This window comes from Chlorocebus sabaeus, chromosome 17 (genome assembly GCF_047675955.1).
Source record: "Chlorocebus sabaeus isolate Y175 chromosome 17, mChlSab1.0.hap1, whole genome shotgun sequence".
Taxonomy (NCBI): Eukaryota; Metazoa; Chordata; class Mammalia; order Primates; family Cercopithecidae; genus Chlorocebus; species Chlorocebus sabaeus.
Genome location: NC_132920.1, coordinates 58148477 through 58284180, shown reverse-complemented (window position 1 = coordinate 58284180; position 135704 = coordinate 58148477). Strand labels below are relative to the sequence as shown.

The 135704-nt window shown below is 35.2% G+C and overlaps 1 protein-coding gene across 2 annotated transcripts; it reads right to left on the bottom strand.

The window, feature by feature from the left end:
• Window positions 1-15857: 15857 nt before the first annotated feature.
• HCRTR2 (hypocretin receptor 2) lies at window positions 15858-134525 on the bottom strand. 2 transcript variants are annotated; one of them, XM_037987149.2, is made up of 8 exons: window positions 134230-134515; window positions 54943-55121; window positions 48408-48651; window positions 40139-40254; window positions 24421-24641; window positions 21629-21750; window positions 19623-19848; window positions 15858-17494 (listed from the first exon to the last, which is right to left on the bottom strand). In XM_037987149.2, the coding sequence occupies exons 1-8, from the start codon at window positions 134450-134452 to the stop codon at window positions 17440-17442; spliced, it is 1386 nt and encodes a 461-aa protein (XP_037843077.1). In that variant the 5' UTR covers window positions 134453-134515; the 3' UTR covers window positions 15858-17439. The 2 variants fall into 2 exon arrangements, with proteins under 2 accessions (XP_037843077.1, XP_008011863.1); XM_008013672.3 differs by lacking the exon at window positions 15858-17494 and having other exon boundaries at window positions 19443-19848; window positions 134230-134525.
• Between the last annotated feature and the right edge of the window lie 1179 nt (window positions 134526-135704).

Sequence of the window (135704 nt, the reverse complement as noted above, 5' to 3'; positions counted from 1 at the left end):
GAATTGGGAGGCCTTGAACCTCTGAGACCCCTTGAACATAATCTTAATGTCTATGTAATTTCTCCACTTGATCTACCTAGTAGATAAACTTTAGGATAGCTGAGCTTCTTGCAAATAAGCTCAGGGTTTCCATGGTACATGTTCCAAGAAAGAGTCAAATGAAAGCCATTATTTACTTGTGTGTATTAGCCTTTGAAATCATCCAGTATCACTCCTACTGCAATCTGTTGATCGAGGCAATTACAAAGTTTCATTTGGTTTCAAGGGAGGGGACGTCGACCTCACCTCCAGATGGAGGAGTGTCAATATAGCATGGTAAAAACAGCTTGTGGAATTAGATATATATTGGTGTAGCCGTCTTTGAAAGATACAATCTGCCACACCACTCAAGCACCAATCTCCTTCTTCCTTGATTCATGTTTCTCACTTTAATTATGCTCTTATACTTCAACATAATCTCCAGTCTCCTATGATTTTCTTATTCTCTAATCATCTCCTGACTTTACTTCCTTGCCTTCTAGTCTGACCCTCTGTCTAGGAATTTCTTCCCACTCTTCAGTACCCTCAGATGCGTATCCCTTGTGATCCTTAAGTACTCGAAATATAGTCTGCCCTCAGTAAATGTGGGCTCTGTATCCACAGATTCAGCCAACTGTGGATCAAAAACAATTTTTTTAAAAAAAGGCATCTGTTACTGAGCATGTACATGTATTTTTTATTGTCATTATTCCCTAAATCATACAACTGTTTCCACAGGCGTTGGGTATTATAAATACTTTAGAGATGACTTAAATTAAAAAGAGGGGGTTATATGCAAATATTATGCCATTTTATATAAGGCACCTGAGCGTTTGTGAATTTAGGTATCCATAGGGAGTCCTGGAACTAATTCCTCACAGATGCCAAGGGGCAACTGTATGTCAATTTCCAAGTTTAATTATCTCTCCTTCTGCAGTACTGAATCATACTGAAAAAAAATTGCATTAGTGAGTTTTTTGGCTTTATTATTAGCATTATTTTAAATTCTGTTCTTAATCACTGTATTGACACTGCCCAACAGTACTTCCTCAACTAGTTACAAATATTCTCTGTTCCTAGGATGGCTATTACAAACACTTTGCCATGTTTATGAAATCATCTTTTCACAATTCTCTGTTATTAGCAGAAAATTCAGCTGCTGCTAACAGAAATTTCTCTTATTATCTGACCTAATCCTTCCAACATTTAATTTTTAAAATTCTGTGTTTTAGTTCATTTATTTTTATAATTTTAAAAAACATTAAGAACATATAATACTCCACATTTTTGTCTTTTATTGATATAGCTGCCTTCCATCCATTGTGTTTAAAGTCTTCTCTTTTTTTGTTATTTTTAAGTTAGTAATGTTACTTCAGTTTTGATTTTATTCTAAATCTGTTATTATTTAAGATCACAGTCTTAACTTTTTAGGTTGACATTGATTTATACTGACATTATTTATACATACTATATGTCAACAATGGATCTAAGTGTTTAATACATATGAGTCATTTATTCCTAAAAACAACACTGATGATGTAGAAACTATTATTTTCCTAATATTACTGAAAATTAAGCTGAGGTAGAGAGAAGATAACTAACTTTCCCAGATCACAAAACTAGGATAACTAGAGTTCATGTTCACAACCACAATATGATACTTCTTCAGTTTTTACACAATGTTATTAAATTATTATTAAGTTGGCTTATAATATCTCTACTTTCCTGGCTTTACCAAGGTTTTCTGAGTGGCCAAATTATTAATTATTATAAATGTATAACAGTTTAAGAAGAAATTGTATATTCTTATTTTGTAGGCTACGAAGTATAGTATATATGTGATAGATACACATACATTCTTATTTTAGTTTGATATATTACTTTCTGCAATAACTATATTCTTGTTACCTGATAATTTGCATTTTATCAAGGTATTTTAGTTTTATATTGTTTGTGTTTTGTTAATATGATTTTAAGTTTATAAAAGTTTGTCACCATGGATTGTACATTTATCCTTATTTAATGTCCCTCTTTGTCATGTTTTCACCTTAAATTTTACTTTGTCTAATGACAGTAATATCTGACTTTATTTTTGCTTTCACTTCCCTGGGACATCTTTGTGCTTAATTTTAGTTTTTTTTTTTCCTAATCACCTTAAATACACTTTTTATAAACAATGTATGGTTGGAATTTATTTTATTAGGGTTATTCAATCCATGTATTTTTACTCTAATAAAATATAGTTGCTTTTATGCTTTCGTAGTAATTTTATGATGACATTTTTCTTACTCTTGAATGCCTTGTTCAGATTCTCTTTTTCTCCCCAATTCTCTACCAATTTTCAGATTTTTGTCTCAAATCTTTTAAAGTTTTTAGTCCCCGGCTGCTAAGAAGTTTTTCTTCAACTATCACTCCTTGTTTTCAAGGATCTTAACATTTATTTTCCAGAAATGTAATCATTATTGCAGAAGGTACTGTTAGTTTCCTATCAGATATCTGTTATTATTTTCCCCCTAATTTTATCTGAAGGTCAATGAGCGCAAATAAAACACTTTATATCCTGGTCTCCTTGACAGCCATCATTTCTATGATTGGTTGGGGAGGAAAGCTTCTTAAAAAGGGAAAATGCAGATTTCATGTGCCTTTCTGTTCCTTCTTTCTTACTATAATTTGGGCATAAATAAAAATGCAACTTTGGTAGTCACCTTGCACATAAGGCAATCTTGAGGAGGAAAGCCTCCCTCTAAGGATATGGGGCAGGAACACACATGTCTGGCACCTTGAGAATGGGAAACCCACAAACCTATCTTCCCCCCAACTGCCCAGATTGCATTTAAATGAAAGACGAGTAAATTTAGCTTTTTAAAGCCAGTCATTTGAACTTTCTGTTTTCTGTAGCCGAAGTTAATCCTATCTAATAAAAAAAATCAACTTTTCACTTGAATCTGTTAATGTATATGCATATATGAATATTTATGTCATGAGAGGCAGCTTAGCTTAATTCTTGTCAAGTTCATTTTTCCTGTTTTGAGATCTCAGTTCAATTGTATTTTAGTTTAGATCCTTCAAAAAAAAATTTCCTGGGAAACAGTCCCTGACTTATTGAATGTCCCAAAATGTCACCCTTTGGTTTGACACATTCTGGATTCAGAATCCACAGACCTCTGATTCTGCTGCTGCCAAAGCACAGACTTCAAGATGTGAGGGACTGCACGGTTGGAGTACTGTAGTGGGTTGTTAAAATCTCAACTGACAGCAAGGTAGCCCTTGAAAAGTAACAACCCAAGTGTAGTCTGTGCCAGTAAAGAGCTTCTAAGGCTTGGACTTAGGACAGGTTTTGATATGAGACACTCCGGGAAATGTATAACATGAGCGGAGAAAATGTGGCCTGCTTTCTTCTCGTTACAGAAGACACACACACTCACAAACACACACTCAAAGAAAGGGGGAGAGAACAGAACCCTCAAAACCTACACTTGTACATCAAGGCCAGCATTGGCAGGAGAGCAGCTAGCAGAGCAGGCTGAGGTGGGCCAGGTGGTGGCAGATCTTTGGCTCTAAGACCAGCAGATTGGCAGTAGTGTTAGGGTTTTGAGGCAACATATGCCAGAAGGAAGATGGGGGGGTCATTGTTTTGGGGAAAAGAGAAAGAAGGCCTTTCAAAGACTGAATTTCTATGTGTGATCATAATTCTGTCTCCCCCATCAACCTACACACAGACAGTAAAAAAGCACATTAACGAGAGGAGGACAACTTCACAAACGTATCTAAAGCACCCAGTCCTCTTAGCTACTGGAAAAACACCTCTGTGTTAAAGCGGATGGTGGCTGGGATCCACTGTAAATAGAATTAAACATTAATGTGGCCTCTCTTATTCCCCAAATCTTCATCTAGATATAAAATCTAGTGTTTATTTTCCAGCCCCATTGCCACTGCCTTGGTTTAGTTCCAAATCATGTTTCCTGAGGATGAATACTGCTGTAAAAACCTATTTGAGATCTAAACTTTTGAGACCCAGCTTTCAAATTCACCAGCTGTAAGGCTATTATGCTCCCCAGAACACAAATCTAACCTTGTCACTCCTCAGTATAGAATTTTTAAATTGTTCCTTATTGTATAACACAAGTTTCAAATTTCCTTTAATATTATTAAATGCTTTTTACTATCCTTTTCCTCCTGTTCAATTCCATTTTCTGCCATGGGCTCCCATTTTCCTTTTAAATTATGTGTAATTTCCTGAAGGGTTCATGCTGTTTCATACCCCATCCCATTGTGGATCTGCCCTTGTGCCCAGAGTGGCCTTCCCCACCTCTGCCTTTAAACTACAGTGAAGCCTCTCCCAAAGCCACTTAACTCCAAGCAGAGCCAGAAGATTTTGTCCTGTCTAATCTCTAGCACCTAAAAAAAATGCATTTTTGACTTTGTTTACGTTCTTCTTTACAAAAGAGTTAGCTTAATATGGGCAGAGATTTAATCCTTTTGATCTGTATATCCCTTCTTAGTACAGTGTTAAGGTAAGTAGTAAATACTATTTTTTTCTTCATTAACAAGGTCTCCACTTGTTCTTAGCACTTTTAACAATTGATTGAAATAGGCTGGGCACGGTGGCTCATGCCTGTAATCCCAGCAGTTTGGGAGGCAGAGGCGGGTGGATCACGAGGTCAGGAGATTGAGACCATCTCGGCTAACACAGGTGAAGCCCCGTCTCTACTAACAATACAAAAAATTAGCCGGGTGTGGTAGCGGGCGCTTGTAGTCCCAGCTACTTGGGAGACTGAGGCAGGAGAATGGCGTGAACCCAGGAGGCAGAGATTGCAGTGAGCCGAGATCGCACCTCTGCACTCCAGCCTGGGCCACTGAGTCAGACTCCTTCAAAAAAAAAAAAAAAAAAAAAAAAAGAGTGATAGGGCTTCTTTATTTATTAACCTATTCAACAAAAGTTTATTGAGGGTCTACATCTTATGAGGCACTGTGCTAAGCCCAGGACATGGCTCACACATTTCTCAAATATAACGTGGTTCTTGTCTACAAATGCAGGTCCTAAAAAACTCAGGTCCTAATAACTTAAGGCCTAATAGGGGTAAAAAATGCCCCAATTTAAAGGCTAAGATCTACAATTAATTGATAAGAAAACTAGTACTACAAGATTCTAAAATGATATCTAGCAGGTTATTGAATTAAATTAAAATTCAATTGAATTAAAATTTTGAGAAAGGACAATTTTATGTATATATAGAAAAAATATGTACTTTTTCAATCTTAAGAAAATTCTGAGACGTTCATCAAGACCTGAAATCCATCAATTGGAAAAGGATTTTAAATGTAGTTGACATTTCCAAGGACCAAACTAAGAAGGCAATTCCATTTATAATAGCTACAAAAAGATGAGGTAAAGTAAAATGCCTAGGAGTACATTTGACCAAAGAGGTAAAAGATATCTATAAGGAGAACTACAAAACACTGATGAAAGAAACCCTAGATGACAAAAACAAATGGAAAAACATCCCTGGCTCATGGATTGGGAGATTCAATATTATTAAAGTGACCATGCTGTCTAAAACAATATACAGATTCAACACAATCTCTATCAAATTACCAATGTCATTTTTCATAGAATTAGAAAAAAATCCTAAAATTCATATAAAACCAAAAAAAGAGTCCAAAAAGCCAAAGCAATTTTAAACAAAAAGAACAGAGTCGTTGGCATCATATTATCTGACTTCAAATTATACTACAAAGCTATAGTAACCAAAACAACATGGTACTAATATAAAAATGTACACACTGATGAATAGAACAGCATGGAAAACCCAGAAATAAAACCACACACCTATAACCAACTGATTTTTAACAAAACCAACTAAAATATTTAATAAGTAAATGACTCCCTATTCAATAAATGGTGCTGGGAATATTGGATAGCCGTATGCAGAAGATTGAAACTGGACACCTACCTCTCACCAGCTACAAAAATTAACTCAAGAAAGATTAAAGACCTGAACATAAGACCTGAAACTATAAAAATACTAGAAGAAAGCCTGGAAAAAAATCTTCAGGTCATTCAACTGGGCAAAAAAAATTATGACCAAGACCTCAAAAGCAAATGCAGCAAAAACAAAAGTAGACAAATGGGACTTAAACTAAAAAGCTTCTGGACCAAAAAATAAACAACAGAGTGAACAGACAAACTACAGAATAGGGAAAAAAATTTCAAACTATGCATCTGTCAAAGGAATAATTTTCGGAATCTACAAGGAACTTAAACAACTCAGCAAGAAAAGAAACAACCCCATTAATATGTGGGCAAAGAACATGAAACTTTTTTCAAAAGAAGACATACACACCACTGGCATAGTGATGTCGAGAAAATGCTCAACATCACTAATCATTACAGAAATTCAAATTAAAATCACAATAAAATATCATCTCACACTAGTCAGAATGACTATTACTAAAAAGTCAATAAACAATGGATGTTTGTGAGGATGCAGAGAAAAGGGAATGCTTATATACTTTTGGTGGAAATGTAAATTAGTACAACCTTTATGGATGAGGGTATGGAGATTTCTCAAAGAACTAAAAATAGAGCTGTCATTAGATCCAGAAATTCCACTACTTGGTATATATCCAAAGGGAAAGAAATCGTTATATTAAAAAGATACCTGCACTCACATGTTTATCACAATAGCAAAAATGTGGACTCAGTCTAAGTGTCCATCAACAGAGGATTTGATAAAGAAAATGTGTGATACACGCACACACACACACACACACACACAATGCAATACTAAGACATAAAAAGGAATAAAATTGTAACTTTTACAGCAATGTAGATGGAACTGGAGGCCATTGTTGTAAGTCTGGAGGCCATTATCCTAAGTAAAATAACTCAGAAACAGAAAGTATGCTGCATATGCTCACTTATAAGTGGAAGCTAAACAATAGGTACATGGGTATACAGAGTGGGATAATAGACCTTGGGTACTACAAAAGATGGGAGAGTGGGGAGATGAGAGTTGGAAAATTACCTATTTGGTACAAGGTTCACTGTTCAGGTTATGAGTACACTAAAAGCCCAGACTCCACCACTGTGCAATATATACATGTAAGAAATCCACACTCATATACCATAAATATATAAACATAAAAAAATTAAAGTATCTGGCATCTCAAAAATCTTTTCTAAGAGACTTTTGTGAATACAAATTATTAATGTGATATGTTATGGTATAGAGGGCTACCAAATTTCATTTGGGAGGTTTTGATATATATAAAGTGGAGATATTCACTCTTCAGCTCTGACACAGGCAGAAACAACTTGTTCAATCATCTATGGAATTTAGAGCCAGTACAATCTCTTCCACAGAAGCCACGGTCTGGGAGACTGGGACCTCAAATCTGCATTTGCACCTTAACCATATTTTCAAGTTCAAGTCCACTCTCTGTGATACAGGTTAGAAATTTTTTTAAATAAATAACTTGCTAAAATGATATAAACTTAAATGTATCTGCAGCTAGTTTGCAGTTTTGCATAATATTTAACTCTTTAACCTTTTCCAAGTACTTTTATTTTTGTGCTTTCTTTATTATTATTATTATACTTTAAGTTCTGGGATACATGTGCAGACTGTGCAGGTTTGTTACATAGGTATACACGTGCCATGGTGGTTTGCTTCACCCATCAACCCATCATCTACATTAGGTATTTCTTCTAATGCTATCCCTGCCCTAGCCCCCCACCCCCCAACAGGTCCCAGTGTGTAATGTTCCTCTCCCTTTGTCCATGTGTTCTCATTGTTCAACTCCCACTTATGAGAGAGAACATGTAGTGTTTGGTTTTCTGTTCCTGTGTTAATTTGCTGAGAATGATGGTTTCCAGCTTCATCCATGTTCCCGCAAAGGCATGAACTCATCTTTTTTTATGGCTGCATAGTGTTCTATGCTGTATATTATATGTGCCACATTTTCTTTATCCAGTCTACCATTGATGGGCATTTGGGTTGGTTCCAAGTCTTTGCTATTGTGAATACTGCTGCAATAAACATACGTGTTTATGTGTCTTTATAGTAGAATGATTTATAATCCTTTGGGTATGTACCCAATAATGGGATTGCTGGATCAAATGGTATTTCTGGTTCTAGATCTTTGAGGAATTGCCACACTGCCTTCCACACTGGTTGAACTAATTGACACTTCCACCAACAATATAAAAGCATTCCTATTTCTCCACATCCTCTCCAGCATCTGTTGTTTCCTGACTTTTTAATGATCACCATTCTAACTGGCATGAGATGATATATCATTGCGGTTTTGATTTACATTTCTCTAAAGACCAGTGATGATGAGCTTTTTTTCATATGTTTGTTGGCTTTGCTGTTCATTTTTGTGCTTTGTATTGGACTTTATGTATTTATGTATTTATTTATTTATTTATTTTTTGAGACAGAGTCTCACTCTGTCACCCAGGCTGGAGTATAGTGGTTCACTGCAAGCTCCACTTCCCGGGTTCACACCAATCTCCCGCCTCAGTCTCCCAAGTAGCTGAGACTACAGGCACCCGCCACCACTCCTGGCTAATTTTTTTCATATTTTTAGTAGAGATGGGGTTTCACTGTGTTAGCCAGGATGGTCTCGATCTCCTGACCTTGTGATCCGCCTGCCTCAGTATCCCAAAGTGCTGATATTACAGGTGTGAGCCACTGTGCCCAGCCTCTAACAGACTTTATTTATTTCTTCCAAAATCATTTAAGTAAAAAATACAATTTTGAAACATTAAAATGCCAGGAAATGGAGGCAGATATGAATATAAAGTGAAACCAGATAGAATTAACACATACAATGTTTGTCATGATATCCTGTATATAAAGATGGGATTGAGCATGTTACAGATCTGCCTCTAATCCTTCCAGCAGGTAATTTGAACAGCAAGCACAATTTTAAAAAATACTCTATTGTGCAGTGTTCTTAAGAAGAAAGCAAGAAAAGTACAAGTAGTACAAGTATTCCTGACACTAAGTCCAGGCAGAAATTTCTTTTTATATATTCTTTTGTATGAGCAATGTCCTCAATACATTTTTTTTTTTTCTTGAGACTGAATCTCTCTCTGTCACCCAGCCTGGAGTGCAGTGGCGCCACCTCGGCTCACTGCAACCTCCACCTCCAGGATTGAAGTGATTCTGCCTCAACCTCCTGAGTAGCTAGGATTACAGATGCGTGCCATCATGCCTGGCTAATTTTTGTATTTTTTAGTAGAGACAGGGTTTTACCATGTTAGTCAGGCTGGTCTCTAACTCCTGACCTTGTAATCTGCCCTCCTTGGCCTCACACAGTGCTGGGACTACAGGCGTGAGCCACCGCACCTGGCCTTATACTTTTAAGTAAACATAATAACATGTTCTTATATTCTTTTTGGAAAACTTCTCAATGAAGGTGTACTATCATTACACCTATGTGATGGGATACACACACACACACACACTCATATATAGTGCAATAACAGGACACAACTCCACCAAGGGTTAATATAAGGATATACTTTAAATAAGCTGGAGGAAAAGAAAGGCGGTCTAATCTTACAGAATATTCTCCACAAATACTATTTTCTGTCATAGCTTTTGACATGCAAAGAACAGTTGTGAGTTCCATAAGTTTTTCTAAGTACCTGCAGTTGGTTTCTGAAAAACCATTTGGAAATCCATTTATAGGTAAGTCCAAAGTAATGTCATCTGGTGGTGGTAGAAAGAGTTTTGCTTTGGCTTAGAACTTTTTTGTGATCAGACAGTGTTAGTTACAAATTTGAAACTGGGAGAATATCTGAATCTTGATAAGAGCCTGGAATACAGTTATGTTACCAGTCAAAAATCAAGTCATATAATTTAGCTCTTAGAAAACTGAGGTTGTGTTAATATATTCTGAACATTAAGAAGCCAAACAAGGACAGTGGCTTGAATGAAACTCTGCCTGATCCAGTCAGAATCAGGCAACAAGGCCCCAATCAGAAGTGGACAGAGAAGCCCAGACTACAAACATTCTCCTCAATTGTAATGGCGTCTGCTCTAAAACATATAAGTGGTTGACTTCCTAGAATCCCAGATGATAAATCAATGGTCAAATGCTAGTCTAGATCAATTAAATCAGAATCCTTCAGTCTCATCTCAGACTAAATAGTGTATTGGGGGTGGAATCAAAGAATCTGCATTTTTAACAAGAATCTCCGGGGAGTTTGAAACAGAAATGGCTTGGTAGTCTTTGCCAGAAAATCCTGATGATATAGTTTGGATAGTCGTCCCTTCCAAATCTCATGTTGAAATGAGATCTCTAGTGTTGGAGGTTGGGCCTAGTGGGAGGTATTCGGTCATGAGGGCAAATCCTTCATGAATGGCTTGGTGCCATCCCCCTAGTATTGAGTTATCACTCTGTTAGTTCATGTGAGAGCTGGTTGTTCAAAAAGTGCCCGGCACCTCTCCTCTCTCTCATGCTTCCTCCCTCTCTTGCCATGTGGCACTCTGGCTCCCCTTGCCTTCTGGCAGGAGTAAAAGCTTCCTGAGGGCATTACCAGAAGCAGACGCTGGTGCCATGCTCTTTGTACAGCCTGCAGAACCATAATCCAAATAAATCTCTTTTCTTTATAAATGATCCAGCATCAGGTAGTCCTATATAGCAGCTAAAAACAGACTAATACACCTGGTCAAAATATTTTTAGCTTGGAAACAAGGTATAAGCAAACATCCCAGTAAATCATGCACATAAAGCCCAGCTTTAAGTATTATTAGTTTGTTATAAGCTCTGAGATCAGCTGGTTGAATAATAAACACAACATGATTGGAAAAAGTGTCTCATTAAATAGGAGGCTTTGATTTATACTAGCTAAAATCTTAGAGTGGGGGCATCAAATTGTACAAATATTGGTTGATGGTTTTATCGAGGTATAGCTATAGAAAATGTTATTTAATTAAAATATGTTATTTAAAGTCCTTTTTGATAGTAGTAGCTAGAAGGCTGTTTCAGTGGTCTATTCTGGACACTCCTAGTAGCAACATGACCTTGCAATATGTATGTAAAATATTAACTATTATTCTGTGCTCTGTAACAGGAAAAGAGATCCTAAATTCATCAGATTTAAACCTTGTAATAAACCAAAATTTTCAAAAAAGAAAACTCATTAATGGTCACCCCATTGAAAAATCTTGTTAAGGGAACATCTTTACAGTCTCTGGCTCTTAAGAAAGTACCGAACTTCTGAAGCGATATAAACGTTCGTACGGAGCAGGACTTACCCACACTCTCTGAGAAATAAAGAGCTAGGAAGATGGCTCCAGTTACCTGAACAAGTTGTATTCCAGGCTGTTCTTTGTTTGTTTGTTTGTTTTTATTATTATACTTTAAGTTCTAGGGTACATGTGCACAACGTGCACGTTTGTTATGTATGTATACATGTGCCATGTTGGTGTGCTGCACCCATTAACTTGTCATTTACATTAGGTATTTCTCCTAATGCTATCCCTCCCCACTCCCCCCACCCCACAACAGGCCCTGGTGTGTGATGTTCCCCACCCTGTATCCAAGTGTTCTCATTGTTCAATTCCCACCTGTGAGTGAGAACATGCAGAGTTTGGTTTTCTGTCCTTGAGATAGTTTACTCAGAATGATGGTTTCCAGCATCATAGTGTCGCTGCAAAGGACACGAACTCATCCTTTTTATGGCTGCATAGTATTCCGTGGTGTATATGTGCTACATTTTCTTAATCCAATCTATCATTGAGGGACATTTGGGTTGGTTCCAAGTCTTTGCCCTTGTGAATAGTGCCACAGTAAACATACATGTGCATGTGTTTTTATAGGAGTATGATTTATAATCCTTTGGTTATATACCCAGTAATGGAATCACCAGGTCAAATGGTATTTCTAGTTCTAGATCCTTGAGGAATCACCATGTTGTCTTCCATAATAGTTGAACTAGTTTACAGTCCCACCAACAGTGTAAAAGTGTTCCTATTTCTCCACATCCTCTCTAACACCTGTTGTTTCCTGACTTTTTAATGACCGCCATTCTAACTGGTGTGAGATGGTATGTCATTGTGGTTTCAATTAGCATTTCTCTGATGGTGAGTGATGATGAGCATTTTTTCAGGATTGGTTTTGACCTGCATGTAAGTTGATCAGTGATAAGCATGAAAGAATCTCCTACAAGAATACATAGAATGTTGTTAACTTTTGAATCACAGATTACTGCAAATGGAATGAGGGAAGTATTTTTCTTTCTCAATCCTCTAATTCTATGATCTCACTCCATTCTGGTTATGTGCAAAGTAAATTATAAGAAGAACGCAATTTAAGGACAAGAAGGTAGGAAAGAGATGAGTTCTTTCAGCAACAGGAATGTAACAATCATGAGGTAGCATTTGAAGTTGAATATTCACAGTCTATTGGAAACAAAACAAAACAAGCAAACAAATGAAACATGGTTGATAGATACTTCCTTGTAATAATACATTCTAAAGGCCTAGACTACATTTTCGCATAAAGAAACCATGCTTTTAGAATTGATAGACTATACAGATGCAAAAAAATACACTTTGTAAAGAGAAATATAATTTTCTAATAAAAGTATTTTCATTAAATAAGTCAACTTTTTTTGTTTGTCTGTTTGTGTGTGTGTGTGTTTTTCCTTTTTTTTTTTTTTTTTTTTTTTTTTTGAGACAGAGTCTTGCTTGTTGTCCAGGCTGGAGTGCTTTTCTCTGAGTAGAGAAGAAAGGACGTCCAGGATGGCACTGATAGGCTGGGATAAAATAAAAGGGTAAAGAATCCAGTAGTCACTTTGGGGTTGAGAAGGGAAGTTGTAATGGGAAGAAATGTATAGGAGGAAAGAATGGAGAAGCAGTTGTTGGATGAACAGAGAGTTTTGCATTTCAGTGGAGGATGTGTTGTTATAGGAGATAATAAGCACGCGGTGCAGCATGTGATCTGCTGTGCAAAACTGTCAGAGTGGTTTGATGAAGAAATGTAGAAATAAAATCAGTCATATCAGAGAGACCAAAGAAGAGTTAAGCTGGATTCCTGGATGCATTACCCACATTGACCCAAGGCTAGAGAGTATGACTTCAAGTCAGTTTCCAATGTGTATAAGTAAGGGGAGGAGAGCCCAAGAGGCTGAAAATATCAGTAACAAAGAGAGGTTTACCATGATAAATCCTCTTACATGTGCCAGGTTTTATTCATGAAAGAAAGAGTAGATGTCTGGGTATAAAATTGGTGAGCAAAAAAAATACTGGTGCTACCTGCCAGTTTGATGAAGGTTAGAGATTAGGATTTGGTGTTCTCAAGGTATAGTTTAATTTTAGTAAAAGAAATATGTGCTATGTAGACACTGAGAATATAGAGTGTTTTGTTCACATGAAAAGATAGTTCCATAGACACACTGAGGTAATTGTGAGAAAATGAAGCAAAATGATGAATTGGGAAAAGAATTGTCATGCAGTTATTATTAATTCATTAATTGAAGAGATATTTATCAAACAACCTTTGCGTGCCAGGCATTATTCTAGGGAACCAATGAAACAACAGCCAGCAACACTAATGAGAAGGTCTTCGATATCAAGGAACTTTATATTCTTAAGGATTATTGGCAATGAATTTCCAAGAAGATAGGCAGTTTACAGATCTCTCCTTTCCACTTGTCTCAAATTGTTATAACCGTATGAATGTTAGTTAAAAACAAACAAAAATAAAGAGAAAGAAAGAAAAAGAAAAATATATTCTTGAGGGAAAAAGCTCTCTAGAAAAGCGGAAATATAGAACCTGGATATTTGTAAAGGAATGAGGAAAACTAGACACCAAGGAGTGAATTAAACGAAGAAGAGACACTAAAGAGCTGAGATATGAAACTAATATACATTGCGGGACATATTCAGACTAATTAACTGAATGTTGTATGTGGAGAGACATACATAGACATACACACACACACATTTGCATTTAGAAATCATGTAAAAATTTTTGGATATATTGACGATACTCTAAAATTGCAATTTTCCCACTTTATAATGGTTATGTTATATGATCTAGACTCAGCTTTATAGGCAAGTCCTTCACTTAGTCTACCAAAACCATATAAACAGAGCTTTTAAATCTATGCCCCTGTTTTAAGGAACATGGCTTTTCTGAAGATGTTCTCGTTATCTCATCTATAATAAGTTTCATGTTGCCATGCACTGTTGAGGATTTTCCAGTTCCACAACATTTTGTCTGTACCATTCTTCCTCGGTAATTAAAATATTACCTTAAATATTTTGAAATTAATCAGAAATTGATCACCTAATAAACAACAGTTTAAAAAAAATAAGTATGATCTTTTTGCTATTGCTCAGGGCTTGGGCCTATGAAAAGTAACACAATAGCTGTTTTGTTTCTGAAGGTGTCACAAGCAGTACCTCCTCAGATATATCTCCCCTCTGACCTGCCATGGCCTTAACATAAGATTCTCAAAACTGGGATTCCTTCTGGCTTGAGGCAAGAAGCTTAGCTGGGGCTTGAAAAGAGAGTTGTCACAAATTCAGAAGACCACTGATAAACATAAATGTTCAGGGAAGAAAATGAATGGGTTTTAAAAAAATGTACAATTATGAAATTTTGGATATGAAAAAATAAATGTTTTACTTTTTCCTTCAGCTCTGCTTCATTTGTTCTCAAATTAGCTGCTTGCCTCTTGTTCATCTCACGAGACAACAAGAGCCTAGGCCATTGGATGGGGTTGGGCTAAAAGAAGGACCAGGAGTTGTATAGGACAAGGCATGCTGTGGAGGGAGGTCTGCTGATACTTAGCTTGGCGCTAAAACTGGTGGTGACATTACAAGTGAAGAGGGACAAAACGGTGAAAGGAGAACAAGAACAAAGAGGTGCTTCGAAAATTTTGCTACCCAACTTCTCATGCATGGCCATTGGCCTGGATAACAATGAAGATGCTGTGACCACTCTCCAGGGCTGGCTCCAGAAGGAAGAGGAGAGGCCAAGTAGCTAGTCTTTGCTAATGGATTACTTAGAGCAACACATTCTCACCACTGAATAATTTGTTTTTCTTGTAATTTCACCACGAAAAAGTTCACTTTCTCTTGAGACCCCTACTAAAATCACATTTTCCTAGGAGTCAAGTACTTACCTTGAAATGTTACTTTGGCTTCATTTTATATAAAAGTTAGAATAAAGAGTGCTGAATAAAAATTGATTTTTAAATTAATATTCTTAGTGTCTGACTCTGTAATTTCTCAGAATTATTTCAATAAAATTTGAAAAGCTGAAAATATACATTTTAAAATTTATCAGTGGACATAAAATAGTCCTAAATGTCTTCCACAAAATGGCGCAGAAAAAAATTAATTATGTAAATGTCACTTACTAGTCTGATAATAAATTGAAAATCACGATTTCATCATTTCATCTCAATGTAGACTAAATCTCTCAACTCAGATAAAAGCTCCAGAATTTAATGCTGTATTTATCTGGTTTTCATAACTTTTATGAAATATTTCTGTACCAGTGTTAACCTTCTTTGTTACAGTACCTGCTCTTAAAAACAACATTAAAAACCTTTTATATCATGATTATCTTTGGTTATATAAACCTATTGGAAAAAATGTTTTGATCATTAGGTACTGCACCAGAGGGCTTAATTCAATCCTTAACTGCAGAGATTGGACATTAACTATGAGTGAATACACAACTCATCTAATCAACAACAACAAGATTTTTCATACAATAGAGAGGGCAGTGTAAATGTGATTATAGAATTCTCAATATAGCTTTTACTTAAAAACTACATAATGCACATCCTTTACAGCAGTGTGTAATCACATTGGATTTGATAAGAAATTTCTTCATGAAGACACAGTACAATCAGGCATAAAGAATTTCAAGATATAAGATAATTGTTAAACACCTGACATAATGTTACACACATGAAATATAATAATTCTAGAAATACATTTCATGAAAAACATAAAAGACATTTAACTCCAAAGATTACAAAGAAAACTCAAGAGAATAAAAATACGTGGCAAGTGGAGGGGGTTGGTGCACCCTCGTTAGTAGCAGTAGTTGTGTAGAAAACAATTCCCTTTGAACTTTGGGAAATAATAGTGTTTTCATGCCTTTGTACTTTAGTTTTTCTGGTACGTAAGGTAATAGAGTAGACTTTTACAATATTTTCTCTATATATTGTCTCTAAAAAATCTATTTTTTGCTTCATGCAGTTTGAAAACTAATTGAATAAAACTTAGTGGAATTTACTTTTTTTGACTTGTAACTTGTAGAAAGTAGAAAAGGCATTTGTTGTAAAACTGACACTGAAAAGCTGTCTAAATTGTAATGACTAGCGAAATTTTTTTTGAAATGCAGTTGATGGCTATTGCAATTTACATCAAGTGCATTCTATTATTACACTAGTATTAAAATAATAGCCCTCCTCACAAATTGGGTCCATAAACAGTTTTGGGGTTTTTTGCCATTCTGATATTTCAGGTTTAAGCGTAGCCAGACTAAATGTTAGAAACATATTTACCTTAATCTTCATTAAAACAATGTGTCTTGGGAGTGAAATTCAATATCATTTTGTCTGCTACTTGCAATTAACTCATCAATAATTTATAACAGGTGTTTAATATCCTATAAATTCTCCAAGCTTTGGAAATTCAGAAGTAAATTTCCTCACAAACTGGGAGTAATCTTTAGCCAACAATAAACAAATTCAAGTATGAAGATTTTTGTGGTTTTATAGAAATTCAGAAATAACAAAGTTAAAATGGATTCAATGTTAGATAAATTTATATCATCCCTATTGATAAAAGCTCAATGACATTGACAACTTACATTAAATCTTTGAAATATAGCAAAAAAAAGAGAGATACATATTCAAGGTATAGCATAAAACAGTCCCAACACATTCCTTTCAAAAGATGTCTTTGCATTTGTGTCATTAGCAAATAATGAGGTAAACAGTTGACTCTTTGTTTCATAAGATTGGCAGGGTTTGGGAACACCTGTTTCTTTACCATTTGTCCTATTAAGGTAACCATACTAAATCCAGACCTCTTAGAAAGATTCCTGGATTCACATGTTGAGTGCTATGTACATGGTCTATTACATTCCCAGAGTTTAAGTACTGGTTTATTTCATTTTATATCTCTTTCCATGAAATTACCATTCTTAGAAACTATCTGCCTCTGCAAAACAAACTTTAGTAAGTATAAATAAGATAGGGATTTTAAAGTTTTACTTAAAATCTCAAGTCATCCAGGTGGACATAAAGCACACAAGTGCCTTAAAACCAGTCTTTCACACTGCACTTATCAATAGCGATTGTTTTGTAAACTGCATTTTTTTAATAAGATGACATGAGTGAGAGTCAACATTGATACTCAGCTTCTTCTTTCAGACATCCAGCCACACTGACTGTAGCGATGATGGTGGCCCCTGTTGTAGACACCTGTGCAGTAAAAGACTTTATTTCACACAGGCTGATAAATTTATGTCAGATGGTATCACTTAAAGCAGTGGGATCTCAAATCTTAAAGTGCTTCAGAATCACCTGTAGGGCTTAACACACAGCTTCTGGGCTATCACTCCTAAAGTTTCTGGTTAAGTAGGTGTGGGATAGGGTGGAAATTAGCATGTCCAGTAAGTTCCCAGATGATGCTGATGCTGACGGTATAGAAACCACATTTTGAGAATCACTGATTTAGAGCAAAGGAATTCTGACTTCCCATCCATCACATAACTGCTGCTCTCAGAGTCAGTTTTTTCCTTTCTCTCCCCCTTTCCCTCCCAATCTCTCTCCCTTTTCTCTCTTTTAAATTATAAATAGGTATATTTGGGTCTAAGGAATTTACTCTTCCTCTGAGCTATTACTTGACTATTAAGGCATATTATCAACGTTATTTGAAGTCATCCTCAAACTTTTTAAAGTGCTATCATCACAATCCAAAAATTACAACTCTCCTTTCATGCAGCATAAATAAGAAAAGAAGTTCTGAAATATACAAAGGGGAGAAAGGAGAGAGTTAAAATACTTTGCTTTCACTGATATAGTGCTTATATTTTACAACATGATCTCAATAAACCTTGTATAAGAAGATAGTTTTTGCTTTGAGTCATAAAAGGCACGAGGTAACAGAATCCCAAATTCCAAGATTTGAAAACAAATTGTGGATAATTAGGCTGTATTACTTTTCTCTGAGAGTAATGGAAAATGAACAAAATAACAAAAATTAATTTTCCATGAAAGTTTTTCTTAAACACTGTGCCCCATATCTTTGTTTCAATACAATCAGAACACCTGTTACCATAATATGAGATGAAAATCATCTTTCATAAACACTTACTTTTAATTTTCAAGTAAATATTTGAATCAGAAGAATTTTTCAGGGGAATAAGTTTGAATATTCAGTGCTTTGACCCCTAAATCTTACATTTTCTACAAAATATACGATAGTCTATTCATTTATGTGTGAGTTAAGAGCAAGCCCCTCTGTTTTTTAACCACCTGGTACTCAGCTCCAGGCCCAAATGGAATCCACTGACATCAACTGTCATTGTAAGTAAATTGAAAAAAAAAAAAATGCCACTGTGCTACAAACTTTCTGGTGAAGACCACTGTCCTTGGTAGCTTCACTGCTCTGCCATGACCAAGAATTGTCCCCCAGATTGTTTGCTGCCTTGCACTCTGTCAACATGTCTCCCTCACTAGACTGAAGCTCTTTTGTAGGCATGTTTGCATTGACCCCACCTCATTCCCTAGCACCTAGCACAGTGGTGCATTTTTTATTTAATCCAGCAAGACTGACAGTGTCATTTTTTTTGTTTTTGTTGTTAAAAGAACATAATGATGTGATTTAGCTTATTCTTAAATGTTAAAGTCTTTCAACAGAGATGGAAATTATGTTAAAACTTTTACTGTAATAGAGTCTTACTGGCCATATATTGAGACAAGAAATGTTAGTAATGGTCAATTTGCAAACCTGAGAAAATTGTGTAAATGAGTGAGTATATAGTTTTGTAAGACAGTTTTGAATTACCTAACACAATATGCTATTTTATATATAAATATTTTCTCAGATATCACATTATAACAACAGTCTTGAGATTTTTTCAGAAAAAAAACTATTAAGTCAACTATCATGTCTATTGTTAATTCAGAATTAGTAATTGCTACTTCTTTTAGTAGCAAAAAAAATCATTGGATAGATTCTCATAATTTTAGGAACCAATTTGAATGTGAGAGATTAAAATAACAAGGGATTATAAAAAGAATTAGAAATGTTTAAACAGTTAATTAACACACATTATAATACATGAAACTAAAAGTGAAATAGCCTGAAATAAGTTCAGTTGAAAGTTAAACTTCTAACCTATTTAAATCAAAAGTTGAGAAATCATTTTAAACTGACTTTTTTTTTATTTCCAAAGAGCAATAGATTAAAAAAAAAAAAAAAAAAAAAAAAGATCCACAAGTAATTTTAGCTTCACATCAATAGGATAATAGAATTTTTGTTCCCAGTGATTTTAAAAAGGATAGTTTTACTCAGGTATCCTTGTCATATGAACCAATATTCTACCAGTTTTGAAGTGGTCCTGCTCCATTGGCTGCTGGAAGTGTGCTTATGCTAGTGAGCACGACTTGCTCGGAAAGTTTTGATATGTTATCAAAGTTGCTGATCTGAGTGGTCAAGGACTTCCGGCTCTCTGTGCTAGTTCGTCCCCTGGTGAGCCGATCCTCCTGGCGATGGTGAACTCCAAGGCAACAGCAAGAAAATGCAGCTTTAAATTCCTCTCGAAATTTTCCTGGCAAACAGAGAGAATGAAAGGAAAAGGAATTATGCATAAATGCTTCAACAAGTTGTGAATAGGGTACAACTGAGTTGCTCCCTTGAGCCAAACTAACAATGAGGTGTAATATTTTGCAAAGACGGGGAAAATAGAAAAAGGAAATTGAGTTTATTGGAAGCTTGGTAGACTCTTGAAACAATGAAGTATTTTCATAAAATAATGAGGCTGCCTTTCATGTATGGTGCTTGGAATTTATTTCATTCCTTTATAGTCAAACCTCACATATTTACACATATTGGTATATTTTATCTAAATAACTATAACGGAAGTGGTCATCAGTAGAAGAATGCTCAGAGATATTTAATAATTAAACACAGTGAAACTTATGTCATACAAAGCCAAAATTATACAAAAATTACTCCTGCATTTTACTCTAAATAACTGATATTGAAACAATTAAATCCACAAAATACTTAGAAAATATCACTCAAATATCCAGAAAATTTCCAGTTTCATAATCTATGTAAGAAAGAACAAAGACTGAAGGGGGAAAACTACTGTAGAAGGTATTCCTTGTCTTTAAATTATGGAGACATTGGAGAACTATGTAAATGAATCAGTCACTTTTATTAGTGTGAATGGCAGTATTGGGAATCATTTCTTCTCTCTTAGCCTCAGCTACCCACTGAGTTATTAGTGATTAAATGAGAAGATGAATGTTCACGGGCCCAGCACAATAGCAGTCACATAATGAGTTATCAGTGATTATCAGTTGCCTCCTCTAACTCACTTTTATCCTTCATACTAGGATTTGACCTGGTTCTGTGACTTCTGCTTCAAACACTTCTCATTACAACTTCCTTAGAGCATTTACCTGCTTAGTGCGAGGTTCAGAGCTTTAGTCATTGTGCTAGATTTTTTTTAAAAAATACAACAAAATTGTTCTCAACAATCTAATTGGTTGCCTTTTTTTCAACCTATGCAACCAGAAGGCCAAAGATCAAGTTGAAAGATGCACATGCTTTATTAAACATGCCACAAAATGAATTTCTGTTCTTCCATATAAAATCATCATGCAGTTGAAGATAGAAATAACAAAGAAATCACCAATGAGTTGGAGAGTAAGGCAATGTAAAAATGTAGCTAATTAAAACATAATTCTAAAAGTCAGTCAGGCAAAATGTGAATAAACAATAGTGATTTAAATGATTTTTATAATTATATTGATTCCATAAACAGATATAAATTGTATAAGTTACACATATATCTATGTGTGTATCATTTAACTTATGTGTTATTTTGGAGTACTACTACTTTTGGTAGTCAGTGGGAAATATTGAGATAAATCCAAGAGGTGATACACACAAGAGAAACGTTAATATAGCAAAATATCTAAAAGTGAATATATCCCAATTCTGTCTCAATTAGGGTACACATTTTGGCAAAGGAATAATATAGCAAGGCAAAACAGAACGAAGTATTTTATATTTTTGTAAATCAAGAGTTTAAAGTATGTCATGTAAGATTTTGTGTTATTGATTTCTCAGAATGTTTACTTTTCTATTATAACATTTCTTATAAGTTTTACATGGAAAAAAATCACTTAGTTCTTTTTCTCTGATGAGTCCAGTAACAAATATTTTGCCTCAAAAAAGAAGAAACTCAAGACAAATCAGGTCAGGGAAAAAGAAAAATCTCACATAGCAACTAAACTCTTCATGTAATTGAAGAGTGTTCATTGATTCCTCATCCTTGGTTAGAACTGTGGCTTATGGAAGAAAAGTTGAAAACTCACCACTGAGAAAATTATAAATAATTGGATTCGCAGCACTATTGGCATATACAAGCCAGTGTGAAAAGGTAAACCAGGCATACACAGTCTCTCTGTCCTCGGTGTGGGTAAACATCCCAAATACTCTGCAGGAAAAGAAACAACAGAAAAGTATCTTTTAAATAATTAAATTCAAAGGTGAACGAGGCTATTGGTAGAGGTTGGTCTGACCCCTGTCCTCCTTGGTTGCAGGAATTGACCGCAGATTGGTTTCTGACCCTATAATTGGTTTAGAATAACTTCAGTGCCTGAACAGAACCTCCAGAGCACAATCAATAAATCAAAAGCCAAATCAGGTCAGAGAAGGGTCTCTCCCTTTCACAAATAGCAGATGCAGTATTTCTTGTAAATAAGAACACAGAAGTTGAATATATCTTCTTTATTTCATTTTCTTTCTAAATACAATTGAATAAGGTTGTATTAATATTCCATTATGTGTATCATTTAAAAATCACTCCTAAATGATAGTCTTCAAGTACTTTTTCCTACTTTCATTTATGTATTGATCAAAGTATCATATGCCTTCAACTCCAGTCTTCCTGGACTATCTGAAACTTGCCTTCTGGGACTCCTTAATACCCAGAGTAGAAACAGTTCTCAATGGGCAGAATTTTGGTAATTTTTAAAATTAATGAGTGTTAATTTTTCATGTATTATTTTAAACTTTAAAAAATGTTTTATTATGCTATCCTTAAAGACGATTTAAAAATTTCCTCCATACTTAGAAATATTCCATCTATTAAATTCTAATCGCTAACCTACAACAGATAACTTACAGCTACTCCATAAGATTATAGGTCAAAAATCATATATATTTCCTGCTAAAGTCTCCATCTTTGTCTGTATCTGTGTGTGTGTGTGTGTGTGTGTGTGTGTGTGTGTGTGTGTGTGTTTTACAACAAGAAGGCATGATAACAATGCATTTCTGGTATAAGGTTATTCTCTAAAAAGTACTAGAGTTTTACAAAAATATTGCATAGAGTGAAACAATATGGACAACAGAAATTTGTACTATGTTATGACCCTTTACCTCAAAATGTCTTTGAAATCTTGGACAAATCTGAACTGTTGTAAAGAAATTGGTTTTGACTAATCTGGCAAAAAGTTAAGTTTTAAGGAGAAGAAGCTAAGAATGGTTTTTGTGGGAGAAAGAAAAAACAAATTTCATATGCAAGGACAAACAAATACATAAGCATTTGAAAAAAAAATGTGTGTGGTAACAAGAAAAACAATCTTCAAGTTCTTGTTTTCAAAAGTTTTTATGTTGTGGAAAAGAGTAGAATGCCCAAAAACTTGAAATATTTTGAATTTAACATGGCCTTGCTCCTTTGACAGTTATTTGTTTTCCTTAGAAAGGAAGGGATTTGAGTCGGAAGAATAAGACAAATATTATTGACAAAAAAGTATTTGGAAATAAAAGGAAAGAGCAAGTTCTGAGATACAGGAAATCCAAATACGGAACCCAGAGAGAGGTAAATCCAATTTTCATTGAATTTAGACTGAAAGAAGATTAAAAAGAGAAAGAATAAAACCCATCTAGTAACATGTTTATAAAGTTTTTAAAAGCAGAAGACAGTATCTAGAGGTGGCCATAATAAATGTATATTAAATTTCTGTTAGCAAAAAAATGATAATAATAATAAGAGGCGAAGCACAAAAAGATATGGAGGGCAAAATAATTTCTATTTTGTGAGCTGGCATATGTCTGAAGGACCCAGGCCACAAAAAATCATATATCTTTAAGGCTGTGACTGTAGTAAGTAGTATTACTGAACAAACGTTTGTTCTCCATTTCTTCTCCATCGAAAAAGCCATTAAACAATCAAAAACAGGGGCCAAAGAGAATGAGAACCCATTGCAGCTGGTTATACCACCTTTCTTCTGACTCCAGCCAAAGCTGCTGCTCTTCAGAGTTCCCAGCTGTGAGGAATATGATATTGATTCTGAATCAGGGAAAAGTGAGAGGAGCAATTCTAGCTTAAGTTCGAAGCCTGTTGTAAACAGAATTGGTATTGCCTTGGGACCAGTCTATGTGGAACAGTTTTGATAATTCCCAATAAAGTTAGCTGGCCATGAAGTTTAGTGTGTACCGCTGCCTCTGCATCTGCTGTTCATGTCATGGGTCAATATTTTTAACTTAATACTTGTGCCTGCAGTGTAACAAATAACACACTTTCCCTCACTGATTTTTATTAATATTTGTCCTGAGCTTGATTCAGTGACTTCAGGAAATGAATTCTTCTGTTTAGACATTTGACATACATAGCTGCCTTGATTGCCTTTTTTGTAAAGTGCTCACCAATGCACTTTTAAGTATAATTAGAAAACTAACATAAGATTCTTATCTCTTTTTATCCTTAAGAGATAATGCTCCCACAATTGCCTATGTTTTTGAAAACGAAGTTTTGAAAAACCCATTTGTTCTCATCAAGAAAGAACTGCAAGCTGTAAATTAGTTGTTACGCATTAGAACTTTGTCTGCATCTAAGGTTTAGCAACTAGCTTGAAGAGATTGGAGAAACATCTGTTTTATGTCTGCCGTGCAACTGAGAATACGCATGGACAAAAGCACATGTCTGAGCACTCTTAAAGGCTGTTCGCCTTACCTGCTGGTAACAACATAACTGAGTCATCTGGCCTGACAAGGTATCTAGGCAGAAAGTTTAGGTTTTTCTCTGGCTAGTAAAAAAAAAAATGTTAATTAAGAATCAAGAAATGGCAGGCTATTTCATTTTCAAATAACAGGTAAGTTTTACCTCTTTAGCACATTGAGGATGCTAATTGGTAGATAGCAAATTGCAAATACCAAAAGCACAACCATCAACATCCGGGCTGTTTTCCTTCTGGCTCGGATCTGCTTTATTTCAGCCGCCACAGCGCTTATCCGGGACTTTGTCGGCTGTCCTGGCCCTCGAGGCTGTGAAACAGGCTGCAGGGGCTTCCATTTTCTCTGAACTACAGACGATGTTCCAGGAATCTGAAAGGAGAGGAGACAGACCCTTATTGCAATTTGACTTAGGATAACTTCCACTTTGGGGAAATAATTAGAAAACACAGTCCGGAAAGGCTTCCAGACACCTGAGGTGTGGGAGGTTTGAGCGCCTGTTTCTCCGGAACATTTGCTGAGCTTAGTATGTGCTTGGCATTAATTCAGTCGAATGCCAAATAGGAGTTTGGGTGGGAAAAAAAGTTAAAACATCAAAATTTTGTCGATGTTTAAAAGAAAGCTGCAAGTGGAAAAGATATTTCCTTGTAAAAAGAACAAAGCCTGGGAAAGGAGAATGATAAAGGGATGACAGCCATATTATCTTGTTAGGAATTTTTGTTCAGCTCAGATACCAAAGTTTAAAGCAAAGGAAAAACCCAGCAAGTAACGCCAAGCAACCTGTATGGATTTTTCACGCATCAATACTGCCATCTGCTGCCAGACAGAGAGATAGGACTTAACTACCTGTAACTTTTTAGGTTTTCTGCTTCTCAAGTTCGGACAAAGCAAACTTTTTGAATGAAAGGATATTTTTAAAAATCAAGTATTTTTTGTTGTTCGCTATTTGTAGTTATGAAATTGTTTGAAATCAATTTTGTGGTCCAGCCCTTTAAAATGCACACAAAACCATTGAGGATTTTTGTGATCTTACATTAATATTTCAAATAGCTGGAATTTGTAACAATAATTACACAATTTGTACTTTTCCATTTCTTTTTCTTTTCAGAGTTATTTAATAATAGCAGGGAGTCCCTCCAAGTATAATATTTTCTTAATTGTAAGCTCACGAAGATTGATAGGGTGTAGTGAACAGAACAATAAAATTCAGCATGCATAATTTTTTAAAGAGGAAAACGTGCCAACAAGCACAAGAAAAGGCCACCTTAGTTCTAATAAGATTATTCAGCTTTGGTTTTTGTTTCTGTGCTGCAAACCAGTACTGTCCAATGTGTCCCTGTGGCCTCTCAGAATAGATGTTCAATGGATTTTATTGCTTTTTACACCACAAGATCGAAGTCTGTTCGATAATCTTTGAGAACAGAATTTTACCTATATGTCCACACAGATAAATTAATATGAGATTTCCTTTGACCATCTTCTCTCTTGAAGAGGCAAATGATGTTAACTAAAACCTGCCCTTAAATGGAAAATATTGGATAAATTATTTGTCTTCTCACTCTGTATGTCTTGTCGTGTAGACAACCCTTTTTACATAGTAGTGGTTCAACTCAATCTTTTAACCCATTAGTTGGGGAGAGATAGGAACTTTCTCTTCTGTGACTCTCATTTTAAATAGCAATTTTAAAAAATAACTGATGAGAATGAGCAACGGATGCTGGAAAGTTCCAGGAGACTTCTATCATGAAAAGCCTGTATGTGTCTGCTAAATGATCCTGAATTGTTTTCTAAATGATCTCTGAAAGATCAATTAAACTTTAGTGATTCTATCACTAACTGTTCCCCTGAAGAAGAGAATCAGCATTCTGCATCTGATGACTTCTGCAACCATTAGAAACAGTTCTCGATCACCTGAGGTTGGGAGTTTGAGATCAGCCTGACCAACATGGAGAAACCCCATCTCTAGTAAAAATATAAAATTAGCTGGGCATGGTGGCGCATGCCTGTAATCCCAGCTACTCAGGAGGCTGAGGCAGGAGAATCACTTGAACCCAGGAGGCGGAGGTTGCAATGAGCTGATGAGATCACACAATTATACTCCAGCCTGAGTAACAACAGCAAAACTTCATCTCAAAAAAAAAAAAAAGAAAAAAAAAAAGTTTTTCATAAAGAGAAACAGCTGTGGTCCCTGACATCAGGAAAAAAATGTAGTGATGCCCTTTTTAACAATCATCTAAATAAGGATAGAAGATGCTGAATCCTGCACTCATTTTGAGGACACATAAATTTCTCCATTGATAAGCTGTCTAGAGACACTGAGAATCCAGAGAAACTCAGTATAAAATTCAGAGGAATAACTGACATTACTGAGCTCCAGGAACTATGCATTAGTAATCCTGGTACATTATTGTAAATCTCATAGATTTCTTTTTTTTTTTTTTTTTTTTTTTTTTGAGACGGAGTCTCGCTCAGTCGCCCAGGCTGGAGTGCAGTGGCGCGATCTCAGCTCACTGCAAGCTCCGCCTCCCGGGTTCACACCATTCTCCTGCCTCAGCCTCCCGGGTAGCCGGGACTACAGGCGCCCGCCACCTCGCCCGGCTAATTTTTTGCATTTTTAGTAGAGACGGGGTTTCACCATGTTAGCCAGGATGGTCTCGATCTGCTGACCTCGTGATCCGCCCGCCTCGGCCTCCCAAAGTGCTGGGATTACAGGCGTGAGCCACCGCGCCCGGCTAATCTCATAGATTTCAATCAAGCAGGCACTGAAAAGGATTAAGTAGAATACATGCACCCCACTTTTACTTCATGATTATAAATAAACTTTATAAATCATATTTAACACAAAAATACACCCTGAAAAATGTATTATCACAGTTATGAATTGGAAATAGCATGTACATGATGGACCTTAAAACCTACTCTGTCTTAAGAAGTGTTTGTGACCAGGATAAAGTTATGAGGAAGAGGCACACATGCTACAAACATTAAAAATATCATGAGTAAACAATGAATTTGCCAACTTACATGAAATGGACACAGCCCTTGAAAGACAAAGATGACCAAAACTGACACTGTACTTACAAACCTTGCTACAAAAAAATCTCCAGGCCCAGATAGGTCCATTAATGAATTCAATCAAACAGTAAAGGATAAGTAATGCCTATCTTGTTCAGACTTTTAATGAAATGTACAGAAAATATAATATTTTTCAACAAATTTCATGAGGCCACATTTATCTTAACAATCAAAGATATGATAACAAAAGACAGTTAACAACTAAATATCCTTCATGAACAGAGATAGAAAGCACTTTAAAAATATGTTATCAAATCAAAGCCTGCAATATATAAATAGGATAATACCTTTTGCTCAATCAGATTTATTCTAGCAATGCAGTGTTGGCTTACCACTCAAAAAATCAAGTCTTCTGTCACCACTTGTACTCAACATTGTACTGGACTTTGAGCCAATACAAGAAGAAAAGAAAAATAAATAAATAAATAAATAAAATGCATACAGGTTGGTTCTATTGAGAAGAAATTATTGCTTACAAAGATCATCCTAAAGAATCTACAAAAAACCCACTAGAACTTATAAAAGAATTTAGCAAAAGGAGCAGGACACTAAATCAATAAACAAAAAAATAAATTATACTTCTATATACTAGCAATAAATGGAAAATAAAATTTTAAAGGTTTCAATATCAAAAGAATGTGTTTTAGGCACACATTTCATAAAATATATATAAGTATATATATTTATTACATATATACTTATATATTAAATATATAAATATATATTTGTTATTAAATATATACTTATAGATATTTAATAAAATATATATTTTATTTTATTAAATATCTATATGTATATATTTAATAACAAATATATATACTGAAAATGATGAAACATTGCAGAGATATAATAAAGAACTCCTAAATAAATAGATTCATTGTGTTCATGCATTAAAAGGCTTAGTATTGTTAATATGGCAATTCTCCCCAAATTGATCTATAGATTTAATGCAATTAATCACATTCAATACCACAACAGTCTTTTTTGTAGAAATGAAAGTACTGATTTTAATTTTTTATAAAAGTGCAAAAGGCCTGGAATAGCCAAAACGATTTAAAAACAGAATTTATTCTTTTTTAAACTTTAGTTGTAGGACTTATAAAAACTCATTTCAAGATTTATAATAAGGGTACAATGAGTGTTTAAATGTATTTGTGATTGTGTGTATCCCAGAGGACTCGTCTGATGTATATATTTACTGGTCGGGAAAGGAAAGGTAAATATTCAAAGCAAAACGTATTCAATTCAAAGCAGGAAGAAAGTATATGAGCAATGAAACCACGAACAACATTGCTTAATGCTGCCAAAAGATCAAGAAATAAATTTTAAATATATATATTCTTTAGAAATCATTGGTGATTTTTGTGTAAGCTGTTTCACTGTAGTGATGAAAGTTGACACTACCTTGAAGTGGGCTGAGACATCAGTGGAGGTGGCCATGAGTGACAAAAAGATGACAAACGGAAATAAGACAAGAATTTTATCTGGGAGGAGGAGGAACAAAGAGTTAAGTTTGTGGCTGGATGAGTCTGAGAGTTTGGATGATGATTTTTCTTAATGCATAACAAATGCCTGCTCCATTTGCTAAGTGCTAAAAAACTTGTAGGACAGGTCTCCTTTCTCCTTACCCTATTCGGTAACCCATTACCCATTTCATCATAATGGAGTACAACAGATATTTGGTAGGCACTGGCTGTCTTATATGCAGCAATAATCTCCTTACATTTCCCTGTTCAGCAGGGACCGTGAACATTTTTCTTGCCCCTTACATTCCCCACCATATGAAGATGACTGTGTTCCAACTCCGAGGGAGTTTTCACATTAAATTCCATGACTTCCTGACACTTTTTGTTTACCTCGGTACTGCTCTGATAAAAATTAAGATTTACATGCTAAATTTTTATCATGAGGGCTATAATTTTATTTGTTGCTTTTCTTAACATCATTCTCACTATGAATAGCTCCGCTTTCAGAGTGTACAGATGGCCCTTATCAACTGCAATACCTGATCTTCTCACTATGCCTCCTGCCCCTTGGCCAACTCCAGATCTGTTGTCTCGCAACATTATTCTGTCACACAGCCTATAACTTCTTCTTTGCAAAAAAAAAAAAAAAAGGTTTTCCCTCTGCTCTCTGGGAATTGATATATGGTTTCATGGAATACGTTCTCTCATTTTTTGCACGCCTATGGACCATTTTAAAGTCCATAGAAGTACAGAAAAAAACTTTAGTCCAAAAGTACAGAAAAAACAACCTGGGATAGATCCTATTATAGTCTCTCATTACATTAACATGTCAAATTTTGTGTTTAACCTTTTTTGCTTCCCTGTGGTTTCAGCAGCAGAATTTTCTTAAAAAAAAAAATAAATAAAAACAAACAAAACAAAACAAAACAAAAAAACTTCCGTTTTAAAAATTTTTAAATATCCATAATTTTTGTTCTTTTTTTTTTTTTTTTTTTTTTTTTTAGAAAAAGACATTTTATTGAGATACAATTCACATACCATAAACCTCACTACTTTAAGGGGTTCAAAAATGATTTTTAGAATATTCACAGTTGTGCAACCATCACATCATCACTATCTAATCGAGAACATTTTCATCACCTCCAAATGAGGCTCCAAATCCATTAGCAGTCACTTCTCATTGTCCTATTCTGCCGGTCGCTGCCAAGGACAAATTATTTTGGCTCTCTATATATTTGCCTGTTCTCAACATTTCATGCAAAGACTTCTTTCACTTAGTATGTTTTCAAGATTCATCAGTCTTGTGGCACATATCAGTGCTTCATTTCTTTTAATAGCTGAATAATATTATATTGCTTGCATATAGAACAGTTAGTTAATCCATTTGTTCATTGATAACATTTGGGTTGTTTCCCCTTTTTGGCTACTATGAATTTTATATTGTTATGAACATTCATGTGTAAGTTTTTGTGTAAACATGCCTTCAGTTCTCTGGGTATATAGCTAGAGATTGAATTGCTGGGTCATGTGGTAATTCTCTAAGATTTTGAGGAACTATCAAACTGTTTTCCAAAGCAGTTGCATCATTTTGCATTTCCACCAGCAATGCAGGAGGATTCCAATTACTCCACAACCTTACCAATAATGATTACTGGCTTTTAAAAAAAATCTATTCTGTTGTGTGTGAATAGGTGTCTCATGGTTTTGATTAATATTTCTCTAATGAGTAATGTGTGTTAAGCACCTTCTTATGTGCTTATTGACCATCTGTATATCCTCTTGCAGAATTGTTTATTCAAATCTTTGCCTACTTGTAATTGTTTTTTAAATTATTAATTCATAAGAGTTCTTTAGATATTCTGGATACAAATTCCTTACCACAAAAATGATTTGCAAATATTTTCTGCCATTATATGGGCTGACTTTTAACTTTTCTAATGGTGCAGTTTGAAGCACAAAAGTTTTGTTTTCATAATGTCCAGTGTATCTATGTTTTCATTTGTTGCTTGTGGTTTGGTGCCATATTTAAGAACCTATTGGTTAAGCCAAGGTCATGATGATTTGCTTCTGTGTTTTCTTCTAAGAGATTAGCACTTACATATAAATCTGTGATTCATTTTGAGTTAAGTTTTGAATATGGTATGAAGTGAGGTTCAACTCCATTCTTTTGCATGTGGATATACAATTGCCTTAACACCATTTGTTGTCAGGATTATGATTTTTCCCATTGAACTGTGTTAAAACCTTTATCAATACTCAATTAATCATAAATATGAGAGTATTTGTGGACCATGGATTCTATTCCATTGATTTATGTGACTAACTGTATGCAAGTACCACAGTGTCTTAGTTACTTTGGCTTTTTATTAAGATTTGACATTAGGAAGTAAGTTTTCCAATTTGTTTTTCTTTTTCAAGATAATTTTGGCTATTCTCTCTTCCTTGCATTTCTACATTAATTTTAGGATCAGTTCATCAATTTGTGTCCAAAATGCAAAGCCATCTGGGATTTTAATAGGAATTGTATTGAATTCATAGATTAATTTGAAGATTATTTCTATTTTAACAAGACTGAATCTTCCAATCCATAAACACAGAATATCTTTTCATTTATGTAGTCCTTCTTTAAGTTTTTTCAAATGATATTTTGTAATTGTATGTGTACTCTTCGTGTACAGATTGAATCCCTTATCTGAAATTCTTGAGACCAAAAGTGTTTTGAGATTTTTTTGAATTTTGGATTATTTTCATATACGTAATAAGATATCTTCTAGATGGGACTTAAGTCTAAACCCAAAACGTACTTATGTTTTATAAACACCCAATACAATAGTCTTGAAATAAATTTTAATAATTTTGGGCATGAAACAAAGTTTTGGTTGACTTTTGATGTGACCTGTCACATGAGGTAGCGGGGGAATTTTCCACTTCTGGCATCATGTTAGCTCTCAAAAGTTTGGGATTTTAGAGTAGCTAGAATTTTAGGTTTTGGGATTAGAAATGCTTAACCTGTACTACATGTGATTCAAGGACTGTGTTGGTAACCTTTCTGAGACTGAATATGGTGATGAAGAACAAAATGTTACAGAAATGGACTATTTGATGCTTAAATGGAAATAGCTGACTCGAGAAACTTGTATAACGGTGGACTACTCATTGAAGTTGCTAATAATTGTGATTGTAAATGATATTCATGTATAGGACTTGAAAATATTGAAGGAATATTATTTAATTGATTTGATCAACATATTATTTATTTTTAATAATCCAGAGCCATTTCCTTTTCACTATTTTTGTTGCCTATATAGAGAGGAGAACCACATCATTTAGCAGACGCACCTTTTTAAATACAAAAATAGGCTAATTTTCTCCCTGGATCTTTAGTGGTTATGTTAGAATCCTCAGCAATACAGTGAATTCATAATTCTCTTTTTAGGGAATTATAACTGCTACATGGAATCCATGTTTCTATAATTTCTGAACATTCCCTAAATATACATGTTTATGCTGAAGACCTTTTTTTTTTTTTTTTTGACAAGAGTCTAACTCTGCCACCCAGGCTGAAGTGCAGTGGTGCAATCTTGGCTCACTGCAGCCTCCGCCTCGAAGGCTCAAGTGATTCTCATGCCTCAACTTCCCGAGTAGCTGGGATTTATAGCTGGGATTATAGTCTTGCTCTGCACCACCATGCTTGGCTCATTTTTGTATTTTTAGTAGGAACGTGATTTCGCCACGTTGAACATGCTGGTCTTGATCTCCTGGCCTCATGTGATCCTCCCGCCTAGGTCTCCCAAAGTGTTGAGATTACAGGCATAAGCAATCGAGTCTGGACAAAGTCTCTTATTAAGCTTCTTTTATTAAATTTATTTCTAGGTATTTGATTAATTTTGTTGCTATTTAAATGATTTTTGTTAATTTCATTTTAGATTTTTCTTTGCTAATGCAAAAAATGAAATTGATTTTTGTATATTAATCTTTCATCCTGAAAACTAGCTGAACTCATTTATTTGTTCTAATGTATTTGTTTTGCAAAATAATTTGTTAGGATTTGCTATATAAAGTACCACATAACCTACAAGCAGAAATAATTTACCTCTTATTTTGTGATCTTCATGCCTTTTAATTTTTTATTATTGTTAATATTATATCTTGCCTGTTTGCCCTGTAAAGAATCAGTTCTATTCAATATTGAATGAAAATGGTTGTAGCAGACATACTTGTCTTGTTTCTGACTTTATTAGGGAAATATTCAGTCTTTCACCATTAAGTATGCTGTCAACTGTGAAGTTTTCATAGATGACCTTTGTCAAATTGAGGAAGTCCCATTCATTCCCAGATGATTGAGTATTTTTTATCATGAAAGCATATTGTATTTTCTTCAAGTGCCTTTACTGCATCTATTAAGATGATCATGTGGTTTTAGACATTTATTTCATTAATATGATGCATTACGTTGATTGATTTTCATGTGTTAAACGCACCTTGCAATGGTGGGCTAATTCAGTTGATCATTGTGTATAATTATTTTTATATATTGTTGAATTTTATTTGATAGCATTTTGTTGAATACTTTCACATCTATATTTATAACTATATTAGTGTGTAGTTTTATTTTATTATAATGTCTGTGGTTTTAGTATCAGGGAAATTCTGACCTCATGGAAGGAAATGAGAGTGTTTCCTCTTTTTGTGTTTTTTGGAAAAAGTTGTGAAGGACTGGCACTAATACTCGTTTAAATGTTAAGTAGAATTCAATGGTGAAGCCACTTGGGCTTCTCTCTGTAGGAAGTTTCCTGATTACTGATTCAATCTCTATTCAGATTTCCTAATTCTCTTTGAGTAGGGTACAGTAGTTTCTGTCTTTCTATGAAATTGTCCATTTCATCTAGGCTATTTGTTGGCATACATTTTTTCATACTGTCCTCTTATTCTCTTCTTATCTCTGTAATGACAGTAGTGATAGATTAAGCAAAAGCAAATCAAATTGGGAAGATAACTTCTGATGATAGTGATTTTTGTTTTCTCTCTTTTTTCTTGGTTAGCTTAGGAAAAGGTTTGTCCTTTTCTCTGATCTTTTCTGAGTTCCAACTTCCTGTTTTATAGATTTTTTCTATTGTTTTTCTATGCCTCATTTATTCCCTTTCTAATCTTTATTATTTCCCTCCTACTGTTTGCTTTGGTTTTGATTTTTTTCTTTTTTTTCTTTTTTAGTTTCTTTTGGTGCAATATTAGGGTTTTCTATTTAAAATCTTTCTTCTGTTTTAATATAAATGTTTATACCTATCAGTTTCCCTCTCAGCACTTATTTTGCTGAATTTTGTATATGTATATATGTTGTGTTTTCACTTTCATTGATCTAAAAACATTTTCTAAATTCCCTTATGATTTCCTCTTTTACTTATTGATTATTTAAAAGTATGATGTTTAATTTTCATAGAATTGTGAATTTCAAAAATTTATTTCTATAATTAATTTCTAATTAATACAATTATAATTCTATCATGGTAGGAAAATGTATTTTTTATTATTTTAATTGTTTTAAATGTATTGAGGCTTGCCTTAGAGCATATCTTATGATGTAACCTGGAAAATGTTCTATGTGCACATGGGATAAACATGCATTCTTCTGTTTTTGGTGGAGTGTTCTTTAAATATCTGTTAAGTCCAGTGGTTTCATAGTTCTGTTTAAATATTTTATTTCCTTGTTGCTATTCTGCCTGTTTTTTCTATCCATTACTGCAAGTGAGTATTAACATTTTGAACTATAATTGTCTAGCTGCCTACTTGTCTCCTTAATTCTACTAGTTTTTGCTTGGTATATTTTGGGTTTCAGTTGTTAAATGCATCTATGTTTACAACTTCTATATCTTCTTGAGGGATCAACTCCATCATCATTATGAAATGTCCTTCTCTATGTATAGCAATATTTTGTTAAAATTTATTTTGTATAATTTTAGAATAAGCACATTAACTACTTTTTTTGTAATTATTTTAGTACTTCTGTTATTTTACATTTAACCTATTTGTATATCTGAATACAAGGTATGTCTCTTGTAGACAGCATAAAGTTGGATCATGGGTTTTTTTTATTATTATTATTGGTTGGTTTTTATCTATTATGTCAATCTGTGCTCTTTGAAGTATTGTATCCATTTATATTTAATTTAATTATTAAGAAAATATAATTTATATCTGCTATTTTACTATTTGTGACTTATATATATTGTATCTCATGTTCTTCTATTTCCTCACTACTGCTTTATTTTGTGTTAAATATTTTCTGTATACTATTTTAATTCTTTTGTTGCTTTACCTATATTTCTACATTTTTCAGAAAATTATTTTCTTACTGGTTACACTGGGGATTAAAATTAGCAACTTAATCTAAACAATCTGCTTAGATTATGCCAATGTAATTTCAATAGTATAAAACAAATTTGCTGCAATATAGCTCCATTTCCTCCTCCTTTTTGAATTACATCTGTATACATTATAAAGTGAATCTTCACAATTTTATAGCTATTGTTTTATGCAGTTATTCTTTAAATCAGATAACGGAAGATAAATATGTTTATTCTGTCTACTGTATTTACCTATGTAGTTACCTTTACTGGTGCTCTTTATTTTTTTGTATGGACTCCAGTTACTGCCTTCCTGATTCTGCCTCTGCAATTGTAATTTGTTTGCTATTTTCTCACACTAGACTGATTTGTCACCATCAACTATTATTTATCTTAAGTTTTCTTTGAAGAATGCTGAATAAAGAGCAGCAGAAAACTTTGTGATAAGAGCTGGGAAGGAGAAGGTCCTTCAAAGCCCTTGAAAAGCTGAACTATAGTTTCAGACCCAAGTATCTATTACAGTCCATTCTCAGTACCTCACACCATACCTGACACAGAGTATGTGCTGAATAAATGTGAAATAAATTAAAACAAGCACATGATGATTAAGATTTAGTGTTGAATTATATGAAAGATCTGAACTAGGAAAAATGCTGACAGATAAATGAAAGGGTCAAGCAAGCTAACTTCTTTAAAAAAAATAAGCTTTAGAAAATAATCTGTAGAATTTCCTGAGTACTCTGAGTCAAATTGCCAAAAAGAGAGAAACAGAGAAAGAGAGAGAGAGAGAGAGAGAGAGAGAATTTAAGTAGTTCACAGCAATGTATTAGCTAATTCTTTTAATGAGGCTTAAACTCCTTGAGAAAGTCAGACAAGGACACACAATTTGCTCACTAATAATTTTACACTTACTAATTCAAAAGCACACAACAGATTTCATGCATCTCTGTAATTTTTAGCAATAGGACAAGCTCTTCATTTGATGGCTCACTTAATGTAGCCTATGGCACACATAATACCTTACAACTTTGTTTATAGACACTGACAGTTGGAAATTGAGAGTTGCTCAAGCAGAATTCTATGTAATCACCCATTTGAGGTTAATTCACTTTATTGTGGCTGCTAAAGTGAGTTCAGCTGAACTTGGCATTTTCCATTCCAATCTGTTTTGTAAACGATTTTAGTTTCACAGCCCAAACATTTTACTGCAAATCTTCTGAATCGTGTGGCTTGCACTAATCAGCATAGTTCATGAAAAGAATGTGGATTATTTCTGAGTCTGTGATGCAATTTATTTTAAACTTTATTTCAGAGTTTGGGAAATTTCAAACTCTATGTTTAAATGGTGGAAAATTAAATTGTTTGGATTTTGGTGTCACTCATTTATTTAACAAACTTTTTTAAACATTTTCTGTGGCTGGGCGTGGTGGCTCACACCTGTAATCCCAGCACTTTGGGAGGCCAAGGTGGGCGGATCATGAGGTCAGGAGAGCGAGACCATCCTGGCTAGCATGGTAAAACCCTGTCTCTACTAAAAAAATACAAAAAATTAGCCGGGCGTGGTGGTGGACACCTGTAGTCCCAGCTGCTCAGGAGGCTGAGGTGAGAGAATGGCGTGAACCAAGGAGGTGGAGCTTGCAGTGAGCCGAGGTCGCGCCACTGCACTCCAGCCTGGGTGACAGAATGAGACTCTGTCTCAAAGAAAAAAAAAATTTTTCTCTGATGGTACCATGTAAACTTTAGGGTAACCATGGTATCATGGTAAAGTTTTACCATGTTAAAGTAACAAGGCAGATACATTACAACCTTTAAAGAGTTTTAAATGTGTGCCAATTTGTAAATAAATGAATAAGAAATTATAAGCATATATTTTATACAATGCACACTAACTAGTAAAAATAAGGAAATAGGGCATAATCTTAACACTGAACATTCCCCAACAAAATCTCAATCCAAATCTAAAACATCTTTATTTCCACATGCTATTAATTGCTTTTTCCCCTTCAAGAAATTCTAATGCATTTCTACAAACGTTTATCAGAGTAACTGGGCAATAGATTCTCTATGTCCTCTTTTATCTAAATTTCCCCAGCACTTTCTCCTATTCTACTTGCTTTTTCCTTATGAAAAAAGCAACTGATGTGTGCTGAGCACGTGCTATTTCTAGGGGTACAAAGACGACAGCGAGACAATCTTTATCTTAGTAGAGTTGACAGACAAATAAGAAGCACTATATTGGTATTTCCATGTGCATTTAAAAAAACAAAAACAGTCACATACACCAATTCAATGCATGCTCGTTATTTTAGAAATATAAGTACAATTAGTTGAGACGCCATTATTAAACAACATCTATTAAGATATTTTGTTTAATGAGCACTTTCTATATTTAGGCACTGGAGTTAATTCATCTAAGCAAGCTTATCCAACCCACCTAATATTTTGTTGTTGCAGTTCTGTTTTGGTGGTTTTTTTTTTTTTTTTTTTTTTTTTTTTTTAGGCTTTTAGCAGCCTGAAGCCATGGTTTTTTGTTTCTGTCTCTAGTAATAAGCAGAAAATAGGGATGAGGAATGAGTTTTACTGGCCCAACCAGAAATAGAAACTAAGAACCCACAACTGTGTTCTCTCCCTTGGACACCCCTGAATACATGTAACAAACCTATGAGGAAGATGGTATGTGACCCCATTTTAAAGTTAATAAAGGGAGTCACAGAAATTTAAGTCATTTACAAAATTCATGTAACTACTAAGTGGTGGAGTGAGGATTTAAATTCATGCATTCTGGCCCTTGTGTTTTTGACTTCTCTGTAGTGTGTCATTCCGGATCATTCGTCCCCACCTTGTAGGAAGCGCCCCATTGCCCTGTGATGTGTGGTGTCTTTCTGTCAGAGAAGAATGCTTCCCCTCTTCATAGTCAAGTTTAACCACATGACTTGTTCTAGCCAATGAAAAGTGAGATGTAACACATGCCAGTTCATAAAAGACATTAAGAGAAAATATACTTTTCTTCCAGTTTTCTTTTTCTCTCAGTCTCAGAATGGCATGTGCCAGAAAGCACCATTTCTTCAGACTAGGTTCTGGAATAAGAAAACATACGGAGCACAGTGCCCCAGCCAATCCTCACCACTGACCTGTAATATGAGTGAAACAGAACTGTTGTTGCAAACCACATCTTGTAATAGAAGAATAACCTAGCAAAACATGACAGATACAATAATAGGTACTAGGAAACAGGATGCTGTAGTAACAAACACCCTAAGCTTCACAGGGAAGTGGAGAGTGCTGAGAAAACTATCACCAACATCTAGAAAAATCACCACCCATGTGTCACAATGGTCCGCATTTGTTTTTATAGTAACAAATGATGGGAAACAAAATTTTAATAAATGTGGCTACTGGTTGCACTTGTAAGGTCATAAAAGAAATGACTTCTTTGTAAAAGTAGAGGAAAGGAGAACATTTGAAATTATGAGCCATGTAGTGTTGAAAAATATGAGTGTTGCTCATATCCAGTCAGTGACAGATAATCTTGAAAAATGCTTTGAATAACAAGGGTTGATTTAAAAAACAAAGACACATCCTCAAAGACCAAATAAAGTGTTAGTGAAATTTTTTTTTTTTTTTTTTTTTCTTTTTCTTTTTTTTTTTTTTTTGAGACGGAGTCTTGCTCTGTCACCCAGGCTGGAGTGCAGTGGCCAGATCTCGGCTCACTGCAAGCTCCGCCTCCCGGGTTCACGCCATTCTCCTGCCTCAGCCTCCCGAGTAGCTGGGACTACAGGCGCCCGCCACCTCGCCCGGCTAGTTTTTTGTAATTTTTAGTAGAGACGGGGTTTCACCGTGTTAGCCAGGATGGTCTCGATCTCCTGACCTCGTGATCCGCCCGTCTCCGCCTCCCAAAGTGCTGGGATTACAGGCTTGAGCCACCGCGCCCGGCCCATTTTTAATGAATTAAGGTGACTCCAGTAAATCTTTTCAGTTGGATAAAATGTGTCAGAGAAAACTGACTAATGGCATGGCTTTCCACGAGCCTGATATACTAAATATTGACGATAAGTTTAAAGAAGGAGGGAAATAGATCTCTGAGAATTATGGCATTTTAAGATACATTTTACCAAATGTGACAGACGGAGCCACATCGTTTTTATCTCTATCTTACAAACCACTAAATGTGTTTGTTGGTGATTTGCTTTGCATCATCAAGGTTTAACTTAAATGTTACCTTCCCTGGATTAGATACCCTTTTAGTACATTTTGCTCTGATTCTCTGTGCTTATATTTAAAGAAATTTTCACCCTGCATCTGACTATGAATTCCTCGATGGCAAAAAGTAGAATTTTTAGCTTTTTTTGTGAGACGTGTATGTGAAAGGTTCATGATATATATTTGAGGAATGAATAACTGAGTGAGTGAATACAAACATTCACTGATACAGCAGAATTATCTAACAAAGTGTAGTAACCCCAAATCAGCATTATACAGTTTCTAGAATTATACATTCTGCCTGAGTCATAATCTTCTAAAGAATGAGATATTTGAAGTTGGAAATTTAACCCATATGTTCAAATGTATTAAATAAATCTGATTAAAAATATAACCTTTTAGACTTACAGTCTCAAAAACTCTAAAGGAATTTTTATTTGCTATTTCTCAGAGAAAGCAAAATTAATGTTATGCCTAGACGAAAGTTAATCAATCACAGATGTTAAATTTTGTTTAAAATGTAAAGCACTTTATCAGGTTATAAAATACATTTGCTAAATATTACTCTAAAAATACCTAGACATATTTCTATGTCTAGGTTCTCATTATTTTAGAAGAACACACAATATAATACTTTTCTGAACATGTTATGTTGGTTCAATGTATTCTTCAATTTTGTTTATATATGCATCCTAAAAAAAAACACAGGCAAATTATTTGGAAGGAATAGCAAATAACAAATTATGTGTGGAGGAATAACACACACAAATTATTTGAAACTACATACCTGTCGACACCAGAGTTTACGAAATATTTGCAGATAAGCCAACACCATAAGACACAGTGGTGCCATATATGTCACCAGAAAGAAACAGATGTGGTACATCTTGGGATAAATTTCACCTGGGATGAAAATCAAAACAACAAAAGCTTACATTATAATTGATGGACTTTTAAAAAAGATACATGTCAATGCTTTTCTTCAAAGTATATATTTACCTTTTATTTGATGTCATTGTCATATTATATATGCAAAGGGGAAAATAATTCATAATATTTAACAACTTACCTTTACTCAGTATATGTGTATACACAAACCAAATGTAAAGTCTTAATTTCACTTAGTGTACTCAGATAAATAACAATTAGTTATTTCTTAATTTGTGCTACCCAAAGTCAAGTGTTCACTTATTTAAAGGCCCTTTATTTGACTTGATTACATCTGGCTAATTAACAACATTAATTTGGGTTGTTCTAAACTTTAATTTACAAAAAGGGACATGACTCAATTAAAACCTAATAACTAATGCTTTGGTTAAAATCGGAAGAAAATATAAACTCAATTGATTCTTCCTTATTAGAATGTAAGTTCCCTGAGAAATGGGAGGCTATTCCCAGTTGTATCTCCAAATACAAATGTGAAAAAAATTTTGAAAACTAAATACGATAAAAATTTGACAATGATTCTTTTTGTTGACTTATTGGAACCTATACAAAATTCCTTCTTAAGCATAGTATGTCTGTGGTGTGTGTATGCTTTTATTAAAAATACATGTATGCACTTTTAATAACAAGAATTTTAAGGCTTTATAACATTAATTTTCTCCAATCCAATATGAATATTTTCTCACTTGTTAAGCATAAGCACCTCTAGGACTGCAGTAATTTTTTGATTTATCATTAATCCTATGTACACAGATGATACACATCACAGATTAGCCACTTATGAACAAGTCAATTAATGACTTCATGGCATTGTGGTTTAATATTTTAGCTTTTGTAAATTATATTGATTACTAACCTTGTAAATACTTTAGAAGATATATATATATATATATATTCCCTACCTATTACATATTATATGTTCCCTACCTATTTTATATATAATATATAATTATATATTATATATAGGGAATCTGAATTTATTTATTTATTTTTAAAAATTTTTTATTCCAATAGGTTTTGGAGGAACAGGTGGTGTTTGTTTTTATTTTGATAGGTTTTAAGGGAACAGGTGGTGTTTGGTTTTACTTCAATAGGTTTTGAGGAAACAGGTGATATTTGGTTACGTGAATCTTCAGTGGTGATTTCTGAGATTTTGGTGCATCCATCACCCATGCAGTGTACACTTTACCCAGTCTGTAGTCTTTTATCCTTCACCCCCTCTCTTACACTTTCCCCTGAGTCACTGAAGTCCATTTTATCATTCTTATGCCTTTGCATCCTCCCACTTATGAGTGAGAACATATGTTGTTTGGTTTTCCATTCCTGAATTACTTCAATTAGAATAATGGTCTCCAAATCCATCCAGGTTGCTGGGAATGCCATTATTTCATTCCTTTTTATGGCTGAGTAGTATTCCATGGTATATACATACCACATTTTCTTTATTCACTCATTGATTGATGGGCATTTGGGCTGGTTCTATATTTTTCCATTTGCGAATTGTGCTACTGTAAACATGTGTGTGCAAGTATCTTTTTAGTATAATGACTTATTTTCCTCTGGGTAGCTACCCAATAGGGAGATTGCTGGATCAAATGGTAGATCTACTTTTAGTTCTTCAAAGAATCGCCACACTGTTTTCCATTGTTGTTATACTAGCTTACATTCCCACCAGCAGTGTAAAAGTGTTCCCTCTCCACCACATTCATGCCAATGTCTTATTTTTTGGCTTTTTGATTATTTGATTATGGCCATTTTTGTAAGAGTGAGGTGGTATTGGCCAGGCGCAGTAATTACAGGCATGAGCCAATACCACCTTACTCTTACAAGTGTTATTCCAATACCACCTTACTATTACATAAGTGTTATTAGTAATAACACTTGTACGAGTAAGGTGGTATTGGCTCATGCCTGTAATCCCAGCATTTTGGGAGACTGAGGCAGGAGAACCTCCTGCAGGAGGTTGCAGAGAGCCGAGATAGAACCACTGCACTCCAGCCTGGGTGACAGTGAGAGGCTCCGTCAAAAAAAAAAGTAAAGTGCTATTGCATTGTGGTTTTGATTTGCATTTCCCTAATTATTAGTGATATTGAACATTTTTTCATATGTTTGTTGGTCATTTGTGTATCTTCTTTTGAGAATTGTCTATTCATGTCCTTAGCCAACTTTTGATAGGACTGTTTGCTCTTTTCTTCCTGATTTGTTTGAGTTCTCTGTAGATTTTAGAAGATATTTTTATACTAGCTAGTATTCGAATATATCACAATGGTCTATCTAGTTTTACTGCAGTGTAAAAGAGGAAACAATATATCCTGCATAGATTCCATAGATAGACATTAAATGTAATAACTCATTATAATTCTAATTGAATGCTAACACAACAGAAGTGTTTTGTTTTTCTTCTAAAAATTACATACTTTATTTTGACTTTTCTATTGGCAAGGAGATTTATCCCATATTATTATGGAGGAATAATGCTATTACCTCTATGCATTCTATTCTTTCCATTACGTCTTAAAAGGGATGTCGAAGCACGAAAGCTTGGTTACGTGATTAAATTTGTGATAAGGGCAGTTTATAGTCAGGAATAATCAATAATAATAAGCATGATGATTGTGATAATAATAGATGATATTTATTGAACAATCATGATTTGATTCTTGCTGAATATATTTTAACATATTTATGAGTGTAATATCCTCCACAATCTTATTTCTATAGCCTGTCTTTCAGATGCAGTTGAGTTTGAGTCTAATGTCCTCCATATTCATCCTAAACCCATCTTCTCTTTCGGTTTAGATGTCTTTATCTGCTGCAGTCTTCAGGGGGGTCAGCAGGATGCATGTGTTGGCAGGTCTAAGAGACCAATTTGAGGTGTCATTTGTAGCTTCTCTCTGGCCCAGGTAGCACTCACCTACCTCATCAGTTTCTAACTTCCTTTAAAGTTGATCCTGTAAAACAGGCCAGTTACATAAAAAGTGATAACATTCAAGCATTTCTGACTGGAGGAATAACAAACAGTCTTTCGCTTTGAAGTGCCACAGCCTACACAGCATTTGTTGGGCCAATTTCAAAGGAATCTGCAAGTGACCTCGGCACTTCCCAGGCACCTCAGAGGCTTTGAACTTTTATTTGTTTTGAAGAAGCGTCACATGAGCTTTCCACATTAAAAAATCTATATAACTTTGAAGCTTACGTACCTGTGGAGCCCTGATGTCTGCGTAAGACAAATCGAGTGGATAGAGGAAAGCAGATTTGACAGGTAACATTTTTCCACTGCAGCTATGGATAGCATCACTGTGATAACAGTTTGGTGTTTTGAATAGATGGTAGCAAAAGCTCCTTATGTGGTTGGTATATTTATGAATAATTAGGAAAAAAAACCATGTAATTGACTGCTAAATGCACATTATGATAATGAACACTGATATGGAAAAAAGATCAAGCAAAATTATACTTCCAGGGTAGGATAGATTGTTTTAATAAGGAGATTATAATAGATAATTGGGGAAACATGATAGTCTTAAATTCCTCATTTCACACTTAGAGTCTAAGCTGATTAAAAAATCAGATATGCCATTGAAATTTTAAATTATGTGTGATGAAAATAAAGTATTTCTGCACTTCATAAGCAATGTCTTCAATGTATTTAAGACATTTGTATATAACCTAGAATATAGCTACACAAACTTTGTTCCATATATGCATTACTTTAATTTTTAAAAAGTATTTTAAATATTGATAATCATTAAAAATTACTGTTTTTACTCAACTGATGAATAAGCACAATCTAAATAAATGTGTATATATATATATATATATATATATGAAACTAACTAATAAGGAACAAATGTGGATCTTTAGTCTTTGAAATCAGAGATTAAAGAGTCATATCATATATTTGACAGGCAAAACTTAATTTCTGTCAGATGAGTTAAGGTTCGTTATTCAGCCAGCATGTTATCTTAATTATCTAGAAACTACAAACATTCCTCTTTCATGGTACACGTATCAGGAATTCAGTGAACAAGTAAATTAAATATAATTTCCCAATATTCAACTTGACTGTCTTTTCAAAGTTTAGGGGTGCATTAAATTTACCTGAATGTTTAATATGTTTTAATATCTTCTCCCTAACAAATAGGTTTAATAAATCTTCCCATTAATAGATATATACACATATTTATATGCTTTCAAACCTCATAACAGGCCAGATGCCATAATTACTTTGACTGTAAAAAGGGTTCCAGTTTTTTAGCCCACCAAAGAACAATTTCTCAGTAATATTCAAAAAGAGAGATATTGCTAATCTCCAGTGTTCAGAACAACTGACCAATAGTACATGATAATTAAACTCTGAATGAATGATAGTGAAGACATTATAACTTTGATTGAGTGTATAAAAAGAGTTATTTTCTTTCCTTTTGGAGACAGGGTCTTGCTCTGTCACTCAGGCTGGAGTGCAGTGTCGTGATCTCGGCTCACTGCAACCTCCTCCTTTCGGTTTCAAGCTATTCTGCCTCAGCCTCCTGAGTAGCTGGAATTACAGGCACCTGCCACCACACCGGGCTAATTTTTGTATTTTCAGTAGAGACAAGGTTTCACCATGTTGGCCAGACTGGTTTCGAACTCCTGACGTCATGATCCACCCGTCTCGGCCTCCCAAAGTGCTGGGATTACAGGTGTGAGCCACCGCACCTGGCAAAGAGTTTCTTTCTATAGGCTCTTTCCTGTAGAACTATGCATTTACAAACCAAGCAATCAAGAATTGTGGGTTAATTTAAAAATTTTAAAAGTATGAAATGATGAGACTGATGCAAAAGTGAACACATACAAATGTATGTTTTAAAGATTATTAAAATAAGTATTAACATTCCTTATATGTTCCTGAGTGTTGTGTGTGTCTGCCAGAAATCATGGCTTATGGTTCTTTTCAGGAAGAAGTAATGGGCAATAATGAATACAATTAGTTTTAGAAATCATTTATCCATACATAATTACATATTTCTGGTAAATATTTTAGTTAGACAGAGTTCTCAGTTATTTTGCACCACGAGTAAAACAGCATTTACAGAACTTTTCCAAAAGTTATTTGATAGATATGTATCAACTGACCAAATTGCTTTTCTGAATTTTTTTCCACTGCAATATTGGTTGTAGGATAATTATGATATCACTCTCTATTTTTATAACTACATTGTTGATTTAACTTAGAATAAAGATAAGAAACACAGATTATGAATTAATCTCAAATAGAAGGTATTTTACAATAGTTTTTAAAAGCAGGCTAAATGACAGTTGGCTTTTAAAAATGTTTGAATTTAGAGAGCCAACACTGTAAAATATACTTTCCTATAGTTTTTTAAGTTGTGACAATCACACATATGCAAAGGTTTAATATTATAAGTTGAACATGGACTTATGAATAGTTTACATGAACAATGATTTTACATGCTATGTAAAAATCATCATAATAAATGTCTAATAAAAAAGACAAAAATCTGCTTTGAATTATTTTGTGTCTCTTAAAAACGTGAAGTTATTAGCAATTTCATTTAATATTTAAATGACTGTAGAGCTTTTATTAAGTTGGATTTTGTAGATAATCACTTCAATCCAATAATACTTAACTTTTGTGTTTATAAGCATTTAATTATAGGCTATTATAAAATCGCCTTCAAATAGCGTTCTTAAATGACTTCTGTAGGCTAAGTTTAGATTTTTAAGTATTCACCAATCATTTTCTTTTTTTTTATGAAAATGTCCATACTAGAGTTATGTAATAAAATATCAGAGTAGAAATGAGTTTTATGTATTTATATTTACCACTCAGAGGTAATTTAAACATCATACATCTGTTTACTTAGTCATAATAGCTGAACAGGATTCCATGGCATTGCAATCTTTTTGTTAATGGAGGTTACCATTACTTGATTATTCAGGGAAATATTAAAAAAAAAGAAAAGCTTATGAAAGCAACCCATAAACATATAAGTGAAACTAATTGACAGAATATTAGAGAAAATACTGCTGACACATATTGAAAAATATTTTTATATTTTATCTAATTGCAATATCTATAAAACTTAAGGAATCCCAACTTACAAGTTGAAAACTTTAGGTTTAAATGTACCTATTTGCTTCATAATCTTGAAAAAATAATATAATCTTTCTAGGGCTAAATTTACTCCTGAATTTAGTACAGGATTCTGAGAAAGACCTTTTTAAGCTTTCTAAATATAAATCAGTGTAAAAGAGTTATATAAGAGACACGTCACAGTCAGTCCCCAACCCATCTTCTTTCAAAGCTCAATTATTTAGACTACCTGCCCCGATGTTCCAGAAACTACAAGTTCTGACTCACTTTCTCTCTTCTTTGTAATGTAGTATCCATGATGTGGATTTTCTTGCTTTCTGGACATCATTTTCCCTCCTCTCAGTCTCGATAATTTTTGCTTATCTTTAATGTTTTGCTGGAATGTTAGCAACTCCTCCGTAAACTTTTGTTCAAATGGCCAGAACTGAGTGTGTTCTCTCATTTGTGTTCCCAGCACTTTGTGTATAAATACATTAAAATACTGATTATCCTATGAAAATTTGTTTATTGGTCTTTGAGCCTTATTATATAGAGTGTGTTCCCTTAAGCAGAGTCTGTTTCTCTCCAGGTGGACACAATGCCTGACATGTACTAAGTTCTCAAGGTGTTGTTTGAGCGTTAAATAAATGGCACATAAGACAATGAATATTGCTACCATTTTGAAAATTTCCATTTATTTTGCTTTTATCTGCACTATTAATTGGGAAAATTGGAAAAAACGAAAAATGATCCAGACAAAAATACAGCAAAAAAAAGTTGCAATGTTAAAAAGGAAAAATAAATCCCAATAAAAGAGAAATATTTGATGTTTGGTGTAAAAGATAAAGTAAATTGTAAAATTTTAGTTATTATAGGTCTTACAACAATATATGAAATAATCTCAACCACTCTTAAATATTATCTTACTGTAGATATATCCTGTAGTATATGCCTAATACATCAGTGATTGACTTTTTTTCCTTGTGGTGTTCTAATACAAACACCAAGGTAGGAAATAACAGAACTTCAAAGATTACAGTATTTAAGAATATTATCCATAATCAATCCCTGGTGTGCACTGCTTGTTTTGATAAATCTTTCTAATAAAAAACAATTTTAATGTATGAATTCCCTAAATATGAGCCATTTTAGTATACCTATCTAGAAGAGGTCAGATTGTGTTTTTTTTTTTTTTTTCAGATGACGTGTGATATATTGGAATCAGTGCATGCTATACTGAAATGCAGTTATTTTATTCTGTCATTCTTTCCTGTGCCCGGATTTGTGCTAGCACCAGGTGTTGATAGCAGTGTTCTCACTGTTACACAAAAACCTCAGACTGACTCTAAGAATTTCGAACCAAAGAAGCATAAAGCCTTCAAACCTGATTGTTTAAATTTCACATCATACATGTCAGATGGGAAACCAGATTGACTCATAATTAATATAATTCTTAAACTGGATAATAATTATGCTAGTAACAAAAATCACCAATTAAATGTATTATGAATAGAGAAAACAAATCTGTATTATTTGATTTAGAGAACCACATGCTGACTCTGGTCATGTTCCCAGGACCATGTGACCCAGGACATGGTCTTAAAATGAACAAATTCAGTTGTATTTGAAGCCCATTAGGGACACTGACACTAGACAACACAGTGTTGAACCATCTTTTAAATCATGGATCATTCCAGAATACATAATTGGATTTGTATTCCATATTGCTTTTTGTTTAAAGAGTTTAACAAAAACTAAAATAACCAAATCTTAATTGCAGAACAGTCTCCTTTCATTTCCTATCTGAAAGATATGAAAATGAGAAAATAGTAGATAACATTTCCAAAGGATTCAGATAGGTAGAGTTATTCTGTGAAATTGTTTTGAAATTCAAGTTGCTTTTCATGCTCTTGCAAAACTGTATTCACAAATGTCAATAAAATATATAAGCCCAGCTTTACAATGGCTATGCTAATCCAATTTTCAATTTGCTGCTGTAATATAAATGTCAGTTCATGCGCCATCAGGTACTTACCACCCCAGCGCTCATCACACACTGTAAAGAGGGTGGTTTTATTGGCTAAGCCCGGGAACATGGAGCTGCACTCCATGACGATGGCCTGAGGAATCATTATAATGCAGGAGACAATCCAGATGATGACAATGCTGTTACGGGCCCGCTTTGCTGTGCTCTTAAACATCAAAGGGTGACAGATTGCATACCACCGATCCAAGGCGATACAGCTCAGTGTGAGGACAGACACAGACACTGACACGGTCTAGAGAAAAGAAAAATCATAGTAATAGAGAAGCACCAGCTGTTAAAAGAGTTACTCTTACTATATTTACTATACGAGAAAGGTAGTCATGACATATAAGCAAAGTTGCCAAAAAAAAAAAAAAATGCATGCAAGTGCTTTCTATTTAAAAAGAAATTATACCAAAAAGAAAAATGAAATATTAGAAATATATTTTTAAATGCATGTTTATTGTTAAACATGAAAATGTATGATGAAAACTTGGCAATCTTTTTTTTATTCCAAATGTCTTAATTTAGAATATGGCATTCTTTAAATAATTACTGTAATTATTTTGTCCTGTAACTTTTCCATTGATTGGAAGAAATCATACCCTCATATAGAAAAAATAAAATAAAACACATATGTTTAGTCCAAACTGGAAAAGTCTCACTTATAAAGAAAAATGTCTTTCTTTTAAATTATCATATAGACATTGGATTGAAATTATATTTAATTAACGTTTTTTAATTATAGGTAGCTTATTTCATATTTTCAAATAATAAGGGCTATTTGCACATCAGTGCATTTTCAACATGTAGCACCCAAGGAAAGTTACGAGTCATGTTACAAGAGAATTCTGTATACGAATCTCCTTACGACAGTTTGCTTACTGCTAGCCTAGGCAATGTGACTCCAAAAACTAGATAAGCTCACCCAGTCAAAATTTTTATATCATTAACAACACCACAAATCATTCTTTAACTTGGCACTTTAAGGAAATAACAACAGCACTAAAAAAGGGGAAAAAAAAAAGTTAAAAATGTCTGGATCCACATGATTAGTTGATGTAATTATATTCAATGTGCTTTCTTATACTGGATGAAATATTGATTCTGATATCAGTCTCAGAATCCCCTCTCCCTTTAAAAAGACTTTTGATTTCTTTTACATTTTTTTACAGATTGTTATTTCTTTTCTTTTCAAAATGTATAAAGTAGGAAATTATTCACTTAATTTGCTTATTTATCATCTGTTTTCTCTATTGGAACAAAGCTCTATGCTAGGAGGGACTGCTTCTGTTTTTTTCCACAACTGTGTCACCAATATCTGATACAACATTTGATGTCCATTATGCATTTAATAAATATTTTCTTTTTAACTTCTATTTTAATTTCAGGGGTACATGTGCAGGTTTGTTACATAGGTAAATGTCTGTCATGGAGTTTTGTACAGATTATGTCATCACCCAGGTATTAAGCCAAGTATCCATTGCTTATTTTTCCTGATCCTCTCTCTCCTTCCACCCTCTACCCTCTGAAAGGCCCCAGTGCATGTTGTTCCCCTTTATGTGTCCATGTGTTCTCATCATTTAGCTCCTACTTATAAATGAGAACATGTGGTATTTGATTTTCTGTTCCTGCCTTTGTTTGCTAAGGATAACGACCTCCAGCACCATTCATGTTGCTGCAAAGGACATGATCTCATTCTTTTTTATGGCCACATAGTATTCCATGGTGTATATGCACCACATTATCTTTATCCAGTCTATCATTGATGGAAATTTAGGTTGATTGCACATTTTTGTTATTGTGAATAGTATTACAGCGAATGTATACTTGCATATCTTTAAAACAAATATTTGTTAATCCATTAATAGTGGTGAGCCTTAATTGAAGACAGTAGATGTAGTCCAGTCATCTTCCTCTATTTTTCTGTCCTGGTTATATTGACCTCATAACATGTGGAAAGGGTAGATATCTCAGTCTTTTACATGAGGACCTCTCTTGTTGATACGTTGATTATAAGTACAAACGAGTGAAAGAGATCTAAGAGCCAGTGCAACAGTGCAGGAAGTCTCTGGACTGTCAGGATGATCTATCTGTTCTCTCTCTCTCATCAGCTAGCTGCACACTATTGACTCACTCACTTTACAGCTTTGGGCCTAATGTGTGTGTTGTGTGTTGTGTGTGTGTGTGTGCTAAATGAAGGAAATCAACAGGATAAGATTCTTACCAACTATGATTCTTTTGTTTCTCTATGGGAGAAGCAGAAGAGTATAGTTGGAATCAAGTCTGCAGCCAGGTTTTCTGGGCATGAATCCCATCTGACTTACGGAGTGATCTTAGGGAGGTTATTTAACCTCTCCGTTCCTCAGTTTTCTCATCTGTAAAATGTGGATGATTAATACTACTTAACCATGGAATTGTATGGACAGTTAGCTGAGATGAAAATGTCTATTCCAGGGCTGGCATATAAGTGCTGTGTGTTTGCTATTACTTATGATTATAATAATAATTATGATAATGATTATACTATTAGTTTTATCTTTCATTCTTGAGCTTGAAGTTCTATATTTTAATTGGAACAGATTGCTTTTCAGAGAAGAATATTCATAAAATTACAAGTGAAAGCCTAACCTTTGCTAAATTATGGGAGACTAATATAATTTTGAGTGTAATTTTAAAGGGCTGGACTCTGTGAGAATGGGCTTAAGTTGATTAGTGACTCCTGGAAATTTCTTACTGCTACCTTAGAGTACCTTCAACTTCCTTTCTCAAACCAATCTCACCTTATTCTCTACAACATCCATTCCTTCTCTGCAAACAAGTTAAGCACCTCGAGCCCCTCAATACCATTGCTAACCTGGGAATAGAACTATGGTTGTATAAATTTGCACAGTAACCTTTTCATAGCTTCTGGGCTAGAGATATGTTAATCCTCTCTAGCAACTAGAAGTACAGAGTGTTCATTAAGGCTTAGTAATTTATAATCCATTAATCTAATCAACATGGATAAATGGGATAGATGTAGCATGGTTCAAATATGAATGTCATTTCTAGTGTTTCCTAATGCCATTAGGTCATAATGATCAATTCATATCAGTTCACTTGAAAGACTGACATCCAGCACCAACAGTGACCCAGGGAGCACTGCCTTTCATCACACAGAAAAGTGGGGAATATGCTAGTGTGATTTATCTAATAGTAGAATGAACCAATCCATTGAATGAACCCTTGACAATCAGTGAGTTAATATTCATTGTTTGAACTACTATATTTGCTTGTGTATTTGACACATTAATATACAGTTATGTGCAGGGTATAAAAGTTTCTTGGAGGTGATATAAAATTGCATTTTATCATGAGTAATTATAAGTGAAAGTTTTGTTATTGCTTTTAACTTCTAAGCGTGTACTTCTGGGTATCTTTTTCATTTGGATTCTGATATTAGCTCAAGTCAGTCTAATAGTAAGTCATTTGAGAAATGAATCTAGTGTGGATTATGAATGTTGAGAATGAAGTGGAGAGATAATGGGAATTTTCGTCTGCCTTCAGGTACTTGGCCTTTGACCTATACTATGGGCACCTTTCACACTGGGTAGTATTTGGAAATTTCCTTTAGTAGAGAAGTCCACTGTTTTATACTAGCAAATAGATATGTAAAGGTGACCTTAAATATTCACTATAAGGAGAAATGAAAATTTTGCCAAATCACAGATTTGGATGATAAACACTAATAGGTAGAAAGGTTGCAAAGTATGACTGAAAGAGAGGGAGCTTGTTTGATCACCCATTGCCCACCTCCCACATCTCACTTGGCTTTTTTTTGGATTTTTTTTGTTTTGTTTTGTTTTGTTTTTAAACATTTTCTATGTAGGGCTTCTTCTGCAGTTAAAAAAGAAAAATCACTCTGAAAAAGTAACCAATGCTATTGTCATTGTTGGAAGAGAAGTGAAATACATAATTATTCAGCAAATAACCAAATACATATTAATTGTCTTGGAGTTATACAATTATTAAAGATACAAAAGAGTCATTTTAATTATTTGGCCAAGCTTTATAACATTTGTGAGATTTTTAAGATTTTTGTGCATTTGCCAATGCGTTACAGCATATCACTCATAAATCTAAAGGCTGTATTGTATTTAGAAGGAAAAGAACATATAAATTATAGCAAATTAGCAAATGCCCAAATAATCTAAAATGCAACCAAATAACTTTAAAATGTGGCTGGGCATGATGTAATGTGTTTTAAAATATTCAGTAAGACATAAATATCATATCAGGGATATAAGTCATTCTTTTCAGAATGTCACAACTCGGGAGAAAAACTGCTCAAATTTAAATTATGTGTTTATTGCCCATCGGCACTGTTCATTGCATTTGGGAAAATTCTATGAAAAATGAGGCAATAAATATCAAGAATTTTGAGATACTAGTTTTACCCATGCACGAATCTCTTGGTGCATTTACACCTTTCGGTCAAGAAGTAATGTTGGATGGCGTAACAAATGGATCTAGTCTTTTGCATCATGTGATTACCCAGTAGTTTTTTTTCCTTGCTCTATGGAGAAGAGGATCAGCTAAGGAACTGATTAGATCGGACACTGTGTGTGGAGAGGCAGACAGAATTCTTCCAGAGATGAAGATGTTCCTTGGACTTTAAGACTTGTTAAGTAGTTCTGCTGTGTGAAAGGGGACTGTCAGTGATTGCAAGAGACACTCATGCCCTGCATCACTAGCTGGTTACACTGCTTCCATTCTGTCCTCTAGTGCAAATACTCACAGGAAACTCTGAGATGCCTACTCTGCAGAAAGCTATCGCTCTGCATTAGCACATGATTGCACCTGCCCTTATCATTTCACCTATCACCAGGGAATCTTCTGGTTCACAGAGAGAACATGAAATGTTCCCAGTCAGTTGAAGACTCTAGGCAACTGCAGCCATACCAAAACTTAAGAGAATCCTCAAAATATTTTCCTGGGTAGTTATTGAAACCGAGAGAGGTAAAAGGCTTTCTGGAAGTACCACAGAGATAATGAAATATTAGAATTATCTGAAATGTATTATTTTCCTAGTGCCTCTATGCAAACACCACCAGAGCCATTCATTTCTTACTAACTTTTCTTCTATGAGGATATTTTTCTCTGTTGTCCCATGTACTATTTCCTCAAAACAATGTGCTACTGTTCATTTTGTAATCCATTCATCATTTTCAGTAGGCTGACCCAAACTAGCTTTATAATTAAACATAATATATGCATGGAGCTTATAACTTCTATAGTATTTTCCACTTACTATTCTATAAAAAAGAAGTTTAACCTTAAATTTTTTTCACTTTTTTAAATAAGAGGTCACTGAGGAACTATTGAACTAAATATCTCTTTGCAACATTTCATTCAGCATAATGCCTAGTAATAGGCTATTTATGCCCACCCCACCCACTAATTTTTTGTTACTGGGAGATTATTTTCTGCTTCCTTAAAATATTATAATCACCATCTGGGAGACTGCATGGAGTAACAACTGAGGATGCTGGAAGACTATGGGAAGACAAGTAGAGAGTGGTCATCATTTCACTTGCTGTCCAATTCGTAAGGGAAATCCATCCTTTAGGATGGATGTATGAATGTGAACATCATCTTATGAATCTTTTGTTTCAAGAATTTTAGAGCTATAATAACAATCAGAACACTAATCTCTGAAAGTATTTGTTCTTAATTACTGAAATGGCAATTAAATAGAAAAAGAAGCTGTTTTCACTCTTAAGGAAAGAAAAACAACTACTAATGGTGATTCTGATGCTGATAATTGATGTTTATTGAGAACATACTATTTTTATAAAATCATCATCTTCCAGAGGGTAATCACTGAGCCAAGTTATTTATATTAATTATCTAAGTAAACGGTCACAGCAACCATATGAGGTAGATCTCATTAAAATTATCCTTTTAGATAAGTGAATTATAACTATTTGGCTTGATAGCATACAATTGGTGAATGGCAGAATGGAGATTCCATATCTGGTAGTTTGAATTAGAATCTACACTAAAACCTGTTCATGGCACTGATTTGACCAAGTAGGTCTTAATTCTTCAGTATAAAATAAAATCACTGGTAAAAACAAATATCCTCAATGATTTGGACTGGAAGATAATTAATTGGGTCAAGAGAAAGATCAATAATTGGTTTGGGGAGATCATTAATTGGTTAACTCATTAATTGGTTCAAGTTTCTTATTTAACAATGGGGAAATTAGGAATCAAAAAAGTTTGTGCAAAATCAAACTTTTGGAATCAAACAAGGAATCAAAAAAGTTGTTCAAAAATTTTTGTGCAGCATCTAATGATGATTTGGCAGATTGTTGCTTTATTTTTACCCAGAACTTAACTCATTTCCCCATAAATTCTCAAGTATTATTTTCCTTCAGTTTCTCAATGCCTTAGGCAAATACATTTCTCAATTCACTAGTTAATTTACCATAAGGGTCATGGCTATGACTGAACACTTTTTTAGTAGCTTCAAAAAAACATTAAAAAAAACAATTACCTGTAGATAAGGAATCACTTTGCAAAGGGACTGTCCAAAAAACCAGGTCTCAGTGATATCCACGAGCAGTGTGGCTGGAAGGCAGGTGATGGTCACAAGCACATCAGCCAGAGAAAGATTGACTATGAAGTAGTTGGTTACTGTCCTCATGTGGTGGTTCTTCCACACTGCCACACAAACTAATTTGAAAAGAAAAAGGAATGGTCACTCAACAAAGAAAATAAGATATTGGTGAGGAAACAATGTCAATATTTCTATAAAGTCCACAAACATGTATTTAAAAGGAAAAATACTTGAAGGCCATGTTGTGTTTTCACTGAATCTGTCAATCTGTGTGAATGCTAAGTACATGCTTAAAATCAGTTCATTTGCCTTGCATGATACTTCTCAATAAATCATAAGGCTGTATTTATTTTCACTTGATTTTGAATTGCAAGTTTCAGAAGTTTTAAAATGGTCTTTGAATCATCTTTCTGTTCCCTCAGTACTCAATATGTAGTAGAGTCTCAAGAAATGGTTGCTGAGTTAAGATAAATTAGGAACTAGCAATTTTTATTGCACTGTAGTGTTTACCTCATCCATGACCTTGACCCATATCTGCTCCTAAATCCTGCATTTGGAACTTTTAACAAATAGTTTCTTTTAAGGTGAGAGCCAAAAATTATTCAGCTCCCACCATTGCCAAATACTGAGCTAGATGGTTCATATACTTATGTTTTTTAATGCTGACAACAATCTGAAGGGACAATGATATTACCCACATTTTATAAAACAGGAAGCTGAGACACAGGAAGTTAATTCACAAAACTTGTCTGAGGACATACGGGCTCACAAAATATAAAACTACAGCTATAACTTGGCTTTAGCTCCAATACTTGTGGTCTTTTCACCACATGGGTTGCCTTCTTTGGTGAAAATGAGAGTACTGTGATAAAGTACATATAAGTTCCAGACACTCAATTTTGCCTCCTTTCTATTACCTTAGGGCCTCTAAACATCAACCTGCAATCAAACATAGTTTTCAATACTTTCATAGCCAGCCTCCCTCATTACCTTCTAGTGTATCCCCAGTTCAAAAGCTGTCCTGTCTCATTCAGTTGCTCTTTACTGAAAGAACATCCAGTTCCTCCATTCTCTGTCCTCCCTTGGTCTGACATATGTAAAAGTTACATAATCACTAGCTCTGGAGTTACACAGGTGTACACACTGCCATCACATCTATTCATGGGTTTGCTTCAGTGAACATTACTGAATTTGTCTGGGGCATCACAAACTTGTCAGAGCTGTCACCCATGCACCCAAATAATGCAGGGATTAGTATCTTTATATAGTGAATAAATAAAACCTCATTTTGTTACATTTAAATCACTGAATGAGGATTTCTTTTGACAATTATGTAACTTTTATTAATAGTTTCATAAGCTGGAAAATGTTCTTACTAGTTCCTGAAGCTGAATTTGGCTGTCAGCTATCAACAGATGTCAATTTAACAAAATACCTGGATTTGGGAGGATTTAATTTTGAAAACTTCACATCATCCTGTAACTCTTGCGTGGTAATATCCAAAACTCAGGTGAACCTTAATCAGGGTAGCTGTAGTCATTATTATTTGAAAATGATGCCATTGAGTGATTTATTTTCTATAAACACTTGAAACACACACACACACACACACACACATTCACACACACACACACAAACCCATCCTAGCAGTTGACAAACACATTATCACAGTTTGTTATGAGAAAATTGACAAAAAATATTATATTTCTGGTACTTGGTCAACAAGTTGTCCAAATAGTACAATATTAGATCTAGAAAAATGCACAGGACTTTTAGAAAACATGCAATTATTTCTAATCTTTTAACCCTGTATTTTGGATATAAGGAATGGCGCTGGTGGGAAGACTTAATGCATTAGATATAGGCAATCTAGATAATAGTAGAGCAAGTACATGTTCAAAAACACCTCTTTAGTCATTACTATGTGCTGTGCCTTGTTCTAAGCATTTTAAATTATTAACTAGTGTCATCATAATAACATTATGAAGTGAATAGTATTAATATCTCTGTTTAACAGATGGGAAAATAAGGAGAGAGAAGTTAAGGGACCTGCCTAAGAAAAAATTAAGTACTGGAGTACGTAAAAGTAAAACTAAGTACTATATCTTGAATTTCAGTCTTATCCGCCATGCTATATCATCCATATATCCTCTTGATTGGAGCAGAAAATGAAAAGGAAGCTACCAGCCTTTATTTGACAGGGCTTTAAGATAGGATCATATAATATTTCACTTGGAGGTTATTCAGTCTAACCTTCCATCTGATGCATGAGTAATCACCTCTGCACCATCTCTGATTCATCCTGCTTGAACATTTATAATACTAGGTAATTTAAAACCTGCTGGAGCCCTTGAGTTCATTTTGTAGTGGCTTTAATTACTAGCAAGTTCTTGTTCATGTTCTGTTTTCCCTTCATTTCTGCTTACTACATCCTAATTATTTCTTGGAACTGAACGAATAAACCTTACCTATTTATGTACATTGTATTCGTTTTCTAGGGCTGCTGTAACAAAGTACCATAAACCTGATGTCTTAAAACAATACAAACTTATTGTCTCACAGTTCTGGAGCTAGATGTCTCAAATCAAGGTGTTAGCAGGGCTGTCCTGTCTCTGAAAGCTGTAGTAAAATTCTCCTTTGTCTCTTCGTATTTTCTGGTGGTTTGCAGGCAATCTTTGGTGCTCTTTGGCTCGCAGCAGTACAACTCCAATTTCTGCCTTTGTCAGTGCCTGACATTCTACTGTGTTTCTATCTTCACATGGCCATGATCTTATAAGGATCCCAGTCATATTGGATTAAAGGCCCACCCTACTGCAATATGACTTTACCATATCAAATTATATCTGCAGTGACCCCATTTCCAAATAAGGTCACATTCTGAGTAATGATCATTAGGACTTAATCATATCTTTTTGGAGAAGCAGAATTCAAATCATAAAGGCACTCATTCAAGTGTTTAACAATAAGAGCTATGCCCACTTCCCTAGCCTATGCTTCTCCAGCCTAAAGATCATCAGAATCTATCATGTGAAACTTTTGGGTTTTTCATTCCCCATCACCCTGGTTATTTTATTCTGAACACACTTCAGATTACCAGTAATAGCTCTCAGTGAGCTATCCATAACTGCAGTCATTTCTCCAGGTGCATTCTACCCAGAGTAGCAATGAGAAGGATGATTGATTTGGTTATTGTCACTCTATTAAGACAGTTTGAGATCTTGTAAGCTTTCTTAAAAGCCAAGGCTATATATATATATGTGTGTGTGTGTGTGTGTGTGTGTGTGTGTGTGTGTGTGTGTATACACACACACACATTGGTTCCCTTGTTTAGATGCTAGGTTATTTACCTTTCAATCCTAACAAGAAATACAAAGAAAAAAAAAGATGTTTATAAAGAAAGCTATTGGGACTATTGGATACACTTGAATTTTGAGTTTGTGTTAGATAATATTACTGTGCCACTTAAAAATATGTTAAGTGTGGTTGTCACAATATGTCCATTCAAATATTTAAAGACTGTGGCTCTGCCCAAATATCAAATGAATCTTAACCAAAATGAACAAAGCTGGAGGTATCATATTAACTGACTTCAAATTATACTACAAGGCTATAGTAACCAAAACAGCATGCTACTATTAATGGTATAAAAATAGACATATGGATCAATAGAACATAATAGAAAACCCAGAAATAAAGACTCATTCCTACAGCCAGTTTATCTTCAACAAAGTCAACAAAAATAGACACTGGGGAAAGGACACCTTATTCAATCAACGGTGCTGGGAAAATCGGATTAGCCACATGTAGAAGAACAAAACTGGACCCATAACTCTCACCATATACAAATAGCAATTGAAGAAGGATTACAGACTTAAAAGTAAGACGTGAAACTCTAGAAACCCTGGAAGAAAACCTAAACCTAGTATCTGTCTTTAAATGGACTATTCAGAACTACTATATATCTACAAGAGCACATCCTCTAAATTTGTGATAGACAAACATTTGTTTATTCAGTAACCCACTCACCCGTGCAAGATTCTAAAAGAACAAAGTAAACATCAACTTCTCCTGAGAGCACACTAAATTTATACAAGTTAAAGTTATCACTGGACTTTATGCTTCTCTGAAATATAATAACCTTCCATTTTCTCCCATTAATTATGCTTGAAATCTCCAAAATATCTCTTTCCTCTATTACATTCTTTCTATTCCTATTGCAAATACCCAGTGTCAGATTGTTGTAACCATTAGCTAGAGTATTGCAGTGTCCTCCTAATAGTTTCTCCTGCATTGTGCCTGTCTGTACTCCTATATATTTTATCCATTAATGTCATTAATGGATAAACGTCATAAAATAATAAATGTCATAAAATGGATAAAATCCATTAATGTCTTTAATGAACAAAATATATAGGAGTACAGACAGACACAATGTGTTGTTGTATTAACTCTTCCGTTTCACTGAGAGAGCTCTCTTTTCTCCTGGACAGTACACAATTCTCAGATGGCCGATAGTAACTGTGTTTCAGTTGAATTTTTGCCCTTTATCCTTTATAATGTTTCCCATAAAATACACAGAGCACCAGAGTGAATCTGATATTTCACTGTGTATCAAACATATTCCATGCCCAGGCCATCACTCATACCATTCCTCTGTCTGGAAATGGCCCATATTCCATTTCAATAGCTTTTTAACTAATTAAATACTACCCAAAACTATCCAAAATCAACTGATCAACCAACCAAATAAAAAAGTTTCTGCTTCACAATATATATTTTAATCGGGTTAAATTAACATGACTTCTTTCTTCTTTGATACCCAATCACATGTTGTACCCTTCATGGCCATAAATTGCATTCTATAATTACTGTGAATCATTGTGAATTCCTTTTGTTATTTTTTCTTCTCTCCCTACTGGCACAAAGGCTCTTTATCATTATAAGCTGCCTTTTCTCTTTCCCTTACTTTGCCAAGTTTCTGCTGCTTTTCTCCCAGCAAAAATACTGCCTATAATACACTCTGTAGTAACTATGTATGGAATCGATTTACTCATAAACTTAGAGTATGTTGCTGCCATTGGTATGGTATATTTTCCCATGAACAAATTCTTTTAAAGGAGAAAAAAGCCCCAATGGCTAAACAGAGAATTTACTTTCTTTATTTCTTTTGAGTGAAACCTGAGAGCTCAAAGAGAACTTAGCTGTTTGTCAATATTCTCTTAGACTTAAAGCAGGCTATGGTTCTCAATTCACCATGTACTGTCCTCTGATGAACTTTGGTAAGCCCCAGGACCTGAACTTGATACTACATTTTAAATCAGTTCTGTGAATAACCATTAAGCACCAATATTAAAGTCAATTTATGGTTAGTCTGTATTTAAAAGCCTGCCTTCATTAACCAGGAATAAGTGAGGAATAATTGAGCATATGAGGGTGAAAGAAGATAGCAGAAAGCAAGAATGCAGATTCAATGAATTCTTGACTTCCACCTCTAACATGGGCTTTATTGAAATAGTATTTTTGAAATGCAGAGGTGCCAAGAAGATACAATTTTTTTTTCCTTTATCTTTCAGACTATCATTTGTCTTACCAGCTCCTTCTCTGAAAGAATCAGATGATATATAGCTCCTGCACATTCTCTGTAAGACATGGAAAGTGGCTCAAGCTGCATGAGAACATCTGCAGCCATGATGCAAAGAAGGATATCTTTATAAAATGTGTTAAATAATATTCAGATATAGACTTTATGATGTAAATTATTTTCCTGTTATTTTATGGGCTCAAGACGAAACTGATTTTCAAATGGGAAAATAATACATTGTTTTTAAAAAGGCCTTTGCCGTTATTTCACTTATAATAAACTGGCTTTTGTTTTAGTATCTTACAGATTGTATATGAGCCAAATTACATTCCAAAACCAATACTTGCACTTAGACAAATGTAAACTAAGGTGATATGCTGGTGCTAAGACTGGATTAAGAACATGTAAACTGCATATGTAAGATTGCATCTCTTATTAAACATATACTTTGGCCTTAAAATGTCAACTAATAATGGACTATAAAATTTATGATATTGTGATGTGATTGGACATGGTACATAATTAGTAGACCACTGAGTGTCTCAAAAGGATCTGTACTAAATATATCAATTTTATTTAAAGAATTTGCTTATTTATTTAATTTTGGTTATATTAAAATAAGGTAAAAACAGAAAGGGACAATGATTACATGATTCCACGAATATGAGGTACTCAGAGCAATCAAATCAGACAGATAGAAAGTAGAATTTTTTTCTCCCCAGGGGCTAGGAGAAGAGGAGAAGGAGACATTATTTTTCATGAATAAAGAGTTTCAGTTTTAAAAAATGTTAAATGTTCTGGAGGTGGACAGTGGCGATGGTTGCACTATAAGGCGAATATACTTAATGTCATTGAACTATACACTTAAAACTGATTAAGTTATTGAATTGTATATATTATGTATATTTTACCAGAATTTAAAAAATTAGTTGCTGACTGGGCACGGTGGCTCACACCTATAATCTCAGTATTTTGGGAGGCTGAGGTGGGTGGATCCCCTGAGATCAGGAGTTCGAGACCAGACTGCCAACAGGGTGAAACCCTGTCTCTACTAAAAAATACAAAAATTAGCCAGGCTTGGTAGTGGGAGCCTGTAATCCCAGCTACTCAGGAGGCTGAGGCAGGAGAATCGCTCAAACCTGGGAGGTGGAGGCTGCTGTGAGTCGAGATTGCACCACTGAACTCCAGCCTGGACGACAGAGTGAGGCTCCATCTCAAAAACAAAACAAAACAAAAGTTGCCATGGCAAGACAGACTACAAAATGTGAAATACACTTTGCACTAATGGTGATGTCCCTCAAAAACCTTCAATACAGAATGAAAATGCCCAGGGATAATCTTAATGACTCATTTTATAAATGTGATACCTTTTAAAAGATTGAAAGACAACACAATTTTTCAAAAAACCTGAGTTCCAATATATTAATGCAATGTTAATCACAGCAACTGTGATTTTTATATGCTATTCAAATTATTTTTGAAACAAAGTATTATTTGTAGTAAGTTGTGATATTTCAGTTTAGATATTATCTTAATAAAACACTTTGCAATTTCTTGGTTGTTTATTTAATTTACATATATAAGTACATAAAAAAATAAATAGTATAACAACTTCTTGATTGTTATTTGTTATATTATACACATAAAAAAATCAGGCAACAACTTGGCCAAAATATACTGTAGTTCCACCGTTTGCCACAAAGTGTCAGTGAATATCTTTGAACCTGCTTCTATTGTCACTTCCAGAATGAGTTTTAAGCATTAAATTCATTGTAATATCTTTTATAATGTAGAACTGAGTATATTTGTTTGAGGTCAGATTTTCTAGATAGAAAATAATGTTTAAAGACGGATAAAATGGCCAACACCTTCTCAATTAAATATAAGTAAGGGAACGTGAAATAAAACAATATTTCTAAATTGAAAAGAAAAAAACGCAACTGAATACGTAGGAAAGAAAGCCTATATTTAACTCCTATTTTCCAAAAACCTACCTTGAAACAGGTCATGGAATGGAGTCATCCAAAATCATTACAGTGTCCAGATTTAAGAAGCTGGGAAGCTGACCATGAGTATTATCTTAAAAAGGTAAAACAAACCCTCCACCAAACCCTGAGGCATTTTTCTTTTTCTTGTTTTCACCCCATCCCACTGCTATGGCATTGGCCCTCTTTCTTTCTATTGCTGGTTTTACCCCCTTCTCTTCCTGGACCAATATGTCTGTCTCGATCTCCCTTTCTCCAGCTACACACCTTGGCAAAGTTGACCCTAAATCTCCGTCTCAGAAGAACTACATGCAAACGTGCCACTTCCTTTTTTACAACGCTGACGAATGGAGGACTGTTAAGAAGTGCATCTGTGTTGTGAAATGTGCCACCCAAAAGGTTATCTAATATGAATATAAATAAAACTTTTAAAACAATTTACTGGCCAGGCACTGTGGCTCACGCCTGTAATCCCAGCACTTTGGGAGGACGAGGTGGGCGGATAACCTGAGGTCAGGAGTTCAAGACTGGTCTGGCCAACATGGCGAAACCCCATCTCCATAAAAATACAAAAATTTGCTGGGCACGGTGGTGTGCGCCTGTAATCCCAGCTACTCCGGAGGCTAAGGCGGGAGAATCGCTTGATCCTAAGAGGCGGGGGTTGCAGTGAGCCGAGATGGCGCCACTGCACTCCAGCCTGGGAGACAGAGTGAGACTCCGTCTGAAAAAAAAAAAAAAAAAAAAAACACAAAAAACCAATGTACTACATATGCACAAACAGCACTATATCTTAAATGTATTTTGGTTTTTATTTCCTCAAGAAAATATAAAAGTCTCTAATTAGATAAATGTTTTCTCACTGGCACTTGCTCATTATGCTCAAAAGTGAGAACTTTTGTTAACCAACGGTGTCTCTGTAGTGTTGATAACCGTTAGGTACAGTGGAGAATAATTAATAATTTGTCTTGAAAGGGAATTAGAAAGAGTATCTTCACACACACACAAATGTGCAGGAAGAAAATGCATAGAGGAATGCTATACCACTGAATCCTGTGATTATTATCTCTACAGAAATCAAATCCATAAACAAATTCTTCAGACAGGTAAAATACAGTGAAGAAAGTGGGAAAATAGGCTTGACTTATCAGCTGTCTCTGAGTGGCATGATTTCTCCCAGGGAGGGGCTCAACCACAAATTGGCACCAAGCCTGCTGGCACCAAGAGCTGCCAGAGAACAAAACAGCAGTGTTATTAATAGAGCTTCACAGGGCTTTATGGCTGGCCTGAGGAGAAGAGAGAAGGTTCCATAGTTTTAGTGTTCTATTAATGGCTATACCCGGTAGTTACAGTTTCACTTCAGTAAAATTTGTTTTAGAGGAAATGACAACCTTTTGGTTACACACATCTTTTTGCACTTTGTAGATAAGCCATTACAAGTCCCTGTTCCCAGTGTGATGTCTTAGAAATGCATCTGGATTTTGATTCTGTTGTCAGAGCTCTTCAGGGCCATAAAGTCAGTCCTTCTGTTTGATCTTTTTGCATTAATTAACATACACAAGCAACCAATCCTATCTTCCCCAAGACATTTGACTTCTATTCATCTTACTACCTGCAATGAATTTATTTTGGGGGTCTCTTCTGTAGAAATGTTTTTCTCTTTCACCACATATCTGTCTTTAATCCACTTGTCTTTTGTTCTTTCATTATCTTTCCTTAGTTGTTCTTATTGATTCTCACCACTTTATGTCTCATCTGTAGAAGACCAACCCAATATTATAATTCAGAGTTACACCTCTAGTTCTTGCTCTCGCTCTTACTTTGCGTACCAGAATTTCTGACTACAACTGTTTTTGTCTTCTAGATGTTCTATCTTTCTATTAAACTCAACTTTTCAATCATAAAATGTATGTGGGTGTATGTGTGTATTTGTGTGTGTGTGTATTCAGTTAAAACATTTGGATACCGTCCAGCAGAATATGGAGAATTGGAAAATTACAAAATTACTGAGGGATTTTAAGCAACAGAATGGCAACATCCTGCTACTGTTTTTCAAAGATGATTTAGGGGGAATATGTGGAAAATATATGTCTTTTGTTGGAAGCAGGGAGATTAATATTGACAGTTTTAAAATTCCAAGAAAGCAAATTAGTAACCAAAAAATGGAAAAAGGTGAATTCCAAAAATAACAATGAGGTTGAAATATCAGGCCTTAGTGAGGGATTAGATATGAGGATGAGAGAGTAATGAGAACTGTGGATGATGAGCGGGTATATTGCTTGACAGCTGGGGGTGCTTACTGAGCTAGGGGATAAAGGATAATGAGGTAGCTTTGTTTGGAAGAGTAGAGAGAAGATGAGATATTCAACCTTGTATATGTAATTGTGAAGCACCTGTGAGTTGTCTTAGTGTCAATATCCAGTTGGCATTTAGATTTATGGTTCTATACTTCAGGGGATATAATTTCTTTACATGTAAATATTTGGGATTCATCAGAATAGAAATAGTGACGAGAGCTTGTGGAGTGGATAAGATCAACCAGAAACAGAATTACAGTAAGAAGGGAAGAACCTAAATCATCTCCAGAAAACTGTGTAGTTTCAACCACATTTTCCCGATTGGGAATATCCAGGAAGTGCCAACTGATCTCTGAAGTACTAAATATTGTAGTACAAAAGTATACATTTGTTTTACTATTACAAAATAGTTCCTATTTCTGGTAATGGCAGATAAGCTTACTGCAGAATAAACTTCCCACCTAAAACAACCAGAAGTGTTACACATTTCTTTAAGACATTGGAAAGCTACTAAGGCAGAAGGGACATCAAAGCCAATATCCTGGAGAAAATGCAAGGGGGAGATGCTCTGGCATTTAGCACTTCTTTTCCTCTCAAACTTTTTGGCAATTTGCAAACACTAGCTAAGAACAGGAGAAGAGAAACAGAGAACAAAGCAGATAATAGGAGATGCTGAGCAGGACATTTAGTAGTCTAACCAAAAATAAGATGATAATTGGAGTCAAGGCCTATCAAATAGGTAAACAACCGTGGCTTTCAGCTGTAACTTCAAGTTGTGAACTCTGATAGGGAAAAATCTGAAGTAGATAAGCTCTCCTAAAGAATGAAGCCCAGCTTCCAATGCCTCCAGTGACTGACGGGATAGTAGTTTTCTGTCCCAACACTAGCTGCTGGCCAAAGCAAAAGCAAATTCTCTAGAAAAGAAGATAACATTATCTAGAACATCAGATAATTTCTACAATTTTTCATAAAATATTTCAGAAATTTTTAAATGATTGAATTAATAAAGTCAAGAAATTAAATGTATTATAAAGAATATAAAAAATAGAAAAATAGTCCAAGGAAATTATAGAACTTAAAAATATGTGAACTGGAAACACAACAAATAAATTTAACAGAAAGATTAGATGGAACCATCTAATAGGAATATACAAACTCACAGAAAATATCCAAGCTAAAGAACAGAGAGGAAAAAAGGAAAATGCAGAAGATTGTGAATAACACATGGTGAAAATTCTACTATACATGTGATTGGCTTCTCAACATGTGTGTATAGAAGTAGCCTGAGGCAAAAGCAATGTTTAAAAAGATATTGGCAAGGCAAAGATATTATCTAAGAATTTTTCAAAACTAATTAAAGGTATATATTTATAGATTTAAGAAGTGCTATAAATTTCAACCAGGACAAAAATATAAGAGAAAATCACACCCACTTATATTATCATAAAACTGCTGAAAACCAGTAACAAAAGGAAAAAATCTTAAAGCAGGAAGAAGAAAATGCATCACCTCCAACATGTCATATTGGGATTGACAGCTAAATTCTCAAAAGTTAATATCTACAAATATTTTACTAATTCTCATAAACAGTCTTTTGCTCAGTGACCAGGAGTAAGTTCACAAAGTCTTTTATGGTAATTTCTATTTAGCATTGTGCTGCAGCAATGGTAATAAAGCAATAAAAATAAATAAAATAATGAAGTTTGGAAAGGATTAAATAAAATCATTATCCACAGAGGGCATACTTATTAAGAGTGAAAGAATCTCCAGATAAACTACTAATCTTAATAAATACCTTTATAACACTTGCTGAATATAAAACAATATATAACTTAAGAGCTATGTGAAAGTGATATATAAAATATAATGTATATATACAAAATCAATTCTATTTCTATTAAACAAAAACAACTAGAAAATGCAATTTAAATAGAGGATACTATTGACAATAGAATAATAAATGTTCAACAACTAGGAAAAAATTAATGAGAAACACATGATTTCTACACTGTAAGATATGAGGAATATGAAAAATAAATGGATAGGGAGATATACCATACTCATGGAATAGAACAATAAGTATTGTAAGGCTGTGAGTTTTCTCTAAAATTGATATATGGATTCAACACATTCCAAATTAAAGTTCTAGCGTTCTTTTGGTAAAGACTGGAAAGCTGATTTTAAAATTTATATAAAATACAGTGGACCAAAATTAGTCAGTATTAAGTTGTGGAAAATCAAATTTCAAGGATTCACATTAGCCATCAAATATTAATACAAAGTGTCAGTAAACAGAACAGTATAGTACTGGTACAAGGACAGAAATGTAGATCAAGGGAATAGAATAACAATTGAGATCCAAAACAAGAACAAAACAAAAAATGTTGAGATCCACACCTACATATATAAGGACTCTTGACGTATGACAAAAGTGCCATGTACTGCAATATCAAAGAAGTATCTTTTCTATAAGTGATACTGAATAAATTCATATCTACATAGAAAAAATAAAAATTTGATTTCTACATCACATAATATACAAACATAAATTCCAAGTAACTTGTAGATCTAAATTTGACAGTTAAAAAATAAAATTCCCAAATTGCCCCTGTCTGACAGTTTTGAAGAGATCAGTGGATCTCCCAGCACTGAGGTTGAGATCTGAGAACGGACAGACTGCCTGCTCAAGTGGGTCCCTGACCCCTGAGTAGCCTAACTGGGAGACATCCCCCACTAGGTGCAGACCGACACCTCACACCTCACATGGTGGGGTATACCACTGAGATGAAGCTTCCAGAGCAAGAATCAGAGAGCAGTACTCACTGTTCAGCAATATTCTATCTTCTGCAGCCTCCACTGCCGATACCCAGGCAAACAGGGTCTGGAGTGGACCTCAAGCAAACTCCAACAGACCTACAGCTGAGGGTCCTGACTGTTAGAAGGAAAACAAACAGAAAGGACACCCACACCAAAACCCCATCAGTATGTCACCATAATCAAAGACCAAAGGCAGATAAAACCACAAAGATGGGGAAAAAGCAGTGCAGAAAAGCTAGAAATTCAAAAAGTCAGAGCGCTTCTCCCCCTCCAAAGGAACACAGCTCATCGCCAGCAACAGAACAAAGCTGGATGAAGAATGACTTTGACAAGTTGAAAGAAGAAGGCTTCAGTCGATCAAACTTCTCAGAGCTAAAGGAGGAACTACGTAACCAGTGCAAAGGAACTAAAAACCTTGAAAAAAGAATGGACAAATGGATAACTAGAATAATCAATGCAGAGAAGACCTTAAAAGAACTGATAGAGATGAAAACCATAACACGAGAACTATGTGACAAATGCACAAGCTTCAGTAACCGACTTGATCAACTGCAAGAGAGAGTATCAGCGATTGAAGATCAAATGAATGAAATGAAGCGAGAAGAGAAGTGTGGAGAAAAAAGAGTAAAAAGAAATGAACAAAGTCTCCAAGAAATATGGGATTATGTGAAAAGACCAAATCTACGTTTGATTGGTGTGCCTGAAAGTGACGGGGAAAGTAGAACCAGGTTGGAAAACACTTTGCAGGATATCATCCAGGAGAACTTTCCCAACCTAGTAAGGCAGGCCAACATTCAAATTCAGGAAATACAGAGAATGCCACAAAGATACTCCTCGAGAAGAGCAACTGCAAGACATATAATTGTCAGATTCACCAAAGCTGAAGTGAAGGAAAAAACTATTAAGGGCAGCCAGAGAGAAAGGTCGGGTTACACACAAAGGGAAGCCCATCAGACTAACAGCAGATCTCTCGGCAGAAACTCTACAAGCCAGAAGAGAGTGGGGGCCAATATTCAACATTATTAAAGAAAAGAATTTTCAACCCAGAATTTCATATCCAGCCAAACTAAGTTTCATAAGTGAAGGAGAAATAAAATCCTTTACAGACAAGCAATTACTTAGAGATTTTGTCAACACCAGACCTGCCCTACAAGAGATCCTGAAGGAAGCACTAAACATGGAAAGGAACAACAGGTACCTGCCATTGCAAAAACATGTCAAAATGTAAAGTCCATCGATGCTAGGAAGAAACTGCATCAACTAGTGAGCAAATGACCAGCTAATGTCATAATGATAGGAACAAGTTCACACATAACAATATGAACCTTAAATGTAAGTGGACTAAATGGTCCAATTAAAAGACACAGACTGGCAAATTGGATAAAAAATCAAGACCCATCAGTTTTCTGTATTCAGGAGACCCATCTCACATGCAGAGATACACATAGGCTTAAACTAAAGGAATGGAGGAAGATCTACCAAGTAAATGGAAAACAAAAAAAAGCAGGGGTTGCAATCCTAGTCTCTGATAAAACAGACTTTAAACCATCAAAGATCAAAAGAGACAAAGAAGGCCATTACATAATGGTAAAGGGATCAATTCATCAGGAAGAGCTAACTATCCTAAATATATATGCACCCAATCCAGGGGCACCCAGATTCATAAAGCAAGTCCTTAGAGACTTACAAAGAGACTTAGACTCCCATACAATAATAATGGGAGACTTTAACACTCCACTGTCAACATTAGACAGATCAACGAGACAGAAAGTTCACAAGGATATCCAGGAATTGAACTCAACTCTGCACCAAGCAGACCTAATAGACATCTACAGAACTCTCCACCCCAAATCAACAGAATATACATTCTTCCCAGCACCACATCGCACTTATTTGAAAATTGACCACATAGATGGAAGTAAAGCACTCCTCAGCAAATGTAAAAGAAAAGAAATTATAACAAACTGTAACTCAGACCACAGTGCAATAAAACTAGAACTCAAAACTGAGAAAGTCAAGCAAAACCACTCAACTACATGGAAATTGAACAACCTGCTCCTGAATGATTACTGCGTACATAATGAAATGAAGGCAGAAATAAAGATGTTCTTTGAAACCAATGAGAACAAAGATACAACATACCAGAATATCTGGGACACATTTAAAGCAATGTGTAGAGGGAAATTTATAGTACTAAATGCCCACAAGAGAAAGCAGAAAGATCTAAAATTGACACCCTAACACCACAATTAAAAAACCTAGAGAAGCAAGAGCAAACACATTCAAAAGCTAGCAGAAGGCAGGAAATAACTAAGATCAGAGCAGAACTGAAGGAGATAGAGACACAAAAATCCCTCCAAAAAATCAGTGAATCCAGGAGCTGGTTTTTTGAAAAGATCAACAAAATAGATAGACCACTAGCAAGACTAATAAAGAAGAAAAGAGAGAAGAATCAAATAGATACAATAAAAAATGATAAAGGGGATATCACCACCGACACCACAGAAACATAGACTACATCAGAGAATACTATAAACACCTCTATGCAAATAAACTAGAAAACCTAGAAGAAATGGATAATTTCCTGGACACTTACACTCTCCCAAGACTAAACCAGGAAGAAGTTAAATCCCGGAATGGACCAATAGCAGGCTCTGAAATTGAGGCAATAATTAATAGCCTACCAACCAAAAAAAGTCCAGGACCAGACGGATTCACAGCCAAATTCTACCAGAGGTAAAAGGAGGAGTTGGTACCATTCCTTCTGAAACTAATCCAATCAATAGAAAAAGAAGAAAACCTCCCTAACTCATTTTACGAGGCCAACATCATCCTGATACCAAAGCCTGACAGAGATACAACAAAAAAAGAGAATTTTAGACCAATATCTCTGATGAACATCGATGCAAAAATCCTCAATAAAATAGTGGCAAACCAGATCCAGCAGCACATCAAAAAGCTTATCCACCATGATCAAGTGGGCTTCATCCCTGGGATGCAAGGCTGGTTCAACATATGCAAATCAATAAACGTAATCCAGCATATAAACAGAACCAAAGACAAAAACCACGATTATCTCAACACATGCAGAAAAGGCCTTTGACAAAATTCAACAGTCCTTCATGCTAAAAACTCTCAATAAATTTGGTATTCATGGAACGTACCTCAAAATAATAAGAGCTATTTATGACAAACCCCCAGCCAATATCATACTGAATCGGCAAAAACTGGAAGTATTCCCTTTGAAAACTGGCACAAGACAGGGATGCCCTCTCTCACCACTCCTATTCAACATAGTGTTGGAAGTTCTGGCTAGGGCAATCAGGCAAGAGAAAGAAATAAAGGGTATTCAGTTAGGAAAAGAAGAAGTCAAATTATCCCTGTTTGCAGTTGACAGGACTGTATATTTAGAAAACCCCGTGTCTCAGCCCAAAATCTCCTTAAACTGATAAGCAACTTCAGCAAAGTCTCAGGATACAAAATCAATGTGCAAAAACCACAAGCATTCTTATACACCAGTAACAGACAAACAGAGAGCCAAATCATGAATGAACTCCCATTCACAATAGCTTCAAAGAGAATAAAATACCTAGGAATCCAACTTACAAGGGATGTAAAGGACCTCTTCAAGGAGAACTACAAACCACTGCTCAGTGAAATAAAAGAGGACACAAACAAATGGAAGAACATACCATGCTCATGGATAGGAAGAATCACTATTGTGAAAATGGCCATACTGCCGAAGGTAATTTATAGATTCAATGCCATCTCCATTAAGCTACCAATGACTTTCTTCACAGAATTGGAAAAAAACTGCTTTAAAGTTCATATGGAACCAAAAAAGTGCCCGCATTGCCAAGACAATCCTAAAAGAACAAAGAACAAAGCTGGAGGCATCACGCTACCTGAGTTCAAACTATGCCACAAGGCTACAGTAACCAAAACAGCATGGTACTGGTACCAAAACAGAGATATAGACCAATGGAACAGAACAGAGCCCTCAGAAATAATACCACACATCTACAGCCATCTGATCTTTGACAAACCTGACAAAAACAAGAAATGGGGAAAAGATTCCCTATTTAATAAATGGTGCTGGGAAAATTGGCTAGCCATAAGTAGAAAGCTGAAACTGGACCCTTTCCTTACTCCTTATATGAAAATTAATTCAAGATGGATTAGAGACTTAAATGTTAGACCTAATACTATAAAAACCCTAGAAGAAAACCTAGGTAATACCATTCAGGACATAGGCATGGGCAAGGACTTCATGTCTAAAGCACCAAAAGCAACAGCAACAAAAGCCAAAATTGACAAATGGGATCTAATTAAACTAAAGAGCTTCTGCACAGTAAAAGAAACTACCATCAGAGTGAACAGGCAACCTACAGAATGGAAGAAAATTTTTGCAAGCTACTCATCTGACAAAGGGCTAATATCCAGAACCTATAACGAACTCAATCAAATTTACAAGAAAAAAACAAACAACCCCATCAAAAAGTGGGCAAAGGATATGAACAGACACATCTCAATAGAAGACATTCATACAGCCAACAGACACATGAAAAATGCTCATCATCACTCGCCATCAGAGATACCATCTCACACCAGTTGAAAACGCAATCATTAAAAAAATCAGGAAACAACAGGTGCTGGAGAGGATGTGGAGAAATAGGAACACTTTTACACTGTCGGTGGGACTGTAAACTAGTTCAACCATTGTGGAAAACAGTGTGGCGATTCCTCAAGGATCTAACTAGAAATACCATTTGACCCAGCCATCCTACTACTGGGGATATACCCAAAGGATTTTAAGTCATACTGCTATAAAGACACATGCACATGTATGTTTATTGTGGCACTATTCACAATAGCAAAGACTTGGAATCAACCCAAATGTCCATCAGTGACAGACTGGATTAAGAAAATGTGGCACATATACACTATGGAATACTATGCAGCCATAAAAAAGGATGAGTTTGTGTCCTTTGTAGGGACATGGATGCAGCTGGAAACCATCATTCTCAGCAAACTATCGCAAGAACAGAAAACCAAATACCGCATGTTCTCACTCATAGGTGGGAATTGAACAATGAAATCACTCGGACACAGGAAGGGGATCATCACACACGGGCTCCTATTTTGGGGAGTGGGTAGGGGGGAGGGATAGCATTCATAGTTATACCTGATGTAAATGACGAGTTAATGGGTGAAGCACACCAACATGGCACACATACACATATGTAACAAACCTGCATGTTGTGCACATGTACCCTAGAACTTAAAGTATAATAAAAAAAGGGGGGGGGGGGGAGAAAAAGTATAAAAGCATCTTGCTTTCACCACTTCTTTAGACTTCACTCTCTTTTGAAGATCCAAATGTACACGTGTAATTAATAAAATTGTTATAAAAAATAAAAAATAAAATTCCCATTGATATGATGTTGGAGTAGATAAGCATTTCTTAAACAGATTTCATCAAATGTATTAAACATAAACGACATGTTTGAAAAATTAAACAAACCTAAAATTAGGGTATATCAAAAGAGGACAAAAATATATGCCAAAGAGTGAGATAAGTTATTTATAACACATTTATTTGACAAAACAATTTACATGATTATTTCTTGTGGCTAATGGGCTTTGTTGTTGCCACTGCTGTTGTTGCTTTTCAGATATTTTTATTGAAGTATCATGCATGTATAAAAATGTACAAACCATCATGTATCACTGGACAAATTACAACAGAGTTCACATACCCTTGTAACTACTATTCAGACTGAGAAATACACATGACCAGCACCCCAGAAGCTCTCTTCATATTTCCTCTCCAACAACATCCCCCCTGCCAACAAAAGGAAATCCATATACTGATTTATAACATCATAGAGTAACTATTATCTGTTTTTAACTTTATCTAGGTAGAATCAAAATTTGTGTGTTATTTTGTGTCTAAATTTCTTTCACTTATGATTATGTTTGTAAGATCTAGGTTGTATGTTTAGCAGTAGTTCCATCATTTTCATTCCAGTGTGTGATTATATTATCATTGAAATACTCTACAATTGATGGACATTTTGGTTCATTCTAATTCAGGGCTATTGTAAACAAGGCTGTTACTAACATTGTTATGTATGTCTTTTGACACATATGCGTAGATTTCTGTTAGTTATGTATCTAACAGTGAAATTGCTATCAAAGAGTATCCATATGAGCACCATTACTACATAACTGCCATTAAGTTTTCTAAAGTGCTTGTTGCAGTACCAGTTTTTACACTCACTAGCTGGTATGAGTTTCCCAGCTGTCTGCATTTTTGCCAACGTTTGGTACTATGTGGCTTTTTGCATTTTTTTATTATTATTATTATTCTGGTGTACCAGTTTCATACATTTGTTGCCAATTAGAAAATGGAGCAGAACATTACTCTCTAGGGCTTTCATTATCTTACAGAAGTTTTATCCACATTTATGGGGCAATTTGATGCCTTCTTTAGGATGTGATCTTTTTCAGAATTAATAAACTTGATTTAAATCTGGACTTATTTTAACACTAGGTAATCCTCAAAGTAATCTAGTCATTTCTCCCCTCTCTTCTTATAGTATTTTATAACCTTCTTTTTTCCTTAAATTGTATGTGTCATTTTACAAAACCAACCTTTTACCTTTTTTTCTATAAATCAAGTGTTCCATTCTAAATATAGTAGATTCTCAATGGTTGCTGAGTGACTGAGTGACTGACATTGATTGTGTAAAATGTACATGACCCAGGTTTTATTTTTTGACATTAGAGAATTTATCATTGATATCTGATCCTGGAGAGAAGAAAATAACAATATAGGTAAAGCAGCACAGCACCTATTTCTACTTTGGCATCTCATGTCATTTTGCTCTCATAAATTCCTGAAATAGTATCTGAGAGTGTCTTAGATGAAGGCTGAAAACAACAGAATGACCTTTTAGATAATAGGATGGGTCACATTAAATGAATTTGCACCTAATCTAGAGACTGATGGCAAACCTTTCTGTGATGGTGTAGGTACACTACAAAGATAAAAAAATCCAGGTCTCCGCTACGAACCACACTGATTTATATTTTATAGTAATGTATATTTAACATACATGGATTTGCAAATAATTACAATATGGTTAACTTACTAAATAATATTAAATCATGTTTTACTTCCTATTTTTGAATATAGTTTCAATAATTGAGTAAATAAAGCAAAGACTATTTGTATCTTCCCCAAATATTACTGATTTTAGGCTCGTCCAGACTTTTATTTATTTATTTATTTATTTATTTATTTATTTATTTATTTATTTATTATTCTTTAGAGACAGGGTCTTGCTCTTTTGCTCAGGCTAGAGTGCAGTGGCATGATTCTCCCTCATTGTAACATCATTTCTGTACTCAAGTAATCCTTCCACCTCAACTTCCCAAGTAGCTACAACTGTAGGTGTGCACCACCATGCCTGGCTAGTGTTATTTTATTATTGTTTTTGTAAAGATGGGGTCTTGCCATTTTGTCCAGGCTGGTCTCAAATTCATGGGCTTAAGCTCCTCCTTGCCTCAGAATTTTTGACGTTCAAATAAAATTTGATAATAATGTACAATGACCACTTTTAAAAACCAGCTTTGGCCGTGCGCAGTGGCTCATGCCTGTTATCCCAGCACTTTGGGAGGCCGAGGTGGGTGGATCACCTGAGGTCAGGAGTTTGAGATCAGCCTGGCCAACATGGTAAAACTCCATCTTTACTAAAAAACACAAAAAGTTAGCTGAGTGTGGTGGTGGGCGCCTATAATCCCAGCTACTTGGGAGGCTGAGGCAGGAGAATCACTAGAACCCGAGAGGCGGAGATTGCAGTGAGCTGAGATCACACCATTGCACTCCAGCATGGGCAACAGAGCAAGACTCCATTAAACAAACAAACAAACAAAAAAAAGCTTTCTTCATTTTTCAAAAATCCATTTTTGTCTGTCCTGTATCTCACTCTTCTTAAATCATCAGATAATCATTTCTTCAAATTACTGTTAAGAATCTAGAATTGTGTAAAGATATTTTCTTCTGAAATAAGTAAGTCTAATCTTTAAAATCATTCTCTTCGAAGACAAATACATATTTTAGAGGTAAAGTTTATGCACCTCGGAGTTAAAAATCTATTTCAGACTTCACCTTCAATATCTTGTTTAGTCAAATTATTTAGCATCTCTGGCTTTAGTTTTGACAGGTATAAGATTGAAATACTTGTACCTATTTTATAGGACTGTTTTAATGGACATTAAAACAGTTGTCACAAAGCTTGGAACATAATGCATGATAGATGTTCACTAAAAATTATATATTTTTCAACAGAATAAAATTTAATAAGTTCTTCACAAGTGATCTCTGTCATCCAACATCAAGATGTCTATCTCTGAATATTTCAAAATTTTTACTGAAAAGTTAATCTGTATTTGATAGTTAAACTTGATCTGCAATCAGAGTTCGATAAACATTTCCTAGTTTTAGGACTCATACTGAATAACGGAAGATGATATCCTTTTAGACAACATGTCAGAGAAAGATTTATAATTTCGACTCTATTCAAGGAAAGAACAACAACAAAAAAAGAACGTCCACCTGGCTCTATTGGACAACAAGAGCAATGGCATAAACAGCTGCAGCTGTTTCAAAATTTACAGCCCATAGATTTAGTGAGAACTCCCAAGAAATTAGGAATTGCGTGGTGCATTTTAATAAGTGAATATATAAAGAATGTATTAATTAATTGCCCATTTGACAAAGTAATATTCATACCCCAGTGAATGAGTATGAAACTGAATTACATGCAAATTAATGTAAAGAGTCACACACTGACAAAGAGGGGATGCTCTTTGAGGCAACTATAAGTGTTGTTAAGTTTTAAATTATAGGTTGAGGCCAAATGTTTGTCAGAATAGATCTTTGAAATAAAAAAAAAGGAAATTATTTTGTATACAAAGATTGTTTAGGAAAATGGGTTAGGACACATCTGTCCTGCAGAAGATGATGGACAATGAACAAAAATGGAGAGACTGATCACAGCAGGAAGAGTGAGGTGGAGATGAGGAGATTATGAGTTGTCTTTGGAACATGTTAAATTTGATATATTTAAGGGACATCCATTATAGAAGGTATAAGCTATGGTTAAATATAGAGCAATAGCAAAATGTATGATTAAAAATAGAGAAACAGCTAGATTGATACAGCAGTTATTAAATGGAAAGCACGTCAAACAAAATAGCTCATATTGGCTAGTCTTTAGTTTGTTATTTCACCACCTCACAAGTTTGCAAGACTTGGCAATCTTTTTTCTTTAACAAGTGAGTCCATTTCTTTTTCTTTCACTCAGTTTTTGGATGGAGTAAGTCTTTATAATAACTGAATCTGCTGTATTAAGATGATGCAGTTCTCTTCTAATTTGGAAAGAAACACAAAGCAGATTTTTACTTTATAAAATCTTGGCTTCCGTTCCTAAAAAAAAAAACTGCAAGTACTTCCCATAGTTATAATTAGAAATAAATAAGTGGGACACTTTCAGATATTGAGTTAAACAAGTGGGTTATTCCTTTTGATTCTATTTGCCATTAAAACAAAGAGAATAATGCAGTATATAATTTTATATGGATATTTCGTTATTGCTTCTCTTAAAAGAGAGTATTAGTCTCTCTTCACAAGTTTAATTTCATTACAGTAACTTAAACTTAATTAAAAGGGATATTAAAATTTTTGCTGGTCAAACATTAAAAAGTTCCTTTAATAGAATACCTGTATGTCTATTATTATAAATATAAGTGAGTGTTATGTATAAATTTCATTCTTTTGCCTCATTACTGAAGTGTGTAGAGTTGACTATCATAAGTAGAATATTGATTGGATCATGTGTTTTAGAAAAACAGTGTATCTTTCCTAGTCCTTGCCTAAACCGTATTTCTGAATGACACTCAAGTCTAGAAATAGCAAGGGCCTATGGGTACCAGAGTTACGGGAAGTACCAACTAACTTGGCTAATTATGGAAAAGATTAGATGTGATACTTCTTACTGCTTTGCAGTCCACAACAAATGATTCTACACAGCAGTGAAGTGACTGGACCTTGGTCTTATTGGCTAGAAACGAACCAGAAACAAAATCTTTGAACTGTTTCACTGGATAATAACATTCAGATGACTGAGCCACACCTGAGGTTTTGCCTGAATTTTTATTCATTAATTCAGTCGTTCAGCATATATTTACTGAAGACAACATTTCAAGTTTGCAAATACGCCTTACACATGTTTTAAAATGTGATTATCCATTTTGTGCAAAATACAAAACTCTGTACTGTGGTTTAAGTCCCTTAAATCTGTTTATCAATATTAAATGGAAGTGGAAAATTATGTAGTAATTAATCTGTGTCAGTCATCAGGCTAAGTGACAGTGAAAAATGTTTTGATGTATTCTTTCAACACATCCCATATTACTTCAATTCAGGGGAAACAATACCATTTACTCATGTTTTCTTTAATTTAGATTATACATTTTAAAGGCTAAACAACTCTTGGGAGTTTCTGGGTTAGATACTGACTGCTGCTTTCTAGGGATTATGCTCTGAGTAATGAAGTCCTAAGAATCCTGTCATCTTAAACTCATTTTTGTTACGCTATTGCTGTTATTATTAGAGGCATTAATGTAAAACCACCCATAAAGCCAACCATTTATTATGTTTATAGTTGTTTCTCAAATCTTGGCAGTTTATTACATCTAAAATCTGTACTAAATACTTTAAAACAGAGTGGAGATTTTTATGGAATTAAAGGAAAGTTATTTAAAGTTCTCAGTCTATTCATATCCTGGTTAGTAAATATGAGCTCTCATTCTCAATTATCTCAGCAGTAAACTATAATTAAGGCATGAGAGTATTGCTGGTTGGTGCCTGGCCAGTCAGAGAGCTCCAGGTACTGTCATTTTGACCCTGTACCATACCCTAGTTCCCTCACATAACTCTGGGGACCTTCTATTTTTTTCCCCAAGTAGTTTTTGCCTGTGAAGCTGTGTGTGTAAAACCTGCTGTATTATATTTCATTTCATTTTACTGCACTTTCATTATGAAAAGAGCACTCAACATGGCATCTACCCTCTTGATAAATGTTTAAGGGCATAATACTGCATCATTAACTGTAGGCACAATGTTGTACAGGAGATCTCCAGCACCTATTCACTTTTGCATAATGTAATGTCCAATGTACTCATTGGACAGCAGTTCCTCCTTTCTGCCTCCTCCCAGGCCCTGGCAACCACCATTCTAGTCTCTGTTTCCATGAGTTTGACTATTTCAAATACCTAATATAAGTAGAATCATTCACTAATTGTCCTTCTATACTTGGCTTATTCCACCTAGCATACCATCCTGCAGGTTCATCTACGATGTTGTATTCAGAAAGATACCCTTCTTTTTTAAGGCTGAATAATATTCCATTGTAAGTGTAGACCACATTTTCCTTACCCATTCATCCATGGATGGACATTTAGGTTGTTTTGTGAATAGTACTGCTATGAATGTGAGAGTGCATATATATCTTCAAGATTTTGATTTAAATTCTTTTGGATATATACCCAAAAATGGAATTGCGGGATCATATGGTAATTCTATTTTTGATTCTTTGAGGAAAATAAAAATATTCCAAGCCAGCACAGTGATTCATGCCTATAATTCCAGCTCTTCAGGAGGCTGAGGTGAGAGGATCACTTGAGTCCTGGAGTTGGAGGCCAGCTTGGACAACATAGCAAGACACAGTCTCAAAAACAAAGATGTGTATAGGGGCTGCATCATTTTATAATTCTATCAGCGCATACAGGGGTTCCAATTTCTGCACATCCTTGCTCACATTTGTCATCTTTGGTTTTGCTAATGTTTGTTATCCTAAAAAGTGTGAGGTGATAGCTTTGTGGTTTAATTTGCAAAAATCCCTCCTTTTAGTATCCCACCATGAAAATCAGTCTCATCCACATGCACGGTAACCAAGCAAGTGAAGCAACCCTACTTAGTGGATTAATAAAATGAATATGAAGTTTGTTCCTGAACTCGCCCAAAAAAAGTGCTGAAAAGTTGTGAATAGCTAGTTTTGGTTAAGTCATTTCTACATGTTTACTTTCACTAAAATAAGTTATTTTGTCAATAAATATGATTTTATAAACCTTGAAACGTCGTTGTAAAAGAATTGTTTTAGAAAAAGAGATTTAAAATTTTAATTTTTCATTCTATGAAGTTTTAAGAATACAAGTGAACTTACTAATTGTCTAAGAAATTTCTTGGTACTTAATACAGAAATTGAATAAGACTTCAGCAGATAAATGGAATGTGATAAGATCTCAGGGGCTATTGGTGTGATAGCTTCAGGGCCATTTTATTGGATATTTTTATTTATTTATAATGTCTACTGACATTATTATTGAAGAAATTATTGTGGTTCCGATAAGAAAGAATGAATGTAGTGAATATGGCATTGACTTCTCAAGAATCACAGGCTGTAAGATACAGACATTCTTACGTTTTGATATACATGTCAGGCCACAGATGCTATAAAGCAGCATCAAAAACTGAATTTCAGTTTCAAGGTATTCAAATCCCACATTACATATTAAAATTAAATATTTTAATTTTTTTCTTCCTATACTCTAAACTCTCTTGCTTCCTTTTCAACTTCTTTGTAGAAATTATTTGTTGTGTAAGTTTCATTAATAACTTTCTTCATTCAACTCTTACACATAAATTTCAAAACTTTTTTCTATCCCCATTCTGCTTGACTTCTTTTCCCTTGGTCCTATCATTATTCATATGATGCTGTGGGTCCACATGCTCCTTCTGCTGAGGTTTTGTTATTCATCACTGTCCTGGAAATCCTCTCACTACCTCAACCATGACTTCTGCTTTTGTGTAAGTCTTAATTGACTCCTCCCTCACTGTACTGCAATGCCTGAGGCGCAAACAACTAACCTACTACCTCATCCTTCAGACTATAACCAGTGCTTTGATAATCTGTCTTCCAACTGCCACAATACTACTTATTACGAAAAATAATCACTGTTACACCCCATCTTATTTCTCTCCCTGTGTTACTGGCATCTTCATTACATAGATTTATCTATACTCTCAATTTCATTTTTAATTTAATTCCATTTATCTCTCTTTTTGCTTTTTTCTTTGTTCACAATAGAAATTGACTCTTCCTGTTTAGTGTCCCCTTCCCCCCCGCCAAGTATAACCAACAGTATCTAATTTATATCAAGTATTATGCACCATGGGGAGACTAGTGATGCATAGGATACAGTATCTGTTCTCAGACTGACACAGTTTTCATGGGAATAGGAAACAATTAGATGAACATACTAAGACAGGCAGTAGTCAAATATTTAATTGTATGTAATATACAGGAATAATCTTTAAGGCAGCACAAAATTCCCTGTCAAACATACATGTTAAACATTAATGCTTTCCATGTTGCACAAAATTAGAATAGGCTTTTATGTGTGCAAACACACACACACACACACACACACATTTGAGAGATAGGGAAAAGAAACAGAATAGGATAGAGTTGGATTTCAATTAAGGTCCCCATAGTAATAGCTTTTGTGAACTCAGCCAACCTACTTAAATAATCTAAAACTAATCCTGACCCCTTGGGGGTAATGTAAAAAGTAATCAAAATAACCCATTGATATTTCCATGACTAATTCTCAATCAATAAATATTTTTCAGTAAGTGGATATCAACCACTTAATGTGTAACTTTGGCTAGGTGCTTAAACCTTTCTAAGCCCTAACTGTAACACATGGATTAAAAAAAAAAAAAAATCATAGACTACTGCAAGGGTTAAGAAATCAAGTAACAGAATAGTACATTATCAATTATAACTATTATTATGTTATGCTGATTTTTTCTTGTTTTTCTTCGTATTTTAAAATTTAAATTCTATAACTTTTATAAATAGATGCATTAAATTTGAAATAAGAAAAGTTACTTTGTTAATGAAAAGAATCCTTCAGTAATCTTCATATCCTGTTTTCATGAATTCCTTGATAATGTAAAGAATCACCTGGAATTTGGTATCACTCTACAAGCAGAGCTTAAACATAAATACATCATTTTGGATATTTTTATGCTTACCTGTGCCCTAAGATAAAATTGCAGTTTTTGGCCGGGCGCAGTGGTTCACACCTGCAATCCCAGCACTTTGGGAGGCTGAGGTGAGCAGATCACCCGAGGTCAGGAGCTCGAGACCAGCCTGGCCAACATGGTGAAACTATCTCTTTTTTAAAAAAATTTTATTTTATTTTATTTTTATTTTATCTCTACTAAAAATACAAAAATTAGCCAAGTGTGGTGGTGCACGCTTGTAATCCCAGCTATTCGGGAGGCTGAGTGAGGAGAATCACTTGAACTCGGGAGTCGGAGGTTGCAGTGAGCTGACATGGCACCATTGCACTCCAGCCTGGGCGACAGAGTGAGACTTTGTCTCAAAAAAAAAAAAAAAAAAAAAAAGAAAGAAAAATATTGCGGTTTCGTTTTTCAGACTTCATCCTGAATGAATAGGAAGCACTTCAGAGCACTATTATTTGCTTTGTATTGTAATATGGGATTAATGAAGCCACAGAGGGACAAAGAGAAAGTAGGAGGAGAATAGGAAAGAAGGAAACTAAGAAGAATGTCAAAGCACAAGATTCAACACATCCTTTAAAGATACATGAGTTGCTGACGTTTTATAAAAGCTGCTCTTGCAAATCTCCCAATGATGCTGCAATTGGATGTTTCTGACCTTAAAACCACCTTGTTTGTCCCTCTCATTGCACAGGGATGCCCAACTAGGGAGGAAGCACAAAACAGCTTAGGCTGTCTTTCTAACAGTATTGTGGTGAGGACCAAATGAAAAGATTTTGAAAATGTTTTGTCAATGATAAGCCCAAGTAAGGCTTCCCAAATGTTGTAAGTATAAAGATCCTTATATTATGTGAAGAATGTCCAAGGCATTTAATTACATTTATACTTAAAAGGAGTTGACAGAAATTATACTTTTAGTTTCTGTTAATTAAGAAAATATTTAATTACAATTTCAATTTGATTACAGTAATTTAAAAAATACATTAAGACTTTATTAATTATAACATGACCTTCATATATCTTAAAAATATTAATTTATGTATATGGAATTATAATACACTGCACTAGCATTTCCAGATACTTGACTATTGTTGAATGAATGAATGGGGAGTGACTGTGTGGGGTGCACATTTTTATTCTCTATGCCTTGTGCAGGTCTGGCACATATTATATTAGAATCTCTCAAGAAGTATTTGTGGAATACGATGCTTTGCCTACACAGACCATGCTTATGACAACTCATATGCCTTTGTCTCACCATATGGTCTGAGAAAGCAACACCATTACTCTGGAGTAGAGTCACTAATTCAACTCATAGAAGGATGGGGACAAGAAAGAGCAGAATGTGTTTTATTAAAAAAAAAAAAAGACAGGGCTAAAATAATAACTAGGGACATAAAAGATCAGACACACCATTTGTAAAGTCATGTTTCTAGTTGGATATTTGCATAATGCACTTATGGAGAGAAAAAAATACTTATGTAAATATAGACCAATAGTAAACACTATAAATAATTTTTGTACCTTAATTCCTAATTTTCTTTCATTTATCTACATTAAATCTGTAGTATTTTTTAAGTTGAAAAATAAAAATTGTATGTAGTTATCATGTACAACATGATGTTTTAAAATATTTATACATTGTGGAATGGCTAAAGGGAGCTAATTAAAAAATGTATTACCTCACATAATTATCAGTTTTTGTGTCAAAAACACTTAAAATCTACTCTCTTAGCAATTTGAGGACACAAAATATTGTTACTAACTATATTCAACACGTACAATAGATCTGTTGAATGTATTCTTCCTCTCTAACTGAAATTTTTTATTCTTTGACCACCATCTCCCCAACCACATCTCACCCCAACCCCCAGCACCTGTTAATCACCATTCTACTCTGTATTTCTATGAATTCAACTTTTTTAGATTTCACATGTAAGTGAGATCATTAAGTATTTGTCTTTCTGTGCCTGGCTTGTTCCTCTTAACATGTTTTCCAGGTTCATCCATGTTGTTGCAAATGATAGGGTTTCCTTCCTTTAAAAGGCTGAATAGTATTCCATTGTGTATATATACCACATTTTCTTTCTTTCTCTCTTTCTTTCTCTCTTTCTTTCTCTCCTTCCTTCCTTCCTTCCTTCCTTCCTTCCTTCCTTCCTTCCTTCCTTCCTTTCTTTCTTTCTTTCTTTCTTTCTTTCTTTCTTTCTTTCTTTCTTTCTTTCTTTCTTTCTTTCTTTCTTTCGTTCGTTCTCGACAGAGTCTCACTCTGTCTTCCAGGCTGGAGTGCAGTGGCGCAACCTTGGCTCACTGCAAGCTCTGCTTCCTGGGTTCACGCCATTCTCCTGCTTCAGCCTGCTGAGTAGCTGGGACTACAGGCGCCCACTACCACAGGCCTGGCTATTTTTTTTTTTTGTATTTTTTTAGCAGAAATGGGGTTTCATCCTGTAAGCCAGGATGGTCTCGATCTCCTGACCTTGTGATTCACCCGCTTCAGCCTTCCAAAGTGCTGGGATTATAGGCGTGAGCCACCGCACTCAGCCCATGTTTTCTATATTTATCCATTGATGGACACTTATATTTATTCTGTATCTTGGCTATTGTGAATAAAGCTGCAATGAATACGAAAATGTGGACATCTCTCTGACATACTGAACTGATATTCTCTGGATATATACCCAGAAGTGTGATTGCTAGACCATATGGTAGTCCTATTTAATTTCTAATGTTTATAAAACAAAATTTATTTAAGAAAATACAACACTTCGAATTGAATTTCATTTAAATTTAAATTAAGACTAAAGAATACTTACAAGATAACTCTAAGATGCCTCACTATCTAATAAAATCTCTCATTGAAAAAATGTCAGCAACTGTCTTTGAAGTGTGAATTTGGGGAAATTCACCCATGTAGAAATACACATTTGTTCAACTATTTCATTGCTTATCAAGTAGAAATTTGGCATGTAGATTGCTGCCATTAACAGCACTGCATATAAATAATTTCCTTGCATATAAATATTTTCCTCCATATTGATAATGAATAAAATTATTTTAAAACAGCTGATTAGGTAAAAGAAGTACTGAAATGTAACTACTTTTTTTTTTCCCAGGTAAGTTGCCAGAATTTTTCTGCATCATAGCCAGATTTTTAAATCAACCTACAGTTTGACCTAAATTTGGAGTGATTGCCCACCATATAGAGGTTGAAAAACTAAAATATTCTCAAGTGATAAAAAATATCAACAGAGAATAAATCTAAAGTTGAATTTAGACACAAGAGTAACATGAGTAACAAAAGTAATCACAAATACGTACTAATAAAAAGACCCTTTTCTTCCCTCTACCAATTGAAAATAACTTTGCAACTGCAGTTTGTTCCTAAATGCTAATTAGGGTCAAAGAACACCAAACAAAGGAAATTTCTTCCCTTTTGTAGTGTTAAAAATTACTTCAGGATGTTTTAAAAGCGATGCTGTATATTTAATTTATGGTTACAGGATAATGGTAATTTAAAGAGAAGGCACAAAGGAGAATAGAATCAATTTATGAAAGGTAAATAAGGGCCTATTCACTAAAGTAACCAGATGGCTTGTTGTCACAGAATTGATCAGTCTAATTGTTTGGCATCCCATAGATACAGCTGCAAGCATCCCAGTTACTAATAATAAAGTTAGAAAAATTGGGAAATTTGGTGCCAATAATTTTAGGAGATTAACTGGCAGTCTAGCTACATAAAAATGGGAAACAAACTAAAAGAAATGGATCATTAGAACAAAAAAAATAGTTTATATACTCTGCTTTAGTAAAAATTCCCTAAAATGATAATATGGATATATTAACAAATTAAGTAAACTGTACTGTTTCTTAATTTTATTTGAACTCGTGTCACTATAATTCCATTTGGCAAATTCTTTAGCAACTTGGTTTCAAAAAAAATGTGATAAATATCACATAACAAGAACCTAACACATTTTTAAATGAACAGTACAATATTGTTCATTATATGCATATTGTTGTACATCAGATCTTTAGAACTTTTTCATTTTGCATGCTTTAAACTCTATACCCACTGAAATGCAACTTTCCTCTTACCCTTACTCCCAGGCCTTGGCAGCTGCCATTCTGCTTCCTGCTTCTATGACTGACTACTTTAGATACTTCATAGAAATATATTCATGCAGTATTTGTCATCCTGTGACTGGTTTATTTTATTTAGTATAAGGTCTTCAATGTTTGTCTATGTTGTAGCATATTATAAAATTTTCTTCTTCTGTAATGCTGAATAATATTCCATGATATGTACATGCCACATTTTATTGACTCATCTGTCATTATAGATTTCATTTGTTTTCACCTCTTGACTATTGTAAATGAGGCTACAATAAACATGAGAGTGCAAATATCTCCTTGAGTTCCTGTTTTCACATATTTTGGAAAAATATCTAGAAGTGGGATTACTGGATCATACAGTTTTATTTTTAATTTTTTGAGGAACTTCCAAACATTTTTTCACAGTGGTTGTACAAAGGTTCCAGTTTCTCCACATCCCTTTCAACACTTTTTTTTTTTTTTAATTCTCTTTCTTTTGTTTCATAACGGTCATCCTACCAGGTATAAGGTGATAGCTCATGTGGTTTGATTTGCATTTCCTGATTACTAATGATGTTAAGCACTTTTCTTATATCTGTTGGCTGTTTTTACATCTTTGGAGAGATATCCATCAGGTCCATTGCCCATTTTTAATTGGGTTAGTTATTTTGCTATTGAGTTATAAGTGTTCCTTACATATTCTGTATACTAACCCATTATTAGATATATGGTTTGCAAATATTCTCTCCCATTTAATGGTTTGCTTTTGCACTCTGTATTTTTTTATTATTTATTTTCTGTACATCAGTTTTTAATTTTATGTAGTTCCACTTATCTATTTTTTTGTTGTTTTTATTGCCTGTTCTTCGGTGTCATATACAAGAAATTATTGACAAAACCAATGGTATAAAACTTTTCTCCTGTTTTTCTCCATGAGTTTTATAGTTTCAGATCTTGTGTTTTTTTTTTTTTTTTAGACAGAGTCTCGCCCTGTTGCCCAGGTTGGAGTGCAGTGGCGTGGTATCGGCTCACTGCAAGTTCCGCCTCCCAGGTTCACTCCATTCTCCTCTCGAGTAGCTGGGACTACAGGTGTCCGCCACCACGCCTGGCTAATTTTTAGAATTTTTAGTAGAGACGGGGTTTCACCATGTTAACCAGGATGGTCTCAATCTCCTGACCCCGGGATCTGCCTGCCTTGGCCTCCCAAAGTGCTGGGATTACAGGCGTGAGCCACTCCGCCTGGCCAAGATCTTGTATTTTTTAATCCATTTTGACTTGATTTTTTGAGTAGGATCTAATTTCATTCTTTCGAATATGGCTATCTAGTTTTCCCAACACAACTGTTGAAGAGACTATCCTGTCCATAGTCTTTGCGCTTTGTATATTATTTTACCATGTATATGTGGGCTTATTTCTGGGCTCTCTATGCTAGTGTGTTAGTTCATATATCTGTCTTTATGCCAGTGCTAAACTGTTTCTATTACAATGGCTTTGGAATATATTTTGAAGTCAGGAAGTATGAGACCCTCTACTTTGCTCTTCTTTCTCCAGATTCTGTAAGTATCCAGGGTTCTTAGAATTTTTTTCTATTTCTGCAAAAAAATGACATTATAATTTTGATAAGATTGTATAGGATCTATAAATTGTTTTCAGCAGTGTGCACATTTTAACATTTATCAAGTTTTCTAACCCGTGAAAACAGAATTATCTTTCTATTTATTTGTGTCTTTTAAAATTTTTTTTTGGGTAATGCTTTTATGGTTTTCAGTGTATAAGTCATTAGGTTCCTTGGTTAAGCTTATTATTAAACACTTTAGTCATTTTGATAGTATTGTAAGTGGGATTGTTTTCTTAATGTCTTTTTCACAGAGTTTGCTGCTATTGTTTAGAAACCTAACTGATTTTTGCATTTTGATTTTATATTCTGCAATTTTGATGAACTTACTAATTCTAACAGTTTCCTTGTGTGATTTTTAGAATTTTCTACATATAAGATCATTATATCTGGGAATAGAGATAATTTTCCCTCTTCCTTTCTGATTTCAGTGCTTTTTATTTCTTATTCTTGCGTAATTGTACTAGCAAAGACTTCTAGTAATATGTTGATGAGAAATGGCAAGAACGGACATTCTTACCTTGTTCCTGCTCTTGGAGGAAAAGCTTTTAGTTTTTACCATTGAGTATGATGTTATCTGTTAGCTTTTGATATGTGACCTTTATTATTGTGTTGAGGTACATGCCTTCTATTCAAGTTTGTTGAGTATTTTTATTACAAAAGGGTATTAAAGTTTGTCAAAGGGTTGTTCAGCATTTATAGATATTATCATGTGATCTTATCCTTTGTTCTGTTACTATAGTGTATCACATTGATTGATTTTCATATGTTGAACCATTCATCATTCCAGAGATAAATTCAACTTAGTCACAGTGTGTGATCCTTTTAATGCACTGTTGAATTCAGTTTGCTATTTTTTATTGACAATTTTTGCATTTATATTCATCAGAGATAGTGGCCTGTAGCTTGTGTGAGAGCGTGTGTGTTTCTTGTAATATCTTCGTCTCATTTTGGTATCAGGAAAATGTTGGACGCATAAAATGAGTTTGAAAATGCTTCCTCCTCTTCAATTTTTTGCAAGAGTTTGAGAAGAATTGGCATTTTTTTTATTATTATTAAATATTGGCAGAATTCTCCAGTGAAGTTTTCTGATCCTGGGATTTTCTTTTTTGGAAAGTTTCTGATTATTGATTTAATCTCCTTACTAGTTACAGATCTGCTCAGATTCTGTATTTCTTCATGATTCAGTCTGGTATGTTTCTGAGAATTTATACATTTCTTCTAGGTTATCCAATTTGTTACTGTATAATTGTACAGAATAGCCTAAAATCTTTATCATCCCTGCATCTTTCGTTGTAATAGCTCCTTTTATATTTATGATATTATTTATGAGTCTTTCCTCTTTTTTCCTAGTTATTCTAGCCAAAGGTTTGTAAATTTTATGGATCTTTAAAAAGCAGCTGTTAGTTTCATTGATTATTATAGTAATTTTCTGTTTTATGTATTTTTTCTAATTTTTATTATTTCCTTTCTTTGCTAACATTAGGCTTAGTGTTTTCGCCTTCTTCCACTTCTGAGGTGTAAAGTTAGGTTATTTACTTAAAATCTTATTTTATACGTAGTCACTTACCAACGTAAACTTAACTCTTATTACCACTTTTGTTCCATTCCATAAATTTGTTTTTTTTTTTTTTTTTTTTTTTTTTTCATCTTGAGACATTTTCACTTATCTTGAAACATTTCAAATGTCCCTTATAATTTCTTCTTTGACCCATGGACTGTTCGGACTGTTCAAGAATTTATTGTTTAATGTACACATGTTGGTGAAATTGCCGGTTTCCTTTGTAATTTAATTGATTTATAGTTTCATTCTACTGTGCTCAGAAAAGATATTTGGTATGATTTCAGTATCTTTAAATTTGTTAAAATGTGTTTTGTGACATAGCACATGATCTATTCTGGATAAAGCTGTGTGTGCATGAGAAGAATGCATATTCTGGTGCTGTTAGATGGAATTTTTCGCATATGCTTGTTAGGCTCATTTGGTCTACATTGTTCAATCTGCTTCTCATGGATCTTCTGTCTGGATGTTCTATCAATTTTTGAAAGTTGGGTCCTGGGCACAATGGCTCATGCCTATAATCCCAGCATTTTGGGGGGCCCAGATGAAGGATCACTTGAGCCCAAGATTCGAGACCAGCTGGGCAATATATGAGACTTCATCTGTACAGAAAGTTAAAAAATTAGCCAGGTATGGTGCTGCATGTCTGTAGTCCCAGTTGCTCAGCAGGCTGAAGTGGGAGAATCACTTGAGCCTGGGAAGTGGAGATTGCAGTGGGCTGAGATTGTACCACTGCCCTTCAGCCTGAGTGACAGAGTGAGACTCTGTCTCTAGAAAAAGAAAGCTGAGAATTAAAATCTCCTCCTATTGTTGTGTTGCTGTCTTTCTCCCTTCAGTTCCATTAACGTTTGTTTATATATTTTAAAGCCCTAATATTGGATACATATATGTTTAAAATTGTTATACCTTTCTGGTGAATTGACTCTTCTAATATTTTATAAAGTCCTTCTTTGTTCCTTGTGACAGTTTTTGACTTACAATTTATTTGTCTGATATAAATATAATGAACCCTGCTCTCATCTGGTTACCATTCACATGGCATACCTTCTTCCATCCTTTTAATTTTATCCTATGTATGTCTATAAATTTGGAGTGGGCTCCTTGTACTTCTTGTAGACAGCATATAGTATTTTTTAAATCCAGTCAGCTACTCTATGTCTTTTGTTTGAGAAATTTAGTTCTTTTATGGCTAAAGTAACTACTGATAGATAAACTCCTACTATTGCCATTTTATTGTTTTCTATATATCTTACAGCATTTTTGTCTGTATTTTGCTCTCTTAGTGTACTCCTTTGTGTTTCATTAATTTTTTGTAGTGATGTCACTATGGGTTGAACGTTTGTCTCCTCTGAAACCCGTATGGAAACTTCATCCCCAATGTAACAGTATTAAGAAGTGGGACCTTTAGGGGACAATAGAGGCAGAGCCCTCATGAATAGATTAATTCACTCGTGGATTCACAGATTAACAGCTTATCACAGGAATAGGATAGTTATCAAGAGTGGGTCTGTTATAAAAGCCAGTTTGGCTATTGTTCTTGCTCTTCTACAATCTGATGCCCTCTGCCATCTTATGATACAATGAGAAGATTCTCACCAGATACGTCCCCTTGACCTTGGTCTTCTCAGTCTCCATAACTGTGTGAGCCAATTTCCCTAACAAATCCCCTTCTATATATCCCATTGGTTTTGTCTCTCTGGAGAACCCTAATACAGATTTTGGTAACAAGAAGTGGGGCTGATGCTAACCCTAAAAATGTGCAAGTGGCTTTGGTAATAAGTAATGGACAAAGGTTGGAAGGGGTTGGAGGAGCAGGCAAAAAAAAATCTTATATTGCTGTGAATAGTGTGCTTCTAGTGAGGGTTTGGAGGATGAGAAGACTATGGAAAGTCTAAATCTTTTTAGAAATTATTTAAGTGATTATGGCCAAAATACTAGTAAAAATACAGACAATGAAGGCATCATGATGTTTCAGACAGAAAGGGGGAACAAGGTATCATAACCTTGAATAAAGGTCTTACTTGGCATAAAGTAGCAAAATGCTTACTGGAACTGTGTCCATACTCTAGGGCTTTATGGAAGGCCAAACTTGAGAATAATAAAGTAAGATATCTGATAGAAGAAATTTTTAAGCAGCAAAGCATTCATGATGCTGTGTGGCTACTTTTGGCTGTGTGGTTACTTTTGGCCAATTCAGGAGCAAAAGGATGACTTAAAGACAGATGTATAATTAAAAGGGAATCACAGCAAAATGTTTTGAAAAGTTCGCAGCTTAGTCATGTAAACAGCAAAACTGCTTGCTAAAGAGATTAGCACTGATAGAAGGGAGCCAGATGCTATTCATTAAGACAATGAGGAGAATGCTCTAAAAGTATTTTGCATATTTTTAAGACTGCCCCCTCTCGTGAAAAGTCCAGGGGCCAAGGAGGGTAGAATAATTTCAGGGGACAGGCCCAGGGTATTCTCCACTGGCTTGCTGCCCAGGGCTGCTTAGGACTCCTCTGCTCCCTTCATGTGAGCACATCATTCCTCAGCCCTTCCAACTGACTCAAGAGGCTCCAAGTGTAGCTTATGTCACTGCTCCAGAAAGCAAAAGCCATAAGCCTTGGCAGTGTCCACCTGGTGCTAATTCTGCAGGGATACAGAATGCAAGAGCTATAGACCATTATGGTCTCCACCTAGATTTCAGAGGATGTATCTAAAAGCGTGGGGACCCAGGCAGAGACTTGTCACAGGGACAGAGCCATGGCTGAGAGCCCCACTACAGCAATGTTGAGTAAAAATACGGGGTGAGAGCCAGAGCTGCCTCTGAGATCCTAGAATTATAGAAACACCAGCAGTATGCAGTGGCCACCTGGGAAAGCTGCAGGCACCAATGAGCAGTTCCACTCTGAGAAAGCTGAAGTGTGGTCTAAGCACAGCAAAGCCATAGGGGCAGAGTGGCTCAATGTCCTCCCCGCATTGTGCAGAGAACGCTTAACATGGATGCAAAAAAGAGTATTCTTCAGCTTTACAATTTAATATCTGCCCTGCTGTGTTAAAGACTTGCTTGGGGACCATTACCCCCTTCTTCTAGCTCATTTTCCCTTTTGACAACAGAATGTCTGTCTTATTCCTGTACCACCATTGTATTTTGGAATTATATTACTTGTTTTGATTTCACAGCTGAAAGGGAACCTGCCCAAGGATGAATCATGCCTTGAGTCTCAGATGAGACTCTTAACTTTGTATTTTAGAGTTGTTGCTAGAACAGGTTAAGACTTTGGGGCTATGAGAATGGAATGAATGTATTTGTATATGATAAGGACATGAATTATGGGAGGTCATGGGTGAAATGCTATGGTTTGAATATTTCTAGACTCTGAAACTCATGTTAAAACTTAATACCAATGTAATAGTATTAAGATACGGGATTTTTGAGAAGGGTTTGAGTGATGAGGGCTCTGCCCACCTGGATGTATTAATCTATTCATAAATTAATAGATTAATGGGCTAGTGGCTTAATGAGTTCTCATAGGACTATGTAAGTTGTCACAAACTAGGTCTATTATAAAAGCCAGTCTGGCTCTTGCTGTTGCTTTTGTGTCATGTGATGCCTTCTGCCATGTTATGATGCAGTAAGAAGGCCCCTCAACAGAGGCAGCCACCCAGACTTGAACTTCACAGCCTCCAGAAATGCAGAAAATAAATTTATTTTCTTTATAAATGATCTAGTCTCAGATGTTCAGTTATAGCAAAATAAAATAGACTGAGACACACTTTCGTTTCTTTCTCATTTTCTTTTGTCTATTGCCTGTAGGTATTTTCTTTGTAGTTGCCATGGGGTTTAAATCAAACATATTATAATTATAACAATCTATTTTAAGGTGATAAAAACCTAACCTCAGTCTTATTTAGAACTCTGCACTTTTACTTCTCCTCTCCACACATGGTATGTTATCAGTATCACAAATCACATATTTTTACATTGCATATTAATAATTTTATAGTTACAGTTATTTTAATACTTGTTTTTTAACTTCTGTACCAGGATGACAAGTAAGTTATCCACCACCATTACAATATTCTGTTGTTTTTCCTTTATATTTATCTTTGACCAATGAGCTTTATACTTTTATATGCTTTTGTGTTGCTGTACAGTGTTCTTTTATTTCAACTTGAACAACTTCATTTAGCATTTCTTGTAAGGCAGATTTAATGGTGATGGATTCCCTCAGCTTTTATTTATCTGGAATATCATTTATTCTCCTCATTTTGAAGAAAATTCTTCTGGATAAAGTATTGTTTATGGGCAGACTTTTTTTTCAGCACTTTGAATATGTAATCCCACTTATTTCTGTTTTGCAAGTTTTCTACTGAGAAATCTGCTGATATTCTCATGAGAGCCCTCATGTATCTGATGAGTCACTATTTTCTTTCGACTTTCAAAATTCCTTCTTTGTCCTTGGCTTTTGATAATTAGATTATAATGTGCTGAAGTATAGACTTTTCTGGGTTCATCTTAGTCGCAGGCCATTGTACTCTGGATTTGGAATGTCTATTTTGTCTTTCATAATTGGGAGGTTTTGGGTCATTATTTTGTCAGTGATACTTTATGCCTATTTTTCTGTCTTTTTCTTCTAAAATTCTGATAACACTTTTATTGGTCTACTTGATGATGTCCTTAGAGTTTCTTCACTCTTTTTTAGTCTTCTATTTATTTCTCTGACTGAATAATTACAAATGACCCATCTTCAAGTTCCCTGATTCTTTCTTCTGCTTGTTCAAATCTAGTATTAAACTCCTCTAATGTAATATGCAATTTGGTTATTGTATTCTTCCACTGCAAATTTTCTGTTTGATTCCTTTTACATGTATCTCTTTATTCATAGCTACATTTTGTCCATTCATTGGTTTTCTAAGCTCATTGAGTATCTTTATAATTGCTGTTTTGAAATTTTTCTGAGTTTTTTAAAAACAAAACAAAACAGATCAGGCATGGTGGCTCATGCCCGTAATCCCAATGCTTTGGGAAGCTGAGTCAGGAGGATCATTTGAGTCAAAAGTTCAAGTCCAGCCTGAATAACAAAGTGAGACTGCATTTCTACAAAAAAAAAATAAATTAATTAATCAATCAAGCACCATGGCATGTGCCTCTAGTCTCAGCTACTCAGGAGGCCGAGGTGGAAAGATCACTTGACCCTTGGAATTTGAGGCTGCAGTGAGCTATGATTGCATCGCTGCACTCAAGTCTGGGTGACAAAGTGAGATCCCCATATTTAAAAATAAAAATATAAAACAAACAAACAAAAACCACCTCACCCAGTCTTTACGGACTAGCTTGATATAAACGCCTTCACCAATAAACCCAGCTGGAAATTCTGGGCCTCTATTCTTTTTCTGCAAATTCGTCTTCTCTGTACCAGTGTGTGTAAATTCTCAATTAGAATTAATTGCTCATTTCTTTTTTCAGGAGCCTGTAATCTTTTCCTCCCTTTGGTGTCTATCTGTGGTAGCACAGTTCTTCTGGAGCTGCTGAAATTTGCCTCTCTCTCTTTTGTTCTCAATGGCCCCCAAGCATCTAGAATATGCTAGGTTCCATCTGCACTCTGAGATCAGTGTGGTAAAAACTAATTTATTTTTTCTGATAGATCACTCCCACAAAACCATAATATTGGATAACTGCTTTGACTATTTCTCTCCCCAACAAAAAACCCTGAGAGTTAAGGGTTTTCTTCTGCTCATTCTATGAAGTGAGGAGAGGAATTATGGCAAATGAGTGCATGCTACTCCAAACTGTTGTCCTTGTTTTCTGCAGCCCCCGACATTGTGGCCTTCCCTATTAGCACTTGTATTTAGGCATGACAGAAGCCAGTCCTTGGAGCAGCCCACACCCCACACTATCAGAACATTAGACATATGGTATATTTTTCTCTTTCCTTTCCAAGAAAGTCGCCAGGAGCTGATAATTTCTTTTAGATTGCACTGTGCCATGCCAAAAGAAGTGACCATAATGAGTGAGTACAACAAATTTTCTGCTGGTTTTGTTGCAGCTGGTTTTGCACTCATCTGAGACACAGGAGCCTCTTAAGTGGCTTATTGATTTCTCAGAAAGTAAATTTTTTCCATTTGTCATTTTTGAGTCAGTGGTTCCATGGAGGGAAGTAGGTCCTGAGGATTGCTACATCTCCATCTTGCTGATGTCACTCCCCAGCAACTAGTTCAGTTTTAATTCTCCTTAAATTATACATAAATGATAAGACCCATATGACAGGTCATTTAAACAATTATTATTTGCTTTATATGTTGATAATATTAAGAAGATGCCACAAGGTGGAATGTTGCCTATTCTAACTTGACCTTTCACAAACAATATCCCTGAAACCCCAAGATTCTATGTGCTGCTATTGAGTGTTTTTTTCTTTTTCATTCCACTCTACCTTTCTATGTTCTCCAACACCTCAGGCATTTCCTTTCTGTGCTAGCTCCTTCTTACTTCTATCTAGGGTTTGGCGTTGTCCTGTTGTTATTCCTTCTTGTCTGCTCTCTCTTCCTCTTTTCTTTCATGTACTCTTACTTTCTTCTCACCCTTGAGAGTCACCCTGCAACTATCTGACCCACATACAATTGGAAATCAAATGTCATAGCTACAATACCAATGAAAGAGCAGTGGAAGTTATCCCCAATGGACACATGAGAACTTTTGTAGTATATTTTTTGAGATCCCAAGTTTGTTTGAAATGTCTAAATAGTTGGAATTTTAAATTAGGCGGCCATTTGTCAGATGCATTTTGATTGGCTTAAGATAAGATAACATCACTTATGATAAGTTTGTTTGCAAACAACAGCTTAAACCACAAAGACACTTGTTATTTAAGAATCTAGATAAATTATATCCCAGAGTTGGTTTAACATCTTGTGAAGTAAAATAGACTCAGTGTTTCCCCATACTTTCATATGTTTATTTGTCCTGAGGTTATTCATCACATAATTATAAAATGTCTACCTAAACTTTTGGTATCATATGCTCTCACAACTACTTCCATGCCAGGAAGAGGGGAAAGAGGTCCAGAAGAATCTTCTCCTGTTTCTGCTTTTGATTTACATCAGAAAGTAAAATCTTTCTTAGACACTTCAAAACAGAATTCACGTTATTGGCTAAAACTTGCTGAAATGTCCACTTCCATACCAATCACTGGGGAAGGGAAAGAGGATTGATATTGTTGCTTTAGAAAAATCATTATTCATTTCTGAAGCTGGGTATGTTACTACTTGAACAAAGTTGGTATTCCAATAGTAATAATAAAGGGGGAATGGCATGTGTAGTTATCTAACCATGTTTACTTTGGAGTCATTTCCAAATGTGTATGGTCGTGAGTAGTCAAAAGTCCTTCTGTCACTCTAGCAGCAAACCTCACACTCAGGGAACAACTGCAGCCATAATTGGGTTCTAAGGTTACCTCTTATTCATCTTTCATTCTCAATCTTCGCACTGGAATTTGTTCATGAATGCTGGCTTTTCATCATGATCTTGAGATATGGAGAAAGACAGGTATTTCTTTGTATGTATGTGTGTGTGCTTGTGTGTGGGTGTCTGTTAATGTAACACTTTTTGTTGTTGTTCTTGAGCACTTCCTTTTAGAGAAGCCCACTTTTAGAGAAGCCCTGTGCTAAACAGGGGACAAGATAGCCATGGTTGCTGCCCAGACAATACTCAGGGGCTCCCTGGCAAGGTGTCGCGGATCAAATACTAACAATGAAACAAGGTAGGCATTGTGACCTGTAGCCCAGCATGCTGTGCAAGAACACATCCCAGTACCTTGGGAATGATAGAAAGCTTCCCAGAGGAAGTCATGTTTAAATTGAGGCCTGAAGGAGAATTAGGAGTTGGTCAGGAAGCTCCACATCAACACTGTATGTGCAAAGGCTTAAAGGTCAGTGAAGCATGCTATGTTTAAGAATTTGAGAGAAATCAAATAAGGCTAGAGGGCACAGTTGAAAACGAAAAGTCATAAAAGATGGGGCCACATCATGAAGGGCTTTTAATAATAACAAGGCATTTGGAATGTGTCCCCACTCCACAACAGATAAGGATAGGTAGCATACAACCCCTGAAGTAAATGAAATACTGAGTAAAATGTGAATTGTAAGAAGAGAGGGAAAAGAGTCTGTATGCTCTCATCTATATTTATGGAATATGCCTTTTCCAGAACTAAGCAGCATATTAATTCCAGGTTGCTTTAACAGTGATCTGATTTATACCATTTGATGATTTGCAAAATGCTTGTGAGATGGAAGGTACAGAACATTCAGGATTTGAACGTTATTGTACTTCCAAAAATTATATTTATTTTCAGTATCTCACGATCTCAAATGCTGTAGAATAAAACAGACCTAATAATACAGTCAATCTTTGCTTAATGACTGGGATATATGCTGAGAAATGCAGCCTTAGGTGATCTCATCATTGTGCAAACATCATAGGGTATGCTTATACAAATCTAATGGTATAACACACTTAGGCTATAGGGTATAGCCAATTACTCCTAGGCTACACACCTGTACAGCAGGTAACTGTACTGAACACTGTAGGCAATTATAACACAATGATAAGCATTTGTGTATCCAAACATATCTAAACATAGAGAATTACAGTAAAACATGATATTATAATCTTATGGGACCACCGTCGTAGATGCAGCCTGTCATTGACCAAAACGTCACTATGTGGTGCATGAACATACTCTTAGGAAGTAAAAACAATACCAATCGATGTTTCGAAGGGCTTTTAAATCCAGGAGAAGTTAATAAAATCAGATTGTACCCAACAAAATTTTGTGTTGTTGTTGTTGTTGCAAGTTAAAGAACCTAAGTCTAGTTTATGAAAAGAAGTAGACATCTGTCATAAGGATGCAAATATGTCTTACAGAGCCTAGAGTCAGTTCTATATCGAGCCACAGGAAGGGACAGTGATCAGGAAATGGAAAACTATCAGGGTCATGTCTGTGTGTTTGGCATTTTTTCTGTCCTCATTTACTTATTTTATTCTCCATGTTTGTTCTCCCTGTGGACTGGGTTTCTCAATTCCCCACTGCAACAGTGGATCGTATTCTACTATAAGTGATGGCAGAGATGAGTTGCCACTTTTGAATTTGTAGTATAAATTTTAAGAAAAAGTATCTGAATTGCCCCAGGCCAGATGTCCACCCCTGGTATATTCAGTAAGGATCAGAATTACAGCATCACAGAGTGTGTCTGCAGGCCACCTACTCCTGCGTTTGCAGAGCAAGTCCCGACCAAAATGTATCAATCTAAGCTAGGAAGAAAATCCAAAAGTCTATTCTAACACTAACAAACTAAGACCAATCCTAATGATTGTACTACTAATTTAATTGTATTTAGTAGTTCAAAGTATGTATTCATACATACTTTAAATAAGCATACCTGCCTAAGAAATAACACATTTCTAATAATCCTTTTTATATATGAATTTTATTATTACCATAAAAGTGGCCATACTGAGTTAGTTTCCAATGGTGTCATTCCAAACGATAAACAAAAAGGCATTTTATGGGTGGACAGTCCCTTTTAATGAGTTTTTGGTTTTTTTATAATCTAAATGTTTTCTACTCCCGTTATTAGTTCACAAACTTGGCCAAGGCAATAATTTACCAATTATAAACCATCATGAGCTCTATGCAGGAGCTCACTTTTGTTCTAACCGAATACACTGTTCTTCAAAGACGCAAAAGACATTAAATGTTTTGTAAATAAACTCACTGGAGTACAAGAAGAATATTATATTGGAAAACATTAAACAACCTGAATAAAAAAAAGCAGATCATTTCCCAACCACAAATTGCAAGTTAAAAAAAAAATCTAAGCCAATATTAAAACCTACTTTAAAGTAAGTACTGCCAGCACTTGAAGTGGTAAGATTTACAAAAACAGAAAGAAGAGAGTAAGCAATGTCAGCATTTCTTTGGGGATGTATAATACATTGGGAAGAATCCAGTTTTCAAGTTTTTGTTACTAAGCCTCGTTTGTGGCTACCTAGTTTAAAAGTGTGAATGGCCTGGCCCTGCCTCCTACAGGCCTCTCCTCTCTTCATAATTGATTGTCTGTGTGGCATGTGAACAAACACACACCATGATAAAATGACAGCCTCTTTCTGTAAAGGAAAAGTTTCTGAGATGAGCTTACGGGGAAAAACAAAAACCAAAACAATGAAGCAATCCTATAGAAATCAAATACTGTTAAAACTTGAATTTGCTTCATTTTCACTCATTGTCCAAGTGTGCTTAGTGACATTTTATTTTCTTAATGAGGTATTTTATAACCTTTTTCTAATTCATTTTTCCTGACCAAGAAACCTGTTTCCATGACACTTAAAGAGTATGATTAAGCCTCCTTTATTATATGACTCACTAGTTCATGAATTCTGATAGTCTAGAGATTAAATCATGTCTCCTGAAGCATGCCAATAATATACGGTAGAATATAATTGTTTTAACTCCCTTAGGGAACTCTATTTTAATGGATTTAGAAAATATTGTTTGATTTACCTTATCGTTATATTAACATAGTACAAACTAACGCACAATAGTTACCTTAGAAAGTGCATATGTAATAAAAGAATCATGATAAGTAAGATAAAAGTAGCCTTCACTTTGTAATTAGTTTTCAGTACTTCATACCTCCTTTCTGAAAGATGCCTCAGTAGCAGCATTCACATTTGGGCCTTGACTTAAGGCCCAAATAATGCTTTTACACAACTGTCAATGCATGGTTTTTTTTATTTATATGGTTCATCTAAATCTGATGCTCATGCAAACATAACTCATCATTGAGTTCATCTAAATGTACCTATATATAATCATAGCTGCATTACATTACAAATATAATCTGGAGATCTTTAGTACATATCACAGCAGAAAATGAGAAGACTGAAAACAGCTTAAAGTGTGAGGTGTAACTTCATCCACACGAATCAGAGCAGAAATCAGTAGATGACATGGATAATATCACAAAAAATACTTTGGATAAACCCTCTCATTTCCATCAAAAGACACAATCTTTCAGGATTAAATTTAATCATCAGTGAGGCACATTTATGAGTAATTCATTTATTTTTATTTTTATTTTTTTTTTGAGGCAGAGTCTCGCTCTGTCACCCAGACTGGAGTGCAATGGTGTAATCTTGGCTCACTGCAACCTCTGCCTCCCAGGTTCAAGCGATTCTCTCACCTCAGCCTCCCGGGTAGCTGGGATTACAGGCACATGCCACCACATTTGGTTATTATTATTATTATTATTATTATTATTTGTATTTTTAGTGGAGACCATTTTTCACCATGTTGGGCCAGGCTGGTCTCAAACTCCTGACCTCAAGTGATCCACCCACCTTGGCCTCCTGAAGTGCTGGGATTACAGGTGTGAGCCACCGTGCCTGGCCGAGTAATTCATTCTTAAATGGAGGTTTGCAGATACAATTAAGAATTCTGCTTCTTTTTGTAAATAAGTTGCTCTTGTTAAAAAGACTGAATATCCTCTCATTAGGGTAACAGTCCATGATTTTTCAAAGCTCTTTCAAATATAAATCTCAAGTCATATCATATGATGATGGCATTAAAGTTCAACTAGTTCCAAGGAAGAGATACTAAAACAAAAAACGTTGACATGATATTAAAAGCTAAATTTGTTGTAGGATCACAGATACTACAAACTGTTTCTCTATTATCTGTAGTTGTAGCAGACTTTTAAAATGAATGCAGATATATATTAACATCCAGAAGTAGTTTATTGCTTGCCTTCTTTTGATATTAATATACTCTTAGAGGTTAGAAAAAAAAAGTGCATTGTGCTATTTTATTGTTAGAAGAAACTTTATCAGTCAACTTGACTGACCTTCTACCCAAGACAGAAAATCTTTGGTATAATGGCCCTGGTACAATGAACCGCTTAAACATTTGAAGTGTTTAGGAGGTTATATCATTCTTTTAGCCTGTTCCATCATTTTGCAATACTTCTTATTTCTTCCCTATTGTAAGCTACAATTTTCTCCCCATTATTTCTACCCTTTTATCCTAATACAGTCCCACAAAACTGTCAATATGGTCCTTGTATCCTATATGCTCATAACCTAATTGAATTTTTAGATTTACTTCAAATGGTGAGGTTTAAAATAAATCACAACTATATTTCTCAGAGTTGATATGAAGACCATTGAAAAGAGAGATCATTATTAAGTTCAGGTGAATGAAAATCCTTAGCTTATCAATTTCTACATTTCACTGAGTTCCAGGCAAAGAAAACATTCTGTTCTACGTACTGCATCATTTTTCATTCAAAATGCCAATAAATGCTTTCATAATTGAGCATTTTTATTTCACAAGCTAGACACACTCAGGTAAAATAAATTTTCCTTATTGTATTAGTGAAATGTAACAATTTATTGACCAATATAAATGAAATAAAATTTAGAATTTATTTCCAACTTTGCTGTAATGCGTAGTAGCGAGACTCCATCTCAATAATCTATGAATTTCCATATCTAAATCCAAAGATTCTTAGATTTATAATATAATTTGGAAGTTATTTTCTATCCTCCCATTTTATAGAAAAGCAAACCAATGCCTGGAAAATTAGGCATATTTTAAATGGTCTTATCTTAATTAATTGTAAAGAGAGGAATATAATGAAGTCTCTGGTCTTCTAGACAAGTATATATTTTTTTCACTGCATGGAAAATCCTGAACTTGGAAACTTACACTAAGTCAATAAAAATACTCACAAAAAATTATTCTACAATAATTATGCAATTATTTTTGCCTTTTATGATGTGATCTTTTCAAGAGGAACATGTCATGTTAAGAAGTTTCTGAAATTAATTAAATGATAAAAATCTTTCTGATCTATAATAATGCATATAGAACACTTCAGGTTTTCAATAAATGTCACATAGCTTTATTTGGCCTTCATTATTCATGATCTAGTTACAATGAGCTAAGAACATAAGCCTTAATTCTGGGTTTGCTGATATTTTTAGAAGAATTACTGGCTTTGCAAATCCTTACAGGTAGATGTTATTTTTCATCATACTCTTTGCATTCATTAAAAAATTTGAAATAACTATTAAACTCTTTATAGTCTCACACAGCTTCCATTAATTCTAGTGTATGTTTGAAAATCTGTATCTTTTCTCCATAATTCATCTTAGCTAGTTTCATAAAATAACTATAAATAGGTGTAATACTTCTCTTACTAAGGAGATGAAGAAATTTCTCAGGTACTATCACAGTCGTGAAATCATTTTTTTGTTTTTAATTGTCTTGCAATTTTACATTTTATGATTATTTTAAGTGATTCTTCAATATGAAAATGGTTTCATATATTACAAATTCAAATAAAGATTTTAATGGGTAGTTTGTATAACTCCACCCACACTTATTGAAAAGCTCTTGAGCCATTTCCTTCTACTACCAAAATATCTGAAATTGCCTTCAACAAATACTTGGTTATGTATTGGTCTTATTAAATCTTTCTCAAAGTCTGATTAAATATTTAATTGGACTGATATTCCAAAAAATGATTTCAATAAATAAAAGAGTTAGTAAACATTATTTAACAAATTTTTTTAAATCATAATTTTTAATTTCTTTTATTTTTAATTTTTGTGTATATATTTATGGGGTACATGAGATGTTTTGAAATAGGCATACAATGATACAATTATAATAAGGGTGTAAAAAAAGTTCAAGCTAGGGAAACTATAACAGCAGAATAACAAATAGAGTTGCGTTATACCAGGCAGCCAGGGCAAGGCTGAAAACATGGGTAAAAACACAAATGAAAGTATTTCTCCAATCCCGTCTAAAAAATAAACACACTAACCAATCAAAAACCAACAAACAAACAAAAACAAACTCAAGAAACTATTCTTGAGTATAGATTGGCATCCAAACACTTGCCATTTCTCCTTTTTTTATTTTTATAGCAGATGTCTTGGAAAGAATTGTTAGTGTCAATGTCTTCAATTCCTCTCTTTCTATTCTCTGTTGAATTTGAATTCACTCTACTTACCTTCTGCATCTTTCTATTACTACACTAAAAGCACTTCGTTTAAGGTCATTAACGATCCCCATAATGTCAAATTTTATGGTCGACTGTCATTCTACATCTCACTTTACTTATCAGTAGCATTTGAGCTGATTACTCTCTTGTCTCCTTGACACATTTCAATCTCTCCACTACCTTAGATTTCTTCTTCCCCAGCCATTCTTCTCAATCTCCTCTCACATTTTCTTGTCTTTTCAACATTTATGATAGTACTCCATGTCCTGATTATTAGATATTTTCTCTAATTTATCCTATTTACCTACCTAGTGATCTCATCTGAGCTCACAGCTTTTGATACCAAGTATGTGCTCCATTTCCCCAAAACACATCGTCAAACCAGACTTCTCTAGAAAACTCCATTCTCGTACATTCTAGTTGACTTCTTTACTTGGCTATCGAATAGACATTCAAAACTTAAATATTTGAAAATAAAATTTTGGGCCAGGCACAGTGGGTCACACCTGTAATCCCAGAACTTTGGGAGTCTGAGAAGGGTGGATTGCTTGAGCTCAAGCAACATAGCGAGACCTCATCTCTACTAAAACTTAAACAACAACAACAACAACAAAATCACCTGAGCACATTGGTGCATGCCTGTAGTCCCAACTGCCTGGGAGGCTGAAGTAGGAAAATTGCTTCAGCCCAGGAGGTCAAAGCTGCATTGAGCCAAGATCGCGCAACTATACTACAGCCTGGAAAACAGCAAGACCTTATATACAAAGAGAAGGGGAGGGGAGGGAAGCGGAGAGGATTTTGATATCCTAGGATTTTAGATTCTCCCAAATCTAAGTTTCCACTTGCTTAGGACAACTTTGGTGGCATCCTTGACTTTCTCTCCCACTCTTTTTATTACTTCTCACAATCCATTTTTCCACCAAATCTCTTGACTGTGTCTTCAAAACAAATAAAGATGTGATAGCTTGCACAATCTCCTTTGCTACCACTTTGATCTAAGCTATCAGGCTCTGTCCTACATCACTACAACACCTACAAAATATTTCCCTGCTTCCACTCTTTGCCCCAGTCTTAGTTCAGGTTTGCATAGAAGATTCTAAGAAAAATATTCAAGTAAAGGTAATTTATTTTGGAAGTGTTCCCAAGGAACACTATTGGAAAAATGGAGAAGTCAGGTCAAGTGGTGAGAAAATTAATAAAAATTATGTTAGTAAGCAAGATATTACTGTCAGAAACTTGAGCTCAATCCAGAGGGTGCCCTCTGGGTAATAGTGTAGAACACACATCTCGGAGCTCTTCCACCCAAGGAATATGAGAGCTGGGATATTCATCTATCCACTACCAGGAGCCATAGCTTGAGAGTGCTCCTTGTGAGTGCTCTGTGTCATTCCCAGCCTGCTGGATAGGTAAGCAGATTAGGCCCTCACAGCCCTTATGAGAGGGGATAGAAAAGCTCTCATGCAAGAAGTCACCAAAGTTGGCAACTAGACTATTTAACAGACTTGTGTGTTAAATATTGAGCAGAGAAGGGTAAGATCAATATAAGATCTGATACACACCCTTAGAGACAATTTTCAATTCAGCAAGAGTAGTCCTGTTAAATGTAAGTCAGATCGTGTTACTTCTCTACTCAAATCCTTCTAATAGATCTCCATCTCATTTGGAGAGGAAAAAAAAAAAATCCTAAGTACTTACAATGACTTACAGTTTCTTACCAGAGATTCTTTTTGGTTTCCAAGTACATCTGTCTTTCATGCCACTAATTTCTTACTGTTACTCATATACCTAAGGTATGCATCTACATCACTGCTTTTGCATTGGCTGTAACCTTTGTTGGAAATGTTCTTTCCTAAGATAACTGCACGGCATTCTCCCTTCCTTCTGAAAATTTTCGCTCAAATGTCACCTTATCAGTGAGATGGAGACCATCCACTTGTAAAGTGAACCCATACCAGAACAGGCACTCCATAAGGAGAGGTGAAGCTGGCTGAGCTTCTGGGTCAGGTGGGGACTTGGAGAACTTTTCTGTCTAGCTAAGGGATTGTAAATGCACCAATCAGCACTCTGTGTCTAGCTAAAGGTTTGTAAAAGCACCAATCAGCCCTCTGTCAAAATGGACCAATCAGCACTCTGTAAAACAGACCAATCAGCACTCTGTAAAATGGACCAATCAGCAGGATGTGGGTGGGGCCAAATAAGGGAATAAAAGCAGGCCACCCGCAGGCCACAGTAGCAGCAACGTGCTATGGTTTGTTTACTGGGTGTGGAGGCTTTGTTGTTTTGCTGTTCGCAATAAATCTTGCTGCTGCTCATACTTTGGGTCCACACTACTTTTATGAGCTGTAACACTCACTGCAAAGGTCTGTGGCTTCAGTGAGACCACGAACCCACCAAAAGGAATAAACTGATACATCTGAACATCTGAAGGAACAAACTCCGGACACACCATCTTTAAGAGCTGTAGGACTCACTACCAGGGTCCACGGCTTCAGCGAGACCAGGAACCCACCAGAAAGAACCAATTCCAGACACAATGACACCTCTTCGATTTTACTTTTTTCCGTAGGACTTAACTTCATCTAAAATTTTAATGTACATATTTTACTTACTACTTGTGTGTGTTTCTCAACCCCTAATGAAAGTGATCTCCAGGAAGACAGCATTTGTTTTGTCTTTATTTTACCAACCCCTGACTATAACATAGTTGGGCACATGGTGGGCCGACAGTATAAAAAAGATAGAAAGCAAGCAAACAAACAAAAACCCCAAACCGTGGTTGCAATATTGAATGTCATTGATAGGACAGAGATATAAACTAATCAGGAAAAATAAGCTATTCTCTGGGCTTGGAGCTATGCTTGCTATTTGTCAAATGAGTTTTTATGTATAGAACAGTACAAATTCTATCCTTCAGAGAAATTTTATATATGCATTCATACATACTCCCTTTATTGAGTTTTGATAAAGTTTCAGTCACAGTTTTTCTCTGTATAGAGGCAAATTTAGAACGGGGTTCCTAATTATGTAGTTCTAATTTGATACAACAGTAAAACTGGAAGAATTCCGAATAATGAGAATAGGCTTTTTAAAGAAGTGTTCCTACATTTTTTAAGGTAATGGAAACATATTCAAAACAACTTTGATGTGGAAGCAAATATTACACATAAAATTTGAGCTGCTGAAGCTTAAGTGGGATGTGTGTGTTGGGTGGCGAGGAGAGTTTTCCTCATACTACTTATCCCTGCCATGCTTTAAACTACGATATCATAAAACTTTTTCCACAGGCCAGCTCCTGAAGATAGGCATTGCTATAGATTGAATGTTTACTAACCTCCCCGTGGCTTCATTTGTTGAAACCTAATCCCTAATATCATGGTCTTTGGAGGTGGGCCCTTTGGGAAGGAACTGGTCATGAGAGCAGAGCCTTCATGAATGAGATTAATATTCTAAAAAAGAGAGATCAGAGAACTCCTTTGCCCCTTCTATCATGTGAGGACGTATGAGACAACAGATGTTTATCAATTAGGAAACAGGCCCTCGCCAGACATCAAATTTGATCTTGGACTTCCGAGTCTCCAAAACAGTCGGAAACAAATTTCTGTTGTTCATCAGCCACCTAGTCTATGGTATTGTGTTAGAGCAGCCCAAACTGAGTAAGACAGGAATGTATAAAACAAGATAATGAAGACTAAAATTTAGATCAACTATTCCATTGATGAAGGTCTATCACCTCCACAAAAGGGAACATATTGTATTTATAGGTAGTTGATAAACAGTTTTCAATGTGCTTTAATTTCATGAGTGGGTTGAGAGAATTTAGCAAGAGTAGGTGGTGAAGAGACAAAATATATGTAGCTACCAAGTAGCATTTCTTGTCTGAAAAGCAAAAATTGAAATAAAAACAATATTTATTTTATTAAGATCACCAAAGCTGTTTTAGAAACACAATTAACACATTATTTAACCTGAAAAATTTTTTCTACTCTCTTCTTTCCAAATCTGAGAATCTATGAGCTCTCTTATAACCTTGAACTTACCTCTATTGTGAGTGCAGGAACTTATGTTTAATGTTTTAATATCGTTGTATCTATAGCTTCTTTCTAAGAATATTACATTCTTAAAATTGCTTCTTGAATAACTTCCTTATTCAAATCCATGGTCAAGAAACATTTCAAAACCAACAAAAGCAGGTTTGTTAAAGCAGGTGTGTTAAATATGAGCAATGTGAATAGCTGTTAATAGTATATGCTTCTGACTTACTTTTTTTACTTGCTATAAAATCTAAGTTTGTGGATGTAAATAATTTAGAAAACTAGGTCTTCTTGAAGTATAAAATATTTTAATTACCTTCTGGCTAAGCAAGAGGTTGAATATCAGTCATAGATTTATGCAAATTCCCCCCAAGCAATGCATATGTCACTTGCTAATTCATTCACACTCATGAAAATTAGTTTTGCTTAACCTTTTCCACCACTAGTAAATCAATGTAGCTACGTAAGAAAAAGGTTAATTTATATAGTATGCTTACCATTTAAAAATACATTTATAAATGAGCAAAAAGAATCACCAGAAAAAAAATCCCTTAGTTTGTTCCCATTGTAAATTAGAATTGCACTATTGCAATTTGCATTTAGAATTCCACAAAAATGTGTTTTTGAAGTGAACATATATGAGTATTTTAGATGTACATTTTTCAAGCTTTCTGTATATGGTACTGTGGAAAGCTACCAGAATCATTAGCATGACTTAACACAAGCAGAGAAAAGAGAACAGCAAAGGTCTAAGTTTAAGTAGAATTTTACTAATTGTATTATTGATGCAGCTGGATAGAAAAGCACATTCTTGGACTACATGTGCTTCTCTGCCTAAAGTAGAGAAGGACAAATAGCACCAAGGAAAAATAAAAGTATTTGATACATTTTCCCTGCTTACACTTAATCCAAAATACAAAAAAGCTTAAATGACCAAGGCAGGGGAAAAAAGATGTCTGTCCTCTAAAATCTGGGAAAACCTACCAAACAGGTCTACCTTAATTCCTACTCTCATCAGCTTAACTCTTTCTCTACCTATGAATGTGTGCAATATGGCAGCAAGCAGAGGAGATATGATTCTTAATTATGCAAGCAAAAAATTCCATTCTCTGATAGGAAAGAGGAATTTGGATCCACAAAATCAATATATATATCAAAATCAAGACAATATTAGATAACAAAATATTAAACTATAATTGAATATTGAAATAAATTACAAAATAACAACAAATAATTTCTAAATATCTAAACAGAATTAAAGAACATGCTGAAAGCTATTATACAAAATAATATTTAGAGAATATTATATAAAATATATTGATTCTGTAATTGCAGACAAGAAGCATCAAAATTCTACTAATTGTCTTGTCAGGAATACCAATAATCAAAAATTAGTTTTTAATGTAGCAAATAAGACTAAGGATATTGTAAAATGATATATGGACTCATGGAAAAGTATTAGCAGGGTAGAAGAAGAAAGAACAGTAGATGCATTTATGAAGCAATTGACAGACTGAAAGACAACCATTCGTAGAATTACAATTGTGAGTCCCATCTTCTGAATCAGGAAAAAGGCTTTTTAGAAAACATCAGTCTGGCCAACATAGTGAAACTCCATCTCTACTAAAACTACAAAAAATTAGCTGGGTTTGGTGGTGTGTGCCTGTACTCCCAGCTGCTCAGGAGGCTGAGGCAGGAGAATCGCATGAACCCGGAAGGCGGGAGTTGCAGTGAGCCAAGATCCCACCATTGCACTCCAGCTGGGTGACAGAGCGAGACACCGTCTCAAACACAGACACACACACACACACACACACACACACATGCACACAAGAAGCAAACAAGTACAAAAACATATATAGTAAATTTGAAAAAAAAAAAAAGATATTTAAAGGAGAGAGAAAATTATAGTAAAAGATTTCTAGATTCAGCTACAAATTGTTTTGAAGTTTTAACAGTACAGATTTTAATCTTGTTGTTACAACAGGGTGAGTCTGACAGGTGGAGAAATGTGATGAATCGTAATATTCACTTGGGCAGTAAGTGGCAGAGCTCTGGTCTATCCAGCACCAAATACCAATCTTTAATCACCACGCTCTGCTCATTTACATTCATTGTACAAGATGTGGATTTCTTTAAAATATTCATTCAGGTACTGAGCACATTGATAGTATGCAGTGAATAAACTTGTGATGAATTTAGATTTTTGACAGACTGATTAAATCCTTCCCTTATATATTTTTCATTTCATTCATGCAAACAAGGGAGAAACCTAGAATTTTAATATGATATTTTTCCCATATTGTCAATTATGATGAAAGGTTTTTCCCCAGCTTTAAATTATTCCCAAATTACAACTTCTTATTAATATTTTTTAAAAATAAAACAAATGTAATTATTTTGAAGTGCACATAAGAGATGTTGAACACATTTAGAGATAAATGCATAACTGCATTTTGTTTTCACCTTCCCACTGCTGTTTTTGTAATGCATAGAATGTATTACTAAAAAAATTAGTTCAATACCTTAATTTGAATATGTGTACTCTAAGTGGACAGATTAGGAGTAGAAAGGAGATAACTTTACAGATTGAAAGAGTTCATATTAATGAGTTAGAAAACAGTCATGAGTCAGCTGTTTTCTAGTAAGCGTCTACATTGCCTGAGACAGAAGACCACCATTTACATTCCTAAAAGAATTCAATCCTCCCCTTTGTAAATATCTTTTTAAGTACTCTCCAAATTTTCAAAGACAAAACGTGAACTATTTCCAACATTATGACATGTTGCATTAAAAAACAAAAACAAAAACTGGTCAAAACCACAAAATTAGAAATTGGAAAGTTGGGCTAGACGATCAATAAAAGAAAATTCTTCCTCAACATTTGTGGTAGTGACGTGCGTTTTTTCTCATTCTCCCATTAACAGTAACCTAATTTTCCTTTCAGAGAACCCCTTTAACCAACTCTCCCACTCTTTATATTATTGTGCCCAGTTGTATTAATCCCTTACCTGAGCAAAGTTAACTAGGTTTTATGTAAACTACTCTTGGAATTTAGGCTTCAGCAACCAGGAAAACAGAAATACTACCTTCTGTTGTAATTGATCCTAGTGTGTTACAGGTCTGAGGCCATTTCATCTTGCCACAGGAAACCTAAGAATGAATCCAACAGGGAGGAGGAAGAGATTGGAGTGAGTGACAGATCAGATCCTGATGGCAGTATGGGGACTAGGGAATCCAGGTATTTGTGAAATTCAATCCTGAATTATTCTGTTCCTTGAGCCAATAACTCTCCTACTTCTCCCCTGCACACATATATTTATTTTTTTCCTTGTTAAGCTAATTTTCAGGGTTTTATCACTTGCAGCAGGACAAACTCTGGATAATACAATAATTCGAAGACCCTGATTCCACATCACTATTTTCTGATTTATTATCCAAAATTAGTAAAGAAAGTTGGATGAGAGTGAAACAAAGAAATGACACCCAGAACACTAGTGGGTGCTAGTATGCCCAAGTCAAGATCCAGATTTAAATTTAGTGTTTGGGTTAGAGGTAGGTTTAAGGTTAGGGTTGGGTTTAGGTGCAGGATTTTGTTTAGGGTGAGGGTTACAAGTAGCCTGAAGGTTAGCATTAGGGTTACAGTTTGAGATAGTGTTGGGGTTAATTTTAGATCTAGGGTAAGAGTTAACATTGGGGTTAGGTTTAGAGCTAGATATATGATTAATAATAGGTTTGCAGTTAATGTTAGGGTTAGGGTTGGAGATATAGTTAAAGATAGGTTTGGAGTTAGTTTGAGACTTAATGATTAGCATTAAATATTGGGAATTGGGTAGTGTCAGTGATGGGGTAGAGATGCAGATTGGGGTTTGTTCTAACATTAGTGTTATTGATAGGATTGGGGTTAGGATTATATTAGTGCTACATGTAGTTTTGTGAAGGTTAAGGTTTGAGGTACATTTTGAGTTTTGTTTAAGTTTAGATTTACTTTTGGGGTTGGGGTAGAATTGAAATAGGATTAAATATTTTGTTAGAATTAGAGGGACCTTTGGGAAAAAAAAAAAAAAAAAGAATTAGAGGGACCTTTGTAGTGAGTCATCAGGTTAGGTTTACAATTAGAGTTACAGCTAGGTTTACAGTTAGTGTAGGTTAAGAGACAGAGTCGGCCGGCCGCGGTGGCTCGTGCCTTTTATCCCAGCACTTTGGGAGGCCTAGGAGGGTGGATCACGAGGTCAGGAGATCGAGACCATTCTGGCTAACACGGTGAAACCTCGTCTCTGCTAAACATACAAAAAATTAGCCAGGCGTGGTGGTGGGTGCCTGTAGTCCCAGCTACTCGGGAGGCTGGGGCAGGAGAATGGCATGAACCCGAGAGGCAGAGCTTGCAGTGAGCCAAGATCACGCCACTGCCCTCCAGCCTGGGCAAGAGAGCAAGACTCCATCTCAAAAAAAAAAAAAAGAGAAAGGGTCAAGTTTAGTTTTAGGGTTATGGTAAGTGGCAGTCTGGGGTTTGGGTTATAGTTTGATGTAGAGTGAGGTCTGAGGTTAGTTTAGGTTTTGGGTTAGAGGTTGTGTTAGACATAGGTTTGATGATAATATTAGGGTTGGGATTACAGATGGAACTGGGGTTAGTGTAAAGGTTGAGTTTCAAGATAAGGTTTGTTTAGTTTTTGACTTTGAGTTAGAGTTATATTTGGGCCTATGTTTAGAGTCAGAGTCAGGGTGGGAAGTAGAATTGGAATTTGTGTTCTGATGAGGGTTTCAGATGGATTTGGGATAAAAGGGTAGGGGTGGGTTGGTGTTTAGATTACAATAGGAATCAGAGTTAGATTTGAGGTTATGATTAGGATTAGAATTAGAAGTATGTTTGTGGTTAATGTTAGGTTAGAGATAGGATTAGAGTTAGGTTTGGGGTTAACAGTTGGGTATAGAGATAAAACATTGTTAGTTAATTCTTAGTTTTAGGCTTACGTTTAGAGATAGAGTTAAATTTAGTTTTACAGTTGGTTTTAGGGTAAAAATTAAGGGCAGATGGGAGTAAAATCAGAATTAGTTTTAGTTTTGAAGGGTAGAGGTAGGGTGGTTAATATTAGGGTGCAGTTAGGGCTGTAGATAAGATTGAGTTTAGCGGTAGTGTTAGATTTTTATCAGGCTTGCAGGTAAATTTGAGGTTACTGAGGGAGCAACATATTCCTTGCCTCATTCAGTCAAGGCTTCCTGGAAGACCACCCATGCTACAGGGCATACATCATCCTCACTGTAATCTCTACATAAATTTAGAGAAGAACAATCTGTGAGAAGTGTAAACTGTGTCAAAGAGGAGAGGTAGTCAGAGTTTCTTGTTTTCCTTCTTCTTTCTTTTACTTTATTCTCTTTTTTTTAACCTCATTTTCTCTCTTTTCCTTCCTTCTCACCATCTGAATAATATAGATTGGTTCCTATTTTAATCAGTACTTTGAAGTACAGTCATTCAAATCTGATAAATGTAAACAAACTAAAGCTCAGGTAACTGGGAAGGAGTAGAGAAAGTCTGAGTGACTAGGTCTAAAACTAATATCATGGTTCTCTCCATCTCTTTGTGTCTCTGAAAGCTGGTCTTGTATGCTCCTACCATAGATGATTTGTTTTTAATGTGGCAAAGTGAAAGATCTTAGGTACCTCTAGGTTTAATCGTCCCAAGTGGCTAAAGGTTAGGTGGGGAAAAGTTTATTTATCTCCAACAGGTGATATGTAAAACCCAACACACAAACTCTGACACTTCCTTGTGCATCAAATTATAATCCATTTGCCGCTGTGGTTGGGGGATGGGAGAAGATCAGGCATTTTTGCCTCTGGTCCCAGCTGCTGGGGTACTGTGATTGACAACCCCCCCACCCCACCATATACATGAAATGGCACAAGGATAGTTTCCTAGAGAAAGATGTAGTACTGTTAGGAAAAGGGGGAATGTGAAGAAACAGGAGTATAGCTGCTGGGAAGACAGAAGCGATAACGATCGACAAGTATTAATTACAGATCCCTATGCTATAGTACAATTTTAAATTACTGATATTTTATTTTAAAAATAATTTATTTTAATTATTATGAATACTGTTTTTAGATAAACATATAATGTGTAAAGATCAAATCAGGGTAATTGGGATATCCGCTTCCTCAAGAATTTATCATTTCTTTGTGTTAGCAATATTCCAGTTCTACTCCTTTGCTTATTTTGAAATCTACAATGAATTATTGTTAACTACAGTCACTCTGTTGTGCGGCCAAACACTGGATCAATTCCTGACATTTTAGACATTGCTAAGATGTTCAGGCTTGTGTTCCTTCTTATTTTCTTTCTATGCCTGTTTCAGTTACCTTCTATCTGATTTTAATTTAAGCTATTTCTAGTTTTATCTTCAGTGGTTACCTAGAAAAACTTGATCACTTTCCTCATGGCATCTTTACCTAAATACATTTTAAAACTTTGTCAGTCCTCGAGTTGTTTTGATATGTTTTTTCTTTCAGTTTATTATTTTCTTGAGATTTCTCTTTCTGAGGTATTTCTATTGTGATGTTTCTGTCTTTTAAGAAAGTCAATATCTTATTGATTTTTCATTTTATCTTCATTCACTCTTATTGTCCTGTATGGTTACTGTGTTTCCTCTTCATTCATTCTTTTCTCTTCCTGCCTTAAATTCTGAAAGTAAATAATCTGATAATTATCATTTTGCCAATAAGTTTGGTGATCATTTTACTGGAAAACACAATGTCTAGAGGAACTAATGTGTCTCTATCTTTATTATTGGGTTTCTAAATATTTTATATGAGTCACTCCATGTTTGCTTTTTAATCTAATTTTGCCTTCTCATATGATTGTACTTTAATTTAAAGCCATAAAGTTGTGTTGTTTTATAGCAATCGAAGAGGCCAACATCTCTTTCATTAAAAAAAGTACCAGATTCAATGATAAAGCATTGTCACTAATGTCTCATTGTTTTGATCTCCCAATGGTCATACTTCCAGCCTACTGAATGACAAACACACATAATTAAATAACAAACTCATAGAAACTGAATATTATGAAGCTGAACAGAACACAACAGAACCTCCCAAAGTAAATCTCAAAATTTTTCCATAAATTTTTTCATCATGTTTATTAGAAAATCAGACTCATATTAAGATTTGGAGTACCATAGTATTGATAGTGAAGTAGAAATCACACCTATAATTAAAGACTAGTCAGCATCTCAGATATATTTTATTATTTGAAATTTGAAAACAAATATCCATATTTAATTATACGTAGAATAATTTTTAAAATTTCATTAAATTATTTGCATTTCTAGATTATATGCCTGCTATTTTTTAAACAGAATGGGTTGTAATATAAAAATATATGTTTAAAAGGAACTCTACTTATTTTAATATTGTTGTTTAAAAGGAAAGCATTATTATCTTTTAAAGGGAAGTCACATACTTAGCACCATGAAATATTTTTTCCTATTAGACTTTTAAATAGGTGAACTTGTAAATAACTGATGTTTCTAATAATATATGCATCCTAAAGATATTGTCAATAAAACTCAAGCCTGCAAGCTAGTTTGGAAACTCCCATTCTAAGGTTTTTAAGATTCTACTTCTCTTTCCTAATAAAGTTAATAATACAAATGTAGGACACAATGTTTATTTTTGTTTTTTTCTTTTTTCTTTTTTTAGCTCAACTATCTATGATCATGGGAAAGAATGGGAATTCAGACAAATGAAACAAAACATTTTTAGGGCACTATTTTTAAGTCTGTCAGAGAAAAGAATATCTTTATTCAGTCTTAAAGAGACAGACAACCTACTTGAGATTTTTCTCCCTTTTCTGTTTCATTGCTGACATGATAATAAGCTCAGAACCAATCATCAGGGAGGAACAGAGGAGGAAAGGTCAGAGAAACCCATGGTATCAACATACCCATTAATGGAATTCACATTGTACTATCATATTCTTACATTGATAAAATTAGTGATGCTAACCTAAATAGGTCATGAATGATGACCTATTTTGATCAAGTTTCATAGGTAAAACAAAAAAATGGGGTGAGGTTAGGACCATAGGAATGCCCCCATAAACTCTGATTTTCTAAAAGGTAAATAAATCCCAAAGTTTCCTACTTGGAATGAGAGAAAAAAAAAGAAAAGAAAAGAAAAACAAAAAACCCTCAAATCCAAAGTTTGTTGTTGTTTCTTTGTCATTCTGTGAATAATAAAAACTGAATGTAGCAAAGGTTTTGCTCCTTTATGCCCTGCCTCTGCAGCACTATCTACTTTTTCTTTTGCCCTTCCTGTCATTCACTTTCTTAATGCTCTGCCTCCTGAAGTTACAGTTTCCTTCCCATTCATTAAGCAAATGTTATATAAATGATTCTAGATCACAGTATTCTGTTTATATCTCTTTGATAGTAAGCACTACGCTGTGTTTTACTTTAATATATTGCATTTCTGTCCTTCCCATGAAGCTGTCATGTCCTTGAGGTTAATGATAATATCATTCTTGTCTTTGCTCCTTCTAATGTCAGAGGAGTGCTTGCCAATTAGTAGACGTTCAATATTTGTTTGATGAAGGAATGAATGAGTGAATAAATGAATGTTCTCTCACTATTTTTATTTAGCATATGCCTATTTAATAGTAGCACACCCCCTAGATTAGATCTCAGCAGAACATCAAGTTCTAGACTGAAAGATGTTGCCATGAAAATGGTTATCCCTGAGCTTCCAAAGGAGTCAGTCCCTGTGACCTTGCAGTCGTTATCCAAAAGATCTCCAGTACATTTTCTTAATTTCTTAAATCTGACCTCAGATACTGTTTCCTCATACTCATGCTTAGTGCTAAAGATAATATTTAGCAGAAAAATGGCAACAACTACAGCATATAACCAGTTCTTATGTAGATTGAGTATGTAGATTAACATGATTCTTAGAGACTGCATGCAAAAGAGGAAGGCCATTCAATTTAGTGAAAAATGAGTTTAAAATGTTTTATCAATCAGTACTTACCTTACTGATCAATGTTCTGTGTAAATACAAAACAATAATTTGGGATCTAGATGCAGAAAAGTGCGTATGCACAGTGTTGAAGATAATGACTCTTTGTCACCCAGGCTTCATTGCAATGGTGGAATCACAGCTCACCAGAGCCTCGACTTCCTGGGCTCAAATGATTTTCCCATCTCAGCCTCCCGAGTATCTGGGATCACAGGCATATAATCATGCCCAGCGAATTTGTGTGTGTGTGTGTGTGTGTGTGTGTGTGTGTAGAGACAGGGTCTCACCATGTTTCCCAGGATGGTCTTGAACTCCTGAGCTCAAGGAATCTGTCTACCTCAGCTTCCCAAAGTACTGGGATTACAGATGTGAGCCACCATGCCCAGCCAATAATTACTTTCTTAGCATAAGCCAAGATAGATCCTAAATATTTTTGTTGGAATGAAAACAGAAGATTAAAATTTGAGTAGCTTGAACTGAATGTAAAAGAGATGCAAGTTATCTATTACTAATGCCTCTGATATTTCCCTAAAGTTCATATGAGTATACACAGGATTTTATATATATATAAGATATATTTGCAATGAATAGAAAAAAAATTTAGACTTACATATTTTATATTTTAAATCTGAATTATTGCAATTTAAAGTGAAAATGTCTCGTCTTTAACCTACTATAGCAAATACATTTCAAATCTTAGAAATCTTGCACACAATGTTTTGGTAACACCTACTCTTTGAAGGTAGAATATTTGCTAACTCCAATATATTGAAGAAAAGATAGGTAACCATATGTCTGCAGTGGATTAGATGGAGCTTGCGAAAGTCTTATGTTTTCTTCTCGTTTCTTTATAGAGGATTAAGGATATTTCTGTGAAAAAAAAATGCATTTCTAAAATCTTAGTGTAGACTAGTCCTTGGAGGAGATTTGTATTCATTGTCTTAATCCTTATTTTTCTGGTACTTCCATATCTTCAATATTATTGCTGAAGTTTTTTTTTTTTTAGACTGTCATACAATTCTGGTGTTTATTTTGTGACCAATAACTCCTGACATTTATGATTTAGTATATCAGAGCTACTAGATCTAAATCAGCTCCAGTATTTCACAATGTTTTTGTATAGTGAAACACCTTTAAATTTATAACAACCCTTCAATTGTTTCCATGACATAATTGACTAACTATATTTACTATGTATAGCAATATGTGTATAGATTTTAATAGTTCAAAGGACACACGGTAAAAAGAAGTGAGATTCATTTTAATCTTGAAAGACTGACTTTATATAGAAAATCATAAGCTAGAAAATATAGAACAATATTTTACACTACTGATTCTATTATGCAGTGACTTCACCTTAGTAGCCAAGACTTCTGAGATGTACTTTTTTGCAAAGTTGTGTAAGTTTAAAAGTATATTGCTGGCTTAATACAATAATAAATTACACCAATATACACACTAATAACTCTACTTTAAATTTAATATAACTACAAATAGAACTTCAAAGTTGTTATTAAGAAAACTTTCTGGGTTCCCACATCTTTGCTCCTTCCTTCATTGCCCCTAATTCCTCTTACTGGTCTTTTTGTTTGTTTCTTGTTTTCTTGCCAAATTCCATTTCAAGGCAGGTGTTTTAATCTTCTCCCCTCTGATAGCTCTTCATTGACACAATAGAATTTTTGTCAAATGAAAAACTACTTGGTTTGTCAATTGGCCTCCATCAAATATAACAGGAGGTTACATTTCCCTGTTGCAGGAATTCTCTTATTTGGTAAACTGAGGCTCTATTTAAAGTGTAGATTCCAGAGTCTTCACTCCCTGAAATTCTGACTTGATAAGTCAGGCATACATTCTGAAATCAGAATTTTTACCATATACCCCTGTTTTTGCTTTCTGGATGTTTAAATACATAATTCAAAGTAATCCTTGCTAACATTTTAAAAAATGTAGCTGTGATGATTCACACAGGAGAAAACCAAGAGCAAAATAACCTGTAAAAAAGAATTTATGTATAATCACTTATTCACTATCCAGTTCCTTCTATAGTCTTTGCTCTATATGGGGAATGTATAAAAAGATACAGACACAAAATATGATATTGGTTATAAATATCAGATTTCTTTCACCATACCTGACTCCTTACCTGAACTCTTACCTTCATGTTCTAATGGCCACCATATACTTACCTATACCATATCAAACTTAATATGCTCAACCAAACTTTTGAGTCTTCTCCTTCCCTGCTGCAAATATACTCCTCCTCCACGGCCCCATATCTCAGTAAATGGCCCCCCCATCAACCTACATGAAAGTGTGGACTCTTCTCTTTCTCTTATACCCATAAGGCAAACCGTCAGCAAATGCTGTTGGTTCAACTGTGAAAATATATACTAAATATCACTAGAATGTAAGTTCCCTACAAGAAGGAGCTTCGTCTGTTTTGTTTGCTGCAATAGGCACACAATAAATATTTTTTGAATCAATAAATTTATTTACTGTGGCAAAAAGGTCTTGCCACATTAAGAGATTTAAATTCTCTTGTACGCTTTTAATTATTCCAGAAGACATTTTCTAAAACATTTTCACATAAACTGTATATATTGCTTGCATAGCCACACAGAAAAGCAAATACCTCAGAGTAGTAGGCTGATTGTGAATAGCATGTTGGGGAACAAGCCCTAATTTCTGCTGGACAACTGCACGTGGCTACTCCTCTAGCAATTCAAACTCCACATATCTTTGTCCAATTCATCATGACCCTTCTACACAATACAGTTGATATATATTATATATTTCCTATTTTAAGAAAAAGAAATGAGTAAGAACATTGTACTTTCATTTTCTTTTCTTAATTTAATTTATTTTATTTTAAATTTTGGGATACATCAGCAGGACGTGCAGGTTTGTTACATAGGTAAATGTGTACCATCGTAGTTTGCTACACCTATCAACCCATCACCTAGGTATTAAGCCCCACATGCATTAGCTATTTATCCTGATGCTCTCCCTCCCATAGTGCCCACAACATGCCCCAGTGTGTGTTGTTCCACTCCCTCTGTCCATGTGTTCTCATTGTTCAGCTCCACTTATAAGTGAGAACACGCAGTGTTTAATGTTCCTGTGTTAGTTTGCTGAAGATAGCCACTGTACTTTCTTTGGCTGAACATCTCTGTTAATCAGCAGGTTCTTTTCTATTCCAATCAATTCCTCACATTTGATGAGTTGCCAACTTCCATCTTCAGACTATCTCTCATATTTGCTTCATTTTTTTTCATGTTCTATCCCATTGTCTTCACTTTATTCTCAAAACAACTGTCCTGAAGAGTCTCAACAGGCTTGTTTGACTAACTGGTTTCCCAGTGTCTGGTCTCTCATAACTTTAATCCATTCTTACCATTGCCCCAAATTAATCTCCCTTTAGGGAACTCTGATATAACACAACAGTCATTTTAAAATCACTCCAGGGATTGCAAAACATGTTTAATGTAATCCACCATAATACACCACAGACAAGACTGGGCCAGATACTCACAAAATAAAGCAAGCCACGAAAACAATTGAAAGCAGTAGAGGAGATTAAGACCTTATTACCCAAAATTACTGAGAAATGTGTTTAAAAACCTATGTATTATTGGAATTCCCTGAATGATTTTTGGAATGGTTTATAAATAATTATTTTTGTGTCTTCAAGCTATCATGCATTTAATCTTACTACTTCACCAACGTAGGTGAAATTTCTCATTCTGTGGAACTTTTCAAAATCGTATTCACATATCAACAACACCTCAAAATGCTACCTCCTCAGCAAAGAAGGTATTTCTTTCCCCATGTCAAACCCAACTCTTATATTTCAATGTTCTGAGACTTAGTATATGCCTCTTCAGTAATCCTCATACTATAGTTTATTGTTTACATGTTAGTCTCCCTCACAAGATTAGAAATTCCTTGTAGGTAAGAACCATGCTTCATTCACTTCTGTATTTCCTCCACAGAATGTAATAGAACAGATTACACATCGTGGGTGTTCAATAAATACTTGCTGAATGAAATAAGAAAAGGAAATAGCTCCAAATTAGATAAGCCCTAGAAAGTCAGTGTGTTGGTTCAGGATGCTTTATTTTTCTGTGTACCTTTTGCTGCCACAGTTGGATTTAGCCCTCTGGTGCTCTTTGTTGCTTTTGCCTCCACTTGGATGAAAAAGATATGTTTGCATGACTTCAAATCAACAATCTGCAAATATTTCTATTATTGATGATGCTAACTCAGCATTCAGAGCAGTCTTCTGAACTCCTGTTTACAAAGAGATGAAATCTATGTGTGGCTTGAATCTTGCTCTTGTATTCCTCGCTCCTCTTTCTTTCTAGTACCTCTAATCAGGTACCTACAAGGAGTTATAGATCACTGAGACATTGGTGATTAGTTATGGAATCCTTTGGTTAAGTTTACCCTTTGGTTAACCCTTTGGTTAAGTTTACCAGAAAATGTGTATGACCCTGTGTTTTGTTTAAATCCCAAAGGTCATATTTTTTCAATTTGCTACGCAGACTAGCATAGCTGTACTGTCAAAGGAGGAATGGAAGTGGGGAACACAAGACTGCATTTATGGCCGGATGCGGTGGCTCACCCCTGTAATCCCAGCACTTTGGGAGGCCGAGGCAGGTGGATCACGAGGACAGGAGATCGAGACCATCCTGGCTAACATGGTGAAACCCCATCTCTACTAAAAATATAAAAAATTAGCTGAGCGTGGTGGCTCATGCCTGTAATCCCAGCACTTTGGGAGGCCGAGGTGGGTGGATCACAAGGTCAGGAGATCGAGACCATCCTGGCTAACATGGTGAAACCCCATCTCTACTAAAATTACAAAAAATTAGCTGGGCGTGGTGGCGGGTGCCTGTAGTTCCAGCTACTCGGGAGGCTTAGGTGGGAGAATGGCATGAACCTGGGAGGCGGAGCTTGCACTGAGCTGGGATTGCGCCACTGCACTCCAGCCTGGGTGACAGCATTTACTCTCAACTCAGGTATGGAAAAAGGCCAGTTGATAATGTGTAAAGGTATTCAGACAACTAACACAATAGCAGCTCTCTAATACTGAATGTCACTACCTGTAAAAAAAAAAAAAAAAAAAAAAAAAAAAGAGCAAAGAATAGCCCTATCACACACTAGTTGTTGTAGGATTAACTAAAACAGGGTATGACAAACACTTTTGTTGAAAAGTTATGTAATAAGGGAAATGTAACAACTCCAAATACCCTGTTCTGTAAATATTATTCATTACTGATTTTCAATAATAATACGTATTAATAAGTTTGGTTCAATTGTTCTAGGATCTGCTAGAATTACCAGTATCTTCTTTCTTTTCTTTTCTTTTTTTTTGTTTTTTTGTTTTTGTTTTTTTGAGACGGAGTCTCACTCTGTCACCAGGTTGGAGTGCAGTGGCTTCATCTCGGCTCACTGAAACCTCCGTCTCCCAGGTTCAAGCGATTCTCCTGCCTCAGCCTCCTGAGTACCTGGGACTGCAGGCGCCTGCCACCAAGACCAGCTAATTTTTTTTTTCTTTTTTTAAGTAGAGATGGGGTTTCACCATGTTGGCCAGGATGGTCTCGATCTCTTGACCTTGTGATCCACCCGCCTCAGCATCCCAAAGCACTGGGATTACAGGCATGAGCCACCATGCCTGGCCCCAATATCTTCTTTCTGTGGGTGAGGTTACACTTTTTTTTTTTAAATTTATAATGATGAACATCTTAGGAGTTTGAAAGCAGAAGACAGGGTTGGTGTTTCTCTTATTCTCTATTACATAAAATGTCTAGAACTATGCATCTACTATCAACATTGGTTTTCTGCACCACCTGAAAGTGTGATTATTTTTTCAATTGTTTGCACAGTCCAGAACCCCAGAATTGGCACAAGTCACTGGCAATGGAAGAGAGTGACAGAGGATTCGTTAAGTTTAGGCTCTATGAGCATGCCTGAAACATCCTAGGCTCAGGTGGGGATATGTCTGTCCCTTTGTATTATAGAAAGTACAGAGCAATAGTAACATTCTGTCACAGCTGTTTCACCTCATTTGGGACACAGATCATTAAGTATTTGCTTGGACTTTTATAAAAACAACCAAGAATTATTTTGAAACAAAAAGAGTTTAAGTAAGAGTTTTGCACATTACATGTTCTTCTTGGTTATTGCAGAAATATAACATGTCATTTAAAGAAATCTTGGTGTATCTGACTTGAAAACAAAAGAACAAAAAGCTGCCAAAGTTTGTAAATTTCATTTTGCTTTTCTTGAGAAGAGCAATATAATTTCATGGTATAAATCACTTAGTAATGTCAAGGAGATCTCAGTGCTGGGGAAAGATTTTCGAATGGTCTTTCATAATCATTACTAGAATAACTATAAAATAGTTGATGTATAAGTTACTTAAGATATAAAACAAAATAATCACAAACAATTCAAATTATTGAAGTTTTATTTTAAATATTTATATAGAAGAAATTTAAAGCCTGCAATGCTTAATTTAAAAAATGTACTTATATCTAAAAGATTCCTCCTGCTGGAAGTCTTACACTTTAATACATTTGCTAACTAAAAATTCTATATTCCTGAACCTGTTCTCGGCACTGAGGATACATCGGCAAACAAGAAAAATAATGAAACTATTCTCATGCAGCTTACATTTTACTTAAGGGAGACAACAGAAAAATGAACAATAAATTAACAATTCAATTTCAAATGGTAATCAATTCTATGACAAAACTAAAATGGGATGCTATCACACACAGCACATGAGGGAGTAGTGATTCAAAGCTGGCATTCTAAGAGGACTTCCATGAAAATGTGGTGTGAGCTGAGCAGGAGCCAGCCATAGGAGGATCAGAAATTGTGAAAACTCTAGAGCAGGCATATATTGTTTAGGGAAACATTGTATTCTGTTCAAAGAAATATTGTCAACGAATATTGTCTGTTCAAGGAAAAGGAATCACGCTAAGTGATGAGTCATCCAAGGGATACTCCTTCTTGCATGGCTGTTAATTCAAGGACTTACTCGTCATTTAGTGTATTTATCATTTTTACTTCTGTAAAGGTTGTAGTTCATTTACTCAGGGGATAGTTGAAAATACATCTTGAATTTGGGAAACTCAAGGCCTTATATCCAGTTTTTAGAATTTTTAATGTTTGGAAGATACTTTCTTAATCCTGCATGAAAAATTAGGGTGTATTAATTATATTATTCATATCATCCAGTCCCCAAACTGTGTACACATGTGTGAGGTATGCACATGTTTTTATTTATGTGTTTTTAAGTTCTTAAATTTTTATTTTCCCCTTTATCTCTAAGATGGTTTGGCTTCTTGTCAGTGACAAGTTACAAAGATCATTATGCCTGGGGGGAAAAAATAACACATCCATCTATAAACTAGGGTAATCTTACTGATTTTCAGGAATGTCTGAGTCACCATCACCATTTCTGATGATTTCAAAGAACAAGGTCTCTTTAGGTTTCCCTGTGTCCAAAGTATAAATCAAGCCCAAACATACAAATGTCTCAATAATTACGAAGTGATTTTCCTGAACCAGCTTTGGTAAGATTTGTTAATGTATTTTTATCTTCAGTCTATATAAAATTGAGAAACTTTTGTATAAAGTATTATGATTGAGGATGTTAAGTTTTTATCTATTTTTAGTAAGGAAAAGTTGATTCAGTCTAGTATAATAACAAAATGGTTTCTTAAGCATTTAATCATACCTCCATACCCCTGCCCAGAAAGATTAGCACAATCTTCACATTTTAAGAAAGACAAATTGTCTTCAAAACAGTATTTATGAGCAATATGGTTCTCTACCAAAGTGGTTGACTCATCAAATTCATTCCAAATTGATGAATTAAATTATTAAAGCCAGTGGTTTTCTGACCCCATTTCTAGCAATGCAGTGATAAAATCAAGGCCTCACATGGTTACAAACCATGTGCCTTATAAATGCATTTTAGAGTCACTGAGTAGGAATAAAAGCTAAGAACCTACAAAAGGATATTTCAATTTTTAATCATTGCTGTATTTCCATTGTGAACTAGGAACAGCAAATAAAAGCTTCTAAACAATCCACAGATTTAGAAATTGTGAAGTGTGTTACCATGCCAACCTGTAGGGAAATGTTCACGGAAATTCCCTAAGGGCTGACCTGAGGTCCATGTAGCATCTTCATTGATTATTTGAATGAAATACATGCCATTTAAAACAAAATTGCAAGTGAGAATGCTGAGAAAGTTGTAGAAAATTTAGAAAGAAGTAGGGATTTAGTTGGAAAATGTGAAAATTGTTTATTAGACCTCAAGTTTTTAATCTTTTGAGTTTCAGCGTGAGGCCAAAATGTGATGTAGAAGCTAAAATAAGAGATGGCTAGGAGTACAGTGATGCATTGAAGCCCCAGTCAGTAACTACTCATAAGAATGATTTTAGTAAAAAAACCATGTAGAATATTGGAAAGTATTAATGGAACTATGGCATGCAAGGTTCATACATACATGTTCTAGGAAATATATCATTAAAACATCATAAAGAAAACTTGCGACTTGGCACAGTGGCTCACGTCTGTAATCCTAACACTTTGTGAGGTCAAGGTGGGAGGACTGCCTGAGCTCAGGAGTTCAAGACCAGCCTGAGCTACACGAGGAAATCCCATCTCTACTAAAAATACAAAAAATTAGCTGCGCGTGATGGTGCATATCTGAAGTCCCAGCTACTGGGGAGTCTGAGGCAAGACAACCACCGGGACCTGGAAGGCAGAGGTTGCAGTGAACTGAAATGGTGCCACTGCACTCCAGCCTGGGTGACAGAGAGAGACTTTGTCTCAAAAAAAAATAAAAAAGTAAAAAGAAAAAGAAAAATTGCTTCTCAAATTTAAATATTCAACAAAACAAAAACAGCAACAATTTTTCTAATATGTATTCTTTCTTTCTCTTCTTTCCTTAGTTTTCCTTCATTTTCTTACTTTATTTTTTTCTTTCTTTGTTTTGTATGCAGCAGTAGAAAGTCTCCTGGAAGTAATTATCTGGAGAATTTGGATTATGTTCTTTATTGTCAGTTTGTTTGTTTTTGTTAAAAGAAGCTTATTGCCAAAACAGGATGCAAACCCCAGTGTGAAAACCTTCACTGGTCTTTCCCCTTTTGTATTTATGCTCTGCATTTTCCTCAAAATGCTCTCATGGAATATGCAAACCAATGATGGCACTGTAATTTAAAATCCTTTAATGGCTCCCCCAAACAACAATGTCAAAGCCTAGATCTTACGAATTGTGCACCAGGTCTTTTATAGCCAATCCTTATCTACTGCTTCAGCCTCATTTCCAGACTCTCCTCATCTGCACTTACACTGGAGTTACCCAATTGCCTCACACTTTCTTCATAGCTCATTCTATTTCATGCCTCTTTGATTTTGCTTATGTTGTTTCCTCTGCTTAGAACATCCTTACCCAATTTTCTTCACCTGGGTAACTTGAATTCATCTATTAAAACTCAGTTTAGGTGTCATCTCCTCCTGTATCTCTCTCTCTAATCCCCCAGTGAAGCTAAGTGTCCTTCTCAAATACTTCCACTACATTCTGTGCAACCATCTGTCATAGTAACACTTACCTCATTATTTTGAAAGTATGTGTTTATATGTCTGTCTTTCAAAAACAGTGCAGGTTCCTTGGATTCTATTACCTTTGTACCCTCCATCCTAGCACAATAATTGGCACACAGTCTCTTAATACTATCAATTACCTCTATTGTCAGAGACCCAAATTAGAATGATATATCTACCAGCTTATCTTAGTGGTATGCCATTAAGTATTGAATTCCTCCAAATTCTCATGTTCTGAGTCTATGCGAGTTAAAAATACTTTTCACTATTATATAGATTCTGTGACAGAGACATCACCATCTCCCAATCCCCTTTGTAGTTAGGTTAATACAATATGATTGATTTGGGCCAAATGAGTATGAGCATGACTGGCAAGTGTTATTTTTTGGCAAAGGTAGTTAAGAGTCAGTATACTTCTAGTTCACAACTTTAGAGGCTGTGCAACAACTTATACCGAAACTGAAGTCAAACAACAAAAATTTATTATGACACAGCTTCTGAATGGTCAGGAATCTGCAAGAAGCTTAGCTGAATAGTTCTGCCTCAGTGTCTGTTACTAAGTTGCAGTGAAGCTGAGGGTGAGTTGGGGTAGTGACTGTTATAGTCATCTCAAGACTCAACCTTGTCTGAAGGATTTGCTTCGAAGCTCACACATGAGGTTGTTAACAGACCGTATTTCCTCTCTGGCTGCTGGCTGGAGATTTTAACTCCAGCCAACAGCTGCTCACCACAAGGCAGCTTACTTCCTCCAGAAGAAGAAATCCAAGAGCTAGAGAGAAAGTGGGTTCTTGAGCCAGAAGCTGTAAGCTCTTGTTATGTAATCTTGAAAGTAACATCGTTTCAATGCTGCTATAAGCTGTTGGTCACCCAGACCAATTCTGGCATAATATGGAAAGGGACTACACGAGGTGTGACTACCAGGAAGATGGTGTGACTACCAGGTGTGACTACCAGGGTTAGGGGATGGTCATTGGAAGCCATATTGGAAACTGATTACCACAGAGTCCACCTTTTTGGGATGGTGTGCAAAATGTGGAGGCTGCCTGAACCATAACTCTTTGGATGAAACAGACTCTCCAACCCACCTTAGATGTTAATTGAGCAAGAAATAAACTTTCGTGATACTACGCCAATGAAAATTCAGGGTTTCTTTGCTACTATTCAGAACAGTAACTGTCCACATGGATTTCTGTTTACTGAAAAAGACTGTGATAACTGAAAGAATTTTGGGTACTTGAGGACTTGTAAGAATACACTCTTATTGTGAATGAAAACATCAAAATTATTATTTTATGTTTAACAAGTTTATGAAGCGTATTAATGTGAATTTTTCCTCAGAGTTTTGACAAAATCATGTATCAAAGACAGGATAACTGACGACCAGTAAAAGGTAATTACATGCCTTATCCTGGCCTCCTGAAATCCAAGAAATTTGCAAGCTTTTCCCAAGTTGACACACAACCACTTCGTTTTTCTGTGTGTCCATGCTTTTCTTCCACAGTAATTTTAAATCACTTTACGCACTTGAGTTTTTTCATTAAAAAAGACCTGCCTCATCATGTTGTTGTGAAGAATAACTGAGATAGAATATTGAAAAATATCCTCTGAAGAGTAAAATACTATATAAATATTAAACATTGTTCCCATGTGTTTAATATTGAAGGCAAATTACTTGTAAAGGCCTGATAATAATAATCTCTAAACATTTTTTAGAAATATATATTAATTTATTTTGAACAATTTGTTTTCTGTTTATGAAAGAACAGTTTTTCTGGCAAGAAATTTAATGTTATTTTAAATATCAATTTAATTCATTTACTTGGTTAAGAGATCACTTCTCATTGTGAACAAAGGTGAAATGAAAAAATTTTATCCTCAGAGTCAGCAATTCAAAAGACTGGTCGTATGTGTCATGTGTTTCATCCAATAGCATCTCAAACTGTTTCAGAGTCAGTATCTAAAGGTCATTTCATGTTTGATGTAATAGGTAATGATTCTTCATACATATATAACATTATTCTGTTCCAGGCACACTATCTGGTGATATAAAAATTGACCTATTCAGGTCAGGCACAGTGGCTTATGCCTGTAATCCCAGCATTTTGGGAGGCTGAGGTGGGTGGATAACAAGGTCAGGAGTTCAAGATCAGCCCAGCCAAGATGGTGAAACCCATCTCTACTAAAAATACAAACAAACAAACAAACAAACAAGAAACAATAGCTGGGCACGGTGGCATGTGCCTGTAATCCTAGCTACTGGGGAGGCAGGAAAATAGCTTGAAGCCAGGAGGTGGAGGCAGCAGTGAGATCAGATTGTGCCACTGCACCCCAGTCTAGGTGACAGAGGAAGACTCTATCTCAATTAAAAAAAAAAAAAAAAAAAAAAGTTGACCTATTTAATAAAATCAATAGCAATAGCAACATGATTTGTTTATATAAATACTAATTATTTCTTTGACAATACATGACAAAAAGAAAAACAAACAAATATCTTTAGAATATGTGAAGTTTTAAGTGTTTAGGTCCTCAGGCTCAAATTGAATCTAAAGGTAGCACTTTCAATAACAAAATAATCCTTGGCCACAATTATCTAACATTTTTTTCCAGTGAGTCACCCCCCTGAACAGGTAAAAGCATTTTTGGCAGGACGTATTTTACCTTGAAATTTTCTCTGGTAAAGTAACCCTAGCCTGACCTTGATTAGCTTATCAAATGAGCTCATCCTCAGAGCTGAAGAACTGTAGTGTATCAGAAAAATAGCATGGCAACATGCCCAAACAACTCTGTAAATTGTCTAGAGGGCACATCTAAGTATCTCTTCCTTCCTCTTTCTTCCTATGCTTCTCCAGTCAGGGTTAGAAGCTACAGAAAGAGGCAGGATGAAGTAATGGAACAAGCATGGACCATGGAATTTGTTAAATCCATGTTTGAAATCTAGTGCTGCTATTTACTGCCTGACTAAACTTTTGAGTAAGTTGACATTGCTCTTTGAAATTCATTTTTCTTATTTGTAAAACCTGTGAATCTCCTCATTATAAGTTTGTTATAAGGCATCGATGGAGTATATGTAAGTGGAGCCTGACATATAGGAGCTGGCATATAGTACCCAATAAATATTCAAAAATTTCCTTTGCAGGGAGACAAGGAACTGAAGACGAATGCTCTCAGTTTCACCAATCACATGTCATTGACTGAAGCATACCAGTGAACCATTACTTAATAAACCAGCATTCCTTAGGGTGTAGAAGATGTCAGAATGCTATAAGAAGAAACATGGAAGGATCTTCTTTCACTAGTTAAATAACATCAGCAGTGGATGTTTCGTAGCTGAGTGAGAATATGGAGACTTTGGGATGCTAACATAGCTGCAGTACATGAAAATTTTCAAATACAATCTAAAATACAAAATAAGGAAAATTAATGTGAAAACATATGATACAATTTAGTATGTAAGCACTACTAAAATCAAGACAGTTTTCTAAACACTGGAGCACTGTGTTTATATTTGAGTTTCAGATTTGGTCTCTTGAAAATTGGTATTTTTAAATTATCCCATTTTCAAATATATTTTTTCAAATACAGAAATAACTCATTACATAAGTTATCATTTGCACATGGTGCTCTCATTATTGTCTGTCCATGATAAATGTTCCTGTTGCCTATGAAATAGCCATCTTAAAAGTTATCATTGGGACTTTGTTTAAGTCAAAGATATAATTTATTTTACTAAGTAAGACTAAACAGTTATGATTTTAGCAAAAATGCAGAGGCATCAGTTTAATTCTTATTCAGATAAGCATTTTTGCATTTTAAAACTAAAATGCACCATAGTTTTAAAGCTTAGTAGTTAATATTACCTTTTACAGTCACTATTCATGATTCTATTGAGTCTTGGCTGAGATGAGTGATGTATTATTTCCACATCTAAAAAGGGGTTAGAAGTAACCCCTTTTTGCTTCTGTGTAGAAAAGGATGGGTTTACAAACACCCATGAAACTAAAATGGGCATTAGGAGAAGCAGAAAATAAATGTCTCTAGGCTTAGGAGTAACATGAACTTGCAATTCTACCACTTACATATCTGACACAAGACTAACTCTGTAGGAAGCAACCCTATTACAAGTATTTCCCCATTCCACACAGCTAACTTGGGTAAACTGTTATTGGGTAAATTACTTAATGGATGATGTATTTCAACTATGAATACTTCACAATGTATTTTAACACTATATGAGTTAAATCAACATATTACCAATGTGTGTGTTATTTAAAACATTAGTAGTGATAGACCAGCCTATTAACAACTCAAAAACTCTAAAGGAATGGGACCCAGCACACGCAAATTTAAGTTGAGAGAGAAAGCAAACTATTCCAATAGTTAGGAATGGCTTTCATTTAAAGGCAAAAAGGCAATGTTAAGTAAGGAGATGGGTGGGTGGAGCTAGTGTAGAAAAGGAGAGTAATGTGTGCCAACACCATTTTATTCACCCCTTTTAGGAAAATATGCAATTAAGGAAAAGGCTGGGGCAGAGGCCATAAAGAGCTACAGAGATACAGACTGGCCATGAAGGCAGAAGCTGGCTATACACCACATCACAAAAAGTTCAGTCATGAAAATTAAGGGATAAAAATTGACATTAATTAGTGTTTATGTGTCAAGAAAAATAAATATGTGCCTGTGTCCCTTTATATGTCTTTATAGAGGGTATGTGTACATTATATCCTGATACTATTTCTACAATGCAGGCATTATTGATCTTAATTTGCAATTATAAAAAAATTGACTTGGATAGTTCAATAACTTGCTAATGGCGCACAAGAAGCAAGAAGCATAGCTAGACTGATGTCGACATTTATTACATTTTCCCATTTTCCATATGGAGACAACAACAAATATGATGGAAGCATACCAGGTGAAACATGCTATCTTTGAATGCAGATATGAAAGGCAGAAAATTGATCATTTTTCCTAGATACTTAATGTTTAAACTGACTAGAACACATTTCTCCCTACAATTGTCACTCAAGGAAGCAGGAGTAAAAATTAACATAAATCACATTTCTTTACATTTTCCCAATAGCTCCTCTGATATACACACTAATTTTAAAAAATGATAATGCTCAAAATATACCAATTGAATAAGTTGATACATGTACTTAGCTGTAGTAGAAGACATAGTTAGGAATAGATTATAGGTGGCATTATTTTGAAGATACTGAAAAGATACTCCTTCCAAAGAGAACCTTACCCTATGCTCCTTTCATAGAACTTAAAATTTCACAATAAACATGCTTGCAGCTTTTCATTGAATGTAAATACTCATAAAATTCCATTTAAAACTTTACTCCCCCAGGAAACTGCTTTCCATCTCTGGAAGGAGTATATGAGAGTGGAGAGGTGGCATAATGATAGAGAGGGACTATAGGGAGAAGAAAAAGAGATGAGGACAATCATGACTTTGTCATGCTACTCATAGCATATCCTATTACATCACTGCACAAAAGGACATTGTGGGGAAGATGACTTCTAACCGATGGCATTATATTTGTAAGCCCATAAAGGTTGAGATTTTCCAAGTAGTTAGTTATATGAAAGTACAAATGGTGACTGGACCTGAAGGCTCAGTGATTACATCTGCTGCCTACACTGTGGTATTTTACCTTCATACTTAATATTGCTTCTTTATTTTGCATAAATCATGTGACGTCCTGTCCTACCACTCTATGTGTAAAATTACTTACACCAGAGGGGCAAAAAAGCAATTCTCAGTCTAATTCATTTTGCAAATTTGACAGTGACATCAAAGAGCAGGAAGTTGTCTGTGAGTAACAACACTACTCATTTGTTTAAATGTCAAACCTAAACCTCATCAACTTTCAGGCAGTATGTCAGAAAATAATGCATTTCAGTTCAACCAGAGAGGATTTCAGTGTTATTCAGTCCTGAGGAAAATAGCTGTCAGTTTCTTGACAGCTGAGTGCTTTGAGTAAATCTTTCTTTTTAGGCTGAATGGAATTGGCCATTTCAGCACTTGGGGCTGTGGATAGTGCTATCTTCCTTGACGTTATGAAACAAGTAGCCTTACTGTAGAGGTGTTTCATTCCTGAAACAAACTCCTCAGGCTAGCAAACATGTATCCCTGAACTATGCAATTAGGATATGGAGACTATTCATTACAAGGTCTGTGCAAGGTAAAAATGCAATAACAGCAAAGAAGAGCACATTTTACCACAAAGATGCAGCCTAAAATTGAAATAAGGCAGGCAAATAGTTACTATTCCTAGCTATTCATAAAAAAATTACTGCTTCTCTGGACAGGTTTTTGGTGAAGAGAATGACAGTGCCATTAATCCCTCATTGTACTTTATTGGCAGTGGACATTGATGCAGGGGAGAACAGGAACACATCCAATAAGCTTGCAGACAGTCAGGAGCAGAGAATCTATTCTCTATATGCTTTCTAGCTCTAGAGTGGAATAACAATGGAGAATTCTGGATCTGAGGTCAGAGAAAAATGGAACTGAATCTAAATTATGTCCCTTAATATGTCATTTTATTTCTCTAAGTCTTGTTTCTTCTTCTGGTTAATGTGGGTGATTTTGATGTTTAAGGGAGAGAATGTACGTGAAGGGACCTGGTACACAGTAGGTACTCAAAATATGTTCAATTTTGATTATTCACTTATCAATAAGTGTTGGTATAATGCAGTAAAATGTTGCTATGCTGGTAGCCATGTATCTTAAGAGATATAATCCTAAGGATGGATAACAAGAAGAAGGAAAGCAAGATTGGGATTATTATCAACAGAATTATGCTTATAACAAGAGTCCTAATCATGTGTATTTCCATTTTTGTTTCATTTTGTTAGTATATCAAAAAGATTTCCTTTTACTTTTAAATCAACCAAAGGAAAACAGTCTAAAAATAATATCTTAAAATGTACTAAAGTTCTCAGAGGTTTCTTGTCTCCTCAGATAACATTCTACCAACTCTCTGGAGAACTTCTCTCATTCACATACTATCATCTATTCTGCCTGCTGAGTTGGTGAGAGACTACTTGGGATGATTTCTACCCAGACCAACACACTTGGTAGAGAAGGTAAAAATCAGGTTAGTGCTGAAAGTCTGACAATTTCCTTGTCAGTTTCCATTGCAGCTACAAGTTTCTTGCTTTTGACTGCAAAGCCTCCCAGCCTATCTCACCTCACTCACCTATTTCCCCTTTTATCATTGAAAATCAAGAGCAACTCCTAGCCTCCTCCATCTCCTGTCATTTTCAGCAGAGACTTCCTCCACACTGCCCTCTGCATGTGAAAAGTCTCCCAGCCTTCTACTCCTCATTCATCAGGGTACACTCTCCTTCCATTCACAATTTATTTCAAGTTATCCCTCCCTTCCAAAGCCCCTTTTCTGGAGGAAGATTCCCCAGCTGCCCTAATACATTTCATCATCGCACTCACCATGTTGCCATCTCACCCCCTCCCCAACCCTCAGAAATTGTTTAGGGGGAGGGGAGTGGGGGTCGAGGAAACCTGTGCTTGCATACAGACCTAGACAGGGACAAATAGCCTAGCATTAAGCTTAGTCTCATCTTTGGGGAAAACAAAACAAAACAACAACAACAACAAACAGTTGACATGAATAATTCCTGAGCCTGGCAACAAGGAGACTAAAAAAAAAAAAAAAAAAAAAAAATACTTGGCTGAGTGGATGCATGAATGAATGGATGGATGGATGATTGAGATCTCTGTGGTACTTTTCTCCGATGCCCCTCCTTCTTCTTGTTCCAGGCACGGTTCCTGTTTAATTCAGCTTCTATGAGTGAGTGCACTTCCCTGCTTTGCCTCTGTCTCTACTCCCTGCTGGTTCATAACCACCTCTTGACTGGAGACTAAACCTCCTCGCCAAAGGGCAATGCCACCTAGCTCACAAATGCTTTGTGACTTCCACAGTCAAAGAGAGCTTGCTCCTTAGGGATGTAGCTTTGCATTCTGCAAGCTCTGCCTCTTCCCAACCCCCCCGCCGAAACACCCAGCCACGTTACACAAAGGGATGACTGACTCCCCCACCCACACACACACACACACACTCAACAAAATCCACCTGGAGATCCCTGCCGCGGCCCCTTCCCTGCGCTTGTAATCTAGGTGCTCGAAAAAGAAACGCGGTTTCCCTGTTATTCCTGCACAACAGGGAATAACCTTTCCAGGGCTCGGTCCTGGTTCGGAAAATCAGAAAACTTTTTATTATTATTATTATTATTTTATTAGAAAACCCTATCCGAGAGCAGCGACCTCTTTGTTTGCTTCCCACGGGGAGGGAGGGGTCTCTTTAGAGCCTTCGCAGCTCGGGGCGGAGTGGGGGGTGATGGCCCCTGGGAGGGCTGCCCCGGAGGAGACTCACCCAGGACGTTCCCAATGAGAGCCACGACGAACACGATGATGTACCCGGCGATCAGGACCCACTCATATTCTTTCGGGTGCAGGTATTCCCTCCACAGGTACCGCAGGAATTCCTCATCGTCATAGTCAGTGGGGTTTAAAAAGGGCTCTTGAGTTTCATTCAGCTCCGAAGCAGATGACGAGTTGCAACAAGGGGGGGAGTCCTCCAATTTGGTGCCGGACATCACGGGCTCGAGTCCGGTTCCGCTCAATGCTGCAAGCTCCTCTCTGCCTGCCCCATGAGCACTGGTGATTTGCGGTGGGAAAGGCTGCGCGGAGAGGCGAGAAGGGGCTCCCGAGCAGAAAATGACGTGAAAAGTTACTGAGCCAATGCCTCCGGAGCCTTCTGCCGGGCAACTTCTGCGGCGGCTTTGCTGTCTTTACAGGCGATGTTGCACCGGGAAGAGAGGCAGCTGAGAAACTAGGGACCCGGCACTGGAGGCTGCAGCAATGACACCGGGAGGAGAAAGCTACCTCCGGCTCAGCTGAAGCTCAATTACTCCTCATTCCAGCACTCAGTCCGCAGCCCACAGCCGCCTCCTGCGCTGAGGGAGAGCTGAAGCTGAAGGAAAAAAAAAAAAAAAAAAAGTAATGAAAAGTAATGTAATCTGCCTTTTTTTGGTGGGGGGGAGTTAAATCTCTCTCTCTTTTTCTACTTATTTTCTCTATTTTTACGTGCACTTATTATAAACCATGCACAGACGTGCATCAGTCTGTGTGGATATGACAAAAATGTAACATACAGTTAATACAGAGCATGCTGATACATTTGTCTTTGTAAAGCAAATATAAAAGTAATAAGGAGGCACCTCTGTGTTTCTCAAGCAGGACAATGGAAAAGTCATTCCAGGCAAATACTTTAACATTTAATATAAACTTATTTTAACATTTGACATTTGCCAATTTAGCACTTGCTGAGTCTTTAAGGCATCTCCGTCTTCACTTTCTCCTTAAAATTGGAGAATGAGACTGTTTTTAAATTGAAGGGTCTATTTAGCTGAAATTTGTATTTGCAATAGTTAAGTGTCATATGAAATACAGCAACAAATTCTTGAAGGACGCCAAAGGTCATAAATATGATCATAGTTAATGTTGTCAAGCAAGACAGACCACCAATATACTAAACGATATTAAGCATTCACTGCAGGATGTAGTTATCTAAGCAGAAGTGCTCTCTCTGGTAAATACTACACCCCATTGGGTCTTACTTCCCATTGATTCAGGGCTGATGTCACCTGCCATTCTCTCATGCATTGGTTTTGTCTCTAATAATAAGTATTCTAGGATTTGTCAGAATGTGAATTCATGATCCTTTTATTCTTAATAAACATGGTAAAAATATTGCATTTGAGTAATTACAATCTTGCACTTGGGAAGAGCCTGGAAATCTTATCTGAACTTCAGCTTAAGAGGAGAAGCCTCCTGATAACATTGCTG

Bases quoted from the DNA above. Each gene is read 5' to 3' on its own strand.
- HCRTR2 (XM_037987149.2), bottom strand. From the start codon at position 134,452: ATGTCCGGCACCAAATTGGAGGACTCCCCCCCTTGTTGCAACTCGTCA. The intron at 55,122-134,229 runs GTGAGTCTCCTC...TTTTCAAATTAG, and splicing joins TCTCATTGGGAACGTCCTGG to TTTGTGTGGCAGTGTGGAAG. The intron at 48,652-54,942 runs GTAATTGTTTTT...TCTTTTCTCTAG, and splicing joins AAGTGATTCCTTATCTACAG to ACCGTGTCAGTGTCTGTGTC.